At 38.0% G+C, this 144179-nt stretch overlaps 2 protein-coding genes across 2 annotated transcripts; one reads left to right on the top strand and one right to left on the bottom strand.

Annotated features, from left to right (window-relative positions):
• Positions 1-67456: 67456 nt before the first annotated feature.
• LOC146005328 (ionotropic receptor 21a-like) lies at positions 67457-78957 on the top strand. The gene is made up of 2 exons (XM_083144494.1): positions 67457-67550; positions 76811-78957. Exon 2 carries the CDS (start codon positions 76841-76843, stop codon positions 78773-78775), a length of 1935 nt encoding a protein of 644 aa, XP_083000620.1. The 5' UTR covers positions 67457-67550; positions 76811-76840; the 3' UTR covers positions 78776-78957.
• Positions 78958-91888: 12931 nt separating this feature from the next.
• Icmt (isoprenylcysteine carboxylmethyltransferase ste14) lies at positions 91889-127910 on the bottom strand. Its single transcript, XM_083110127.1, has 6 exons — positions 127634-127910; positions 123672-123763; positions 113343-113512; positions 110696-110913; positions 102032-102202; positions 91889-92167 (listed from the first exon to the last, which is right to left on the bottom strand). Exons 1-6 carry the CDS (start codon positions 127838-127840, stop codon positions 92084-92086), a joined length of 942 nt encoding a protein of 313 aa, XP_082966253.1. The 5' UTR covers positions 127841-127910; the 3' UTR covers positions 91889-92083.
• Positions 127911-144179: the final 16269 nt, after the last annotated feature.

Below are 144179 nucleotides of genomic sequence, written 5' to 3'. Positions count from 1 at the left end.
CGACTGTGTACAATCAGACTTAAAGGCAAGTTTTACAACATCTCCATCATTTCTGCTTATGCACCTACAGAGGATGCAGAAAATCTGGACAAGTAAAAATTCTATGATGAGTTCGACTCATTAAATGAAAGCACAAATAAACATGATATGCTACTTGCTATGGATGACTTTAATGCAGTGGCGTGCGGTGGCCATTTAGATAGCCGAAACACTTAATATATACTCCCTCTGTCCCATAATTATAGTCCGATATGCCAAAATGGTAGTATAGAAATCACAGACGAAGAGGCAGATGGAAAGCACAATTTGTACTGATCGTTGAGTAGTAAAGTTGTATGACTCATTCCTTTGTTTCATGTTCTTCTTTTGTATACACCAATGTCACAGTTTGAATATCGGGCAATTATTATGAGACAACAAACAAAGGTGTACGGGACAATAATTATGGGACAGAGGGAATAATATTTAAGTAAACAAGGGGCAAGCTTGACTTTATAAAAATCACCACTGGTAATACTTAGTTTAAATCAAAAGAATAAATATTGAAATAAACAATTAGACCTAATATCAATTTTACCATAATCAAAATTTTATAGAAAATAACTAGTTTCTGACGTTCAACCTCACCCTTGACAGTTCGGTACAACGTACAGGGGTACATTGTACCCCCTAAACTTTTGAAGGGGGTACCGTACCCCCTAAATCCGTAGATCCAGTTGTACCCCTTGTGCCCCCTCAGATTATTTGACAGACAGAACATACTTTCTAATACCTCAATACAAAACGTTTATATTGCTTATAAGATTATCTTGCTTACCACAGGAATTCAAACCATTGTAAGCCTATTCTACGACATTGTGCTACTAGTTAGTTCATTGATCTGTGTTATTGGAAACCTTTTTAAGGAGATGAAAACTTAAAATGTGTGTGGAACGATGGAATCAGATAAAGTTTACTTTCAGAAAATCACGCTGCAGACGATGATCCTTTGCGTAAGAGGGGTACAAATTTCTAAAAAAAAAAAAAAATGGTTGCGTCGATTCGAAGATAAGATGTAAATCTGCACGAGAAGAGTACGCGACGGACCTTCTTTCCTTTTTGAATTTTTGAAAAGGAATTTTCCGAAACGAAATCCTCCAACAATTCCTGTCTCGTCTCGTTTTGTACTCCTGTACCTCACCGATTATTTTCATAACTTCGTCAGCGGGTGTTTGGAAAACTATACTTAAACTTACAGAAAGAGATTTCTTGAAAATAGAGATGGTACTGACGTGAGACAATAAAAGTTTCTCTTTCCTCTCAAGTTTTGAAACGAGACTGAAATAAATTTCTACAGAATCAAAGCGAGACAATACTTCATGTCCGGCACGATCGCGTTCGAAACTTTGGTATCATATTTGAAGAAATTACTTTAAAAAGTAATTTAAATTACTGTCTTTTTCAGACATACTAATTGTATATCTTATTGATTTTTCAAATAAGTCGTATATTTTGTTTATTGTAATTGCAAAGTAAATCCAGTAGTGACAATTGCGAGCCTGTTGCTGTTCGGTTTCATATATTCAGCATAAAATTCCGTATTTCGACAGTTCGCAGCTTCGAAAGATGTGAAAACAGAAAAAAAGTTTAAAAATGTTAAGAAAAGTTTTTGCTCTAATGAAATATATACGTTGTGAAAGTTTTGAGAGGTGACACACACAATTCTTATGTTGCTTACAATATTTCGTTGGTCAGGATGAGATATCTCGTCTTGTAATTAAGGGATCCCACATGCACAGTGCTTCGGATTTCACTTTCAACGGTAGATCCAGTCTCAAGTTGCATATCTGAGCGTGAAGTAAAACTATAATAAGTTTCAACAACTTTTGAGTCGAGACCGAGACAAGAATAAGCACAAACGAGAACTAGAAGAACCTCGCCACACAGGAGACGAGATGAGGCTGTGGCAATTCTCGACTCGTTTCGTCTCGATATAATACTTAGTTGAAATGGAGCAGCGATATTTCTTACACATTAGAACAGGGTGCGATTTGTGATTTTATCAGAGGGGAGGGGACTTATTTTTATCTATGTATTATGTATACTTAGAACTCGGCATTAATTTCTTAAAATCTAATTTTGATATCGAATTCAACACAAACACAACGCCATTTTAAGTTAAATTCTAGTCAAACTGTAAGAAAAATATATTGGTCAGATGAATGCATGAGATAAATGAAACTCACTGCAGGTTCGATGGTTTGCGAGTTGGTTTGTTAAGGGCACTATGATACTTACACCTGATCTAATTCTTGCATTTCTTTCTGCAGCAATGCAATGTCCTGGGGCTTTGAAAGGAAAAGCAGGTTTAAAACTTCTAAATGATTTCTCAAATCAGTTATTAATCTCTAATCAGGCATTCCACCCGCTTTCACATTCATATTGGTAGAATTTGGATTGAATTCACAAGGTCTTTGACTGAGGTGTAAATGTATGACTTTACTTCGCATTTCTACCACTTTAGGCTAATCCCGAAGATGGGGATGAGTGATGATATGATGTATTGATAAAGCGACACTCACAAATAACACCATGCACAGGTCGGGATTCGAACGCAGCGTAGAGTGCAACACACATATCTTTGCCGTTGCGCACATACCAATTTTAGTTTCGTCTCCGTGTTGGACTTCTAGCGCGCTATGCTAACCACTCCGCCATGGAGGCCAGCGAAGTGACGATGTGTTGGAATTTTCTTTGTGGACAACGCCATAACTGTCAACAAGATCTGGAAAAACGCTAAGGGACGAAGCAGCACAAAAATACGTTACAAAGAGTTTTAATATTCCATAGAAAAGTACTTGTTAAACACCCTCTAGTATTCTGAGAAAACGTCGAATACATGGTTTCTAAATGGCACTGTGTACAGGTATATGGAACACATCTGCCATAAATTGCTTAACGATATTTTTACATCCTATGTAGCTATGGGATTCTTAAATGAACTGAAGTGGAACTTATAAGTATGATATATTTCATAATATGGTTTTCACATTCAGTGGGTGGGAGATGTTTATTCCAGGTTGGGATGGCTCAAGATTGAGAAGGGGAAAATCCTCCTCACCCCCTTTAATCGCACCCTGCATAAAATTAATAGGTTCATCTTTGTTCACAATTTTCGCATTACGAACTCCTGATTTTCGTTCCGTCAAATTCAAAATGAGCCCAGAATAAGGTCCAGAGCTTTACATGTTTATGTTTCGGAATTATCATCTTAAAATCTGTTTTTAAAATAACCAGAAATTCTAAGATAATGAAAATAAATTATGAAATTGTGCATTAAAAGCCGGAAAATTCGAGTGATGTGCTCTTCTAAAATAGAATTTCCCATGCCCTTATACGTGGAAGTATTATGTGTGTGTGTGTGTGTGTGTGTGTGTGTGTGTGTGTGTGTGTGTGTGTATGAGGATATATATATGAGGCTGAATTTTGTACCCCCCCCAAATGAAAGACGTTCCTGAGCCACTGCATCGGTAGCTCACCTCTGCAAGATCAACGGAATTGAAATTCTATCCTTCTCTCGGCTTGGACAAAAGCTCTTTTATAGTACACATTGTTCTATATTAGTAGATACTACCTGGTATCTTCACACACTTTCATATACATTTGGAAAACCAAAACTCTAAACTGAGGAAAACAGAAAACATTACGAGTTTAAACACTCCGATACACTCTCTGTCTCTACAGGGTGTTTCGTAAGTTCGTTTACAACGCTTGGGAGGTGATTGTACGAGTGAAAATAAGGTGGAAAGTTCATGTAACGAAATTCCGGAAACGGCTTTGTTGCCGAGTTATTGACGTTTGAAAACGTGGGAAAATGATTTTCCGAAGTGAATAATGGCAAAACGGGTGGAGAGAAGTCGTCGGTGTTGGGCGGTCCACTAAGAACTTGGGTACGCTCTTGTCAAAAAATCACGCGGCAATGTTGTGCAATGTCGGCGCAAGGGATTCCCCAAAGGACGCGAACGAAGATGTTGACGGGAGTGGGGTGGGTGTGCGTTCTGTGTGAGCTGGTATCGACGAAAATTGGCATGTGTTGAAACCACCAAAAAACAAATAAAATTTTTTGAGGGAAGGGCACTATGACGTAGAAACGAAAAAAATGAACTGTCATAGGTTGCATACCTTGAAGGGCACACAGTATGCTTAATGGAGATGTGAAGAGAACCTCATCACAGACGGTTTTCAAAGTGCCCACCATGTACTTCCAAGCAGAGGCGACAACGGCGAATCAAGGATTGTCTAGTGCGACCCAACAACCCCGGCGTTTCTGTTATCGATGCTGCAGCTACATTGATACGGGCAACGAGGTCCTCGGCAGACACGACAGGTGTTTTGTAAACGAGGCGTTTCATCTCTCCCCAAAGGAAGAAATCCAAGGGCGTAATATGAGGCGATCGATGTGGCCATGGCACAGGCCCTCCCCTGCCAATGCACTCGTTGTGGAATACGATATTGAGGAAATGGCGCACATTCCGATCGAAATGCGGGGGTGCACCGTCATGTTGAAACCACAGTCTTTGTCTCAGTGCCAAGGGCACGTCCTCTAGTAGTTCAGGCAAAACCTCACTGACAAATGCTTGATAAGTGGATCCACGTAGGCGAACATGGAGAATGTACGGTCCAATTAAATGGTCATGCAGTATCCCGCACCACACATTCACTGCAAATCTGTGCTGATGATGTGCCACTAGCAGTGCATGTGAAATTTCATGTTCCCACACATGACTGTTTTTACTATTGAACACACCAGATTTCGTGAAGGTAGCCTCATCAGTCCATAGTACCGTATTCTGAAAATTGGGGATAGTTTCAATTTGATGGAACAAACCATTATCAAAAGTCCTCACGTGGGCCAAAGTCCCAAGGTAAAAGATATTGCACTTTCTTCAATTTGTACGGGTGCATCCCCTCTTCTGCCAGGACTCGCCACACATCACATGGGATGTGTTTCGTTCTTGGGCTAGTGCGCGCGTACTGGTGCCTGGATGATCCATCACTGCAGTTAGCACATCTTCCACAAACAGTCGTGTTCACATACTTCGCGGTCGTCCAACTTCGCGACGAGGTGGCAACACTGATCCTGTTTCCCGCAGTCGAGTATCTACAGTTTGAAATAAGGTGTGCGATGGTAACACCCTATTTGGAAAACGTGCCCCATACAGACGCCTTGAAGCACGGCTATTACCTCCATCCTCCCCATAAATCAGATGCATGTCCGCCAGCTCTTGGGACGTGTATGCAGCCATTCCTTACACCGGGCTACAAGTGTTTATGGCCGTTAACACTAGTACACTTCACAGAACACGATGGGCTGTAGCTAAGAATTAACACGTAACACTGCTAGGTCAAATGTTTGCCCAACACTACTGTCCAAGAACCTCACGTCTTTCCATTCAACCGTGAATGTTTAACAACCTGCTGCTGGCAGAGCACCTGAAGCACGAATGGCACAGACACGTGCGCTCCTTCATGAGGAAACCTACACTGTTGGCGACCCTAGCGGGAAATGTGGTACTTAACGTCAGATCACACGGACACCCATCTGACCTTCAGGGTATGCAACCTATGACAGTTCATTTTTTTCGTTTCTACGTCATAGTGCCCTTCCCTCAAAAAATTTTATTTGTTTTTTGGTGGTTTCAACACATGCCAATTTTCGTCGATACCAGCTCACGCAGAACGCACACCCACCCCACTCCCGTCAACATCTTCATTCGCGTCCTTTGGGGAATCCCTTGCGCCGACATTGCACAACATTGCCGCGTGATTTTTTGACAAGAGCGTACCCAAGTTCTTAGTGGACCGCCCAACACCGACGACTTCTCTCCACCCGTTTTGCCATTATTCATTTCGGAAAATCATTTTCCCACGTTTTCAAACGTCAATAACTCGGCAACAAAGCCGTTTCCGGAATTTCGTTACATGAACTTTCCACCTTATTTTCACTCGTACAATCACCTCCCAAGCTTTGTAAACGAACTTACGAAACACCCTGTATATAGAATAAACTAACTCCCTGTCCGATGCTAGCTTCGTTTGCAACAGAAATTCACGCACACGGCCCGTGACCTAGAGGTGCGCGCGCAACTGTGCCACTGCTGAACTGATGGGAGAGGAAGATCGCTAAGGCTCAACCTCAGTGCAGGGGCTGGTATTTGTTCTATGTGTAGCCAAGAAATGGAACGGTTTTATCTAGATATTATTGAATAATCGTGTGATTATAATGACATAATATATTGTTACGTTATTGCATATTGCATTCCGAAGTAGTGCTTCGGTAGCTTACATTGTATGCACGCCACCGCAAAGCAAAAATTGGCAGAGAAACAGACGTTAAAGAGGTGGCAGGGAAGAACTCTCTGTATTTAGTCACCACCAAGACTGGCTGGAGATTAGTACAGCACTGTATATAAAATGAGATGATTGTGAGAAGTGCCCATTTCGCCAGAAAGGATATCCACAAAGGCACTGGGAAAGCTCCTTGCAGAACATATACGAATCAGATAAACCATGTTCTGGTGAACAACAGACATGCTACATCGGTAATAGATGTTAAAACATTCAGAGGAGCTAACTATGATAATGAGCATTTCCTAGTCAAATCTGTAATTCGACAACGATTGTCCAATGTAGGTAAAATCAAAGGAAAACAGAGGTTTGGTTGGGATGTAGAAAAGTTGAAGAATGGCAGCTATAAGAGAAATTTTCAGGAAGACATACATCAACAGCTACGTGATGGGTATGATATGAAGAAAATTCTATCTGAAACATCGGAAGAGATACTAGGACAAAGGAAGAGATCCGATAGAAAATATTGGTATGATTATGAGTGCAGAGCAATAGTAGAGAAGAAAAATGAGTTACGGAAAAAGCTGCTCCAAAGGGAAACAAAATCATCCATGGAAGATACAAAAATGCTAGGAAAGAAGCCTCTAAACTCTGTAAGAACAAAAGGTAACAATGGATTGAGGAAAGAGTAAGGAAAATTGAGGAACATCAGACAGAGGGTAATACGAGACAAATGTACAAGGCTGTTAGAAATCTTAGTACTGGATATCAACCAAGATTACACATATGTAAAGATAAAGGGGAAGCTACTTACGGATCAAAGTAAATTTCTAAAAAGATGGGCAGAATATTTTCAGGAACTCTATAAATGTAACTGCACAGATATGGTGGATGAAGATCATCTCCAAGTCTCAGAACGTTGAGTTAGAAAGACCATCGTTCGACGAAGTGAAATGAACAATATTGAAATTAAATACAGTAGACCCTCGTTAACACGAATATCAAGGGACCGAAAAATCAAGAGTTCGTGTGAAAAAAAATTGTGCTAACCGGGGACTCAAATTTTATTGTTGCAATGCAGTTCTTTCTACACATTAACCATTTACAATACGTATTATGTATGTAATCATAGAAAACAGTACTACAGTAATTAACTTTTAAAAAAAAGTGCTCGCAGATCATTTTCTGTGAAAAATTCCTGTATATTGCGCTGTCGCAGACGGGAACGCAAATGCCTGGTAACTTATAGGCCAACTGTACTCATAGCTTCCGTTAAACTAGCGGTCAATTCGGATGTTGAAGAAAAACGTTCTAAAGTGTCAAATAGAATAGAAAAACACATCTGAACACAACTGAATTTGTTGGTTAAATACGTAAAAGGTCATTGTCATTCTCGAGCAATTGCACCCAAGTTTTAATCTTGATGTCACTCGTACTGGCTATGTTTTAAATATTGGAAAAACACATTTGAACACATTGTTGATCTGAATCTGTTGGTTACAATACTGTATAAATTGATTGTTGACAAGATGATAGAGATTGTTGAGCGATTTCTTACATACCTAGCAGGGGAACGACAGAAGAACAACAGAAAAAAATATTATGAAAAACTTTAAAAGTTCGTGTTAAATAAGATATAATGATGCAACGGCCTAAAAATAGTTCGTAATTCGTGGTAACCGAAATTCGCGTTAACCGATAAAACTTTTTATAAGATATAATACAATCCCTGCCGGGACCAACATTTTGTTCATGTTAACTGAGTGTTCGTCTTAGGCGAGTTTGTGTTAACGACGGTTTACTGTAATAATAAAGCACCTGGAGAAGACTTGCTCCCCGCAGAGGTATTTAAGAACGGTGGAGAAGCACTCTGGAGGAAAGTCAGCCAGTTAGTTTGCGTAATATTGGACCAAGAGAAAATACCCAGTAGCTGGAGATATGGAGTTATCTTTCCCATCCATAAAAAAGGCGATAAAATGAATTGTGGTAACTACAGAGGAATAACCCTGCTAAATATTGGATACAAAGTATTCTCCAATATTCTGTACATGAGCAGAAGAATTGTTGGGGGAATATCAGTGTATCTTGCAAGTTCTTGTTCATATGGCATTCTATTCAGTCACAGTGATTCGTGCCTCGCTCAAACAAGTGATCTTCAAAATACCATACTCGATTGCCGATAGACTAGGAGCTGTAATGTACCGAACGTTATTTTTACTTTTGACTGATTGTTGTGAGAAGCGGTAAAAAGATAAAGAAATTAGAACAATTGAAACTTGTTTATTTTCTGTCCGGTGGTTCTTGTGCCCGCACAACAATGACGGAGAACGTCTTTCCTCAATAATGTTCACACAGCTATTAATTGTTGGTGGAAAAAAATCTGTGTGTAGGGGGGATTATTGTTTTAGACGGCATCTGCTTCTAATTTCTTTGTCCTTAATTTCCTTATCCTACCATCGATAATATAAACTATAAGGCATGAAGAATAAATTATAAAAATAACCGGCGATTATATGCAAGACAATTATCGAAATTATACAAAAATAGCCTATGTCCTATTACGAGAAAATTGTAGAAATATGTTGTAAATACGCGAAATTGGTAAAATATATCAAAACATGCCTTATCAAGTTCGTCTATTTCGGCTGATTTTCATCACATACATAAAGATCTCACCCCATTATTAGATACGATGCCAAATCCCAGGCCCTAGTAATAACGTTTTAAACTCAGAAGGTGAGAAAAGCAAATACACTGTACATCATAGGCGTGCGGACATTCTCTGCTTTGGAGGAGCAAGAGCTTTGATGAAAATTTAGTCGGGGAAAGATAAACTACATTCCACCTTACTGCTTTAGAAACAGTATTGATGCATCCCAAAAGGGGCGTATGTAAAGTCCGCGCGTTTATTATGTCCCCATCGGCAACCCTTTCATGAGACTTAACACTGGCAACAATAGCTAACAATAACCAAACCGCTCCCGATAAGCGCGTGCACTCAGACGTTGTTGCCACATTTTCTTTACATTTCTTGTAGTTGTAAGGCGCCTCTCGTTATTTTTGCACCATAACCACGTGTGCGGTTGATTTTTTTTAACTAGTTGTGTTGTGTTATTACTTTGTTGTGTTATGGTGCTGTTTTGTTGCTTTGTTATAGTGTTGTACTTTTTGTTTTTTTCTAAGATTTTGCATAATGCAAGTTATCACTTACGGCTGCTAGTGAAAATCCCAAGTATGAAGACAAAACTGCAGGATATTATTTCCTTCATGGAGAGCAGAGGTGCCCATCCCCCCAAACCCAATGGCGCATTCTCCCCAAAAGTCATGTCATGCGTCCCCCCAAATCATATCATGCCCCCCCCCCCCAAATATCATTCGCGCCCTCAAACCATATCGTAATCCCCACAAAGTATTTAATTACGACAGCGTGTCTACCGAAAGTAACTTTTTTCTTAGCTTTACAGAACACTATACTTGATCTGCCCCTCCTTCCTAAACAGGGGTGCCCATCACTCAAGACCACCCCTAAAATCGTTCATCATAATCCCTCGAAAATAGTTTGGATGAATGTGTAATAGTTGATGTCTATTTATTTGAATGAAATACCATGTTACATTGTAAATATTTTTTCATTGTTCGATTTTCGAAAAAACTTAAAGCTAGCACATTAATTGGTTAAATGTAGTAAATTAAAAAATGTAAATATGCATATAAATAGTATTTTTAAGTGGGCTTATAAAACTCAATTTGAGTATTTAACACAAATTGTTACACAACTTAAGATAAAGATAGAATAATTCAACCTTGGCAAACCGAATAATATGCTCCAGCCGTATGTCAGATTCAATTTGTTTCACGAGACCTTAGCTAGAAATTCTTAATCTCAGGGCAATAATATAACAGGGTTCCTCTTTCAAAGAACTCACCCCACCCCCCGTTTTCCTGGGGTAAATATAATTATTTTAGTAACAAACCATAATCCATAACAATAATTACTTGAATTGTATCTTCAGTGCAAATTTAAAATTTTCCTGTGACAAGTTAGAAATGCGGATTCGATATATTTTTGTCCCAAATGATGCACCTGCTTTAAATTAAGCAGTATACCAACACTAAGCATTATATTTTAAGAAGTGATGTTATTAATGAATATCGAGAATATCGCTTATGTCTTGTAATGCAGCTATAGTATAAAACTTCACATTCACCTCAGTAAAGCACCAAACACGCATTCTCGCAACACATGATTGCGAGTGAAGCGAGCAAGAAAATGTTTACACCCATTTCTTTGCAGGGTTTCAAGAATATTAATTTAATGGGGTGTCAATACTTTCTTAAGATCCAGAGATATTTAGTCTTTTCCAGCTTCTCTTTTGACACGTTTGGGGTCTAAAACGTGTAGATACGATATCGCTAAATACAGTCTCCAAAATGTAATGTTCGAACTCTCTCTCCACTACAGAAATCTCTCGACAATCTAAGATTTAACACTTTATCAAGAGCTTCCTATTTTCTCCTTTAAATTTAATACTCAATCCTACCACCAAAATTTTCATGCTAATTTTAGACAGCATTCCCTCCTCCTCCAAAAAAAAAATCTCAGTCTCCACACCAGAATTTCCGCAACAGTCTAAGACAATAGTAATGCATAAGAATTGGATACCATCTCAATTTAATGTTCAACCCCCCTCTAACTAAAATACCAGCCATAATGTAAGACCTAGAGTTGGATACTGCCCCCCACGTTTAATTCAGAATCCCCCCCAGAACCCTTGTGTCAATTAAGGCCTAATATGTAAGAGTTGGATATTTCTCTCCCCCCCCTTCGATAATACCCTTATACACTTCCTTTTTAATCTTTATCTGTATTTATTTTATCTTTCCATATTCTTTAATTTTGTTTCTCTTTCTTTTTCTTTTTTCTTTACAATTTCCTTCTGCTTTTCATCTTTATCTGTTCTTCAATTTGGCAACATTGCTTTCCTACTCCAGTTTCTTTTTACTTCAAAAGAAAACCGCCCGCTTGGGTGTTTCTTTCAACAAAGAGTACCGCTCCCTTTGTTAACCGCTGGGATATAATGAACGCGCGGACTTTATCTTCGGTGGGTCTAGACTTAAAAAAAATATCCTTCCTGTGTACAGTGGCGGACACTTCTCGGCTGTAACGATTCAGTTGATTTCCAATGAGATCGTTGCAAGCCAGAAGTGTCCGTGACTGTACATTTAGTGTAATTTATTCGTGATTATACACATGTCATACCTTGGTACGGAAATGTAACCCATATTTACTTACCAAGTAAAGGAAAGCCGAAACTAAACAAAATTCCCTGTTCTTCTTAAACTAAAAACTTCAGCTTACAAATTGAATACATGTACATTTACAAATATTGGATGGCTTTATGAAACACTGTTGGTCCAACATTAGACTGAACTTCGTACGAAAATATCCTATCCTACAATGATACCCTAAGTTCAGTTGATACTAGACTTTTAAACACATCCACCTATATTCAATTTCAGTGAAAGTATTAGTGAAACAATTACCCCCTCTTTCCCCCGTGCGCACGCCTATGAATAGAACAATACATTCGACTGTCAACATTCTGTTTCACAATAACGGGTGCACAATGTTGAACATGTTACTAAGATTTTATTATTAAACAATACGAGGCACGTTTTCTTTTGTATATGTTGTATTTCATTGTTACTGTTGTAACGCCTGAATCTAAGCCTTTTTATCTTGTTATTTTTGTATTCAGATAACATGTGCACGTTTCATTGTTCTTCTAATGCACTGTTTTCACAACAGGCATCCCAATAGCACGATAATTTATTAAAGGGGCGGAGAAGAGAGAGGTGGATACAAGAGACGAAGATGCGAGAATAGATAACACACTCTCTTCATCCACGTCTTGTGGAATGGAATGATTCTGTTTCTCATTAAAGGTGAAATAGTAGAGTATAAAAAAAAAACCTCTCGATTTCAACGAGCTGAGAAATTTGGATACTTGTTATAAATATGGAAATGAAATTCATGTGTTTATGGCAGGTAATAACGAAAACTAAGGCAGATCCTATCGCGCTTGGAACTCATGAAAAGGTATCTCGGTCCGAGAATTGTTACATGATGCTGATTCTATCGGTACATCAATTATTGACACTTAGAATATTTTCTGTATAGTCGACACGCTAGCTACGTTAACGACCGGCTGGCTTTGAAGTCGACGGAGCGCGCCCATCAGCTCCAACAATGTTACTCAAACTTCACGTGGAGTAGACGAGCACAATGACATCTGCGCCCATTGGCTCAGGGACTCCACGTGGAGTAGACGAGCACAATGACAGCTGCGTCCATTGGTTGAAGGTTGAGTGAGATTGGACGAAAACAACTCGCCCGCTATTTATCCCCACCCACGTTTGTGGCGTCCGTTTCCTTTGTTCTTCGACGTTGTCGAAGCAAACGCGTGGACTATAACTATTTCTCCTCTCTTTTGTCCCAGCTCTTCTCTTTTCCCTCTTCACATCCTTTCGTATACTCCTCTCCCGTCCACACTCTCTTCTTCTCGTCTCTTTACTTCTCCCCTGCCCTTTTCTCTTATCGCCTCCTTTTCTCGCCTTTTGTCTTCACTTCACTCTTCTCCATTCTTCTTTCCTCTCTCTTGTCTTTGATTCCTTACTCCACTGTGTTCTTTAACTCTCCTCTTTACTCTTCTCTTTTCCTCTTTTTTACTCTACTCTTCACCCCTTTTATCTTCTCCTCCTTTTCTCTCATCTCATCTCGTTTCTTCTCCTCTTGTATCTCTCCTCTTGTATCTCTCCTTTTTTCATCATATCACCCTGAGATCTTCTTTCCTTTGCTCTCATTACTTCTCCTCTCCTCCCCTGTTATTTATTTTCTTCCCTCTTCTCTTTGTATTCTTCTTTGGCCTCTTCTTCTCTCCTCTATTCATATCTCATATTATCTCCTGTTCTCTACTCTTGTCCCCACCTCATTCTTCTCTTATCCCTTCTCTTGTCCTAGATTCTCGACTCCACTGCAATATTCCAACGAGCTGGAATCACTCCATAATAACCCGAATCCACAAATCTGCATCTTCTAACTTGGCGTCTAACTACAGGCCTATTTCCCTAACCCCTACTTGAGCACCTTCCTGGAAACAAATAATCTTATGCCTGATCTACAATATGGATTCAGGAGCTCGCAATTATTATTACTTAGTCTAGCTAATGAATTGTTCGAGACATTGGACCGAAGAAACTACCCCCTGGTTGGATTAACTTCCCTGGACGTATGCAATGCATTTGATACTGTTCACCACAAGTTGCTGATACAAAAATTAAAGGATAGATTTGGTTTCCATAGCAAAACAATTCTCTGGATGGAAAGTTTTCTTGCGAATAGAAAGATCTCAACGAAAGTAGGATGTTCACTTTCCATCGAGCAGTCAGTCTTCTCAGACATTCCACAAGGCTCTATACTTGGTCCATAATTATTCAACTTATTTAGTGACGATATCACACTAATAAATTCAGATTTATCGATTACCCTGTACGCAGATGACAATTGTAAATATCTCAATAGAAAACTTAGTAGACATTTCTACCTTTCCTTTGTTCGTCCCGTATTCGAGTATGGTGCTAGTCTTATCTTTGGTGATAAACTAACTCATCTGAAGAAACTTGAAACAGTTCAAACCAATTGCTTAAGAACCATTCACATTCACCCACAAGAAAATAATAATAATCTAGCAGCGGTAACCTAGAATTCAATCCTGACGAAGGTTAAACTCAGTACGAGCAAAGCGCAGTTCTGCCGTCTTCTACGTTAACATGCCTATAAATTTTAACTCACAGTTAAAATTTAACTCACAGTGCTTATCCCCCCCTCCCAACAAACACAAACACACATATGTTTTAAAATGTTCATCCCTATCCTTCGAACAGTAATACACACTCATATCCAAATCCACACACCTTTGAACTTCCGTTTCTTTTAAATATATATAACATTCAAACGTTATTCTATTTGCTACTTATAGAACACTATATACTCATGTAAAATCATCTCATTTTCCTTAGATGTAGATGTATATTTACTGCACAGGATATAAAGCCATTATTTGCATTAATATTGTTCTAAATGAAATGTATGGCTTAATTGTAACCCTATTGAGATAATAATAAATAATAATAATATTCTCCTCTATTTTTCTATTCTCCTTCTCTCTCTTTTACTATACTCTCCACTCCTCTCGTCTTGTCTCATCTCGTCTTTTCTTCTCATTTTCTCACCGTTACCTTCTATTTCTCTCTTATCTCTTTTCCTTCAATAAACTTTCTTGTACGTTTCTTTTCTATCCTCTCTTTATTTCTCCTCTGCTCTTCTCTCCTTTCCTCTCTTCTCTTCTTTTGTGTACACTCATCAGCAGGCCCCGGATTTTGATGACTTAAAGATATCTGAATGATCTATAAAATGACCTAAAAATGACTTTTAAATTTTGTCTATAACAGTTAGTACGGCATAGTTCTTCTTTTGTAACGTTAGAACTGACATTTCAAGGTGTATATGAATTTTAAGTATACGTAAGTTTACTTACTTACTTACTTTAAGTTTAAGTACGTAGTGTTGAGCGGCATGTTACTTTGTTCCTACAATTACGTGGTGATATAATTTTTGTTTTCATTGTTATAGACATGAAGGCGATATATGTCAGTTCCTGACGAAATATGAGTGAGTGAAACGTAATGCAATTACATTACTTCTTTTGCAATTACGCCAAAAGAAGTAAAACTTGAAAAGAAAAGAAGAAAAAATGACCTAAAACTAGAAAATATGACGAAAAATGCACAATAAAATTCACATTTTTATAATCAGAGGTTCATATTCAGGATTGTAATATTTAAGAGCAAGAAAAAAAGATGACGTCATCAAAATCGGGGCCTTGTAGGGAATTGATTTCATTTATGAAGTGAAACTCTATTTTTTTGACAATATATTTTGTCATTTGCGATATAGCACTTAATTATTTGTAGTTTTAAATACATAATGCTTATTTTCTTCTTTCGTGCATTTCAAGAATATATATTGTGGATGTGGGAACCCTGAAAATAAGCGTAACTTTACAAGTAACTCATCAATAGAATATTTTTCTGGGAGGGGCGCAGTTTATTCTGCAAGCATATGAGAAGTCCAGCACTGGAAATACAATATACAGAATTTTCTAGGTGTTAAACCTAGCTTACCATAGGCGTGCGCAGACCCAAATATTAGGGGGGCAAAAGCCCTGATGAAAGTTCAATCGGAGAAAGAAAACCTCATTTCATCTCACTGTTTTATTGTATTAAAGGGCATGGAATAGGGGCGTATATGGAGCGTGTTCTGTCCAGTCGAAAATCACTGTATTAGATTAATTCAAACTTCAATGTTCTTTGCCCCTCTCCTTTATTACCCTTCTGTGGTTCATAGACTATTTTACATATAAACATGGTTTCGTACAACAGATTCAAAACAACTACACATAATGTATTCACTTTCAACATTGATGGCGATTAGGGGCTCATGGGGGGTAGTTGCCCCCACCACTTTTGCCCCCGCAAGGCTTCTTAATGCTAAGCCTTGTTTACCAAGAAAAAAGTAAACTCTCCTTGACCCTCCCTCCCCACTTTTGTCACCCAGTCCAATGTATGGGGAATTTATTCTGCAAGCGCAAGAGATAACACAACTAGCGAATATAGTGTGTGGGAAGAAATTTGCTGGAGAACGAAGTAATTCACCTTCCACTCCCTCCGTTGGTGCTTGGAACTTTCGTCACCTTGAAAATACTTTTCTTTTAAAGAGTAATATTGTTCAATAACGGTGATAGAATTTCTCTACACTACATTCAAATTGAGGGTATTAAGGGGCCAACTGCCCCCTCTTGCCCACCCCCTCCGTACCCACGCCTATGCAGCCAAATTGCACTCGTATATTGGAAAATATCTTATTCGTATAGTTTTAAGTTAATAATTTGCATTATAGTATTTATACTTAATTGTTTTCATAACTCATGTATATATTTATGTTTTATCTTTGCTATTATATTATTCGCGTATTAGTAGTGGGATTGGCTATAGGATAAGGACCACTTATAAGTGTAGGAAAGAAGAGGTTATTTGATTGAACAGCCTGATTTGCTTACACTTAAAACAATGCCAAGAGGGGCCTATGCCCCAATTCTTCAAGTGTGATATGTTTTAAATTTCATGAATTCTGAATTCTAGTGTAGAAAAAGAAGAAGCCTCTCAGACAGATTTGCTTACACTTAAAACTATGCTAAGTTCCTATATCATCTTATTGTTTATAGTGTGTTTTTCTGTCAAAATCCCAGGAATCTTGAATTGATATAAAGCTCATAGCTACTGGGTCTCAGAACCTAGTGGAGTGTGGTGCATAGCTCCATGGTTTTTATTGTCTTGTAATCAGGAGGCTCGGGTTAGAATCCTGATAAAATGTGAAGCCTCCCCTGATTGCAAAGTGTTAATATTGTTGTCTTGTAAACAAAAAGCTCGGGTTTGAGTCCTGATAAAATGTATAAGATTGAAATACATGTGGTAAAATAATATCTCCACACGTGAGATTTTGAGAATAATTATTGCTAGTTGATAGCTCCCAGATCTGAAACCTGGTAAAAAGTGTTGTTCAACAGCATAAAAAAAGCAAAATTATTTTATATTGGGGTTCACCCAAGCCTAGTTATTGCTGTTGTTTGGGTATAAAAGCACCAGCTCAGCCATTAACTGCTGTTATAATTGTTTTGGCATAGCTCTGTTTTTTTGGACCAAGAAATTTTATATAAATAAACAACAAAAATGCCAAAACAAAAATATTGCAATCAGTGTAATAAAAATATATCTAGTTCTAATTGGGCTAGGCATTGCCGTATTTGTGACCGTAAGAAATGCAGAAAGGCCACAAAAATGTGTCCAAGATGCCATAAAATATTAAGCAAGGCATATTACAAATGGCATAAGTGTAATTCTTATGTACAGTCATCAACATTGCCCTCACAACCATCTACATCTGGTCTGAAAAGGAAGCATGAAGCACCTGTTAATGCTGGACCTGCAAAACAGCCACGCTATGCACCACCCATCCATAGCAGTTTTAATGGCCAATTAAGAAATTATCGGTTTGTATCAGAGCCAAGATGTGGTATTAAGAATTTTTTGAACAGTGTAAATCCTGATGTGCAGGCAATTCTAAATGCACAAAATGGCTCTTATAAGCTGTCTCTCAAATTGTATACGCAATATAAGAAGCCAAATGGCACAAAATTTACACAGCCCCACATAACAGAAACTGTACCGGTATATTCAAATGCAAATTCAGACAAAATAATAAGCAGTTTGATAGATCAATTGAATATTAAACACTCTGAATTTGCAGCAAAAGAGTCTGGATGGAGCCTATGCGGATCTCCACACAAGTTATATGTTAATATTTCTGAATTCAGCCCATTACAAGGATCTACATATCTGCCATTACCTGCCAATATTAAAAACAAAAGAGCCGTGGTTAATATTGAAAATAATGATGAGAAATGCTTTTTGTGGTGTATTTTAGCTGCTTTGTATCCAGTTTCAAGACATTCTGAGCGAATAAATTATTACAAACAACATGAACATATTTTTGATGAAGCAATGGAGGGTTTAGAATATCCAATGTCTGTTCAGAATATTGATAAATTTGAAAAAAAGGCCAGGCATATCAATGGCAAACAATTATCTATTAATGTATTTATTTGTTCCACTGGCCGTGGCAATTGTTTGATAGAACCTCTCAGAATCAGTACATTTGATGATGAATCTGCTATTCCGATTGATTTGCTCTTAATTGAAGGGGATGGCACATATCATTACACTCTGATACATAATCTTGAAGCTTTAGTGAGAAAGCAAATAGACAAATCCAATACAATATTCAAGTTGTGCAGAAGATGTTTAAGTGTATTTGATGGTAGAAAAATGGTGAATGGGGTTCGGGAAGTGAATGCAGAAATTGCTAAAAACAAGTTAATTGAACATTTAAAATACTGTAAAAATCATAAACCTGTTCATATGGTGATGCCCAATCCAAGAGAAAATGCAGAATTCAATAAGTTTGAAGCCTTGTTGGAACACCCAGCATATATAGTCTGTGATTTTGAATCAAATCTCAAACTTCTTGCATTCTGTAGCCCAGACCCTGAAGAATCTTCAATTACACCATACCAGTTACATGAACCTTCCAGCTTTTATTATGTGATTGTACAGGATGGTGTAGTTAGTAAAAAAGATTCATACATGGGAGCAGATGCCATCAAAAAATTTGCACATAGAATAGAAAATGAGTGCTATGACATAGCATCTAACATCTTATTAAAATCAAAACCTATATTGTCTTTAACAGAGAAACAGATTGAAGATTTCAACAATGCAGAAAAATGCCCGGTATGTGATTCTGAATTTTCAGATACAAAAATCAAGGTGAAACACCATTCCCATACAGATGGTAAATTCAAAATGGCCCTGTGTAATAGCTGTAATATTAAGATCCAGAGACCAAAATTTGTCCCAATATTTTGCCATGGAGCATCCAATTATGATTTTCATCATCTGATCAGATATGAGGGGTTTGACAAGCAGAATTTAAATATTTTAGCTGAAAATGATGAGAAATATATTGCTATTAGCAAAATAATTAAAGTTAATGGTGTTCCTATTCACATAAGATTTCTTGATTCATACAGAATTTTATCGGCTAGCCTGGCTACACTGGCCACTCAATTATCTGATGATCAATTCAAAATCACATGTGCTTTGTTTCCAAATCAGGACCTGAAATTAATTAGGCGGAAGGGGGTATATCCATATGATTATGTTACAGATTTTTCTAAATTTGATGAGTGTGCTCTGCCACCACAACAAGAGTTTTACAGCAAAATCAGAGGATCTGGAATCAGTGATGATGATTATCACCATGCCCAATTGATGTGGAACAATTTAAAATGCCAGACATTTGGTGATTATCACATGGCATATTTAAAACTTGATGTGACCCTCTTAGCTGATATATTGCAGGCATTCAGAAAATCTTCCATGAAAAATTATGAACTGGATCCAATGTATTTTTACAGTGCTCCGGGCCTAGCATGGGCTGCAATGTTTTTAAACACTAAAATGCAATTGGATCTGATCCAAGATCAAGATATGTATCTGTTTATGGAGCAATGTATAAGAGGAGGGATGGTGCAATGCTCTCAGAGATATGCCAGAGCAAATAACAATATTCCTGATTATGATCCTGCACGGCAATCAAAATATATACTGTATGTAGATGCCAATAGCCTCTATGGTTGCGCTATGATGGATAAATTGCCATATTCAGGGCTTGAGTGGGTTGAAGATTTCAATATTGAAGATCTTAAGGATTTTGATGACAGTGACTATGGCCTCTTCTTAGAGGTTGATCTGACAATTCCTGATGATTTACACAACAAATTTTCTGATCTGCCCCCCATTCCCGATGTTCAGTGCTCACCTGGCTCTAAACAGAAGAAGCTCATGATGACACTGGAGCCAAAACAGGGTTATGTCATATATTACAAAAACCTCCAGTTCCTGATAAAACATGGTGTTCAAGTGACCAAAATTGACAAAGTTTTGAGGTTCAGGCACTCAAAATGGTTGAAACCATATATTAATACAAACACAGAGCTTCGAACATCTGCAAAAAGCCAATTTGATAAGGCCTTGTTTAAATTGATGGTCAATTCTGTGTATGGCAAAACTATTGAAAATGTCAGAAAACATACCGATGTTAAAATAATTACTGACTCCAGCCTGAGCAAAAAATTGATTGCAAAGCCTAATTTCAATTATAGAAGAATTTATGATGAAAATATGGCACTTTTCAACATGAAAAAAACAAAGATTAAGTTTGATAAACCTATTTATGTAGGGGCTGTGATATTGGAATTGGCCAAATTACACATGTTAAAATTGTATTATGATGTGTTGAAGCCTTTTTATGGTGATAGTGTAAAATTGATGTACATGGACACGGATAGTTTTGTTCTTGATATTGAAACAGAAGATGTTTATAAAGATATGTCACAGCCTGAATTGCTTGAATATTTTGATACCAGTGAACATACAAGAATTCAACCCCACAACAAAAAGGTGCCTGGCAAGTTAAAAGATGAGACACTTGGTGATGTTATTGTGGCATTTGCTGGGTTAAGGGCCAAGATGTACAGTTTTGAAACATGTAGTGGTGTTGTTGTCAAAAAGGCCAAGGGCATTGGCAGAGTAACTGTTGAAAAAGAGCTCCAATTTGAAGATTATAAAAATTGTCTCAAATCATGTAGCACAATCAAAACATCAGAATCCAGAATCCAGAGTGTGGATCACTTGTTGACTACAAATATTGTAAGAAAAGTGGCTCTGGACCCACATGATGATAAGAGATTTATTTTATCATGTGGCATACATACTTTACCATGGGGTCATTGTGATTTGAAAAGTGGGAATCAATGCACAATTATAGAGCATGATTTGAAATAAATAAACATGCCTATGAACTTATTTGGGTTCAAAAAACAAGGTATTATGGACCTGCCAACACCACAAGCCTCTTCTGATATAATATCTAAACTAAGTGGCTTGTTAATTATTCATCTGAACAGCATACTTACAGATATTGATGATGAAACAGGTAAAAAATTGTACATATTTAACAATAATTTAAATCATTACCAATTACCTGTAGGTGGGCAATTACAATTTATTACAACTCCTGAGGGTGATGTTAAAATTTCAGTAGGGAGAAATATTTATAGAATTAAGCACTCAAACATGATTTCTGGCACTGTATATACTGTTTCTGCTGGTGACTGCTTATATATTGAGGTCCCTGGATCCTATGACAAGCTTATACCCTTTTTTATAGAATTAAGAATCAGATATTCAATAATAAATAACCGCTAAAACAAAAATGCCTAATGATATTTTTGGCCATACAAGACATGAAGATCACAGTGATGAGATTTTGATGCTTGATGTCAGAGTCAAGAAATTAAGAAGTGATTTACAAGCTTTACAAACTACACTCAATGCCAGTCTTCAATTAGAAATTACAAATTTGCAATCACAATGCATGGACCCTCTTCTTAAAATTGTTTCTGAACTCAAATTGCTGCTTCAGAAATATACTGATTTGGCCACATTGGATAATTTTCAAAGTTTAGAAGAAGCTGTAGCAGCTCTTCAAGCCAAATTTATGACCCAGGCTAACAACTCTGAGCAATTGAAACAACAATTGGAAGAGCAAATAAATAATGTCCAGGCACAGCTCCAAACAATTGTCAAAAGCATAAAATCACAAGAAGATTTTGATCTAGTGATTTCCACTCTAAAGGAACAGATTCAGTCACTCCAAATACCTAATCTGGACCCTCTGAACAATGCCATAGCCGAGGTTAAAGAAAAAATTGAGACACTTGAAAATTTTATGAACAACTTGCCATCTTCTGATGCTTTGAGTGCAATAACTCGCAGTGTAGCCAATATTAAGCTGCAACTTGAAACATATGAAGATTTTGGAAAAATTCAAAGTACCATAACCCATCTTGAAGGTACAATAGCAGCAGTGCAAAGTGATTTGTCAAATATACAAGAATCCCGCCTGCCCGGTATTGTAGATACCCTTGTTAGTGTCCAGCAACAAATCACAAAGCTTGAAAACCTCTACACTGAATCTGAGCTATCCCATTTTCATCATTTGATCGATGATATCCAAACAAAACTTGAAATTTTACAACAATCCACACCCTCTCAGGCAGATATAGCCCTGCTCCAAAATGCTATGCAAAATGTGGCTGATGCTTCTGAATTAAACAATGTGAAATTGGCACTTGAATTTTTGCAAAATACAGTATCAAATCTGCCTACATCACAGGAACTTAAAAATATTAAGAGAGCAGTGAATCGCATATTGAAATCAGAAGATATCAAGAATATCCAGGCAGAGATCAAACATCTCACTCAGACAGTGGCCACTCTACCAACAAATCAACATATTAATGAACTGCATGCCCTGTTTGAGGATATCAGAAGACAGGTCCATGATCTTACTGCTCAAAATTCAAAATTGGCAGTTGTTGAAAATTTGCAACAAATTGTAGCTAATATCAAGCAACAGCTAGGGACCATGGAATCCAATCAAACAAATGCTCTGTCTGTTTTTGCCACCCAGCTACAAGAAATTGTGCAACAATACAAGAAACTTGTTGTGGACATAAAAATCAAGCCAGGCCATGATGATGTTGTTAGGACTATCAATGAGCACCTTGAATCTGTAACAAGCAGATTGCTTACAGCAGAAAAAGAAATAACAGGCATAATCGAGAATCCAAAACATACAGTAATTCTTGAATTGTACAGCATCCCCAACAAAGAATATGATTCTCCATTTACACCAGGTGGCAAAATGTATATGCTGTCCCCTGCACAATTTTATTACCAGTTTTTTGTTGGGGGCACATTGAGACCAATCAAGATCAAATATTGGCTTCAACCACAGGCACACCACTACCCCACCTTATCAATAACAAATGCTGATAACAAAGTGAAAATCACCAGTGTAGAATTGGAGGATTTTACAGATCCCAATACATTAGAAACAGCCTATGTTGAAGATGATGGCTCTCTGGAATTTAAAATACAAATAGGGGACAAATTATATTTAGAAAATCCTGCAGTATCAGCTGCTGAACACCCCATAGTTGCAATATTCTTGTTTTCATATTATGTCTAGACAAATTATTGTTGATGAATTACACAGACAAGCCCGACATAATTATAAGAGACTGCCAGTAGTCACAAAGGGCATAGATGATTTATGGCAGAGCGACTTGATTGAAATGGCAAGTGGACAGCTGAAAAACTTAGACAAAATCAACAAGGGCTACAAGTATCTACTCACTGTTATAGATACATTTTCAAAATTTGCCTGGGCTGTGCCACTCAAATCCAAGACTGGAAAATGTGTTACAGAAGCCATCAGAACAATCATCAATCAGAGTGGAAGATCACCGCGCTATTTGCAAACAGATAATGGCAAAGAATTTTATAATTCAGTGTTTCAACAATTTATTAAAAGTCAGGCAATACAACATTATTCGAGTTACAGTGACCTCAAGGCCTCAATTGTAGAGAGATTCAACAGAACCTTAAAAAATCTTATGTATAAACAATTTACACTTCAAGGTAATTATAAATGGATTAATATTCTTCCAGAACTTCTACATAAATATAACAACTCGGTCCACTCCACAATCAACATGAAACCCTCTGAAGTAACTTCATCTGATGAGCAAAAATTGATCAGCACTGTTTATTATCCTAGATATCAGCCAACAATAAGAAAGGCCAAATACAGGGTGGGTGATCAAGTAAGAATCAGCAAATATAAGCACTTATTCAAAAGAGGCTTTACAAGAAACTGGAGCACTGAATTATTTACAGTGGTTCAAGTTAAACCTGGGACCCTTAACACATATATAATAAAGGATCACCGAGGAGAAATTCTCAAAGGCAGGTTCTATGAAGAAGAGCTCAACAAAACTAAACAGCCTGACACATATCTCATAGAAAAAATCATCCGCAGAAAAGGCAACAAGTTACTTGTCAAATGGCTAGGACTCCCAGAACACAGCTGGATCGATGCAAACAAAATAATAATATGAACACCTGGGATGTTATAAAAAGGCTGCCAGAACCTGAACAGCAGAATAAGAGAAATGGAAAATTGCTGCCTGATAATATTAGGTGTCTTATTGTTGGGCCATATTCTTGTGGTAAAACTACACTAATGGTTGATAATTTTTTATTGGCACCCAACTGGTTAGACTGGAAAAACAGGCACTTGTATATCTTCTCTAAGAGCTTGGAACAATTAAAATATCAGCAGCTGATGAAGCTATATGATGGATTGGATATAGCCACTTTTGAACCAGATGTTAAGCCACTCCATGAATGTCTCGATAATTCTGTTGTTGTGTTTGATGACATTATACTGGATAATCAAAACAAGGTTAGGAATTTCTTTACACAGGGCCGGCACAAAAACATAGATTGTTTCTACCTGGCACAGACTTTTTCAAAAATACCGAAGCAACTGATCCGAGACAACAGCAATTTTATATGTGTGTTTCATCAAGACCATACCAACCTCAAACACATACATGATGAATATGTAGGTGGGGACTTGAGCTACAATGATTTTTCCAAGTTTTGCAGTTGGTGCTGGAACCAGGACAGTTATGGGTTTGTCACAATTGATATGACAAGAACACCCAATACTGGCAAATACAGAAATAAAATCAACAATTTTCTAGACATTGAAACAAATATAAATAAACATGAAAAGGCCAATCATTGATGATCTTAAATTAAGAGATTATCTTGTAAAAAGATTTAAGGGATGGAAATCAGAGAACCGTGGAATTTATGAAAAACACAAACAAACAGAACAGCCTATAATTGATGCTATTGGTGAATTAGGTAAAAATATCAAAACTGTTACAGAGCAAAATCAAAATTTGATCACAGAGCTTGTACCTGTAGCTGCAAGAAACATATTAGATTATCCATTCACACCACTTTCCAGTATTCATACACCTAGTCCTGTTGCTCCTAGAAGAATTGAAGCTACTCAGGATCCTATTGAATTGGGTCTTCTTGCTCAAAAATATTTAACCACACCTAAAGACAATAAAGATGAGTTGTTTGGCTTATATGCTGACACAGAGCTTGATGGTAGCATCATACATAGAATTGGCAATTTCAGAGTAACATTTATGGGAGATGATCTGATTGTTTATTCAGAATCTCGTCTCGGAGAAAAAGGTGCTTTTGTTAAGTATCCCGGAACACCTGGATTGTGGGAACTGATGACTAGGAAAAGGCCTGGCAGCTATACAGATCAAGATTATGAATATTACAAAGAAATATTAATAAAATCAGATGCTCTATACCAGAACAATGATCCCACACAAAAAAGAGTCAAGTCTAGCAGTGGAGCAAAATACAATAATTTAATCAAGCCCATATGGTCTCAGATCAAGACTGGCAGTGGAATCAAACAATACAACACCCTGCCCAAAGGATTTGTGTGGGTTGATGATGTCAGGAAACTTGTAGATAGGTTATTGGTGATAGCTGGGGAGGAAAATGCTGGGAACCACAATTTTTACAATGAAAAAGTTGGAATTATGGACATGATAAGCACCAAATTGTCTAATTTTATAGTGAATGACACTAAGGGGATTGGATATCTTATAAAAATTATTAATACTCTACCACCTAAATTTTGGAATGTTTCTGAGGGTCGGGGCCTTGTTAATGACATTATAAACAAGCTGCCATTTGAACTACACATTCCGGGCTATCAATATTGTGGTCCCGGTACAAAATTGGACCATAGATTAAACAGAGGTGATCCTGGTGTTAATCCCCTAGATGCTGCTTGTAGAGACCATGACATAGCATACAACACACATTCTGATCTTGACAAGAGACATGTTGCAGACAAGAAATTAGAAGAGGCTGCATTTGGTAGATTTGTAAGCAAAGATGCTTCTTTAAGTGAAAAAATAGCAGCATTGGGAACCACCATAGCTATGAGCACCAAACAAAAATTGGGGTGGGGGTTGTGAATATGTATATAATAAACCTACAATGAAGGCCAAGGGTGTTATGTATCAAATACCTTATGCAGGTCTCAAATCTCTTAAAACTATTGATAGTCTTTTGACCAAAAAGCAGCGCAAGAAAAAAAATTCTTGTATTGCAAAGGGACATGGTATGAAATTGTTGCTTACTACCCCCCAATTAAAAAAATTACACCAATCTAGAAAAAAATCACATGTAGGGGGATTTATATTTACCATCCCTGCCATCTTAGCTGCTCTCGGGGCTGTTGGGAGCTTGGCCGGGGGATCAGCCGCAATAGCAAAAACAGTAATATATGCCAAGAAGAATAGGGCAGAATTAGATGAATTGAAGCGCCATAACCTGGCCATTGAGAAACAAGGCAAAGGTGTTAAGAGAGCCATGAATAAGTTTAAAAAAAACAAGAGCCGCTTACAAACCAAGATATTGAAGCTTTAATCAAGCCACTGGGCATCAAACATTTTAGAGGTGTGTACATGTCTGATTCTTTGCCAGAACAACCACTCAACAAAGAGTGTGGCATTGTTAATTTGGATAAGTACAAAAATCAGGGCACTCACTGGATTTGTTATCTTAAATATTTAAAAAATGAGGCATTTGTGTTTGATTCATTTGGAGGTGTTCCACCTGAAAATTTAATAAAATATCTAAATTCATCTAATCTTTATTACAATAATGCCCGTGTTCAAAACTTCAAAGATGTTAATTGCGGACATTTGTGTTTATCTGTTCTTAGATATATGTCTCAAATAAATAAACCATCAATTGAAGATTTTGAAAAAGCCTTGTGGTATTTAAAACATCATGGGGGTATTCCATCTCACCAGCCAAAATTCAATATTGAAACTCAAATTGCATGATGACATAGTGTATCCCAAAACAATAGCTCTCAGAGCATTTTACGGCATATACTTGGTCCCTAATATTACACACTACAACAACACAATTGCAGTAGGGGATGAAAAAATTGTCATTACTCCAGGGCAATATAATCTGTCCACTCTAAATGCTCAATTACCCAGAGGTGTAGTGTTAAGTCAAAATTCTGTCACTCACAGAGTAGAGATTGTATCTGCTACAGAAACAGTGGATCTGGGTACTATAGGAGAGCTGTTAGGCTTTGAGAACAACACAAAACTTGAACCAGGCATCAAACACACTGCTATGAATATACCCAAATTCTTAGCCATAGAGACTCTGAATATTCACTGTAATGTGGCTGAGGGTATGATCACCAAATCAAATGGCATAGGCACTCACAAACAAACTGGGATCATTGCAACATTCAAACCTAACTCTGAATTCATGGAGCCCATCATCTACAATCCATCCCCAACATTATATTTTCCTGTGTGCCATAATAGAATAGATTATATTGAATTGATGGTCACTAATGAAAAAGAAGAATTAGTTGATTTTGCTGGAGCCACAACAACTGCTATCATAGAGATTAACATTTAAATAAAAATACATACAAGAAGAAAATGGAAAATATTGAGAGTTATGAGCTACAATCATTCCCTCCAAACAGGAGGACATTTGCAAATTTAAATCAACCCAACACAGAGATTGAGGTTGATCTTGATGTAGGGGATGGCTTTATACACCCCCACAGAGCAGATCTATACATCAAATTTGATGTTGTAAAGCTCGATGGTACAGATTATCCGGCAAATTCAAATATAAGATTGGTTGATAATTTTGTGCCGCATCTATTCTCTGAAATTGAGATCAGAAAGCATGGTGTTGTTATAAACAGAGTGGATTATCCCGGCATTACCTCCACAGCTTTGGCCACACTAAAATTATCCAAAACCGAGGCTTCTTACTACAAAATAGGTGGATTTGAGGCTGGTGATAAGATATTATCTAAGAACCACACAGTGCTGTTCCCGATGTGCCTGTTGCCAGGATTCTTCTCAGATTACAAAGAAATTATGTGGAAGGGTGGTTTAAGAATCACATTTAGAAGAGCTGCCAATGATAATAATGCTTTGATGAGGTACAGTGCATTAAACCCTACAGGGGAAGCTCTGCCTAATACCCTACCAGATGCAGGCAAATGCATTATTCAGACTATGGAGTTAAGAATCCCGGTTGTTGAGTATGAAGCCAGTTATGCTCTTAAATACAAAGCAGATATAATAAAAAATCCACAGGTTCCTCTACAATTTTATACATATCAATGTGTACAGAAGCCCGCAACTTGTACTTATTATGAGTTTGATGCTACAAATTCATTCTCCAGTATACAATACGACATGCCTGATTTTGTGGTGGTATTGTTTCAGACTGGAAGACACAACAATCAGGAAAAAAATTCAAGTAAATTTGATAACTGCAACATCAAGAACATATATCTTAAAAATGGCAGAAATGAGGTATTTCCTAGAGAAAATTATAATTTAGACATGTCCAAGGATGATTTCCTCAAATTATATGAGGCATTTTCGGCATTCAAACGGGTCACCACTGGCAATACTGACATGTATTACACACCAGATGAATTCAAAGCACAGAGACCCATGTTTGTAATTAACACCTCAAAAAGAAAACAAGTTGTGGTTAATGACAGGACAAACATTAAAATTATCTGTGAATTCCATGAGGCATTACCTGATGACACCATATATAGTGTTATTCTCATAGGTGAAAAATCATATGTTTATGATGTAAGAAATGAGAGAGTCACGGAGCAATTCTAGAAGATATTTGCTCTATTATCCTGTTGTACAACACACAAACCTCAACTGTATATCAGCTAGCAGTGAATATCTTATGTGTGGGCATATTATTTTGTTGTATGTATTTCAATCTTACACATTTTTATCAGGACTTAAACCCAGAGCTCCTGATTACAAGGTAGCAATATTAACACTTCTCCATATGGAATATATCCACATTTTACTGGGTTCTGAGACCCTAATACAGACAAAATTGCATTTTGAACTGTCGTAATATTCTCTAAGTCTTGCCTATGCTCATATTATCAGAATAAGAATTGGTTTCACCATGCAAGGCAGTTCATTGCTACTGTGTCAGAAAAAATATATCTTTATCTCAATAATCTTTGTTACATTTTCCCCTGTCGCACAGAAAATGTGTATCTTTATCTCAATAATCTTTGTTACACTTTCCCCTGTCGCACAGAAAAAATGTATCTTTATCTCAATAATCTTTGTTACATTTTCCCCTGTCGCACAGAAAATGTGTATCTTTATCTCAATAATTTTTGTTACACTTTCCCCTGTCGCACAGAAAAATTAATGGTCTCTTCTAGCTGTGTAGATTATATCTCTTGCGTGCCGGCAAGGCATGCAAACAAAACATTAGTTTTTTGATAGATTAATATCAATTCATGCAAGCAATTAATTATGCTTGCCCGCTCTTATCATATTGTATTGAGCGGGGGGTTATAAAACATGAGAAAATAAGGAAACTGAGAAATTCAGTTTTTTGTACAATATAAAATAATTTTGCTCTTTTTATGCTGTTGTATAACACTTTTTACCAGGTTTCAGATCTCAGAACCCAATAGCTATGAGCTCTATATCAATTCAAGATTCCTGGGATTTTGACAGAAAAACACACTATAAACAATAAGATGATATAGGAACTTAGCATAGTTTTAAGTGTAAGCAAATCTGTCTGAGAGGCTTCTTCTTTTTCTACACTAGAATTCAGAATTCATGAAATTTAAAAACATATCACACTTGAAGAATTGGGGCATATGCCCCTCTTGACATAATTTTAAGTGTATGCAAATCAGGCTGTTCAATCATTTGAGCTCTTCTTTTTCTTCACTTGTAAGTGGTCCTTATCCTATAGCCAATCCCACTACTCGTATTTTTGCAACATTAATTCATCCTAATTAGTACATGCAACGTTTTCATTAAATCCAAGATGGCTAGGATTATTTCTAACTGTAACACAAATGTTGTTGTTTAAGCTCATATTAAATATATTTCTTCTTAACAATAGACAAGATCAAAATCTTCGTTATAAATTCATATACTAAATCTTTCTTTATTCATTTTATGTGCAAGGGCAAATATGAATTGCTTTATAAAGTCAGTTTCGTTATTTGTTGTCCTAGTTTAATATTGTAACATGTAAGCATATAATTCACTACCTCACTTTCAATAATATATCGTTTTCCTATTGGCTGTTAATTTTAGGAGTGGGGGAGCAACGCTACGTATTTTTGGCGATGTCCAAACTTCCATGTTGGCATTTTTAATTGTTACCAACCTGAACTTTAGCTTACTATCGCTAATTAACATTGATCTGTTATATACATTATGAGTTTTTCTTGTGATATTTTTATGTTATGAGTTGCTAGCTTTGTAAAAAGAACAATCTGTTATGCTGCGCCTCGCGCTTGGGGAGGCAGTTGAGGTCTTGTTATCTACGGTAGAGGCAGTGCGCGGTTTCTGTCGTGACAAAATTTTACTAATCACTGCCCTCGAGCGAACAGGACTCAGCATATGATTTATTAGAACTATGCGAATAAGTATGTAACGCGCGAGAGTCGGTATTAAAGTTTTTGAACTTTTTAAACTTAAGATACTTGGTATTAGTTTTACTTACGGTGACTTGTCACATGTCGGTGAATACCTTCCAGGGAATGGGTGGACCGTCTTAATCCCGATCCCTGAGTGAGAACTCTTGCGTTCAACTGACGAGCCGGAGCAAGAAGCAGAGTTTGCCGTTTCGCGGATCCGTGTCCACGTTGCAAGGGGTGGGGGTGGGAAGGAGGTGAAATGTAAACATATCGAAAACGACCGATATTAAGGTGAGGAGGGACAATTTTCCCTAGGTCTTTCTCGCTGGGGCAGCTGCTGATCACTGTTGCCAACTTGACTCTTTTGGATCCAGATCTGGCTCTCTCGTACACTCGATTGACTGTGAACTGTGGCACCCGCCCTCTGCCCCACTATGATGCCCCCACTGGCTCCGGCCCATAAATACCAACTTTTGCCATGAGTGTACATTTTGCACGTGATGTGATATTCGTATAGCTATAGGCTGCGTCACCCGCCTCTTCTTTCCTCCCCATGTATTTTTTTTTTGTATATACTAAGATGAAGATGACAATTTTGTTATCCGGGAATCCTTTATTTTCGATTTTATATTAACATCATTGGATTATTGAGATGGGTGATGCTGCCAAATCTAGGCGGTGAAAACTAAGAATAAATTGCCATCACTTTAAAGCTAACCGTAATAGCAGCACTCCTACCCCTCTGACAATTATAATTACCCTAGTAGGCACTTTATGCAGCCTTCGTTAATCTAGCTCCTTGAAAGTCCTCTTTAGCTATATTAATGGTGAAATTTAGCTCTATTATGCACATCAGGTTTGGCAACACTGCCAGGATGGCCGTAGGAGGCAAGGAGAAATGCACTAGGCTTATGGGACCATTATTTTATTCGTTCTCTCGGGAATATCAAACATCCGATGACGTAGAAAAGTACATGGACGGGAAAAGGACACGTTGAAGTATGTCATAGTAGTAGGAAAAGTCGAAACTCCCATTTCATGAGCCGTAACTTGAAGTTGATGTCCCATAAGGAATACATGGGATTCGGTAAATACTAATTCATCATATTTTTCAAAAATTGTATAAGGCTTAATAATCAACTTAGGAAACCACTTCCACTTGCCACATGGGGAGAAATTCATACTCTTCATTTCTGGCGGAGATCTTTTTAGTAGCATTGCTCATTCCGACGATATTGGAATAAATGCATGCCTGGTGCGTAATTGTCCCTCTTCGCCTTAAATTCCGCACAAATCAGCCGTGACTATATGCATCCCGCACAACGATAGTGTTTCTCGGGTTGTCTAACATTCAGGCTGATATGAGTTTGTGTTACCAAAACGACCGATATTAGTGTGGAATCCATAGTTTTCGGGGTTGCTAAGATGAATAGTGACACTCCCAATGCCGTTCAACTCCAAGTTCATCACCTATCGGCATGGGGGGGGGGGGTGAGAGGGGGTGAAAAATGACCTACATTAGTGTCGAATCCATAGTTTTCGGAGTCGCTGTGACATTCAGGATGAAATAAAATTACTTGCATTTTACAATATAGTTAGAAATCATTATTTTCCTGTCTAATAGAGCATTGGGTTAAATAAATACCAGGGCAAAGCCAGACAATCAGCTAGTATCTAATAAATCTGTTCCCGATTAATATATTTGTGCTAAATTTCGTTTCATTCTTTTACTATCTTGTTAAAGATTGCTCAAACAATTTTTATTCGTTGTAATATAATGCTATCAATACTTTTCATAAGACTTAATCATTCCTTTCGGGGCGGACACGTGTCCCCGTGCCCCTCCCGCTAAATCCGCCAACACATTTTCTTCTTTTGTGTTGTCCTGAAACTTTTAGTGAACTCTGTAATCGAGCAAGAGGGAATGTGGATTGTATTTGCTTAGAGTAGATGTCAAACGACAAAAACTAGACTTCCAAAGTTGCGAGGAGAGCGGTGCGCTCAAAACACAATCCGCCATGTTGATACGTCACTGGTTTGTATTTGATTTGTCGTCTGCTTTTTGAGTATTCAGTTTACTATCGAGCGTATGGAGAGAGATCGTGTGCAGCAGTTTTATGATATGTACATATTTAAATAATTGAGGAAGGAACAATAATAAGACGGAATGCTATGTTTTGTAACGATTGTGGTTCTATAAATAATTTCTGCTGACCACGTGGAAGATATATGAAACGAGTCTTACATGTGTGCGTGTTCTCATTATGTATGTGGAAAATATTGATCCTAAACTTCTTTAGTGACCAATTTTTTAAAAAAATGTATTTAAAGCTTATATATATGGAATACTACAGGGTAGGGTGTCCCTAAAGTCCAATTACTATTACAATGAAACATGATTCTGAAACCACATGTCAAAGAGCAGCGCGGTTTTCTGCAACATGTTCTACATCTCAAAAAGTTTTTTTTTATTTTGTTTTGTTTTGTTTCCTTTCCATAAACATCTATCACTTTTTCGGTGAACAGTTAATGGTTTCTTTTCTGTACTTTTTCACAAAGCACAGATATTAAACAGAGACCACTATTTCTACTGTCCTTCATGGTACCTCTGATCCATGGTTTTACGTACCAAAGGATACTGAAAAAAAATAATTAAAAATGACGGGGTGTGAAATATCAAGGTCAGATCCCGACTTCGAGAAATGTTCGTAATCCCGAACTACCCAAAAAATCAAACGGATCTCTATTTAAAATTAATTCTTGATATTTTCTGCACTATAAGGGTCTGAAATTTCTTGAAATTTTTATTCCAGAAGTGCAAAAGCAATCACTTGAAGGGGAGACCGGGAAATTTCCTGACCTCTCGGGAAATGTAGAATTTTTTTTCGGTCCGAACGTCAGGATTATTAATATTTCCTTCCCAATCCCGTCCAGTACAGCATAGTTATGGCAATCAACATGGTTCTAATGTCTTCTCTGAGAACGTTCTTTGGTTATTTTGTTAGACTTGGCAATTACTTGTTGTAACTAACAGCATGTAAATCGTGTATAACAACTGTATTTGAAATAAAGTATCACTTACAACTTTATCGTTCGAATTACATGAACTTTTTCCGTATGTCTCAGGGGAAGGTCAGTGTATCTGAACGTATGGACAACCGTTCCACTTCTACCAACATGCTGCACAGTGGCGGCGATTGGGCTCCAAAAAGTGGGAGGAGCAAGGTGTCAAAACTGGGGGTGGGGGTGCAAGGACAGTTTACTCTCCCTGGTAGATAAGGTTTAGCATAGTGCGGGGGAAAAAGTGGCAAAAAGTGGGGGCAACTGCCCCCGACGCCCCCTTAATCTCCGCCACTGCAGCTGCAGCATATCAACATCAACTGTTTGCACAGCCGCAATGATCCCTCTGCGAAGTGTGACAAGATCTGGAACAGGTGTTTGGTATGCACAATCCTTGGACGTACCCCAAAATTTCTATCCAGAATATCGAGGGAGGGAGGACCTCTTCCATATTGACAACGAAACTGTGACTTGCTCTCAGCATTCCACAGCACACATTCGCCCTTCTCCTGAGGTCGTCATTTTCCAATCTGCAGAACAAAAATGAACACCAATGAACTAATGACAAGAAATGGACACAAATTACATCAAAAAACCTTTTTCAGCTGTAGAACACTTTGCAAAAAAACTCCCTGCTCTATGTTATGTGGTTTCAGAGTTATGTTTGATTGTAATGGTAACGGGACTTTAGAGACATCCTGTATATTTACAGTTGTACGGTAAATTTCAGTATTTATGTATTTTGTATGTAATTACCAAAGGAAAATAACGCGTGCAACATTATACGGTATGTACTGAAATAGTGAGCTTACGATATTTTGCGAAATATCTGACTCGTTTCATTAGCTTAATTTGCTGATGGGTCGACACAATCTCATCACTAGAGATGGTATCTAGACGAGACGAGTCAAGCCTTGGCAGTGTCTCGGTCTGGTCTCGATTTGTATGTCACATTCTCGGTCTCGTCTCGATTTATAAACATCAGAACAGATATAGCTAAAACAACAACTCAGGCATGCAAGTAAAACCAAAACAGACGTACGATAATTTCAAATTTTCCCGCAATTTCTATATGTTTCATAAAGTTTCCCTTTTTACCTGAAATTCGACCTGGATTCCATTCACCAAGGGAAATTTCCCTTCATGTAGCAACACGCCCTTTGCCAAGCGCGGCAAAGAAAGCAGGAAGCGTTCTCCCGCCAACACAGTTTGCAGCTGTGGAAGTAGCCCAGAAATAAGGCACTTGCTCCCTCGCCCTCCCCGCATGCAATCGGGGAGGAAACCTGGTTGTCAGAAGGCTACGATGGAGAACAGTGGCGTCCATAGACCAGTCTTTAATTTCTTAAAATAATTTACTTAAATTCTGGTTTAGAAGTTTAGTTTAATAGTTGGCATAATATACAGGGTGTACCTGGAGTTTAAGGTGTGATCCGAACCACTGTGGGCGACGGGCGACCAAGCCCTATGCTTACAAGGCAAGAGTATAAGCCACTACACTATTGGATGTAATGCACAGTAACATGTATAATTTCTTTCGGTTTTCGATTCTTATGAAATACATATGCATTTATGTTGACACGCACCTCCTGCCTTTAGGGCTTTAGGTTAGTCAGTATACAACCCTTTATCGGACTTCTCAAGGGCATCAGAGGGTTTGTAGGACCAAGCCCTGCGTGGTCAGTGGTGTAGGATTTGTTTTTATTTTTTACCTATACAGTGGAACCGTGATAACTTTAACCTCGACATCTACAATTCCTTGATAAGTCGAATTTTTTTGTAATCCCCTTGAATTGTCCATAACACTCAATATTAATTTTACCTCAACAACTCGAATAAAATCTTGATAAGATGAATTTTTGTACCGTTTATGGGATGCCGTTCGAGCTCAATAACTCAAAGGTAGAGTATGAAAAACCTCTATGAGTCGAAGTTAAATTCTAATCACCTCTATAACTCGACGTTTTAGTCGCACGGACCTCAGTAAGTCGAAGTGTAGTAGACTTTAGACCTCTATAACTCGAAGTCGGCGATTTTGGCCCTAAATACATCTAACTCGAAATCCTTGATACCTCGATTTTTTTCTTTTTCCCCTCAAGTTAGAGTTATCAAGGTTCCACTGGATTAATTTGAAATAAAAGAACATTAGTATCTCTTTACTTAGAGATTTATTTGAGCTTTTGACGATATACAAAAACTTTTAAACAGACAATTCACCCGATATAACTTGTAGGCCGAAACCTATTAGTTATACCGCAGTTTAAAACTCCGGTATTTTGGTGATGCAGGAGAACTCCTTTTCAGAGTTGGGCATAGAAATATCCGCCTTGGAATACAAGTACCTCAAAGCCGCCCCGAAGAGCGCGGCAAGATATTTCCCCAACGTCTCCTGAACCAGCAGCAACCAGGAGACTGTCCCACGGGCTTACAAAGCTATCGCTCTTTTATACAGAAATGTTGTTAACATTTTTCCAAGGTAACCACAAAGTTGATTATACATTCATATACATTACTTTTTTAAACGTTTTACAATTTTCTAGTGTTTTAACAAAATACCAAAACTTTGTAAATTATTTATCAATAGGAATTTAGTTTAAAAACCCTTTACATATGTGATATTAACAATAACGTATTTTTACAGAAAGAAATCTAACATATTTTAAGGGAAAAAAAGGAGTTCAACACAGATTAACATAACACAGATGCAACAGTTAGTGCTTGAAAAAGCTGCAGTCTACTGGGGCGACACAATGTTACCACTTTTACTTGTCAAATATCTGTGAAACTACGCGATGAATGAAAATATGGTTTTTACAAAAGTTGTTTATATTTGTAAGAGGAATAAAAATATCAAACTATAATATTAGGTTTCCATATTAAAAATTGAGTGACCTTCAAATGACCTTAAAAAGGCCGCCAACTAAAACATAAAGTTATTCTCTTTCCCCCTTCAAGTCAATTAACTTTCACTTGAAACATTTCTCTCGATAGCGCTTCGTTTGTAACACATTTCGAGTTATCAACTTAAATGGTTCACCCTGCATAATGAGCAATTACACATATATTAAAGATAAATGTTTAAAAATATATGGGAAAGGTTGGTTTTACGGCGGGAAACGCGGTCATATGAGAATACGCAACTGCGCCATATCCATTTCGAGTTCACATAAGACTGTCAGCAAGAGAGATAAGTTAGCACCGCTTCAAATTACCTAGCAGCGGCAACAACAAATAAAATATACTGAGAAGGGGAGGAATATGCTTTGAAGTTGCGAAATATTGACCAGGTCTTTGATCAATACCTTGCAATTTAAAAGTCGACTCTCCCCCCGCCCCTTCTCCGCACTGGAAATAACAACAGAAACTTTTCAATATTATTTTCTAAATAAAATTATTATGTAACATTTGTACTCAAATATGTAACGCACTGACCTCTATCGGAAAACAGACGAATTATTAGTACACAGCGTAAGAGAGTAGGATCGACATTGCTCTCAACATAGGATAATTTTTTACTTTAATTTCTCTTGCGAATAATACGTCCTTCCACTGTAAATAGTATAACATCGTGACTTTTGAACCACGGTGTCCAATAAATAATGGAGCATGTGCGGTGATATGATGTTACGAATTTTAAGTACAGCTACTGCAGGAATTTTTAACAATAAAACTTGACAAGTCTTTAATTCGTTAATTCCTTAATTTCACTGCATTCCTCTATTTACTTCACGTACAGTCAAGGCAGGTAAAGCCCGCATTAGACGAAAGCATCTTCCTTAGCATTTTTCTTAACATTTATGCCAGGACCAAAATTCTACAGTGTAAAGTGAGAAATGTTATGGCATTTCAGTACCATGGCATATTTCATGGCATTTCTCAAGGATAGGCTCGGTCCTTAGCATTTTTCGTAGCGTAACCAATCAGAAGCGACCCCTAGGTCACGAGTGCAGTTGTAATGGCGGCCGCTTGAGATGTAAACAACGTATCACTTCACATTTTTAAAAGCCGATAACTATTCAATCGAGAGGAATAACGTTTCGTGTAAAACGTTACTATGTACAAAACAATGGCGTTGCTTAAATACATACTTTACAGCGTTTACTGTACACGTATGGAAGAATATTTTAGTTGTTTCAAAATGCAAACACAGTGCACTCAGCATAGATGGTGTAACTCGACGTGCCTTTCATGCTGTATATGTTATACATTGTAATCGCAAAAGCTAGTCGAAAAGTTACATGAAATGCTTGCGTAAAGTACTATTTGCTATAAGATTTGTGGAAGCTTTTACATAGCATTTATGTAAAAATGCTAAAGGAAAATCCGGCCTTACACCGTCGCTAAGTGGGTGCTAGGCCTGGGGCATACAATATATGCCGGGCATACGTCCTTGCACTGTAAATAGTACGAGGGGTGCTGGTAATTTCTTAGCCTTTGCAAGAAACAAATGAGACAGAGAAGGGAATCATTTTTTTTTTATTCAACATAATCCCCTCTGAGATGAACACACTTCCTAAGTCTTTTCTCCAGTTGTTGTAACCCCCCCCCCAAAAAAATATTTTGGTTGGTCCGCAAACCACGTACGTACAGCATCCTGTGCCTCAGAAAGTGACCCAAATCTGACTCCCTTCAGAAATGTCTTGATATTTGGAAATAGGAAGTAGTCAGAGGGGGCCAGATCTGGTGAATAAGCAGGGTGTTCCAAAACTGTGAACTTCAAATCCTTTAATTTTTTCTGGGTAATGCCTGCAGTGTGTGGAGAGGCATTATCGTGCAAATACAGAATTCCATTTGTCAATTTTCCTCGTCGTTTGGACTTAATTGTCTGCTTCAAATTATCAAGAAGTGATGAATAATATGCCCCTGTAATAGTTGCACCCTTTTCCAAAAAGTCAATTAGCAGTACACCGTCTTTGTCCCAAAAAACACTGGCCATCACCTTGGCTGCCGTCTTTTGCACACGGGCCTTCTTTGGGCGTGGTGACTCAGAGTGGGTCCATGCCTTTGACTGTTCTTTTGTTTCAGGATCATAGAGGTAGATCCAGGTCTCATCCTCAGTCACCAATCGAGACAAAAATGTGGACGCATCCTTTTGAAAATAATCAAGAATCATTTTGGATGTCCTCACCCTGTCACGGTGCTGATCAGCGTTCAAAAGTTTCGGGATCCACTTTGCTGAAACCTTACTCATACCTAGATGGTCGTGGATAATAACACCAACTCTTTCACGGGAGATGTTTAGAGACTCAGCAATGATTTTAGTGGAAATTCGCCGATCTTGAAGAATTAGATCATGCACAGCATCGATTACTTCCGGAACAACCACACATGCTGGCCTTCCTGTGTGTGGCTCATCATCTGTGCTGAAATGGCCGGTTTTAAATTTAGCTACCCAGTTCTTAACAGTGGCATATGCAGGGGCATGGTCCCCCAAAGTCTGTGCCAACGTGTCATGTATCTCCTTGCCGGACTTTCTCTGCAGGAATAAAAACTTTATCACCACTCTATGGTCTTTCACTGTAAATGTTGCTTCAGGTGCTGCCATCTTTCAGTCACATCTGAAATAAAGAAAAAACATTAGAAAAATAAATATACTTTTCTCTACCAACAATATACAGACATTAAGCTGCAATTTAAGACCAAATTCATGAAAATACGACAACATGAAGGGGGTAAGGCTAAAAAATTACCAGCACCCCCTCGTATATGATCGTGCCATTTGCGACGTAATCAGGGACTTGAATTATTCAGCTAATGAAGGTTTTCTTTTAATCTGGTAATCCACTTTCAACTTTTCTAGTGATTAGCATTTTCTGTCTGCAGCTGTAGGGACATAAAAAATAATATGTCTGATTGGCAATATATTTTAACGCCAAAAACTTTAGTGAACTATCGATCTTTCTTCATTTATAATTCTTACTGCGCCCCCAAAGCTCGTGCTCCCCTTCCGCACCGAGGGGGTTGCGGGGGTGTTATTTAAGCCACTGGTTATGAGTTTAAAAGAACTATTTTATTACTCATGTCATGACACTTCTGGAATATTGTTCTGAATTGAAAGGAATAGAAATGGAGAATCAACGGAAAGCATAGAAGGCAAGCGCAAGAAAAGTAATAGTTTATGGTCGCCTTTACTATAAACTTCGATAATTCCGCACCATGACGATTTTTCAACGCATGTAGTATTTGACTATGGCTTTTAGCCAGGGTTGTTAAAGATCCAGGAATTTTAAATAAATTGAATTCCGGTCCAGGAGAGAACATCAGCAAGCGTAGATGGATTCTGGATCGTAAAGAACCTTTTTATCTCTAAAGTATTTCAATTCGGTCCAAGAACATTTTTTACGGCTAAATTTAAATACGGTCCAGAAACTTTTTTCCGGCTCAATTTAAATACGGTCCAGGAACCTTTTTTCACACTGAATTTAAATTCAGTCCAGGAACATTTTTTCGTACTGAATTTAAATTCAGTCCAGGAACATTTTTTCCTCATCAATTTAAATTCGGTCCAGGAACCTTTTTTCAATGAAACAATACGCAACTTGGACCGAATTTAATTTGTGCTAGAAAAAGGTTCCGGTCCTGCAGCTGAACCCAATAGAACGCATTAACAATCCTGCTGTTAGCACAAGTTCGTTGGACAGAGGACAAAATCGCCCGCCTCCTTCCCCCTGCAGGCGCTCTTGATAGAGGAGTCTTCAAGCTCTTTCACATTCCCGCTACAAGGCTCTCTCCCGCACAGCGATCTTTTTACTATAGGCTCCCCCACTTATATAATAACCTGCCTGTAATTACCGACATTTTCTTGTCAGAACACAGTTTCCGACAATCGCTAAGAATGTACACGTAACAATTTCTTTTTTTTCGTCTGCCATCTTGTATTGACTTGTTTTGTTGTTGTTACTTTTATACTGTATTTTTCTTGTTGCTAGAGTTTCAGTATAAAATGATATTTCAGTACCGTATCTGAAACTTAAAGTTAATAAATAAATATAGCCAAATTGGATGTTATTAATTGAAAATCGGTGTTATTTTTACATGCGTTTTTACTGTATCTTCTATGCATAATATTTGCATATTGCTATAGTTATGGAAAATTTATGCAAATTATAATTTAAAAGACAAGAAGAAAGAAATTTAAGGCTTACTTTTGGGAGAAATGACCAAATTTCGTGCATTTGGAAAAATATTTCATCTCATCGGCAACAAAATATGAAATGTTTATTGAACAATCGTATTTCTGACTTTTCATTTTCACGGAATAAAATTTTCAAACAACATTTTCAAAAATTCACATTTAAGTTTTCAATAACATTGGTGATTATCACTAACAATACTTCCTGTACAAACGCACTTATGAATAGAAATAGCAGTTTTTCCTCTTCACTCCAATGAAATGATTGTATTAACAAAGGCTTCCACAGTTTAAAGTGCAAAGTACCCCTTGTATTCTTTGCTTTTTTTAGGCTTCTCGGAGCATTCGACGATAGAAAGTTGCCGTTTGTTTCACTCGATTTAGTTTCCTTCTCGGGCCTCCCCGACGGCGTAGTGGCAACGCCACTGCCTTGAAATCAAGCGGTCCCAGTTTCGATATCCGGTGGAGGCACCACGGTGGTTTCAATACCACTCCCGATTAGCCTTTATGTGCATAAAGTGAACGTAAAACAAGAAATCCTTCTGCTCCTGTGTTATTTCGCAATTCAGTGATTACAAAATAATATAGTTCTATCTGAAGAATAAAGTCTTTCAGAAGCAAACCAATGCATTTACTGCTGGCTTTGACCTGCTGCGAAGTACATCACAGGAGGACAAGGAAATGTAAGACGATGCACAAACCATGCAGCTTCAGGGATTCTGACTGACTGAAATTTCCCTAACAATGCCAAAAAATCCCTCTTACTCCTCAAAATACCCTTTTGTGTAGTGCGAATGTAGAAAGCTGGAAATACCGGTAAACTGTTATGTAAACTGAAGGACAAATAGTTCATACGCATTTCTGCTAGGAAATGGAAGACTGAAGCGCCATCATCTTGTGCAGCAGCCTGCTCACCCCACTCGAGTATTACTGACACTCCATTGGCTGTCACAATGTCGTCAATGAAGTGCGAAAATAAAAAACTACACCGGCTTAATATTTGAAATCCTATTTATATAGAAGAAAATATTGCAAATAAACTTTTCACACACGTTACCTAATTACATATTCTGGTCCGAGGTTCAACTTCTTTCGTTCAAGAAACTGCCAAGCCCCTGTAATGACATAAATACTTTTGGTACAGGTAGATGTCAGTTTAAAGCCTCACAACGCCGTCAACGTCTCTACCATCTGCGAGGGCCTCTTTTTTTTCAGTTGGAAGAGGGACGCAAGGCCATTAGTACCTTACAGCCTTGCGCCGGAGAACCAACCGACTCAATGGAGTCGTTTGCACCAGTGTATTGCTAGATCCACGTTTTCATGTTCAAGGCAACGGATCTTCTGATACAACATAAAAATAAAATGAATCTTCCATTTGAGTCTGCAAGTACTAAAAATAAGTAAATATAGTCATGATATTGAAGAAAACACTGGAATAGCACTTATCTTAGTACAAGCTTGAGTTACCTGGCAGACCCAAATGGAATAATTGAGAGTGCACTTACACAGTACATTGCACACATTTGTCTGAAGTGACACAGGAGAAGCTCATGCTGGTCGACTGCAGACAGTGAAACCAGACATAAGGATATCAGTGTGCGTCAGCAACTTTCCAATTGCCGGATGTGAATGGAAACAATTAGGATAATGTTCAATACACTTTCGGAATTTGAAACATTAAATTGACTATAATCATACTGTGATAAGCTGCTCACTGTTACTCCGGTATAAGAACAGTGGGTGCAGAGTAAAGTGGAGGACCTTCCCTACAGGGTGGTTGGTGTTCCAAAACTGATGAACCGATCCCAGTTCGGAGAGCCTTCGTGTACTATCACACCTAGGGGCACGTCAAGCCTCTCTCAGGTGGAACTTCCGACAAGGACTCCTAGCCGAGAGGGAAGGGTAGAGAGTTCGAGTCCCCCACATCGCCTCAATGGGGGAGAGCACCCCCTCCTCCCCTTTCAAACTGGGAAGAGTTCCATAGTTCTTGGATGGATGGCGATTCAACGGAGTGGTAGAAGCTATATGCCGTGAAAGTTTTTGGCCAAGTTTGGTCACTTTTACAGGCACATGCTCTTCGGGAATGGTCCTACAGTTTTACTTTCCAGCCGAATCAAGAGGAATTTGTCCCCTGCGCCTCCATCATGAGTGCCTAATTGTGGAGAAACTTGGCTGTAACCTGTGGGATTTGGAAGAGTCCCAAGTACATGGTTGACAACTGATTATATACTGATTTCTTAGGGTCCAAGTCACTTCAGGCAAACTCTGTGTGCTGATGATAAATTATACAGCGTTGTTTTTTACCTGCTAAGACCACTCTCAGCTCGACAACAGAGCAATGGACTCGATCCGCTGAGTAAACACATACATTGCCCTTTAAAGGTTTATCTAACATTAACACTCTCTATAATCACATTCAGGCAATTTGCCTAGATAAATGCAAACTATTATTCTCTGTATTCGTTTCTTACCTGCTAATCTAATCAATTAATTAATTAACCAGCTCGATGGAATCAAAATTAGATAGTTGTTGATATTGATGTCCCTGTTCGAACGAAAATATTTTGAAAACAAAATAATATAACTGAACCATAAAGCTATATTATGGACTATCCTGCAGTTGACAGCGTCTCTTGCCTTGGGAATCGCTTCTATTTGCGCTGTTTTTGGAGGCCTGCTAATAACCTAGAATTAAAACTAAACAAAATATGGTTACCTTAGATGAAAGTAAAATTAAATTCTGTCGTCTCTGCCATGTGATGAACCGTCAGTTCAATGTAGTTGCATAGCTACTGAAATGTATATCAAAAGTGCATAATTATTGTTGAATGTTTCAGTATTGTTGTGCTCCATTGTTTGGCTATTTTTGAAATTTTTCAAACCCAATATGCGCACATCGCTGCGGAGCAGATCCTATTACGTCATCCTCCCTACCACTCTCCTACGTACTGATCTGGCCTTGAGAGTACCAGTGTTGCCAAATCAGCAAAATTAAGCTAAAACAAATATGACAAACTATTTTTACTGTGTAGATTGACGGTGCCGGCTCATATTATATCAGTTTATCAGTGGGGAGTAATCCTATTGAATTATTGAATAAAATTATTGAAAATATACTAATGAATATTAGATTTAATCCGGTCTTTGAAAATGCGTGCGGTGCGCGGGGCGAATGACTTCATTTTCTGAATGCGACATCGAGCAGTGGCCTGTCTTTTTTTTTAAAGCCGAGTGGGGTGGGGGTTATTTTGTTTATCGTACAACAATCACTACGAGAAGGGAATCTGAAAACACGCTTGCCTATGTTCTTTTTAAAACATTGAAATGTTCTTGCTTTTTACTCTTGGCTGCATATTTTTGAAATGCAAAATTCAAATCATGCCGGGTCCAACGAAATCCATAATCTGCTCTGGAAAGTCCCTTAGAGGACAGGCCAGAGAAATTGTTTACAGTGTTGCAACATATTTGCGAAATAAGAAGGAGTTACATAAACTTAAGTATAATGTTGTCGAGTCCACAAGCGCCGCCATGGAAGTATCCAAATGGATGGTTTATCAAGTTTTAAAAGAAGGAAAAGAGTCGTTGGCGATAGGTGAGCTGAATTTCTGTACTCCGACAGGTAGGAAACAGCCCAGGAAAAAGCGAATACAAATTTCGTTGAAAATCCTCAGACCATTCAGCTCCCTCCATATTGCAACACTGCGAAGCAACGTCGCCGCGGAGAATGGAGTGGGGAAATGTGGTGTGAGGTGCGCAACAGCTATTTGCAGCATCTTGTTTTTAAACTTGTCAAGTTATAGGTTACATGTTTTGAGCGTAAAGTATGCAACTCTTGAGATTCTTGCGTCATCAGTTGTCCTGTTTAGAACGAGCAGGGGAAACAAAGGGGCCAAGTCATGAAAGTTGTGATTCCGATAATTGCAGTAAATGCAGCATGATTTCACTGACATTCACATGGGAGTTAGAGGAAAATTACATGATAATTTTCAAAACGAACAAAATTAGATGTTAAGTTTCAGGCATAGATTGGGACAATAGCTTAAAATTTAAAAAAAAATAAAAAGTAAAGTGCTCCCCTATGTTTTGCACAAAGCCATGAAGGCGTTAATTTTAAACGTATACTTAATTTAGGAGGGCAGTGGGGTCCACATATAATGTTGTAAAACAATATCTGCAGTAAGATATGTGAGATATATGACATAAGAGATATGTGAGATATTTACAATTGCTAGACACCTTGCAGTATCCATTTAGCTTTGTGTATGTGAACAAGATTGGCCAACAGGTTTTAAGATCGTGCAACAACATTCTTCACATTTTATGAAGGATTCTAGGACCGTCAATTTGCGCTACCATGCAACTACCGTTAAAAAATATCATGACCGATTTTAAAGTATTAACGTACAATGCATAGTTGTCATAATTAATGTAATTTAAATGATTGAACATAATATTTATGATGTAAGCAAGTGTGTGAAATATAATCATTCTTCACAAAAAGATCTTAATCTGCAAACCCCACTCCCCCACAAACATACCGGGTGTTTCAACAGAAACGCCGTGATTTCAAATGGCATTTTAAAATATTTATTAGAACTACACAAAAAATTACATAATCTTATAGAGAAACCCCAAAAGTATAATGGAAAACATGTTCGAAATATCCTCCTTGACGATTTATCACTTCTCTCACCCGGTTGCACATGTTGTCAAATACCTGATAAAGGGTTGCACGACTAACTTGTGCATTACACTGTTTGATGTTTGCTTTCAAATCATCTAGTGATTGCGGTCCTCGTTTGAAACTTTCCTGCTTTAGGAAACCCCACAAGAAATAGTCACATGGGTTTAAATCAGAGCTAGTTGGAGGCCACTCTAAACCATTTTGAAAGAAATTTGTGTAGCGATTTGAAATCACACGATTGTTGAATTTTGACTGGAGAAAGGTCAGGACTATACCGCGTTTGTTACAACCTGTCCCGGTTCCCGCGCTAGTTGCTCCCTGGCTTTTCTCGGTGCTGGGGAAAGTCAAAGCCAGGCAGCCAATTAAAATACGCAACGTCGCAACAGCGTCTACGTAAGCGCCTCTCTTCTGGCTTCCATTCGCTCCTCGCTGCCCAGCAGACGATTTTTTCCTCGTTTCTCATTGGCACCGAAACTGTCGAGCGCTCCCTAGCGCGGGAAAGGGGACAGGTTGTAACAAACGCGGTTATAGGGATGGCCAGATCCGGATCCTGGCGGATCCGAAATCGGGATCCGGTTGGTTCTGGATCCTAAAATTTTTCGGATCCGGAATTTTCAGATCCGGATCCAGAACTTTCAGATCCGGATCCGGATCCGTTTTGCCATCCAACATGCGCTTCTTTGGAAAGTAAGAATGTGCTTATAACATATTGTTACCTGCTAATATACGTATGTATATGTATATATATATTTATATATATATATACATACATACACACATATATATATATAGTGTGTGTGCGCGCGTGCGCGATTTGTAATTAATTAATACACTTACAAGGGAGGTCTAAGTTTCTCCCTCCGAATTTCCATGAAACTTGGCAGGTGTATAGAGGCCCCCCCTCAAATGTCAAGATGAGGAGAACTTGAAGTGGGGATCTGACCCCGAAACCACGTAAATATGGCATAGGGAGAAACAGGCGGCATAGAGCCTCTCTATACACCTGTCAAATTTCATGGGAATCGGAGGGGGACACAGGGGTCAGATCCCCACTTCAATTAGTCCTCATCTTGACAATTGAGTGGGTTTTGCCCTGTAAAACAGTTTTTTTAGCTGAAACAAAAAAAAACACGTATTTCTTCATTTGGGCCCGTTTATACATACACCTGCCAAGTATAATGGAAATCGGAGGGGGACACAGGGGTCAGATCCTAACTTCAATTTGTCCTCATCTTGACATTTGAGGGGGTTTTGCCCCCTAAAACAGTTTTTTAGCTGAAACAAAAAACACGTATTTCTTCCATTGGGCCCGTTTATACACAAACCTGCCAAGTATAATGGAAATCGGAGGGGGACACAGGGGTCAGATCCTCACTTCAATTTGTCCTCATCTTGACATTTGAGGGGGTTTTCCCCCCTAAAACCGTTTTTTAGCTGAAACAAAAAAACACATATTTCTTCCATTGGGCCCCACTATACACCTGCCAAGTTTCATAGAAATCGGCGGGACACAGGGGTCAGATCCTCACTTCAATTTGTCCTCATCTTGACATTTGAGGTGGTTTTGCCCCCTAAAACCGTATTTTAGCTGAAACAAATAAACACGTATTTCTTCCTTTGGGCCCCACTATGCGCCTGCCAAGTTTCATGGAAATCGGAGGGGAACACTTAGATAACCTCCCTTGTTAGTCTTACACTTTGTAATTATATTACACAGCATATATTATAATGTTTTATTTTAATTTGTAAAACTGTAACTGTAGAACAATTGTATAATTTTTGTATAACATTTCTATATTGTTATATGTATTAAAGGTTTCATCCCGGAATGGAATGTCTCACATTTATGTGTGTTTTCATTTCCAATACATTCGAATGAATACTTATTCGTTTCAATGGCATTTACAAAATCACCTCTGACATTTTATGTTAAACAAGTAAGATTATTTTTGTGCACGAGTGTGTTAGCCGATGCGTAGCAAAGTATTTTAGGAACAACACTTCAAAAAAATTCTTGTAGGACTAACTAATGAAAAATTTCTTTGCAATCGAAGATCACAATACCTTTTAAGATGTGGTAATATTATAATGGGATTGAGATACGAAACTCTCGGATCCGGATCCGGATCCGTTTGGCCATCCCTAGTCAGGACAGCTTCAGTTGTAGGCGGCCTAGCTCCGTCTGCTGACGAATTGGACAACGTTTCCGACGAAGACCAGGAATGAAGTTTTCCTGCAGCATTTGCAAATAATTTTCTGATGACGTAGCCATCAAAAATAGAAAGGTTCAATCAAGCCAAGTTTCGGTACAGCACACCATACCAAAACCTTTTGTGCGTACAGAGGTGTCTTCATCGTTTCATGTGGATTATCTTTTGCCCAAAATCTGACATTGTGTTTGTTTACTTGACCCGTAAGATAAAAGTAACGCTCGCGTGTTCGCACTGTCGGTTTGCGTCCCCTTTTTTGCTGTCCTGCAACATTCCCAGTCTTGTTGAATTGATCTCCTGTCCTCCATTACTGTACTATTGTACTACTACAAAAATCTAAAAACACAGATAAAAATTAAATTAAATTAAATTTTAGACTTTTGTCAATCATGACATATATACGTACAAATTATTACTGTGAATATACTAAATATTTTTTAGGGTCATTTGAAATCACGGTGTTTCTTTTGAAACACCGGGTGTATATATAAATTATATGATAAACATGTTTATAATGTTATTACAAGTAAAATTTAATTACTAAATGAAAAAAAAATATATTATTATTACTTACCCAAAAATAAATAAATTTGTTACTTTTATGTATATCAGATATTATAAAGTAGCAAACTAATTCCTTTAGCTACTAACTGGTTAAACATGTTAATAAATTATGAAATAGTTGAAGTGGTTTTCGTATGCATATGTTTTTATTTAATTTTTGCATTATGTAATATAAATTTATTATTTCATAGTTATTATTGTCTTGCATTCTTGTTTTACTTTTATTGTGCGTATTGATGTAGAATTGTTAATGAGCTCTTGAGAGAGAGAAAGCATTGAACACTCACAACTACACTAATTTGTGTGTTTTCGATATTATTCTTAATAAAGTCTATTTAAAATTATAAGTAATTGCTTATCTTTTGTTTGTTGCAACGAAAACTCTTCCCTACGAAAATGTTTGGTGCGGGGGAAATTTTAGGCCAAGATTGTTGGTGGGGAGAAATCTGGAAATCGCCCGAAATTTTAGGTGTCGAAGGGAAGGGGGCGCTGTTATTACCGTTAACTTTAAAGTGATGAAAATGTATCCTTAGTTTTCACCATCTAGATCCAGCGGCATTACCCATCTCAATAATTCACCGATGGTGGTGACATGATCCTCACGAATCCTATCAAAGATTCGGTCATATCTAATATTATTATTTATAGTATTTGCTTTTTATATTCACGATAAACGTTATGAAAGTTAAAATATTTAATGGTTGACCTAATGACATAATTTTGTCGTTCTAAAAGTTTCGTGTTTGTTATTTGCAAGCTTTATGAAAGCAAAATCTTGCATTGTTGACAATTAGTTAAAAATATGTTGTTTCCAGTTTTAGAATTAAACTAATATGAAAGCCATAAGAGCCAGATTTCAGTTGATGTTATTAGTAACATAACCCTTATGGACATTGGAAAGCAGTTCTATAAGAATGTGACAAAGTTTGTAATAGAGAATATTATAGAAACTTCATGGGTCATAATTGTTGTTTTAGACATAGAAAAATGAACCTTATGAGACATACTGTTTAATCTTTAGAATGTTGCCATTATACACAAATTAGTTCTACATATCACAGCCTTAGCTATGTTTATCTATTATGTCACAGGAGGCGCTGTGCTTGACATGCGGGGGTATAAATACAACCTCGAAACCTAATTCTGGGGCATTTTCATCATCGACCCCGATGAGTTAACATCTTAAATACTGAGCTCCCTTTATGAGAACGTTCAAGAACTCAGTCTTCGTTCTCAAATTAACTTGGAGACATAGTTATTCTGTCGTATGGGTAGGTTCGCCCTGTGGAGATGCTAACATGTCACCATACAAAAAATAAGTTCATTTAAATTTATTTTGAAGCTTTCTGAAATTTTAAATAAAATCTTCAAAATATAATGTTAAATTTCGACTCAGAACTTACTGTTATTCTGACGCATGGGTAAGTTCGCCCTGTGGACATGATAACATGTCACCATGCGTGAGAGTAAGTTATATTACGATTGCTTTCAAATTCATGATAATTCAGTTTGATTTCTTCGAAACTTATACGTAATATATTTTCACTTTTACATAAATCACAGTGTGAAACGCCCTCCCTTGCCCAAATGCTACCACTACCTAGATAGAGGCTGCAAAATCTCCCTCGGACAAGCGAAATAGCGTTAAGGTCCAGGTTGAGTTCGTGTGTAGGAACCGGTGACCAACAGTGCATAGTGATTAGCCATATCGAATAGAAAACAAAAACATATATACTTTCAAATTACCACCTCTTTACCTGTAGCTGGGAAGCGGCTAGCTGCATACCTGAAAATCACGGGTAGCGACATGCCTACGAAATGATATAGCCCAAAGATTAACATGAAAAAAATAAAAAGTATATTCTATTCATAACAAAACAAAAATCAATTAGTTACATCTCCCCCTCTGTCACTCTCACATTCTCTCACAGATTCTCTCTTTACGGGGTCATCAACACAAAATGATACATGACATGTACAGGTTTTTATGACGACAAGCCCTAATTATTGCATTCATATTAGAATTTACCTTGATTTTTTGTCTAATCAGGTCATTTGTGATTTTGCTCCAGTGCTACTCAAATCCTAGCCAGCCCTTACTTAAGTTCACCCTTTTTAAAAAAAAAACTAGGCCGGCGCGGTGACAATACATTATTTGTCCAGCATAAACAAAGGCGCCTCAACAGCAATTACGCTCACGTTGGCGGACGTTTTCCTTTTACATGACCTCACGTGGTTCCAAACATAACAATAACCATCGTTGAATGACGCAACATATACTCTCAAGCAGGCGGGACTTCAACACTTCGCCGCGACGAGCAATTCATATTACCAGGCAAATACTTTAACAAATAATCACATACGCGACCTGACGTAGCTAGCAGCGACACAGCGCTGACGCATAAAAATGAACAAACCTCAAGTAGTTTAAACAATTAAGCGGGCGGCGCTTTACTCTAATAGTACGCACTTTAAACAAATACAAAGGATCACAAGCAACAACGAATTTAAGATCATTAAAAAATATCACCAGAAATAAGAAAAATTGACCTGAGACGAATAAATTACAAATGATAAGCGCGACGGGAGTTTGGTATGAAGTTTCGAGTTGTGTGGGCGTTTTCAAAATGTTGACGAATTTCAAGAGCGTTCTCTACATCAATCGAGCCGTCACGTGTTGACATTCACACAGATGAATACATTACCATCTCTCAGCTTTCAAGGTGCATACTGGCGTCTTTATGGGCGGTTGAAATCACATAGTATTCACACGAAATGTTTTCCTATCCTTCCTTGAACGTGGCGACGAAGATGCGAAGAGCGTTCATACATCTGGTTCCTCTCGGGATCGGTGAACATCTCCGTGGTCTGGCGCGGTTCGGACGTCGCATCTGGTCGGTGGGCGGTCGTTCTTGGCTCGTCGGCGTCTTCTCCATCACCGTCGGACGATCTCAAGCGTCGGGGCGTCAACATGGCAGCGTTCTACATCTCTCTCTCTCTCCGTGGCGGCTGGTGGGCATCAGGCGGCGTAGCTCGTCGTTTCTTGGCATGTTGAAGGCATGGGTCGTAGTCTTGTCTGACATCGGGCGGATCCAGGGTAACGCCCTCATCTCTCTTCTTCCTCTAGCCCGCCATAATTTTCGATGTTCCTCGTTTCACAAAAACTATAAACGGCGTAAGATTATCACGGAAACACAGTCTCGCTTCGACTTCCTCCAGCGATTGAGGTAAGCGCACTCGTAACGACTTACTGCCTATCACACACTGATGTTCGCAAAACAAAGCAAAGTCCACTGTATACGGAGAAGTAGCACGGAGGTGCTCTCGCTACAAGGATCGCGGTAAGACTGTGTGTTCGAAAACCATGTCCTTCGTTTTATTTGGATTTCGAAAAAGGACGCTCCGCGCTCGTTGAAGGGACGCTTCCGGAGAGGTCATTCCACTTCGCTCTATTGTCTCCTAGGCTGAACGGGTCGTGCTCGAAGTTTGGTTTCTGCGGATTAAGCTTCCGCCTCGCTGTCGCCCATAGCTCAACTGCAATCAGTGCCCATAAACTGATCGATTACAACCAATTTGATCTGGCATCCGTAATTGTTGCTTGATCGCGACGAAACTCCACACATCCGTCCTTGCACACATGCTGCTGCTCTGGTAAAAGTTTCACATAAATCTGACCGCTGGGAACCAAGATATATAAATGGTTGTCATTACGGTCGAATTTCCTAAGCTTTAGACGCATAACGTGACCTTTCAGGTGCTCGCCCGTCAGTCTCGGGACTTCCTTTCATTCTTCCGTCGGCTTGGCAAATCAAATATATATTCTTACAAATTAAAACACTCAACACTTTGATTCAACACATTTTTTACGGCTAATTGTTAGAGTAATAATAATAATAATGACGAGGGTAAATCTGACTGTCACAACAGGACTTAATGTTATTCTGCCGTATGAGTAGGTTCGGCCTGTGGGCATACTAACATGCCATCATACGGAAGAATAACTTCAGATTATTTCGTCTCCATGATTATTATTTATTTATGAGGTTTTTTCATTATTGATATATGGCAGGGTTAGGTTTCGTCCTGTGAACATGCTAACATGTTGCCATACCCGATATCAAGTCGATGTCTCTAATATTTTACGAATTATAGCAGTTTTTATTTCTTCACAAATCTTAAAGCCAGACCATAATGTCCAATTTATATTAAATCGGAGTCAATACTCAAAACCTTCGCCAGTCATGTCAAAATTATACTTCAATATGTCAGGGAGCGTTCATAAAGTTCCAAGCAAGCGCCTGGTCGTCTTTATATATCAAGTATGACAGCTTGATCCATATTCTGTAAATAAACTGCAAGAGTTGCATAGATTTGATTATAAGAAGGAAATCTGTTCCGTCCTTTGTTTATCGACATCTGTAACTAAGATGTAAATTTATGAAAGTATCTTAAAAATAAACCATCTTCAGGAAAAGAATTGCCCATAAAGAAGCCTACAGAAGACGACCTTTCTTCAGAAACAGTCTCCTTTCCCATAGCCTATGTCAAAAATTATTTAATATAGTTGAAGCCTCATACCTCATGCACTTCTATTACTATACCCGTACCTGAGAGGGGTCAGAGCATCCCATTAGCCCACTGAGTTTAGTCAAGGTGAAGAAACAGATGAAATTGAATATGAAAGGTGACGGAAGGAAATAGGAAGGTAAAGATGAGGATGGACGCTTTATCTTCGAGATTTAATTTTGTTTATGTTATAGCTGCGATTGTATAATTTTTTGAAGGCGATTTATGCTCGAGGACGCTCTCGACAGAGGGTGGCCTAAAGGCACGAGAGAGAAACCACCACGAAGCCTAGTTCAGTATGAAAGCAGCCTAAAGTGTCGCGATGGATGTTTCCGCTCACTTTCTTCGTCTCCTTCGGAGTTCAGAGCTTGCGATCGAGCGTTGGTCTCTCCCCAGCCATGCAGCTAAGCTATGATGATTGTAAAAGGATGGCATTTGTTTTATTTTGATTTTGTGTGTTATGGCATCATAGTGGGGCACGGGGGCGGACGCCCCAGTTTACAGCCAAACAAGTACACGAAAGAGCCAGATCTTGCTCCAAAAGAGGTAAGTTGGCAACAGTTCCGCGGAGGGAAGAGCCTCGTGGAAAGTGTTCCTCATGCCTCTTAATAATAATAATAATAATAATTGTTATTATTATTATTATTATGTCGGCAGACCCAAGAAAACAAAGAATAGCCTACGGCCCCAAATTTTATAAATTCTCCTTCTCAAGGAAATAAAGAGAGTATGGTTTTTGTAAACAGCAGTGACTTTAATTATGCAAAAGGGGATTATGAAAAACTTTATAATGATTTTCTGATGGTTTCTAATTTATTTTTAATTGAAGATGATATAACAGAATTTATAATGAATTTTAACAAAGCTGTCCAATTTATATTGGACTCAAAGTAATGATGAACAAAAAAAGGAAAATTTCATGATAAATATAAACAAAGAGGCGAATTTAAATATTATGTTATTTATAATACTTTAAGCAGAGAGGTAAAACAAATCAGTTTATGAATCCAAAGAAACGATACTTTCTATCTTTAGAAGAGAGTATTCAAACAAATAAATAAATTTTCTGGTCACATTTTAATATGAAAAAGAGTAAAAATTAAATTACAAATATACTCTATTGTGATAAGTTACTTCATAAAGAATATGAGATGGCCAATGTTTTTAAAGAATTTTTTCACAAAGCATTTACAAAAGTAACTCAAATATATTGAAGTAGTTATGATCAATAATTATATTAATTATATTGATATACCATTCATCTCTAATGATGATATTTCAAAAGTAATCTGTAAACTTAAAAGTTGATCTGCAATTGGTGGCTAATTTTATTTTGAATGGTAATCAAAAAGTTTTGGTACCATTACTGTCAATTTTTTATAATAAATATCTTCAAAATGGCTATTTTCTTGAAATTTGGAAAGATGTTTATATAGTTCCAGTCATTAAAAAAGATGGAAATGTAAGTGATATTGAAAATTGTAGACCCCATTGTAAATGCAAGTGCTAAAATTTTTGAACATATAATTGCCGATTACATTAGATTCTCGCTTAAACAATATATACATGTAAATCAGCATGGGTTCATAAAAGGTAGATCTACGGTTACAAAAACTTTTAGTATTAATTGACTCTATAAAAACAACTCTTCTAAAAAAATCTCAAATTGATAGTTTATTTATATACCTGGCTAAAGCTTTTGATTTCATAAACTTGATATATTTGGAATTTCCCGAAGGTTTTTGCAATGGTTTCAGAGTTATTTAATGAATAGAATATTTAGAGTAAAATTAGGTCAAACAACATCCAATAAAGCAAAAATATCGTGTGGTGTACCACAAGGATCTCCTCTTGATCCAGCTGAGATAGCAGTTGGCAACACTGATGTGTCGACTGCAGAAAAAACCCGCATTTGCCCAAATAGACCCGTTTTGCCACTGGCGTTTTTCAAAACGAAACGCAAGCGAAATGCGAGGTAGTGCATGGAATGACCAATTCATTTCCATTGTTTCATAAAACGTGACCATTTTTGTCGTCATACCGTCGATCATTGTCATCGTCACGATGAATTATGGAATTAGAAAATCAACTTCAAGTAACCGAAGTTGAAATAAAAATAAATGTATTTGTCCCCGCCAAAATACGCCTATGACGAAAAGGAATTAAAATAACGGACTGTTCAGACTAAATCGAGACGTATTAATGAGATAATCATAATTTAGTGTTTAGTTGAAAACAACCATTTTCCTATTGCATGCAGCTGTGCTTTCCTGCAATGTGGTTCCAGAGCTGGAGATGATGCGAAAAACAACGCTCCACGAAACCAATAGTTACGTGGCTCTCTTTACCTTCCTGTCCCATGGGAGACTATTTACGGTGTTAAGATAGGCCATATTATCCGATCATCGAAAGGTGTAATGTGTGTTGCCTACCCTCCTGCATTATTTGCTTCTATTAAACCCTATGGGGAAGAATTTCTTTCCAAAACTTTACACTCTCAAATATCATTTGGCAGACGCATTCCTGTTTTGAGTAGCTAAATTCAAAAATGTTATTTTGTCTATTTGTTGTCTATTCAAAAAAGGATTATTTTAAAGAATCAAAACCATTGTGAACCTATTATACTCCATTGTGGTACTAGGTATCTCTTAATCTCTGCTCTTACAAATCTTAATAAGGAAGTAGCTATATAAATTGTTTGAAATGGGTAGAAAACCATAGATTGGGGCCAAGCGTTTTATCTGTTTGGGAATTGCACATTTTAAAAAAAAACTATTAAAAACTAGTGCAAGAGTCAAATGAAAACCTTACAAAACGAACTCAAGGCCATAGTCGTGGCCACAGGGGGGCAAGGGGGCGATTGCCTCCCCCTCCCTAATACTGCCAATTTGAACATTTAGTGTAGAGCAATCTTATCAACAATATTAAACAATTTTATACTATAAAAATGAAGTATTTTCATGTCAGTGAGATTTCCAAGCAATTACATGGGGGATACATTATTTACTATGTAATAGGACTATCCCACTTTATTCTCTATCAAATTTCTTGTTATTAACATTCCAGAAAATGTCTTGTTATTAGCACTCCCCCATTCTTAGGTGGTCTAATGATTCTGATACTACCTCAAATGCGACATATACAATTTATTTTCTAAAATCCTGCAAATCAGTGGCAGTGTTAGGGGCAAGGGAGCAGTTGCCCCTCCACTTTTTGCCCCCGCAACGGTGCCTCTTGGAGCTAAGCATTGTTTACTTAGAGAAAGTAAACCTTCTTTGCCCCCCACAAGTTTTTGCATCCAATCACCGCCACTGAAAAGGGGGGAACCCCCTCTCCCGGGAAATGAATGTCCACCTACAGATTACATATTTCACACATCATTTCTTCAGACACAGTAATTTATGTTAATTATTTTAAGGGCATTGAAGGAACATGGTAATTTCAGACGAAGCAGTGTTTATGTTTGCTTTGTCCCTCCTGGAAAAAATACCTTGCTTGCCCCCCACTGGAAAAAATCCTGCAGACGTCCATAACAGCTACTGGATGAAGATCTGTTTTTTTCCTGAAATAAGTTGTTCATGTGAAATGTTCTCCGCAAGATGGCGCAATATAAGATATCGGTTTAAACATTCTAAATTGTCTGTTGTTACCTTATGTCGAGCAAACTTTTGTCGTACAGGTTTGTGTCAGTGACAGTGAAGGTGTTTAAAACTTCTACCAGCTGAAAGAAGATTCACAGTGTAGTGCAGGATACTTTCCTAAGACTGTTGAAGTTCATTCTAATCTTGAACGAACAGAGTTTACGTTATCCAATATTTGTAAATATCGACCTATATGTAAAAATATGTGCCTTTAATTTGCAAGCTTCTCTGTAGTGGAAGTTTAAGAAAAGCCGGGAATTTTGTTTAGATTCGGCCTGTCATGTCCATCAGACTTTCTTGAACTGTAGTGTTGTTGCGTAAATGCCTCGTTCTTCTGGTTAACTCACAATTAGATACATTATTCATTATAAGAATCATTGCTAGTACGTATAATTTAATTTATAAATATATTATTTTCTAAACCTAGTATTATCATGGCTGTTCAATGGTGATCGTGCAAGAAAATTAAAGGAAATTTGAAAACACTGTCAATTTGCGGAGCAAAGTTCCTATTCGACGTACTTCTGAGAATTGAATGCAAACATTAAGCACTAAGCTGTACGCTGTGTGACAGCCTTTGTATGTGAGCTACTGTGTTGCTGATTGTCGGGTTGGGGGAGGATATGTCTATCTATGAGTTGAATTTTTTCCCTTTGCTTTGGGTTATAATTTTGAACTCTACAATTATACATTTAGCTCCTTGCAATACCACATCTAATACTTCAACAGCATTTCGCCAACCGCTGTGGCAGAGTTACTAGCATATCACGTTAAGTCACCAGAGGTCCATGGTTCGAATCCCGGTCCGGGCATGGATGTTCCTTGTGAGTGTTTTTTCATCAATTTCATCATATCATCACTCATCATCATACATCGCGATTACAAAATTAGCCAAAGTGCCAGAAAATTGACGTACAATAACTTAACTCAACTAATACAACAGCGGCGCTTCTCTTTTTATCCTGGTTACGGGCCTTTGAGATGGAATGAGGTTTTTCTTTCCCCCACTGGATTGTCATCAATCCTTGCCCCCCTAATCAGAGAGTCTGCGCACGCCTATGCTCAAGGCTGCAACACTAATTAAGTGAGCTTCAAAACACCATTAAAGATGGCGCCTCCTATATATACACACTTGCACCAGTAAAGAGGGGTGGTTTCTATCGCTCTATCAGCCTGAAACTTGAGGAAATTTCTCGGCAAATGAAAATTCAATATATCTCTGCATGCTTACCACATCAGCAAGTTTACTAATGGAGGAGAAAGCTCGACAATGGCCTCAGTTCGCAGGCAGATGGGTGGAAAGGCCTTCGCTGTGGCTCGTAAGTGACTGCACGTGGACCCCAAAGATATATCCTTCTTCAGGTGAAAAACTCAATATGCTGACCAAGGCAGAAATTTATTTTATTATAAAACATAAACTAAACGTAGCGTAACGTAACGTAACAGAGAAGAGGAAGGGATTATCTACGAAGTGAAATGTAAAGAATGTCAGAGTGTGTACATAGGAGAAACGAAAAAGAGGCTGAAAGACAGGTTGAAACAACATAGGGATGATGTACGACTTAAGAGAGAGGAAAATGCGATATTTAAACACACGAGAGAAACAGGACATGACATAGAGTGGGATGAGGCTAAGCAGATAGAAGGGAGAAGAGAATGCTAGTGAGAAAATGGAAGGAGGCCAAGGAAATAGAGAAGAAAGGTGAAGAAGACACAATGAACTGGAATGGGGGACTGAAGAACAACAAAGAATGGAAGAAGGTGTTAGAAAGAGTGGAAAGGACAAGAGAGAAAGAGGAGAGAAGAAGGATGAAGAATGAAGGAAAAAGAGCGTGAGATAAAGAGTCCAACCACAATCTAGATGGAAGTAAATATGTTTAGCCTTTTAGGTGAAAGTACAGTTGATAAGGGAAACCCACCTGCTAGAATGTTCCAGAACAACTTTCTAATAGTCTGGAAGGGAGTAAAGTTTGTGTATATATATCGTCCTGTTTTTCTATCTTGTTACATTTGTACTTGGTGCAGAGTCTGAAGAAGACCTTGCTAGAAGGTTGAAACGTTACGTTTAGTTTATATTTTATAATAAAATAAATTTCTGCCTTGGTCAGCATATTGAGTTTTTCATAATCATGCAAACAAGGCTTAATGGTGTTATTATTGGACATTTTCCGAGGCTGATGAGGAAAATTAACTTCTTGAGGTATGTAGGCACTAACTCAAAGTTGAAACTATATGTAGATCAGCAATAGGCCTGTGCTAGGTTGCAGCAAACTTGTGCAACCCTACATACAGAAATCTGCTAGATAAGAAACAGAAACAAATTAACCCCGATGGCGCAATGGTAGCGTCGTCGCCTTGTAAACAAGGGGTTCCGGGTTCGATACCCGGTGGTGGCACATACTGGATCAGATCCCACTTTAAACTGTAGGTCCAATCCCGATTAGCCTTACTGTGCATAGAGTGGACTTACAACAGCAAATCAATCGACCAATCAAATAAATTAAGATATTCATTTGACTCTCCCTTGTACAATGAAAATAACCACAAAGCGTTTAAAAATATTCAAAATTACTCTGTAATACGGTATTTTTTATTGACAATACAAAGTTATGAAAATATTATTTTGAAAATTTTCAGTTATTCTGAAATGGAATGGCCAGTGTTTATTTGTTTCAAATTCACTTGTCTACTTTATGCAAGCCTACAGTTTGAATTGTAATCCATAGAAACACACCCCCACGCATAAATTCAACTATGTAGAGCCTAAAACCAAAACGTTCCTGTGCCACTGCATAGCTAATACTTTTGTGTGGTGCCTATTCTGGAACATAAGGTGCCTTATGAAGTTCAGAGTATAATGCAACAATGATTCAAACATTCTCGGATAGATGACTCTGCATTGTTTACTGATACATATTAACAATGGCGAAAATTCATCTCCTAAGGAGCTTCGAATTGCCTACTATATTTATCAAGAAATTTCATGCGAGTTTTTCCATTTTAAGTCTAGAGTTAATTTTAAGTACGAAGTGAAGGTTTTCTCTAATGGAATTCAAATACACAGAAACTTCTTTTTGAGAAAACTATTACAAAGTTCGGAAAATCTATTTCTGACGATTTTTTAGTCTTAAAGTTACGAAATGAAAACATTAATTTTGAGGAAATAATTCTCGGGCGAGTCTTTAATTCGTACAATGTAATAGCTTATTTTAATTAATTTTTACAGTCAATATCTTGAACAGCCGCAAGAATTGAATTCGCGACTTTCAAAATGCCAGTTTCAATTCAACACCCTTTTTTGTGCTTCTTACCAGCAATGAAGATGTTTCTAATTCTTAAAGGTTCCTGATTATCTAATTAAAGATTTCTGTTGTTGCTATGTTCTTCCGTAACTTTTCCGTTTTACCTTTAGCACGTTTGCTTCCAACGAATCCTGCAAAAGAAAATTTTCTCTGCTATAAAAATATCTCGATAGAATACTTGTCAATAGAATCTTTATAAACAAGAAATGTCAGTGACTGTGACTTCAGGGGACCACAGCAATTGCATCATCTCTATCAATGCAATGCACAGGAAAAGTCTGCTTCATTTTCAAATTGTGCTGCTCTGTCACCTGAACCAGGAAATTAGACTACACCTTGTACAATATTTTTTTTGAGGTGTTTATCACATGAATCACAGTATATATTGGTCTAGGAATTAATTCGTGCGCTTGGACAAGAGATGGCGTAACGAGCGTATCGTCCCACAGTTCCGTGTAGCCACACATGCGTTGAAAACTCCTGTCAGCGCGCATCGTTCGTAGTATAGGGCAGTTGATTGACGCGTCAACAACAGCATTTTGTAGTCAACTGAACATGGCGCAGTTCGTGCCAGATAAAGTGTTTTTGCGGGGTGTTCTGCTTCATTACTTTAACATGCAGAAAAGTGCTACCGAAAGTCATCGTATTTTGGTGGAAGTGTATGGTGACCATGCGCTAGCTGAGCGAACGTGTCAGAAGTGGTTTGCACGGTTTAGAAGTGGTGATTTCGGCCTGGAAGACCAAGAGCGACCTGGACAGCTAATAAAATTTGAAGACGAAGAATTGAGAGCATTGCACGATCAGGATTCGTGTCAAACGCAGGAAGAACTTGCAGAAGCATTAGGCGTTGATCAAACAACAGTTTCCAAACGCCTCAAAGCCATGGGAATGATTCAAAAGATGTCACATTGGGTTCCACATGAATTGAAAGACAGAGACGTTGAAAGACGAAAAACCATTTGCGAATTGCTGCTTCAAAGACAGAAAAGAAAGGGGTTTTTGCATCGCATTGTTACTGGCGATGAGAAGTGGATCCATTACGAGAACCCGAAACGAAAAAAGGCCTGGGTGAAGCCAGGTGAACCAGGTCCATCACAACCGAAACGAGATATTCACTGTGCAAAGGTTATGCTGTGCATATGGTGGGATATGAAAGCTGTGGTGTACTATGAGCTGCTGCAACCGGGTGAAACTATTAATGGAGAACGTTATCGACGACAATTAATGCGTTTGAAGCAAGCTCCGGCCAGGAAACGACCTGAATGGGAGAACAGACATAATAAACTTATTTTTCAACATGATAACGCTCGCTCACATGTCGCAAAACCTATTTAGAAAATGTCGGATGGGAAGTTTTACCCCACTCGCCGTATTCACCAGACGTTGTTCCTTCGGACTACTACTTGTTCGATTACATGAATAACGATCTGATTGGACAGTGGTTCACTTCTTCAGAAGATATCGAAAAATGGGTCTCTGACTGGATCTTTTCAAAGGATGAGGACGTCTTTCCCCACGGAATCCGTAACTTGACTGACAGATGGGCGAAAGTGGTGGCTCGCGATGGACAATATTTTTCTTAAGGTATTTATGTATTTTGTGTTTGAACTACAGCTTCAACGTGTGCGTAACAACCGCACGAATTAATTCCTAGACCTAAATATATATATCAAGATGTGTATTAAAAATCATGTTATTAATTTGAAAACTCATAAAGAAACCTTTATGTTCACCTACTTACTTCATTTTGTTACAATTTTCCACACACACACACATATATAAGATAAAGGAAAAATCAACAAGCATTTTGATAAAACATTCAAATGCTGACTAAGGCAAAATTTGTTGTATAAAACATATACACTAAAAACGTAACGTTTCCACCCTCTAACAGGACCTTCATCAGACAAAGTGTGAGGTGAATTTATTTATTGGGAATATTTGTCTGAAGAAGACACTGTTAGAAGGTGGAAACGTTAAGTTTGTAGTGTATATTTTTTATACAATAAATTTTGCCTTGCTCAGCATTTCAATGTTTTATTAACAGGGAAACAACAGTGTTACCATTTTGATGTATTTCCTAACCTGTAATCACCTAGATTTTGATATTATTATATTCTATTACATAGATAGATAGATAGATGTATGTATGAAAATCTAGATGATTACAGGTAAGGAAATGCAATAAAATGGTTCATGATATTTTCTTTATTATTTTTTTTCCAACGCACGGAAACCTGTTTTGTAAGATTCTGACAGACGAACTTCAAGCTTTCTTTTGTTTACAATCTATTTAGTTTTAAAAATTTCCAGTTAAAATCTTAGAATTTTCTACGTTTATCGTTAAATATAAATATCCTGTAAGAAAGAGAACTGGTTCTCTCTGTTTCAACGTTTCGGGAATGTCTGAAAGTTAAGCCAGTTTTTGCCTCAGCATTTTATTCATTTGGTGTTTTTAAGTCCACTTTATGCACAGTAAGGCTAATTGGGACTGGGCCTACAGTTTAAAGTGGGATCCGAACCACTATGTGCCTCCACCTCTCAGCATTTTATAACCAACAGTATATGAACCATTTCTAAGACCAGCATTGTCCCGTTCTTCCCTGTGTATCGAATTCATTAAATAGCCACCTTTCGTTTTCCGAAAATATCCGGTATTTCTCTCGTACAGTGTGTCCATAAATTAAGTATCTATTTTGTTGAACTAGTGATTAGTACACATTACTTTCAACATGTGCACCATCAAGTATTACGGCACACTTCCCACTTGTCCGCAGTGACGCGAAAGACGTTCTGGAACATTACCGGTGTTATGGCGGCAGCAGCCTGTGTTATGCTCTTTTGGAGCTCCTCAAATGTGGTAATGGGTCGGGTGAATGCACGTTCTTTGGTAAATCCCCATACAAAGAAGTCCATGGGGGTGAGTTCCCATCATGGACCCCCGTACCCAATCCATTTCCCAGGAAAGTGAGTATTCAGGAACGTGCGGGCATCTAAGGCATAATGACATGGTGCCCCTTGTTGCTGACATGTGTTCACCCGACCCATTATCACATTGGAGGAGCTCCGAAACCGCATTACACAAGCTGCTGCCGCCGTAACACCGGCAATGCTCCAGAAAGTCTTTCGCGCCACTGCCGACAAATGGGAATTGTGTCGTAATGCTTGATGGTGCACATGTTGAAAGTAATGTGTAGGGAACATACACCACGAAAAACATTGCGAGAAAAATTACTATCTCAACAAAATAGATACTTAATTTATAGACATCCTGTATTAGAGAAGGAGTACGTACTATACAAACATTCTGTATGAACGGTACATCTTATTGTAATAATAAACATAACCAACACCCTTACGAAAACGAAAAATGAGAATAAAAAAAAAATCAATGCCCAGGCCGGGATTCGAACCCGGAACCCCTGGCGGAAGGTAGTTGTTGTCCACCGTCTATCTCTAGATTCTGAACCAATATATCCTCACATAATGAATAAAAACTTTGTGAGGCCCACCATCGGGTGACGAATTCCAAGTCAGTGGGATCCTCCGTGTGTCGGGCGTAGGCAAGTCGCCGTCAAGCACGTAGCTATCACGCGGGACAAGCAAGCTGCACCCAAGAGCATGCACGGGATCGACCAGAGCCACCTACGCCACCGAGGCCTCGCGAGTTTTAACTTTTAATTGTTCCTTTTGAATCCTTCATTGTTGCCATCGCCCAGGGAGCACTCGTTCGATGCACAACAATTCGAAATCTTTCTGGATGGGTTGCCGTCGTAATATCAGGTTAAATATACAACACTAAATTGAGTAAACCGCTTAGGACAAGGGCAGAAGAAAGACAAAAGCAAATATATGCAATATAATAGAAATGATCGGGTCTAGCTACTTTTTTCTAATTCTAGTATAGCCCCTCCCCGATGGTGCAGTGGTAGCGTCGTTGCCTTGTAATCAAGGGGTTCCGGGTTCGATACCCGCTGGAGGCACATAGTTTTTCGGATCCCACTTTAAACTGCAGATCCAGTCCCGATTATTCTTGCTGTGCATAAAGTGGACTTAAACACCAAATCAATAAACAAAATCTAATTCTAGTATAACTCCTACAATGTAATACAATGATAAATGCCCTGTTAGCACAACAGTATTGCGAAAGGAGAAAATATCAAAATAAAGCAAACCAAGACAGGGGAAAAGGCCACAAATAATAAAACTAGAAGGCAACATCAACAGCAACCCGAAACATCAACAAAAATGCAAAATCGCCATGATTGCTCCTGTCCTCACAAAACAAAACTCTGAGAGATTATTACTAGGGCTAGGATTTTGATGCAAATGCATCTCTTTTTTTGGCATAAGTAGATAGGAACGTGTTTAACACTTAAGTGAATATATTGGGATGTCTTTTATAGGACATTCTTTTGCATTTTTGACCTTTTTTGGAGTAAAGGTAATTTTAAAGTTTTTAAACCATTTAAGTCATTTTTCGGCCTTTCAAAAGTCATATTATGCATTTTTTTACATTTTAGTGAATGAAGGGGCATTTTACATGCAAATGCAACCCTTTGAAGGAGAGAGGTTCCAGACTCTCGTCTCATTGCCTGCCTTCAGCGCAGTTCTGAATGACTGTGTTTGAAGAGACAAAGTAATTCTGCTCCTCTTGCGTCGGAGGAAGTCGAGAGAAGTTTTTCCATGTACTTATCCGACAACCAACATTCATTCACTTTTGAAAATTTGCATATGTTTTCCGTTGTGTACTGCAACTCAGTACTCTAAGTGTAAAAGATGAAAAAAGTGAACTTTCTTACTTGTACTACCATGCACAATGAACATGTGATAGATACTGTAACGTTAATTTGTAATTTGAATTTCTCTTGGTAGTTTATTCATGCGTCGACTCAAAGTAAAAGTCTGGGCACTTCATCCACACTTTCCCAATCCGACCATTAGTGAAATTGGATTCCAAAATCCACGGCGATACATTCATAAGCTTCCATGGATGGACGGCTAAGAAAAGAACATCTAGAGCTGCTACATCTTATCCTGCCATGAGATGAAAAACAAGGAAATTCAAACCGCGACAGTTGCAGGGAAGACTAAAATAACAAAGAAAATACTGCAATGTCGTCAGTGCAATGAAAATAATGAGTCAGAGCCCAACAAGAGCTGACACTCGAATACAAACACAACCCGCCAAGATACTGACTTGACTTGACAAATTTACACAGTCTAGTCTCTACTATAATAACTTATAAACATATATTTGTATAATGGGACTCACTTTCAGCCGCATAGTTTCAAAACATGGCATGAGGTGCTCCATAGGCATAATCCGCCTTGCACTTTTTGAATTCAATTTTGGACTTTCTGTCCTTAAGAGTGTGGACACAGAGTACACCTTTCCTTGTTTAGCTCGCTTTGGTAAAGATAGAGAGTTAGTCAATGGTTCTCTACAGCATGGGCGGAGTTTCAGCTTTTGCTTTGGGGGGGGGGGCAAGACTCTGGGAGAAGCATATGATATTGTAAACTAGGGGATATTCAATATCCCCTAGTTTATAACGGGTCCTGAGGCTGTTTGACCCTTGCCCTTTCCTCCATGAATGGCTTTACAAGTTCTTGGTCAAGTTGTTCGCCTTACCATGTTGTCTTTGGAAATACTTTCATAATTTATCTGAGAGTAAATTCCCCATAACTATGTTCATTGGGGTAATAAAACACCATCAGTGGACAAGACCTACTATTTCTTGAGACATATGCAGAAGATAGGTCCTCCTCCGTAGTCGAGCGGGTTAAGGCGTTCACTCGTCTTGAGATCGCTCGCTGCGGGGCGGCGTAGGTTCGAATCCGGCTCTGGTCGGAATTTATTCGGCCTACGTATAGTGGCAACCCACCATCGTGAGGAAATTGGGAAGTTCCGAGTGAGTGAGCGTAACCCGGTCGAGAACAACGGCTGGGGGTTCGTCGGGCTGATCACCCGTCACCCCAACACTGGTCTAAGACCTCCACGCTATAACAGGTGACGGAGGAACAGTGTGGGAGGGAGACCAGCAGTCGGTAGGTAAGCCAAGGCCCTTCAAGGGCTGTAGCGCTGTGGGTTATGTTATTTAGAAGATACAAATTATACAACATCCACTCTTACTTTGGTAAGGTTGCATATTAATTTCTGGTTTTTGTAATTACCCTGTGATTTTATCAATTTCTGAACTTTGGTCTGAAAGCAACAGTCAACTTGCTCTTGATCATCTGCTACTCTTTGGATATTTGGCTGGATTCGTTCTTGTTCACTTTCATACGACATGAATGCAAAACAGGTTTTATTCTACACTAATCTTTAACAGATTTAACATACGGAATATTAAGAAGAATGTTGATGCGAAATAGAATACAACTTACAACTATATTAATTTTGCTGTATAAATTATCACTAAAATATTTTTGTCGTTAAGGGAGGACTCTGGTGGGGTGTGACATACCCCAGGCGGAGTTTAATGGACACAAATTAATGCTAACAGGCAACTAGTTGATGGTTACGGCCAGGATCCCTTCCTCGTAACTCAACTTGACGGTACAGTGATCGACAAATGAAAGGCATATACACTTTATCGGCAACAACTAAAAATAAAACCTTTGGGGTGTATCACACCCAACCTGAGTCCTGAAGCGGTAATACCCTTGAAGATATCGGGGGAAGGGAAACGAGTAAGTATGTTCTTTTATTTGAAGAGTTTAGAACATAACGTTATGTATGTATGGGCTTTAATATTGTACAAATATACAATATATTCAAAATTGTATATTTTCTTAATGATGAACTGAGTAAGTAAGAACCGTTTCAAGACAGTTAGTTGGATATTTTGTATAAACGAATTCAACAACGACACTAAATTGAAAAAGCCATGTTTACGAACCTTTCCAAAGCAATTCATCCCCAGTGGAGGTCCGGAGATGTAGCCCCCCAAGCCCTCTCCAGACGTAGCTATTCTCCAGCTTTGCTAGCGTACCCCTGTTTTTTTCGAGGGGATGGAATTGTAGAGACAGATATTACATAGATAGGATAGACAATAAAATATTTCGTAATTATCCTTTTTAACCTAAGTTTTAACTTTAAGTGTTGTTCAAAGAAAAAAATGTCATCCTGGAAATTTTAAGCGGGATTTGAATTTACCACTTTGCGTCTATACGAGTTTATTGCTGCTTTCATTTGAAAATTTGGCTCCCTCCTACGTACAGCAATGTCCAGCCTTCAAGGACATTATTCGTTCAAAGTTCACACGAGCTGTTGGAAACAACAAATAGTTAAATCCGTAGCTTGTTGCTATGAATGAGAATAGTGTTTATGACTGAACAAATGGACACCATTAGCTTACCGGATATGCTGTCGATGAAAATGGCACATTAACATTTGACAATCGAGTGCTTTTATTAATGCTTGAAAAGATCGCTAAGTGCAGGGGGTATATTGAACGAGACATGCAAACGTGAAAAGCTAATTCTGAACGAAAGCTTAATTGTCTCTGCTTCTTACACAAGGAAAGAAATCTCATAAAAGCCATACGTTGTGCAAGGGGAAATGACCTTGTCAACAGTCAAATTACAAATGCATGTTACATTTGCTGGGGATATTAATGCTCACAGATAATGTCGTAACGACTAAATTGCACTTTCACAAGTAACTAAGTTCACGGCTTTGCTCTACAAATGTTTCTCTATGTCAGAGATACGGAAAATAAGGAGACAAACTGAATTTCATCCGTTTGGTAAAGATAGAGCACATATTAATGCTTGTGTTTAATACAGATAGTTGAGAAGATTTGTGTGTAAGTATCGTTTTGTACTTTTCTTATTTTAACTGCTTTTTTATTGAATATATATATTATCCACCCAATCTAGATTAATCAGATATAATAGAAATAAAACACCAATGTAGGCATCCAAGTAAAATAAAAACAGAAGGTTGTAAACTTCGAATTTTATGGCAATTTCTATTTTTCATAAACTTTCCCGCTTTATTTCAAATCGGGATGGATTTCTCTTCAACATGGAAAATTTCCACCTACAAAGATTCCGTGGGCGAAGCACAAAGGGAATTCGGTGGGTCAGGTCGTGGGTTACTCTTCTGTACAAGCAACTTGTACATTACTAGAATTACTAAGCCTAATCCACAAATACAGTCAGAAAATATACAAATATTTACAAAATGACATCCCCATTTACAGATATAACTTTTACTTTTCTGTAGAATAGTACAACCAACTTGTACAAGCGGCCTGGTGGCCTCTCAATTGGCATGCTATAGACTTAAAATTATGGCACCATATTTAAAAATGTATATACAATATGGCGTTTTTCGTGTCGTGTCGCACAATGTGTCATAAGTAATTACAAAATTACATCATTTACAGAGATAACCCTTCTTCTACCTTCGTAATATACGCCAGTGCAGTAGCATACGCAGGATTTCATCAAGGGGGGGGGGTTATTTCGAAAACTTTCTACAAATTCAGATTACCATTGTTTTATTATACTTTAATTAATTAATAATAACTAATTAATAATACTAACAAATAATTAATTAGTTCAATTACCACTAATAATACTATTAATGCATCTGCTGTTACTACTTATATCACTACTATTATCTATGCTATTATTAAGTAGTAGAGATCTACATAAATATATTTATGAAAGCAATAGAACATAATTACATTTTTTTTGTTTCTTTGTTACGAAATAATTGTCTAGTCAACTGTTATTTGTATATGATAGGAGAGACATTCTAAGTGTGAAGAAAATTCATAAAAACAAGCAAATATACTACATTTATTGAAATAATCAAAATATGAAACTCATTCAAGGAGCCGCGGTGGTCTAGTCTGACAACCTCGTGGGAGATCCGGGTTCGATTCCAGGAATTGGTTGAAATTTATTTAAGCCTTGTCTCCGCACACAGCCTCATATCAATAAGTACCTGAGAGAAACCCTGGGGGATAAAGGCTGCCGGAGCATGGTGCTGATCACATCCCCTGCAAAATGGCCCAAGATCGAGAATGTGTGGGCCCCAGCATACCACTACATGTGCATTTAGCATGGCACGGTGCTAAATGAACGGGGAAATTTACAATACCTTTACTTATAGAACTCACCCAGGATGATGATGAGGGCGCGAGAATACATGTTGCCAAATTCCACTGAGTCTATGTTTTCAATCAAAAGTACGTTTATAGACATTCCAACACATTTATCACTTCTAGGTGATTCAACAGTGGTCAGAAGTAGCGAGCTACTTGTAGCGTCGCTACTGTAGCTAGCTACAAAATTTGTAGCTGTAGCTGTAGCGACGCTACATGTTGAAAATTGTAGTTGTAGCGGTAGCGAAGCTACAAAATTCCTGTAGTTGTAGCGAAAATTTCGCTACAGCTACATTTTTTCTCAGCATTTTGAGATGAATTTTGAATGTGGCAACAGCGTCAGAAAAAATCGACAATAACCCTTAATTTTGCAGGAGGTTCATAAAGACAGTCTATTTCATGGAGATACAGATTATCTAGACTGTAGATTATAGATATCTGCGTAATTTATTTAATTAGTATCTGAATAATTCAGATATCCAGATAACTAACTGACATATATGAATATATTCCTGCTAACAGCTACTTTTTTTTAGCTGCATCGCTATTTTGGGGAGAAACATGCCTCGTTTGCTGCATCACTGGAAAAAAGTGCCTCGTTTGCGTCACCCCCGGAACAAATCCTGTGGATATCCATGGTGTAAGATACACCAAAATGTCATTAATTGCTGTGTAAGACGCAACTTGCAGTGCCGAAACGAGCGATGGATTTTCCACTGCACTGACAAGGGAATAGTGCCATCAATAAATGGCTCAGTACGTTAACAGCACTGATCATCGTCAGTATATAGGATCTCGCCAGCAATAAATTATTGTTACAAGAATGATAAGAGTTTCTGGAATTACAATTATTTTCGCGATAGTATTTGTTCACAAATTTTAAAATTACAATACGTTTAGAACACTCAGGTTTACACGACAGTTTCCTCAATAATTTTATCATATTGCAAAAAGTATGTATGTTTCCTGCAGAAACAACAATTTTCTTTAGTTAATTGATTGATTTGGTGTTTTAAGTCCACTTTATGCACGGTAAGGTTAATCGGACTGGACCTACAGTTTAAAGTGGGATCCGAACCACTATGTGCCTCCACCAGGTATCGAACCCAGGACCCCTTGAATACAAGGCGATGACGCTACCACTGCTCCATCGGGGAGGTCTTTCTTTAGTTAATATACATAGTTTTCAAATTTATATATTTCTCCCACTTTTGCGTCACTTTTCTGTAACTTTTGCTAATCATGACATCATCATCCTTTGCCGTTTCCTGCCTCTGGCTGGGTCGGCATAGAAGTCAAGCCTCTCCATTTTTCTGGTCTCCCACCACTCCTCTCTTTCCACAGTGTTCCAATCTTGTCCTCTTCTCCTAACACTCTTCACTATCTGCTCTTTCCACCGACATCTTGGTCTCCCCCTTGGCCTTATTCCCACTCCTTGTTCATTGTAAGCTCTTACTGGCAGTCTTTATGCACCCATCCTCTTTCAAACCATCTCATCTGTGCCTGATCTATCCTGTCATGAAGCTTCACCACACCCACTGTCTGTCGGATCTCCTCATTCCTTTTTCTCTTCCTTCTAGTCTTCCTAAAAAAAAAAACTCCTTAAAAATTTAATCTTCACTGCCTGCATCTTTTCTTTGTCTCTCTATGGCATTGTCCAAGTCTCTGCTCCATATGTAATTATTGGCACATAGTATGTGTTATATATTACCTTCTTGCATTTCATAGGTACATCCATGTTCCACATTAATCTTCGAACGCTTTGATATAGTCCACCACCCATTTGTCCTCTTCTGTTTACCTCCTCATCTATTCTTCCACTTCTCTCAATTATGACAATGAAGGATGAATGGTTTATTTAATTATTCTCTTATCTATAGTCGCTTTCTGCCACTTTCGTCTAATTGTGAGAACGAGGACGAATGATGAATGATGAGCAGTGTGGGGAATGGAGGAGCAGGAGGATCTCATCCTCCCAACTTGGCATCTTTCCTAGTTTTTGTTTTGAGTCCATTTAATGCATAGATAATCTGATCGAGACTGGCTCCTAACCACTATGTGCCTCTGCTGGGTATCGAACATGGGGCCCTTTTGTAGTCAAAGGGCTCCAGGTACTTTTCATTCAAAATGCTGACTTCATATCAGTCTATAAAAAAATTAAATATTTATTCTAAAGAAAAATATGTTGATGTGAACATAAATACGTAATCCTACCAAATTTTATTTGTGTATAGTTGTAATAATTAATTTGGGTAACACCCTAATTGCAATATTCATATATCAAATTTGAATTGATATGCCACTTGCATAGGTATGGTATTCTCAAAAACTATAGTAAAAATAAGTAACTGAAGTAACACTGCTATCAAAATTATCGAATGACTGGAATCATGATAATAAATAACAGAATCTATTTACCAGTATAGATCCACCAAGCTTTCTGAAACCTCGGAAAATATGCGAACTAGAGACTTCCCCGTAGCTTTAACTAGCGACACTAGCACCACTGTTCCCGTGCTAGGGCTTCAGATGAGTTGGTGGATGTATAGTAGGGGATTTTTTTAATACCCATATGGTTGTTTTCATTTTTTTATGCAGAAGTAGCGCAAAAAGTAGCGAAGTAGCGAGTAGCGAACAGGAGTAGCGTAGCGAGCTACTTTTTGGTAAATGTAGTTGTAGCTGTAGCGAAGCTACATTTTGGAAGAGTAGCTGTAGCTGTAGCGAAGCTACTTTTAAAATGTAGCGTTCTGATCACTGTGATTCACAAAGCACTTCTTCAACATCACTTGAGAGTTCACAAGGGGATGTGAATGTTTGCAATAACGTCGACACACTACGACGAAGGAAGGAATTTTCACAATTCTCGCGAGAGACTGCGCGACTTTTTGCAAAAGAATTGCAAAATTGAACTTTTTGGCCGCTTAGATTGTGTTAGGAATGTTGTTTTTCTCCATGTAGATCTTTGAATGTGATAAATTAGCCATTTTTAATTTTTTCTACAACTTTTTCCATAATATTCCTAAAGCTCAAGGGGGGGTTTAAACCCGGTAACCCCCCCCTTTGCGTACGCCACTGCGCCAGTGTATGTAAGCATTTCAGCAAGTCTCCTTCCAAGTACATATTCAGAACCCTCCGTATTCGTTGGTCAACCTAACCTAACCTAATAATAATATTCACGGGCTCAGGTTCAGTCCAGGTTAGCCTCACTGTGCATGAAGTGAACTTAAGTCACCAAATCCATTAATCAGTCAATAACAATATTGTTTCTATACTATAATTATAATAATAATACTAATAGCACTCCTACAACTGACAACTCCTACAACCCTCCACTCTACTATCTCAAAGCGCGACACAGAAGGCAGGAAGGAACAAGGAGTTTCTCCAGCGGTGGAACTGACCACGCAGGTTGCGTTTTTGCATGAAAAATGGGATTTCCTATCATGAATGTATACGATACCGCAGACTGCTTCGTGGATGCCAGTGGCATTTATTTTTCTTGCCCGATGATATTTTAAAACGCCAGTATGCTATGAAAACAATAGCATGGCCATTCCTTTAGACAGTGCATTTATCACCGCTCACACACATGTTGCTTATTGTACAAGGTCCGCCCATAAAGAAACCGAACTGTCAAAGAAAAAGAACCAAACCAAATAAAAAGGTATCGTATTCTGGCAACACTGCAAAGAGCTATATCTAAACTTCCCGTCAGTGCAGGTTTCAACCTGTTAAAGGCAGTCGGTATCGGGGCAAGCGTGCGTCAGATGCAGGTCGTGTGCAGGCGGCGTACAAAATACGCGGACCAAGATGACCAACGTTACAGCATAAAGTTTTGTTACAAATTAGGTAAATCGTTATCGAAACGTTACAGATGATATGGACAGTGTATGGCGGGAAATGAAACCTGGTGTTTACAATATGACCCCGAAACAAAAAGACAGAGTTCCCAGTGGAAAGGACAGTTCTCGCCCGTAAAGCAAAAAGCAAAAAGCACATATGTCGAAATCGAAGACAAAGGTGCTGCTGATCGAATTTTTGATTCCCAAGGACTGATACACCATGAATTTCTCGCTGAAAACCAAACAAGCAATCAGTGGTATTACAAGAAAGTGATTATTGGACTCAGAAACAGGATGAAGCGGATTAGGAAGGACCTCTGCGATTTTGGCCAATGGTTTCTCTTACATGATAATGTTCGGCCTCATACCGCATTGTCTGTACAACAATGCCTTGCTAAGCATTCAGTGACAGTGATCAATCACCCTCCATACTCTCCGGACTTATCGCCTGCTGATTGTTTCCTTTTTCCCCAAGCTTCGCTATGAAAGGGCGAAGATTTGACGACGCCGCGGACATTAAATTAAATGTTACGCGTATTTTGCGAACACTTACTGTCAATGACTATCAACAGTGTTTCCAAGACCTGTACAAACACTGGTCAAAGTGTATTGCCTCCTCTGATGATTATTTTGAAGGCGTTAAAGTCATTTGAAGGTAATTACTTGTTTTCTTTCCTAAAAAAAAGTTCGTTTTTTTATGGGCGAACCTTGTATTTGATGCGCTTCAATAAGAGAAAGAGTCTGGACAGGATACTTAGTCAAGCCGTATGGTTACATAGATTTCGCCACTTTTCATTGGCAGTGGCAACGGTGAAATTTCTCGCGTGGTTGCATGCATAGCCTATAGGGTAGAAACTGCGGTTTTTCTAGAATTCGTAACATTGAAACGACCAAAATAAAAAAGTTAAAATTTGTTTGCCAAAGTCGAAGTTTGTTTAAGTTCACTTTATACTAACTTCAAGGTTGATCGGCACTGGACATACAGTTTAAAGTATGTACAATCCATACGACTGTGCAATGCTCCTCCATCGGGGATCGAATCTGGGACACCTTAATCACAAGGCAATTACACATTAATTACAACTTCCCCATCAAAAAGTCCAAAGTAAGCAAAAAGTCTCTACACCCTCTGAAACTTTATCGGCGACATCCTGTACACAAGCACCTTCCCCTATACGCGCGCGCAATAACACACGCACCACACCACACACACTCATACATATGTAATAAATATATGCATGCTTACAGCACATGCTGTGCCGCTCCAAGAAAACAATTTTGATCCGCCTATGCATGTGGGGGCAGAGCTAACAACAGACCTCACTATACTCACGCTCAGTATAGCGAAGCGAGCGGAATTTCCGCGCCAGAAGTCTCGGATATCTCTAGGGTGCACATTTTCCGTTGGCCACGTGTCCAAATGCCCTCTCGTGTAATTCCGCGTTTCTTCGTTTAGCTTCGGCAAGCGTCATGCTCGGACCCGCTGTAGCGGACTACACTCGGAAAGGGACATGAAAGTTTCCACACGGAGATTCGGGGTGGGGTCTCAGTGAGCTATAAGCTAGAGAGAGAGAAATCTGTTTTTAAAAAAACAATGGAAATGAGACAGGAAAAGAGAGAGAGAAAGAAAGATTTCTGTCTCCTTCTCTCTCGCTTTATTTCACTCACTCGCTTTCTCCGCAGAAAGCATGAAAAAGGAAACAAAAGATAATCACCATGATCATCCCCTTCTCTTATCTTCTTCCTTTTTGTCAGAAAAAAAAACGAAGGAAGAAAGAATGTGTTCGCTTTTCCTCCCCTTCTTTCTATACCTAGAGAGAGAGAGAGATAGAGAGAGAGAGAGAGAGAGAGCGAGAAAGAGATACATCGGTTTCCCTTTATCTCTTTCCCCTTCTACCTTTCGTCATATCTCTCTCTCTCTCTCCATTCTATTTCTGTCTGTCTGTCCCTCTCTCTCTCTCAAGTAATTAAAGAATGAAAGAAAGAAAGAACGAAAATAGAGAAGTTAGACAGAGGGATGTAGAAGAGATAGAAAAAAGGAATGTTCTTCCTTTGTGTCCTTCTTTCTCCTTCCACACTGTGAACTCCCCCACTATATAGAATATCAGATTCAGTTATAATTTCTACGTTAAGTTATGTCAGTGTTAGTACACGTTTTATATGTTTATCACATTTCAAATATACGAGGGTTATCCAGAAAGTAACTTACGTTTTGCAATAAATGAAACCCAAGTGAAGGGAAACATTTTTTTATTATATACACTTGAAAGTCAAACTCTTAGACTATTTTTTAACATAGTATCCGTACAAATTGAGACACTTATCATAACGGCGCACCAGCTTATTAATTCCATCGTCATAGAATTTTGCCGCCTGGAACTTCAACCACTCATTCACACCTACGTTGCGAGCCAGGTCTTCATGTGTGGAAACAAGTGATAGTCGCTCGGCGCAAGATCCGAACTGTACGGTGGATGATCAACGAACACCTCTCTTCCGAAATCATCCAAGAGCTCTCGAGTGCGATTGGCCATGTGCGGGCGGGAGTTGTCAACAAAACCTTTGGAACTCTACTTTCCCCGACGCTTGTTTTGAATTTCGGTACCCATCTTGCACACAACTTATGGTAGCCTAGCTTTTGCGTCACAATCTCATGCAACAAACTTCGTGACATTTGAGGAAACTCAAGCGAGAGCTCCGTAATTGTGAAACGGTGGTTTTCATGAATCTTTACATTGATTTTCGCCACCAGTTCATCAGTCACAATGCTAGGTCGGCCACTTCGCTTTACATCGTGCACATTAGTGCGGCCATTTTTAAACATATTGCACCTCTCCCTCACTCCGCCTTCACTCATTACGTCGTTTCCGTACACCTCACAAAGTTGCCGATGGATTTCAATTGGTTTGTGTTTTTTTGCCAACAAAATTCTAATCACTGACCGCACTTCACAACTCGCGGGATTTTCGATTGAAGCACACATTTTAAACATTCACAATGAACACAGCAGAAGCAACACGAACGGCACGCTACCACAGCTGGATGCGTACTGAGTGAGAGGATGCTCTGACGCCAAGATGGCGGTGTTAGCCCAACCCCTTGCCCCACTCCACCAAAACGTAAGTTCCTTTCTGGATAGCCCTCGTATCATGTTTAAATATTTTAGGCCATTTGCAGATGGAGTCCTGGGTTTGTATCCCCCCTCAAGAACCTCTCCCTAAATGTGGGCGTGTTGATGCCAACTTATGTCGAAAAAATATTTTGTGTATTGTTGCATACTTATTTTCTAATGCAGACACAAGTCTTCATGTGCTCACCACATGAACAATATCATACAAGATGTCTGATAATTAACGCAGTCCAAGTATATAACTATAATACAAGGTGTCTGGAAAAGATTGTACCTATTTCTTCTCCATTGCTCTAAGTAACCAGTGTGCATGGAGCGACATGTAACAAGCACTGATTGTAAGTATACTGAAGAAGTTTCAGTTGAAATACCCACCATGTGCATACAAACTGTTTGTGTAAAATGGTGCTGACGAAACAACAGATATCCGCAAAAATTGCATCTGTGATCACAGATCACCGCAGCTTTTGGCTGCAGTTTGGGTTTCATCCACTTGATAAGGACTCCATTAAGCATTGGTATATGCGATTACTGCAGAAAAGTTGCCTGTCAAAGTCAAAGCACTGGTCGCTCATCATGTTTGGTGGAGGCAGTGGATAGAGTTAGCAAGCCTTTCGACACAGTCCCAGGAACTCCATCGAAAATTGAGCCATGATTTGGAAATGCCCCACTCTATGGTATGGGATGTGCTTTATAAGCATTTGCACTGAAAGCTTACAAAGTGCAACTTGTGCATGCTGGTTTTCAGTACGAGCATACAGGAGTAACCATTCAGCCACGCAAGTCGCATGAAAATAGACCTGTAAACATATGTTAACAAAGCTTGGGCAGATTGTCTTCTGTTTGTGGCAGAAAGCATGCTCATACCACCTCATGGGGCTGACAATAATTGATTTGAAAAGGGAACATTCTTTTCTGGACACATGAAAAATTCTGGAAAACATGTAATTCATTGGCTCTTTTGTATCTTCTTTCAGCAAATTTTGATACATTAATACACCACTGGAATGAGAAAAATGGAAAGATTACTTTTCCTTGTGGCTGAAATTCTTCTGGTTTCATATCCAATGTTGACGTACCAAGTTAGTCTAATCAATTTACAGAAAACCACGATGGATGACAATCTATCTCGATGTATAAAGAGTATTCTAAGGAGAGATCTCAACGATGAACTAATTATTATATATGCTGAAACACAAATGAACCACATGGTGTACAATATTGTAGAAAATTTCCTTGGATCTGCTCTGATATACAACGATGAGGCTGAGGAACAAAAATCAAGTAATTCAAGCACTCATTACCACATTACTAAATGCATGAACTATATTGTATTGATACAGTCAGCAACATCTTTTGAACATTTTCTGCACAAAATTACAAAAAAATCTTTCTGGAATCCTCAGGTACGTTTCTTGGTAATATTAGATACATGTAATAGTTCACAAGAGGAATCTCTGTTGGCTATCTTCAAGAGTTCTCTTGGGAATAAAATCTTGGATATCGTGGTTCTTTTGAAGAAGATAGAATGGAATGATGATACTACTAGCAACAAAGATTTATCTTCATCTAAGGATGAATCCATTGTTTGTTATTCATACTTTCCTTTTACACCTAGTTCATGCTTTGCTTCTGACACCTTAGTACTCATGGATGAATGGAAGGATGGAGGTTTTGTGTTTGGGCATGAGCTATATCCAAAGAAAGCAAATAAATTACAAGGTTGCGAGTTCATTATATGCGCATGGGACATATGGCCCACAATAATAATTGATTACACCAAGACCCCTCTTCAAATGAATGGCATTAACGGAAAGTTTATTGACGTGATGTCGGAGCACATGGATCTTACTTATGTAGTCAAGGGACCTTCAACGTGGCCGACTTGGGGGACATTACTGGCCAATGGTACGTACACAGGAATACCGGGGGAGGTGCTCTATAACCGTGCCGACATTGGAATGTTCTCCTTCCCAGCCGCTGAGCAGTACTATAACTTATTCGAACCTGTGCTAGCAACAACCAGGGTGGATATTGTATGGGTCGTGCCACTTGCAAAGATGGTGCCTCTTTGGAAGAATCTTTTCTTAATATACGAGAGCGTTCCGTGGATTCTCATCGGTTTCACGTACATATTTGCAAGTGCTTTCGTGCACTGTTTCAATACTTACGTGCCCAAAGAGCTCTCAACCATGTTCTCAGCTCCACCACTGAAATTACTCTCCTTATTTCTTGGGATCTCCATTACTAAAGAACCAGAGTCGATCTCGTCCAGAATGTTCTTCAGTCTTTGGGCATTCTACTCCCTAGTTATCTCAACATGCTACACGTCCTTTCTCGTAACTTTCCTTACTCACCCTCTCTATGAGTCGCAGATCGACAGTGCACAAGATGTTGTAGACTCCGGTATCGCTCTTGGTGGAATGATGAGGGAGATCTTCAAGGATGAAGGTTCTTCAGTAGATAAGGAGATATTGAAGAGGTGGGAGTACACTTACGATGCTGAAGCAGCTCTTGAAAGAATAGCCGACACCAAAGACTTTGCATTGGTTATAGACCTATTATTTTGCGAATATGTAATCAACAAATACTTCCTTGATGAAAATGGTAACCCACGCGTGCATCTAGCAACAGAAGTCATTGCCTCCATGCCGGGTGTATTCCTGTTACCGAAAGGATCTCCCTTTTTTGTTCGTATCAATTCACTAATTATTTCTTTGCAAGAGTCAGGAATAGTGGAGAAATGGACTGAAGATATAGCACATAGTGAGAAATCAAAAGGGGCTTCGTCCGTTGAATACCAAGATGACAATAAAGTAGTGATAAGTCAGAAACATTTAGCAGGAGCACTTTCTACATTGCTTGTCCTTCTTGCATTTAGCACTGTTACTTTTGTATGCGAGCTTTTGTATTCTCGAGTGATAGCAGTATGCAGAAATTAATGTTAGAACTAGCAGTATACAGAAATTAATGTTAGAACTTGCCTCTCCTGTCAATTTTATGAAGACTATGAGTGACTGAGTATTTATTGTTCATTGTTGTATCATTTTTGACTTGTTCTGTAGTGGTAATATATATGATGTTAACTTTGAGAACAGCTTATCTCATTAGTCAGTTGAATGATAAGATTCAAATGGATTATAATAAATCTCATCAAAGCATTGTTAGTCCTTAAGAAAGACAATCATAATCAAGTTCAAAGTTTATTTTATCTCTAACATTGCACTAACCAGACAATGATAAATCATAGCTTAATATATTAGGCGCATCCACTCGCCACAGGTGGCAGGCCATGCGTATTGAAACCGGTTTTGCACATGTTCTGGCTAGTGAATGTCCTAGAAGACGCCTCCTGAAAGTTCTCAGTAGTATTGCAGCAGCGATGAAACATGGCGGCTCTTATTCCATCTCCCGCCACGTGCGAGGTTCGTTCGGTGATCAAGTTCTTGAACGCACAAAACATACAGCCGATTGAAATTCATCGTCAGCTGTGCCAAGTGTATGGGCCAGACGTCACGAGCATGCAGATAGTGTGTCGTTGGTGCAGGACATTTACTGAAGGCTGGCAAAATGTGCATGACGACAAGCACAGTGGGCGGCCATAGGCCATTATGGACGAGCTTGTGGAGTAGGTGCAGCACCGCATATTGGAGGATCATCGTGTCACGATCACAGAACTCAGCAGCCATTTCCCGCAGATTTTTCGGCAGTGTTGCATGACATAGTTATCAAACGCCTCTTTTTCCGGAAATTGTGTGCCCGGTGGGTGCCAAAACAACTGACGCCCGAACACAAAGGAAAATGCATTTCTGCAGCGTTTCCATGATGATGACGATATTCTCAACTGGGTCATCACAGGGGAATAAACGTGGGTTGCATACAGCACCCCAGAATGCAAGCAGCAGGCCATGCATTGGCGTCACAGTGGATCTCCATGCAGGACGAAGTTCAAACAGACTGTGTCGGCGCGAAAAGTAATGTGCACGGTGTTCTGGGACAGACAAGGCATTCTGCTCATCGAGTTTCTGCCCAGAGGTGAGACTGTGAACGCTAAGCGTTACTGTGAAACACTGGGGACATTACAACGAGCCATTCAGAATAAGCGACGTGGTAAGCTCAGTGCCGGGGTGATCTTTCTGCACGACAATGTGAAGCCGCATATGGCTAGGCGCACTGTAGACCTTCTCGACAGGTTCGGTTGGGAGGTGTTCGATCATCCATCGTACAGCCCGGATCTCGCTCCCAGTGATTACCACCTGTTCTTGCACCTGAAAATGTTCCTGTCCGGTCAACATTTTCACAGCGACGAAGATGTTCAGACGGCTGTCACACAGTGGTTCGGCGCCCAGGCAGCGGACTTCTATGACGCAGGTATACAGAAGTTGGTCCCGCACTATGACAAGTGCCTGAATTCCAGCAGGAATTATGTTGACAAGTAACTGGACAAGTGCTGTATCTGTGGCAATAAATCATTGAATGAAATAATGTTTTCTTTTTGTGCAAGACTCCAGGGAAACTTACTTTCTGGATGCGCCTAATACCACCATGGTTCATTGTGATTGTAAATTAATATAACTAAATTTAAGCAATCCTGAATAACTTTTAAAGTGTCTAGGAATGCCTCTGTAAGTCTGGCCATCGGCATATTTTAAAAAGGGGAGTTTAGGATTCAAACCTTTCTTAGAACTTCAGACATGTTGGATGAATGCAGGTTCAGAAACTAATATTGGCAACTCTGGCAACTCATGTTTACTTATTCACATCCGTACAAAATGCAATGGGAAATGGGGTGACAATGCTGAGACAGCTTTTCCTTGAGATAAACAAGCCAGAATTTTCATACATTCGAAATTCCTGAAACTTGTGTGATTAGATTTTATTCTTGGAATCACAGTCCTCACTCGACCGTTCTGCTTTTACTGAAGTCCAACCACTTCTGACCATCTTGTTTCCAATGTTGATTATTCAATTCACCCTTGACAAAAGTTTGGACCTGGGACCTCAGGCTTCGTAGCACATTATGCTCACCTCCCTCCTTCCATAGCGGTCAGCATAGTAAATACATAGGACCCATAACACACATGCTTATATAGTGCATAGTGACTGTATATCATGTTCTTAAGGATGAATTATGGGCAAATCCTCCCCCTGCACCCCAAAAGTTTTTCCCTGTCTATGGCCATTTGTCTGGCCACAGATAAAAACTTGCTGCAGCCTTAATTGGTAGAAGCATCACTTTCGGTTGTTGTCGATTAAATAATCCCCAGCTCATCACTGAAACCATTCCAAGTAGGATTTATATTCTCTGGGAAAGCAACACTGAACAAGCCCTAGCACCTGGCAATCCATGGGGTGAGCATGAGACAAGGAAATTCACTGCAACTTTGCCATGCTGAGTGCAATTTCTGCTCTCCTAATGGCAGGCTCATACCCAGGATTTTTTTGAGGGAGGGACTAGATCCGAAAATGTGTTTATATATACATACATACGAGGGTAAATCGAAAAGTATTTGCCCCCCTTTTTTTTTTAGCCGAAATCAGGGAAATCAAAATATAGGAATTGTTCTATGAAGCTTGCGCTATTTTTCCACATAGTCACCACAGTGGTTCCGGCATTTGTCCCATCGCACCACTAGTTTCGAAATGGCACTATTGTAGATTTTGATCGGTTAATCATGGAACCACTGCCGGACAACAGTCTTTCACTTCGTTGTTGCAAATGAACCTCTGTCCTGTCAGGATACCGCAAGGACTTGCGAACAATATCATAAACACGACGGAAAACATTGCCCACGAGGATGCAATGGTGAAATCAGATCGGCGTGTGCATCTGAAGTACATTGTCATGAAGGTCTTCTCAGCCATTTTCGAAATCACACCACCACTACCACACACTTCTCAAAGCGAGATACTTGTCCCCATATGTCAACTGCATTTCCCTATGGATCTCGATGCACGTACGTCTCTTGCTCCATAGAAAACGAATAACACTTTGCCGCTCATGTGACATGGACGTGTTGAGTACTACAGCCATCTTTGCAAACTGACAGCGGTGCTGTGCTGCAGAGCAGCCGAGAGTTAACGCTGGGCCATTCCAAGAAAAACACCTAAACCTACGAATGTCTATCTCCGTTTCTTAATCACACTAATATTTCGGCTGATAAAAAAATGGGGGCAAAGACTTTTTGATTTGCCCTCGTATGTATATATAAATTACCTGAACCCAATATGGCCTATTTGCTGTTTCCAAGTAATTACAAGGTTAATTCAACAAATGACATTAGTATGTCATTTTGAATGTCCGAATGACGTGATTGAACCTGTTGGCTGTACCTATAGAGCTTTAACTTGAAGACAAAGAAGCAAAATAGATGGACCTCGTGATTGTGTTCTACGTGATCTAATATGGTACATGGAAGTTACTACTTACTGTATCTTCCAAGTGGTAGGTGTTTATATTTCTAGTCCATATTATGATAGCTCATAAAATGTACTTAGTTTATATAAAGGCCTGTTTATAATGAAGGAAAAAATAACACTATGTATAAGGTACACTCAATATGACCTATTTAGAAATATATCGTGAAGAACATGCGCAAATATGACGTTTGTTACTTTTATGTTCATGTAGAGTGTGTGGGAGTCACTAAGGATGATGGACCTTTCATTTGCCCAAACTGTGATGTGTAATACATGTTCTTCTGGTAACAAATTGTGACAGATCTCTCCCTTGTTTATTGGTTTGTAAACAATGTTATTTCTTTGTGTAACCTCATTATGTCGTTATGTAAATAAAACGTACGTGTATGAATATACTTATCTACTTATGAAAATAACATCTTGATCAGTGGCGTAGCGTCCTAATACGCCCATATGCCCGGCGTTCTCTGATTTAAAATTTTAAAAATGCGTAAATGCTGTAAATATAAAGTAAAACGTGACTAATTATATACATATTTGAGCATAATGGCATTATAAATGCTATTTTTCGCGATCCGTCTACAACGCTCCACTAACAGCTCTCGTTGTAGCATTTCTCTAATGTCTTTGCTTGCCGGACGCCGGCTAGGTTTGGTGTACAGGACCATGCCTGCTTGTAGGCAGAGAGAAGGAGGGAAAGCTTGTGGCTTGGATCGCTACAGCACGGGCGAAATGCTCTCGCCATACATGGGCGTACGGAGACCTGATTGGTTCTAGGGGCCATGTGACCTTTCCTGCCTTCCGATTCAAGGCGCTGTACTTCCGATGCAGACGACAGAAGTAGAATTCCTACCCAGTATTTCGCGCTCGTGTCTGCTCGTGCTGTGTGATGCTACAATAGGCAATATTGACTGACGTATCTTTAATGACCACTGCATCGTGTAATTTATCGCAAGAACAGTGAAGTGCATTAAAAACTAAAAGAACAAGAAAGTTTTTGTCAAACAAGTTGATAAAGTCCTCGTGATAGAAGTTCAGCCTGTGGCTGCTCTACCACCTAACCCACAAAACTATTTATTTAAAAAAATATTTTTTCGTTAGTATCTAACTGCCTAATATTGTGCCAGTGGAAATGTTTAGTATTCGTTTCAAAACTCTTAACATCGTATGATCTCTTGACAAAATTATTTTCAAATGTTTATCAGCATTCTCAAGATACAATAGACAGTGGTCTGAAACTCTGAATTACTACTAATAGGCACTGTTACGTCAGTAGAGTGTACGATTGTTGGATAATCCACCCACCTTCGTGTCAGAGTGTTTTGCACAGCGTGCTAAGACGCCAGAAGTTTCCGGTTCGAATCCCGGCCTACGCATGTTTGTTCTTTGTGCGTGTCTCTTCATCAACTTCATCAATATCATCACTCATATTCATATTTGCGATTAGCCAAAAGTGGTAGAAAGCGAAGTAAAATAAACCAAATCAATCAATAGTTGTATCCATGGGCGTCCGGAAGGGGGGGCCATGTCCCCCTTCCTGGAAAATGAAAGTCAACCAAAAATTATGTACTTCACACATAAAATTTCATTTTAACCACAATAATATGTGTTAATTATTGCATGAACACCATAAATTCAAATTTAAGCAAAGTTTTTTTTAGGGAACAACACTCTTTTTGGGGAAAATGAGACTTGTTTGCGCCCCCTGGAAAAAAATACCTTCCTTTCCCCTCCCTGGAAAAAATCCTGCGGACGTCCATGGTTGTATCATCCATAACAATGAAGTCTACATTGTTCTAGAGGCGCTTGTGATTCAGGTAGGTTTTTTAATTACTTGCGTCATGCCGAAAGGTTTCCTTGATTATAAAATACTGTTTTGCTACACATGTGTTAGGTGTGGAGCAAAATATTCCGAATGGTGTACGGTGTTTCTGACTTGAGCAATCTAATTAAAAATGGTATAAAACACCAGTGCTCCAAGCATTTATTGCACACTAAAGCATCTTATTTTCTAGATAAAACAAGCATGGATCATGTTTTATCGGAACCCGGCTGACTTAATGTAATAAACACAATGAGATTGTGATTTTAAATAGACAATAAATATGTCGGCTAATTCCATAAGTAAACTCTTAAGCGAAAAAAAAAGGCCTACCCTTCCTTCTAACTTGGCGTTCCCATCCGAAATGCTCATGCTACGCCACTGATCTTGATACTTTCTTTTCAATTTTTCCTGCATTTTTTGCGATACATATGGACCCAATATGGCCTAGACATTACTTATTAACAAAATGTTCACTGCATCCATGTTATTATTTAGAACTGGCTCCAATTTTCAGTAAACGTCCAGAAATGTTCCCTCTTTTGAATCTTGCGATTAGTTTTATCTTTCTAACTTTATACACCATTAGAAACAGTCGCAGAGAGGGAGGTTATTTTGAAACGTTTAAAATGTTTCTTTAAGTGTTAGATTTTATTTAAACCTTGCTTTCTGTTAAAAATGATCAATAAGATTTCATACTAATATCAGTCTTGCATTCGTGTGTTATCATTATTTTGTATATGTTGCTAAGTTCCGTACCCAAGATTTCTTCAAGGTCCGAATATATGGAAAAAAGAGATGATCACAAATGCTGTGAGGTTACTTTTCTGCCAAGTTTGCCTAATCGTGATGACGAGGAAGAGCGATAATATGAGGAAATAGAAGAAGCACACTCATAAAGAACACTTATGCATAAATTCAAACCAGGAACCTCTTGCGCCATAGCACACTTTGCTAAGAACTCCACCACGATGGTCAGAGAAATGCTATTGGAGTATTAGATGTGACCACCAATACCATGGCGATATTACAGCTAGAGATAAACGTACAATACTGTAGAATTACAACTTATGGTAAAAAGTAACAGAAAAAAATCAACTCACCGATACACCTCCCATCATCCCAACAATCAGCCATACAGTCGCTTACAGTCAAATATGTCACACAGCATACAGGTTAGTGCTTATTGCTTACATTCAATTCTCCGAAGTATTCAAATAAGTTTTGCGTCCGCAAATTAACTATGTTTTAAAATTTCCTTTACTTTTCTTCTCATTGAAAAGTCATGATAATTCTATGTATAGAAAATAAAATATATTTATAAATTAAATGTTGCGTATTAAATTATTATTACAATAAGGAACATGTCTATATGTGAGTTAACAAAAAAAAAAAGAGACATTTTCGCATCGCGACTGTTGTTTGAAAAAGTTGGGACAGGGATTAAAAGTAATGGACTGTCTGACTAAATTGCTAAATCGGACGTCCGGTAGACTTGTAAAACTAAAACTGCCCAACATTGCAGACTACAGACTTCTACAAAACAAACACATTCATTTATGAAAGAACAAAATTGAAATTTTCGTAGCTTTTTATAGGTTCACATTTAAATATTTCACCGTTCGAGGGTGGGGGGGTATGGCTCCTCCCCTTGGTACGGGCCTGCTGGTGCTGACACTTGTGGAATCTTCTGACGCGATATTTTTTTAGAACATCTTGTATGAGTTGGCAACAGTACCAAAACATTTTAAGTACAAACTACAGAGATATCCAACATCAGGACCTCAATGTGAAAAGTGGACGTGAGCTTTCTTTTCAGGCCACTCAGCTGCATAGATTCCCCATGCTTAGAGGGCACCATTGATGAATTGGTCTGGACAACATGGGATCGAGTGACAAACCACTAAAACTTGGCACTGAGATGGATTAGAAATGAAAATTCACACCACACACATACAAACTTGCAAGACTAGACATCTAAAGTCAAGCTCCAGACAACAATTGAATGGATGATTGTTTCATCACAAAGGCCTAGTGATAGGTGACAATAGACTTTCAGTTTCTCAACATGACTGGACTGCAAGCAAAGTTACACATTCCAGAAATAATCATTAGGATTGCTCATCTTTCATTTGAATACATCTTCGAGGACTCCCATTTAAATTATTATATTTCAGGCACACTAACCAGGAGGTGTGGTTTTATTGGAATGCCACGCAAAGGAAATCATTGCATCAAAATCAAGCTAGTCTACCTGTCTATCTGCTGTAGGAACTAAAGGGAATCATGTCATCCTGCCATGATGAACATTGCAAACTTGGAACCACTTTCTTTCTTCCAAATATCTAAGTCAAACCCCACTTTACTGGATTAAAAAAATATTGTATTACAGGTTGTATAAATTTTGTAAAAACAGAATTCCCTGACTTCTCTAGATTTCCAGGACCAACAACCAAAATTTTCCATACCAAGTACTCAGTGCAATTTATGTATTAAAACACGTGTGTAGCTATATTGTAGCTAAACACCACACTCAGAAACCAACATAACCAAGGTTTAATAATACAGTGTTCTAAAAAAACCACTTCACATGCTAAAATAATAATAATAAGGAAAACAACAGATATTGACTGTTGGATAGAGGTATCCATTGTGTTGTAAGCTTTTATGTAATACGTGTACTTGCTACATATTGACAAATGATTAACAAAGAATTCCTCTCTATCAAATTCATAACATATGTAGTATGTAGCATACATACTACATAATTATAGTAAAAATTAGTAATACATGTATTAATCCTAATATCTGCCAAACATAACTCAAAAATTTCAACTACAAAATTATAAATTCCAATAGCGACATATTGTAGTAGATGTCTACATGAAAATAGTTTAAAAATGACTCCTTTTTCTGCTGTATCTACCGGTAATACTCTGTATATCAAACTGAAGTGTAGTCTGTCCACAACAAATTTAAAATTTCTTGCTTGTCCTATTTTTCTTTGTTCAAAAAACCTACTTTTGGTGCATAATTGCAAAAATTTGATTTTTTCAGAAACACAGTACATTTTCCTGACATTTCCAGAAAATATAAATTCCCTGACTTTTCCAGGTTTTCCAGATTAATAGACACCCTGTATTAAGATACACAAAGCTATATGTTTAACAAGCATGCCCACAATAGTAATATGGTATACAAATGATATGAATGATTAATAACATAAATCATTAATATCCTTTTCAAGCATGTTTGATACATTGCATATGGTGGGAGCCAATTCAATTTTCAGGAGGAAACTAAATTCTATAATATCTTGCTCCAAATTGCTAACAGGAATGCATACAACAAATATGATTTTCACAGTTTGTTACGAATTTGGTAAAATTTTTAGTTTAGTTTAGTCATATTCTTCGTGCAATATGCTGAATTATCATTAAAAAAAAAACTATACTCTATGTGATAAGTATCCTCACACACCGCGAAACGTGTGTTTATCATAGAGGGCGACACAGTACTGCCATCTACCACATGGAACACATGGTTAGGGATCTCAGTAGTCTGCAGTATGGGACACTCACGGAATTTCACATGGTCAGGTGGTTGGTTGCCACTTGTGTAAGAAGTCTGTGCACGACATTTCCACCCTCCTAAACATCCCTAGGTCCACTGTTTCTGATGTTATAGTGAAGTGGAAACGTGAAGGGATGTGTACAACCCAAAAGCATGCAGGCCAACCTCCCATGTGATCTCCAGAGACCATCATGTGTTGAAGAGGGTCGTACAGCATAATCGACAATCATCCATCACCACATCACACAGGAATTCAAAACTGCATCAGGATCTACTCCAAGCACCATGACTGTTTGGCGTGAGGTGCGGCAACTTGGTTTCCATGGCCCAGCAGCTGCCCATAAGCCAAACATCACACAGGCAAATGCCAAACGCCGCTCGCATGGTGCAAGGAGCATCAAAACTGGACCATTCATACAGTGGAAAACCGTTGTGTAAAGTGATGGATCACAGTATACAAAGTGGCGATCAGATGGTAGGGTGTGGGTGTGGCGAATGCCTGGTGAACAACATCTACCAGCCTGTATAGTGCCTACAGTGAAATTCGGGGGTGGCAGGGTGACAGTGTGGTCATGTTTCTCCTGGAGGGGGCTTGGCCCCCTTGTTGCTTTATGTGGCAATGTCATGGCACAAGCTTACGTTGATATTTTAAGCACTTTCATGCTGCCTACCATCGAAGACCAGTTCGGGGATGACCATTGTGTCCTTCAACACAACCGAGCACCCATCCATACTGCACGGCTTGTGGGGGAGTGGTTTGATGACAAAAACATCCCACTAATGGACTGGCCTGCACAGAGTCCTGATTTGATCCCATAGAACATCTCCGGGATATTTTGGAATGCTGACTTCGTGCTAGACCGCACCAACCCACATTGATACCTCTTCTCGTTTCGACGCTCTGCGAGGAATGGGCTACCATTCCTCAGGAAATTTTCCGCACCTGATTGAAAGTATACATGTGAGAGTGAAGGCTGTCATCAAGGCTAAGGGTGAGCCAACACCATATTGACTGACAGTGTTCCCGATGGAGGGCAGCCCAAACTTGTATTTAATTTTCAGGTGGGTGTCTGGATACTTCTGATCACATAGAGTATATATTGATTATTTACTTTGTAGCACTTATTAAAATGGTATCCTGTAATGGGATGTTAGTTTTTAAAAACTTTTTCAATTAAATAATTTCTATTTGCATAAATGAAACCAAATCTAAAACAAAGATATAATAGGAATTATAAATAATGGGGGGCATTTAACGGTTCGAACCAAGCTTTCGTTAATTATTATTAAGGCATGGATGTTCATTCATGTAAGAGAAATTAATGTACCACAATGATTAGACATGGTATTATTCATCGTGTCGACGGTCCAAGAATTCGGCCGATGGAGAAGGACGATCAGGTTCCTTATACATCGGTCTTCATTTACGAGCCAAATATTGTTTTTACAAGTCGGAATCAGAAATCAGAAATCAAGACACTGAACACTGAAACACGTTATGACATAATATTTAATGCATTACTGTTGACATACTTACAACACCTTGTCGCTCGCCTACACAAGACAAAACACTCGCAGATCCATGATGCACCGGGTCAAAACAAGTTAGCAGCGCAGACCGCTGATGGTCGACGTTGCACGTAAACACTTTACTCTAGCACCATTGTCTAACCAGTTAAACATTAAGCTTGAAATCTCAAAGCTAGGAATCTAGACTTGGTCAAGAGAAGAGAAAACAATTTCTCTCTGACCTACAAAGGTGCTGAAACGAGAGTCTCGATCTGAAAGTTTTAACTGTTAATCTTGCACTGTGAAATGAATGTTCTAAACTGTGTCTATCAACTGTGTATGTCGAACTGCCTATATTAAGTCCTTCCTTCGTTCCCGGAAGAATTGTCCTTCACTCTATTGGCCGTCGAACTTTTAACTCCGCCCACACGTGGTCATGTCTGCACTGAAGGGCGATAATGCTTACACTGAAGGGTGATAATCGCGTAGCACAAAAACACAATAGCACCCTGTTTGAGAGCTGATCTCGAGAATGAAAAGTATCTTGTTCTAATTAAATTTTATTGCTCACAACTCAATTTATATTGCTCACAACTCGGACACTTCGTTAAAGTTATGTCTTCTGTGACTGTCAAACTTTACTGAGGCGAAGAGATACGAAGAGATATGTTCTGGCAGGGTTGTAGTTCAAGATTCCATACTATTTACCCTTGTCACTTCACTGTCACTGAACTAGACTGGCAGGCATGATCGTAGAAGTTATGACGTCTCGTCGGAGACTGCCATGTGTAGAGCAATTGTCTCGATTCTGAGCCTGGCCATCTGCGAACTCTCGTGAGAACAGAGGGTCCTTGTTTAAGATGAGGGGGAAAGTCTTCATTGGGGTTTTAAATTTTAAAATGCCTGAAGTTCCGCGATTAGCTCCATCTCTAAATTTCAGCCATCAGGCTGAGCTTGAATTTATGTTGACGTGAGCCGAATTTGGACGGATGGAGATGAGAGTTTATTGCGGAACACACTGGTTCCTTCATCTTGAAGTAGGGGCGGTGATATGTGCGGGGCTTCATGGGAAAGAATGCTGGTTTCTTGAGGCAGCTGTCTTTTCTCAGAGCAGAAAAATGAAATCTTGGGGGGGATGCGTAGAAAGACCGATGGTAATGGTAATTCGTACATCGGACAATTGGTACATCGGTTATAAAGATTTCCCACGTACAAAACAATATACAAGGGGCATTCAATAATGATTTCCCCTGACCCCTTGAACATGGGTTGAGGGATATGCAAGTTTGCACACTTATTAGGCCTTCCCTACAGGGTGGGTGAGAAGTAACTAGGCATTGAAAATTTATTGTAGTTCTTAAATATTTAGACAATCCATTGAAACTTTCTGTACATATACATTATGGAATAGGATTACAGATGTGCATACGAATTTCACAATATTATGATGTTTGGGTCGGAAGTCCATATTTTCTGCATGACACCATGAATGGCGATTCAATGATTCCAAAAATTCTAATGCAATTCAATTAAGCAGTATATCTATGCACTATTTAAAATATTCAATTTAAGGTGTGAATTTGCCATTTCACACTCAGGTTACATCTACAAACACAAATCACAAATGCTACAGAATATACTAATCTACAAAAAAATGTTAATTATATAAGAATTTCAAACTCAAATTGACATAATCAAGTTCATGATATCTTATCTTGCAATAATCTGCATGTCAGATAGATTGTTCTGCAAAGGACACTAACAAAGTAAAAGGATTGTGAGAATTCTGTTTAATTTTCACAACAGCTCTTTCTTCTTTTTTCTTTCTCATTAAAAATAAATGCTAAACTGCGAAAAAACTTGCCTCTGGGCATTTGTAAATGCATGAATTCATTTGGATTAATAAAAGTTGCAATTTTTCATGTCTACGGAGAAAAATTCACATAGAATTCACGTAGAATTCCTGGAGCCAATAATTCACACATAATTCCTGGAATTCAAGGAATTCCTGGTGAGTGGCCACCCTGAATATGTCCTATGTAAGGATGCATAATCATTTTCATCCGTATATGACCACTGGAAGTGGGTTAGGGGGGAATCTTTATAGAAAGCTCCTTCTATATAGTCAGACTTTATTTAAAAATATAACAATATCATCACAGAGATAATCAGAAATTTATACATCCCAGGAACAATTACGAATTAAATACAGGGTGTGGCAATGAATCGGGTGGTTTCAAATACTCCACACTTAAGACACAATAATACCAAATTCACACGAAAACATACATAATTAAGGCAAAATTATCATTTGAAGAAGAAATACCAAAAGCAAATACGTACAATCCTTACATTTTGATTTATCTGAAAATAACATTACTAAGATGACCTCCATTTCGTTCCACATTCTCTCAGTCTTTTGGGTAGGTTATACATCACACTATGCAGAATGAAACAGGAAATTGAGTCACCTCTACCCGAATCTGATCTTTAAGTTCATTGAAGGTGCATGGTGATGGTGCTTGGAAGACTTTTGCTTTCAGATAGCTCTGTTTTCTGAAATGTTTCTCTGTAGACACGTAATTATCATTGTTATGTAATATGCTTTTACAAAGAATGTGTGCCGTGCCTTATTCTATGACTCCATCATAACTGAATGGTAAAGAAGACTCCGGAAGATGGCCGTAGTCACGTGTTGCCTCTGGCGCAAGAACTATCTATATCCAGTGTTGCAAAATCGCTCAATTCATTTCTGCATCCTGTATAAGAAACCCACAATGCTGCTCTCAATTAAAATCACTGGCAACTGTGAAAAACTGAATCTGTTGATTTTCCGTGGGATACACAAGCTCCAAAGAAAGATCACAGGCAGTTCAAGGTTCATTTCAACGTTTGAATGGAAGACAACTGATACGAATTTAGGAGTTCATCTCCCATTAGTATTATTACTATTTTCTGGACTGGGGCTATGATCCTCATTAACAATTTTTTCTTCTCCAATTGTTGAGACCTGGTGTAGAAAGGAAAATTATGTAAGGCAAGAAGAAGAAAGAAAAGTGGTCACTTTAAATTATTTCATAAGACATAGTGTGAAATTTTAAGAGTTTCAAGCTAGATATAGGTTGTCATACCATCCTTGCTTCTAAAAAATGTTACATTATAAAAATACTAAGAAAATACATTTGGTGCGGCATAGTACAATGGACTTTTTTAAAAATTCGAACTCCAAGCAGAGAAAAAAAAATAAAACATCCAAAATTCAAATTAAAAAAAAAAGGTGCATTAGTAAAGAAACTAAATAGAACAAAACTACTGTACTACAGTATAAAATGTTCATCACTTTTATCAAATTTAAATTGCAGACATTTATTCTTTGGTAGAAAACATTGGTATCACTCACAACCATTGGCAGCGATTGGGTTCCAAAACTAGGGGGGCCAAGGTGCAAAAGTGTGGGGGGGGGGGCAAGGACAGTTTAATTTCCCTTGGTACATGAGGTTAACGTGGTGCAGAAGTGGCAAAAAGTGGGGGGGGGGGGCAACTGCACCCTCTCGGCCCGACCCTAATCGCTGCCACTGCCGACATCTGTAAAGGAGTATGAACCAAGTTTCGCAAAACATGCCATCGTAAATATTTTGGAATTTTGTGTGACTGGTGCTTGTTCTACATTATACTTCTTTAGGGGGGGGGGGGTGCTCCCCTATGGTGCAGTGGTAGTGTCATCGCCTTGTAATCAAGGGGTCCCCGGTTCGATACCCGGTGGAGCCACATGGTGGTTCGGATCCCACTTTAAACTATAGGTCCAGTCCCGATTAGCCTTATTGTGCATAAATTGACCAAATAAATGAATCAATCAATCGAACAGATTTTCTCTCTGGTGTAATTTTGCCAATTCAATATCCGAATTAGTTGCTCAAGATTCACCCCTCCCCCCCCTCCTCCGCCCTCTCTGAACACTAAGGCACGATGGTCCATAAAATGGAACATGAAATCACAATTTGCATTATAAAAGGTTTTTGAATATTGTTATCCGCTCTTAGAGCATAATAAACACCATTAACTGATTAAGAGATTAATATACTTTCACAAAAAGCATTTCTGATATCTAGAAATTTCTTGTGTATATTATTCTGTAATTTTATTTAAAATTATTTCAATAAGTGATTTTTTAAAATAGAATTCCCCAATTTAAATCAAACCACCTTGCTTAACAGAAAGCTGGCTTCTGGGCAGTGAATGACACTCTTACATTATCTCTTGCCTTTCTCGTTCAAGAGTGAGATTACTGAGTCCGCTAAATTTGGACCGAATCATACCATTCGACACTACCTTCCTGAAGTTTTTCCTAATCATAATTATTTTTTCGTGGTTGTTACTTGAAGAGTAGGAAACAAACAGAAGGTAGTACAGGATACAGAGAACACTGGAAGCTAGTGTAGAGCTATCAAGGAGAAGAAACTTTGCCAAAGCACTTGCTTTCAGATTTAAGCACATTCCTGAAACTTAGAACTTGATCAGGAAATTCGGAAGATAAATCATCTTTGTGCCCGTTACAGAGGGCAATAGCTGCATCTGAAGTTGTAGGAAGAAACGAAGAACTGCTATTATTATCCATACCCTTCTTCAGTTTAAAACACCAGAAGCATTTAAATGCCCCATACTTTGCTCCGTGGCAGTTTGAGGTGCTTTATCATTAACATATTAAAATCGAATAGGCTATGAAAGGTCACGATTCAGAAGAAATGCCAAGACAAAGAGCTTTTTATTCAAGAAAAGAATAAATGGATAAAAATGTCCAAGCAATGTTTGCGTTAATATTTCACATGAGAAATGAGAATTATTTTGACTTTATCGGGGCTTAGAGCTCCCGCCCACCTCTGATTTGACGTATTCATTCAAATTATAACGTTAAACTAGAATATATTGCCAGATAAAAAGAGGTCTAATTTTATTGCCCACAAAAATAGCCTTTTCTATCTTTCTCACTTCCATTTATTACATTTTTTTGTATCAACCTCATGGGACGCGAGGCCCAGTGTGGTCGCCCACTTCACCCAGCCCTTGCTACTCCAATGGCTATACAATTTCAAGACACCTGTGCCTAGCAGAAATTCAAATATTTCCATGCGTAGTGAAATACAATGGCCGTTGGCAACACTGACAGTAGTGCTCGCATCTACCTGCAAGAACTACACCGAGTCTCACGGGTCTTCTTAAGACCCGGGTAGTAGAAAAACCTGGCAGGCATCGATGCCTGTGCACAACTGTGACATGCGTGTTGCATATTATTGTAGGTGCGCCTCCTCGCAGATGGGTGTTTTCCTGGTCTTGTGCAGGTCTCTGAGAACAACCGAAATGCAACATAAAATAAACACAATGTAAATGCCAATATAGTCTATAGCTAAGAGGCTATAAGAAATCTGGATGACAAGAATGATGGGATTTCTTTTAAGATATTTATTTGGGTCAGTTTCACTGTGCATTTTGCCTCCACTCCAAAAGTTGCAGCATGCCAACGTTGGCTAACACAGTGGTTCGAGATGTTATGCGAGAGGGGCACGGAAACTTCTTAGTTAACAAACAAAAGACAGTTCCAATTTGTATATGTGTAAAGTACACATAACACTTTTCCAGCCCTTAATATAGTTCCATAATGATTGTCAGGGTTTCAATATTTTTTTCTTTCTGAGCAGGTCATGAAACATATATTTATGACCGTGCCAATTGATGGAGAAATTTTGTTTTCTTGCAGACAGTACCCAGTAGATATGCATTTGGTGACCGGTTTATAATGTTACAGCTCTAAGTTGTTTTTTATGCTGGGATTTCATCAAAGTTTGTTACCATTGTCCAATACACTTCTCAGAAAGTCTTCCTTCACTCGTGATCATGAGGTGTTAAACATCGAGTCACCTCCATACTGTTGCTTGTGTATGTCCAGTTCCTTCCGATTCCCTAGAACTCTCTAGAAAGCCTCTCTACACTGGTCCACTTGCTCTTCTGTTTTTTTATTTATGCACGCACCCTTTCTGAAACTTTGCCTACAACTGGTGAATACAATTTGTTGTTGAAGACTTGTAACTGATTATACTGAAATTCGAGCATCAAAAATGCATTTTCACTGCTTTAATCTGCCTTCTTCCAAAACCTCTCAACAACTAAATACTTAACTATAGAGAGACCACAAACAAAGGAACCTTCGAGCAAAAACCTTCTTTCATCTTCCCCTCCATCTGTTCAGCATGGCCCACGGTGAAGCCCTTATCCATTCTAACCCCCTCCACGCACGAGTACAATGCGGTTCTGTGCAGGTCTTTTTGCCTGCGGTACTGCCTATTACGAAGCAAAACTTTGAGTGTGTCTCCATCATTTCATGTGGTTATAAATGCCAAATGTTATATGATCTGCTAAAAAAATATTGAAACCTAACAAATATTTTTTTAATAACTCCGTACTTCCAAGCTCACATGGATGTTTCATGAGATAAGCAGAAAGAAAAAGAAAAAAAATATTTGACTGATGGATATTTATTTTTTAACATAATCTCCTTTCAACTCAATACACTTTGCTCAATGATGTTCATGATTGGGGAATAAAATATGCAGTTGTGTAATAAAAACACGTAAACAAGTTGTTATTTTTTCCCGCAAGACTAACTTTTAAAGGTTCTAGTAACTTTAGTAGCCTCTGCCATCAAGTGGATGGTGCCAGGGGCATCAAAATTAATAAAACCTTTAAAAGTATGTCTCACAGAAAAGGTTAGTAACTTGATTACGTGTATTTACTCAATGATATTCTTATGGATTTATACCATTTTAAAAAAATCAAGATTTGCGAAGTGATCCTTCACAGCACTGTTACCACTGCGAGCCATTTCTTGAGATTTGGAAGTCAGAGGAAGTTAAATCTGGTGAAGAGGTTAGATGTTTCAACAATTTCAATTCACGCCCCAGCATGTACAATCCAGTTCCTGATTTTTAGCCACGCAAACTGTTTTTAACATTTCTGGTCTAAGGTGAGTAAATGTGGCAGTCATTCAGCACAAAGCTTTCTTTTGGCCAAATGTTTGTGTAAGATACTGAAAACATGTTCAGTTGAGATCCCCATTAATTTTGGATTATCTTTCCATTAAATATATGGCTGTAATTATTTAACTTCTAGAAAACATGTCATTGATGGTAGAATAGTGATGATAATGATGATATAACCATACTTGGGATAAAAGAGCTTTAGCAAAAGTATTCTTGAAATAAAAAAAAATATGAAACAAGTATTTAAAAATAAAAGCTACAGTAATCAAAAGTAGAAGATTACCCACTGAATAACAGTCACTGAAGCATGTATAAAAACCTGTATCTCTGAACTCTCTAACTGGGCGCCAGCCTGTTGAGTTCATTATTGAAAATAAATAAATAAATAAATAAATAAATAAAAGGTATACGCTATTGATAGAGGCACGTATTTTTGGTAAATAAAAATACAACATTTCGGTACAAAAACAAGTCAATTTGAGGTTTAAAAGCGGTAAATAAAATAAAATTTTGCTGTTATAGTGGTGAAAAAGCAGTATATAAAATTATTTTGGTTTTAAAAATGAAAATATAATCTCACATTTGATTTAAAAACTGCACTTACTACACAGAATAAACATATCCCTACTATTAGCAAATTTATGTCCTTACCAGAATATTAAGTTTATTCGTCTATAAAGGGGTCCAATTTTGCTTCTCAAATATTTACAGCAGAATTAACCAATTTTCCATGAATTGCATAACTCTCAGGATAATTCTGACTTCAGAACGTGTCCCGTCGGTAAATAAACTCTAAAATTTCATGTTTAAGAGTCTATTTCGCATTATTTCGTGACAAAGCAGGGTAGGTAAATGCACCTCACACTTTTCAGAAACATGAAAAATTAACATTACAATGTGTTATTTCACGTTTCGTGTTTTCGTCAAAAACGAAATATGCATGCTATTGAGTAAAGTCAACCAGAAGATATGTGGCATATACTGCCATACTGCCTCGACTACAGCTCTGCCCATATACCAATTCTCGGACAACGCACACAATTTTGCGTTCGCTTGGCACGAAATTGCTTAATCACCATACACATCATGCAATTGGCCATGAATCTCTGTACGGTTCCACCTTCTTGACGACAGAAAACGAATCACTGAACACATGTGCAGTTTGGAGGCTATTTCCAACTGACATGACATGTTCACCACTGATAACATCCAATCCTTAACAGCCATGGAACAACTGTTACTCCACCTTTTCAAGGTAACTGTGAGCAACGTTATCAACTACATTCATCAAAATGTCTCCTTCCAACAAAATGTTATGCGTAAGTGCAATTTATTTTTTGACTGACCCTTGTCGATACTCAAGTTACGTAGTGTTTCATATCTTAAAATCAAACTGAGTGTATGCAAGTGGCTGTTATCCTGAAAATTCTCAATTCATAGCTGCTAATGTATGCAGAACTCAAATAATGCTCTTAATTCAGCATTTACAATGCATAAAGATAACTATATCACAGGTCTAACACTGTTACTTATAAAAATTAAAGTTTAAACAAGAAATGGAGTAACACATAATGAAATGTAGAAAAATTCCTACAAAAAATACTTTATACAAATATTTATAGGTATTCTTCTTCTTCCTTTTATAACATGCTACAACTCTTCATGGGTTTTATTCCATGTATCTCTATTCAATACACTTTTCTTTCAATTTTATATCTTCACAAAACTAACTTAACTGTCCATACAATAAAGACGAGAGTAAATACTGAAGGCATCGAAACATTAACTTTAAATTTTTATTACATGAACAAATAGCTTGGTGTACATTCTGTATACAGACCACCTAATCTGCCATACACAAAACTTACATTACTCGAAGAGTTAATATCTGAAATATATCCAACTAACAAACTCCCTAGCCTTCTTAAACCCGAAGGTTCATGGCTGCAGCAACACAGGCCTTCCATCTTTCCCTATCTTGAGCAAGTTCTATATACTCTTTTCCATCTCTACCGATTTCCCTTAGGTCTATCTCAACGTTGTCCCTCCATCTTCGTCTTGGCCTTCCTACAGGTCTCTTACCATCAGGTTTCCCAACAAGAATCCTGTAAACTCTTCTTTCCTCTCCCATTCGTGCCACATGGCCTGCCCACCTAAGTCTTCTTGATTTAATTATTCTAATAATATCTGGACATGAATACAAATTATGTAGTTCTAAATTATGTAACCTTCTCCACTCACCAGTCTCCTCATCCCTTTTAGGTCCAAATATTTTCCTAAGGATCTTATTCTAAAATATATCCACTCTTGAATAATCTCTTTCTGCTAGGAGATGTAAACTGTGATTATCTCACCCCAAAGAAACCAGAAACACTGTTTCTAATATCAATTTTTGATTCATTTGGACTTATGCAAATAGTTAATAAACCAACTTGAATAACAGGAAAAATACACTACTTAACATAATAGTTGTTGACAATATCGTATTACTGCTCAAAACTGACGTCACTGTCCTCATTGGTAAATTAGATCACTGTGTTACGTATGCTGATTTCTTGTTACAGAAACTGGCACCTCACATTAGTTACATATACTGTAGAAATTTTAGGACATTCAACGAAGACATGTTAGCAAAAGATATAAGTGATGTTGACTGGTTGGAGTTACATTCACTCTAAGCAGTTAAGGGGAACAGTGACAATTTTGCACCAGTTGTACATTTATTTCAATATCGCCGGAATGGACATTGCTACTAAAAAAAAACCTGAAAGAATTTGAGAGTATGAATTTCTCTCCATGTTGCAAGTGGAAGCATTTTTTTAAAGTTTATTATTATTAAGCGAGATATGATGTGTAAATAATATGATGAATAAAATAAGTGTTTACAGAATCTCATGCATTCCTTATGGAGAATCAACTTCAACTTATGACTAATCAAATGAGAGTTTCGAGTTTTCCAACTACAAAAACCTTTTTCGTACTTTTCTACGCCACTGGATGTTTGATATTCTCGAAAAAACAAATCAATATAATGCTCCCATAAGCGCAATGTATTTCTCCGGCGCATATCTCCATTCTGCAGCAGTGTTTCCAAATGGAGTTAAAAACTGACTTTCAAGCAGCTAGATTTTCGAAGGCTTGATAAAGTGCCTCCTAGGGTAATGTTAGGTGTCAAAGGGAGCAGGTGGCGCTGCTATTAGCCTTAACTTTGAAGTGTTGACAATTTATTCTTAGTTTTCACCATCTAGAACTGGCTGCATCACCATCCATCTCAATAATCCACCAATGGTCGTATGAAATCGAAAATAAAGTGTTCCCAGATAACAATATTATGTCATTTTCACGTCAGCCATGGTGCTATAAAAAAAAGTAGCTGGGGAGGCAAGCCGGGTGGGGTGATGCAGCTAAGATAACAATATCACGTGCAAAATGTATATTTATTGCAAACTTGGTCTATGTGGGCCGAAGCCAGTGATGCCACCATAGTGGGGCAGGAGGGAAGGTAGCCCAGTTCACAGCCAAACGAGTGCATGACCTGGCTCAAGCTAAGTTGGCAACAGTGCTCGTAGCAGCAGCAGAGAGGAGGGCCTAGCGAAAAACCTTCCCTCATGCCTTTAATGATAAAGTAGAATTATTGACCTCAAATACACAAAATGTGTTTGGCACACACATGCCTCTAAAAATGATAAAACAAAGTAGGAAAAGTGCACCGCGGATCACCAGCAATGTTGATTGATTGACTGATTGATTTGCTTTATTATACTTCACTTTTTGTGCCACTTTTGGCTAATTTGCGAAGATGGGGACGATAAGATGAAATTGATGAATGGACACTCAGGCTGGGATTTGAACCCAGGACCCCTGGCATCGTAGCATATAGTGATAACCACTCTGCCACAGGAGGGAGGGGGGGCACACCAGCAATGTTAAATTGCTAATGTGAATCAGAGATAACGTGCTGCAAAAGTTCAAACACTAGAACAATCCAAACAACTGGCAGCATTATAAAAAACTCCGAAACTGTACCACCCATCAAAAGACAAGAAAAGAAAGCCATGCTTACCTTCAAATTTGGCGGGAAAAATTTAAATCCGTGGGAAACATGTTTATCACATTAACAGCCCTTTGAAAATGCCTTGTGCCACTTGAACACTTGTAACCTGGACAAAACAAGCTTCCCATAAGCCTGTTTCATTTTTTCAAATGTTTCCATGACATTTTCCCTGAGCTTCACACAAAACGTAATTATGCTATTCCATTTCCGTGACACATGACGAACAACCGCTTCATGAGAAACTTTGCTAACAATAACCTATTAGTACTAGACTTACAACTTGTACCAACTGCAAATGAGATGTTGATCTAGCCTTCCCTTGATAGGTGAGCCCGCAGCATTATCAGATGGGATGCAGTCTCATTACATTATTGACAGACCTTGTTTATGGTATGTTTAGTAGCATCATCGGAACCCCAGGCACTTCTACCTTGCTGTATTTCAACCAACCCTGATGATGTCTCTGGGATGGAGTGAAAAGGTTTGACTAATTTGTAACATGTTCTTTGATTGATTGAACTGGTGTTAAGTTCACTTTATGAACAGTAAGGCTAATCGGGACTGGACCTACAGTTTAAAGTGGGATCCGATCCACTATGTGCTTCCACCGGGAATCGAACACGGGACACCTTGATGCAAAGTGTTTTTTTTATTTCTTTTGTGTGTTTCTTAACAAGTGTGTCTTGTATTGTCAAACTGATTTTCTGATGGATTGGCCACCAAGTAAGAAGGCATTCAGGGATATTCTCTGATAACATACTAGTAACAAACATTACGTGTAACTATTGTTTCAGATAATTTGAAACCCCCTTGCTTTAAGTCTCACTGAGTGTAATTTTGAAATACTGAAAAAATAACACGTGAAAGCAAATATATATGTATATTAATTACATAAATACATATTTTACAATGAACAATTAGTATATATCATTTTAAAAGCTAGTACTGATTAGCAAATTATCAATGCAGTTCCAAGCTCATGCTAAGAATACTTGGAAGATCTTTTTTATTTATTTCATTTCACTTGTTGTCACGAGCTACAATAGTAACTCACTTATAAAAATAAAGACAGATGGCAGCACTGACACCTCAATGGCATTGACGTGAAACCATAATTGTGGCTCTTTTGTAGGTAGTATAAAATAAATTCATAGTTTACATCTGTTTTCCTTCATACTGAATCTTCTTACACGATTATAACCATTTTCAGCAGAGTAAGCAATATATTCACTGCAGACCAAGCATTTAGGAAGTAAAACCAGCATTTATAATGCAATGTAAACAAAAATACTGGATTTTAAATGCATTATAATACCACGTGCTGTAAATAATGTTTACAAACAATCTTGATAAAAGTAAGAAACAAAAAAAGTTTCAATTTCTGAGTTGTGTTTAACAACATTACACTTGGATTCACAATGATTACAATGAAATTTTATGCACTCCAAACAACTGGAACACATCATACAGCATTATGCAAAAAGGTCTACAGAGTTCAACATTATTACATAAAATTCACAGCATTTTCAAAACTAAAGCTTGTTAAATATCATATAAATATAAAAAACTATTATATTTACATAAACTTATCACAAAAAGACAGTCTAGAGAGATGGAAGTAGAAAATTCACATCATGTACGATACATGCCACTTTTTATGAACAGCAAATATATTTAATCCCGGTTACTTACACTTAAAGCATTATGACACCTGGTTATTATGCAATACATCAATGGTTTCAGAACATATTTTTAAGTATGATCAGAGTCAGTTTACTTAAAGATCTACCTTGTATCCTGGAATAAACGGGAGTCCGGTTCTCACCCTTTTTTGATAGTGGTAATAGTCTTCCCCAAAAAAGTTCAAAAGAGTCACCTCTTCTACCATTACACGCTCGTAGAAGAACCTCCAGGACACAATGGTATATGCTAGTGTACAAAATGGATTTAGAAGAATAATCTGCAAAAAAAATAAGAAAGCATCACCAACACATCTACAAGTTCTGGGACAAAACGTTTGGCTCAATCAGAAATGGCATTTTGTGTTTCGTTTTGTTCTTAAAGTCTACTGTTTTACTATTGTTTCTTTCTGGTTTCTGGTTTAAAATGGTTTCTGCTGTACTGGAAATTTCAATAAGTAAACAAATAAATGCATGCAGCAATCAGCATTGCAAAAATGAGTGGTTTTTTTTCTGGTAGCATGCAACGATACACCATACTGAGACGTTAATGACAGGTCAGAAAAAAATTAATAACATTTTATTTTAATGAACAAAATCTGTTTGTATAACTATAACTTTATGAATTTATGGTATGTTCATTCAAGATCATTTATGAACATACCACAATATTTTGAGTAGTTTTTATGACGGACACAATAACAGACCAACCTGGAAAGTACTGAAACCTTTCTTCCCAGAAAAAAAAGCACAGGTAAAAAAAAATAACGATATTAACAGGTGTATCCATAAAGTATTGTCTGCACATTTCAAGATTTCAACCCATACACAAGGGGTGCCTGCAGGATATTTTTCTGGTGGGGGGGAAGCAGTGTGAGATTTCACATCTTGCCCTTCTGTTATGGAAACTTATATTTAATCTTTTATTTATTATTGTTGTTGCTATTATTGTTGCCCTTATTATTATTATTACTAACCAAATAATAATTTTGAAACTGAATTGAAAATACTCTGGCATTGTTGAAAAGTTCTGACGAATCCACTATTTAACTAGAAACTGGATTCGCTTTGCTTCCTTTCCACAAACATCTAACACTTTGTTGATGAATAGTTCATTGCCTTTATTTTTTACTTTTTCATGATGCATAAATATCAAACAGAGACCACTTTATTGATTTAAAAAAAAAGAAAAAGTAATTCAAAATGAAGGCCGTGAATTGTCAATGTTAGATCCATGATTTTCCAACTTTTCGGATTCACAAACAGTTGAGGAATTATAAAGGACCATGTATTTAAAAGTGGTTCATTTTTAGAATTTTCTGCACTATATGTCCTAAATTTCACAGAAGTGCAAAACCAATTACTTGATGGGGAAATACAGTGCAGAATTAGAGATCTTCACAAACTGGCAGATTTTTTCTGTCCGGAACACCAGAATTATAAAAATTTTCCTTCCTAATCCTGTATAGACCAAATTTTTTTTTATCCTGTACCCCCCTAGTTATGGCAGTAAACATGATACTGATCTGATGGAAACAATCTCTCATTATTTTGTTGGACATTGCAGATAATTTCTGTTACTTACAGCCTGCAAATCACACAAAACGATATTACTTGTACTATAAGATAGCTACATTCCACATTCGAATTACAAGAACTTTTTCCAGATATCTCATAGAAGTAAGAACACCCACCCCCCACCCCCGGCTTTGTGAAGATTCTTGCCATACATGTGTCTGATTGATTACATGAGGGACTGACAAATGTTCAGGAAAGATATACATTAAAAATAATTTATAATAAATGCATGTTGTTTAAACGTTATAACAAGTGCTATCATTAAAAAAATATTATGGTTATCTGGGGCATGTTATGATCTACATTTTATACTTGTTTATATGTATTGCTTGCATTGTAGAATTACTTCTCTTGTAGTTTATGGTTCTTACAAGCATATAAACACAATTTTCTATGTACAATTACGGGAAAACACACATTACCCTTATCAGACATTTGTTGTTTGATTAATGCTACAGTTATAACAATGTCTGACGAAGGAAGTGTGTGGTCTCCTGAAATATTACACCAAAATTTTTGTTTATGTGCTTGTAAGAACCGTAATCTACAAGAGAAATAAATGCTACAGGTAGTTACATTCCAAGCATTAGGAAACTTGCACTTCAAATTAATAAAAATTATGTAAATTACATTTAATAAGGACTATATGTTTTCTTAAAGTGATTTTCCAATACTTCATAACACTAAAACATTGCCAAAAGAAATATTAAACTGCAATTTACTCATGGGGAAATTTCCCTATATTTCACAAATTTATTATTATTATCTGAAATTTCACATCTTGTAAATTGATTTCACTTACTTACCCAAAATTTTGAATGATTTTTTAAAATGAAATCCCATGGCATTTATACTCATGGATTGATTATTGCCAGATTTTTTTATTTAAAAAAAAATCCCCTGGCTGTTGTCTTTTTCTGGTTTTGCAGTCAGTGAGAGCCTTGGATAATTACACTATGAATGGATCAAATTACACCGTTTAAATGGTATCACTGACATGGAGAACCAAGGACCCAGATTTGAGCTCTGGTTGAGCAATAACCTTCATCGTGCATTTACATGAATGGATTCTTCATTTGAAAACAATGAAAAATCTTCAACACAACAATCTTCTTTTTTCTCTTTTTAACTCAGAACGAACATGTGTTTCTATTGTTGTATTACAGATAAATAATGATAGAACTGGAGAAACCGATAATATATCCCTTATTACCTATTAAGTAAAACAGTTATTTTACTAAATGCAGATGTGTAGTGGAGCTGCAGTAGTCTAGTCAGTATAGCATGACTGTAATACTGGAGACCTGAGTTCGATTCCCAGAGTGGGTGATCTAAGGTCGGAATTTTTCCAGTCTTGTCTCCGCAAAAAGCGGCTATGGAACTCACCAAACCTCAATTAAATTATTGATTGATTGATTTGCATTATTTTACTTCGCCTTTGTGCTACTCTTCGCTAATTTGCGATGATGGAAATTAGTGATGATATGATGAAATTGATGAATGAACACTCACAAACATCCATGCACGGCAAGGATTTGAATCCGGGACTACTGGCAACGTAGTGCAATGTGCTAACCACTCGACCATTGCGGTCGGCTCTCAATTAAATGGATACCTGGGAGCAACTCTGGGGGATAAAGGTGGCCAGACCATGTTGCTGCAACAAATCATCTCCAAAATGGTCAAGATTGAAAAATGTGTGGGGGGGCCCTAACCTCACATTTTCCCTGCATATGCTCCGTGGCATGGTGCAAAGAGCACGGGAAACTTTATTTTTTTACTACATGTACAACAGAGGACCCAGGATAAAATCACAGCTTTATGGTAATTTAACAAAATCAATTGGCACTCTTGATTTATCAGAAAACTAACTTCAAAAGTGTGAAATTGACTTTGCCGTAAAATACCCAAGGTATGTTAGTTTTCTTCTCAAATGCCACATCCTTATATCAGACACTATACAAAGGAAGACATCACAAAACTGTCACTACTTTAATTCCATAAAACGGCTATTGTATATATATATATATTTTTGCTTATTTATGCTTGTTTTGTCTTCCTCAATTTACCCGCCTCAGCAGAACGTGCATTTTCGAAACTTCAGTTGATAAAAATTTATCTGTGGGATAGAATTGGAACTGAGCATAGGCAAATGAAACAGCTTAACAGAAAAAAAAATGTGAAGCAGTTTGTTGCCAAGTTATTTTGTGCTTAATTTGCTATCGTTACATATTTCCTGAATCTTGTTTGTTTGTTACATATTAAATGTACATTTGATGTACATAAAATCTATGATTTTTCAATAATCAACAGCTACAATGTCAATGTTATGAGTTTTAGTCAGCTTTCTAACCTTAACAGGTACTTAGAAAATAATACAAGCAATATTTCATATTGAATACATAATTCTAATGTCCTCATAGTGCAAAAATGCTATGGCTAGGGTATGATCCCACCTATGTTTTAGTTACGCCACTGATTTAAATACGTCACTGGCATCTTCCTTAATCTGTTAAATCCCTATTTTCACATGGTTTGACAAGTACTCTGCAGTTTCAGCCATAAATTTAACCCGGGATAAGTCACGCTTGCTGTAGTCATGTCACCAGTCGCGGGTGAGCACAGCACTCACCCTCGCTTTTTAGGCATATTTGTGTATTTTAATTTTTTTAAATTTATTTTTTGTAAATGTAATGATCAGTTTATTATAATCCTTCTTATTCATTACATTTTTGTTCCAAAATGTTTGTTGTCAAACAGCGTAGTATACATTGTCGAAGCCAACAAGTCTCAGCGTTAACAAAAAGCGCATGTTCCTCTGAGGTAGTTCCATCTGATCTCCACAAATGTGATATGACATAAAATCACTTCGACACTTTTCAAATTTTCTATTAACACAACAAGAACTTATACGTATGAAAACTCACTAGACCTATTGACTAAATAATGCACAAATGCAAATAAAAAATATATAACGTAATCGGTTGCGTGTGAACTCTGCGCTCACTCTGACAACACTATTTCCACAACAATGGTCTCTCTAATAATGCCGTTTACATCACCTCATAAAAACGTGATCAGGTTGCTCGCGAAACTCTAATTAAAAGTCAGCTAGAGAGCACCACAGGCCAATATTTTAAATACTGTTAAAATGGCACTTCATTAAAATTTAAAGTGAGTGCGGTGCTCACACTCGACCGATCGCAGGCTAAAGAAATTTACTTCACTATTTCCATGAGATTTGATTTTTTTTTAGTGTCCACATCAACATAAAGGTTATTTTTGCCTGTCATGCTATAAAGGGAGAAACCTCTTAATGAAAACAAAAGTGAGGATAGGTACCTAACAAGAAAAGAAAATATGTCTGTTAAAAACCTTTTTACTCAATCTTTAAATAAAACTCATTCATTCATTACTTAGCAAGAAAGAAAATTATACTGCCTCTGAGGACTAAAAAATCCCCTTACCTATTCATACACATGCGAAACGTGTGAACGTATCCACGTACCTGTTTACTTTGTTCAATTAATTTTGGTGACCGCTGCTCTCACTGAGCAACAAATAAAACCAATCAGTGGAAAATGATGCAACAGACAATCCAGCAACAGCAGGGCACCTAGAGGTCATCAGCGAAAAAGTGCAGACTAAACATATAACTACAAGTTCCGATGTGGATGGTGACAGCAGTCACCAAAATTAACTGAGCAAAATAAACAGGTATGTGGATATGTTCGCATGTTTTGTGTGTTTATGAATATCTAACCGTAATATCCAGTAAAATGAAAATCTCCTCACTAACTCTCCAGCCTTCTTAAACCCGAAGGTTTATGGCTGCAGCCAATATCAATCCAATCTTTTCCATTCTTACCGATTTCCTTTAGGTCTCAACGTTATACCTCCATCTTCATCTTGACCTTCCTACAGGTCTCTTACCATCAGGCTTCCCAACAACAATCATGTATTCTTCTTTCCTCTCCCATTCGTGCCACGTGGCTGGCCCACCAAAGTCTTCTTGATTTAATTATTCTAATAATATCTGGACATGAATACAAATTATGTAGTTCTAAATTATGTAACCTTCTCCACTCACCTGTCTCCTCATCCCTTTTAGGTCGAAAATATTTTTCTAAGGATTTTATTTTTAAATAATCTTAATTTATGTTCCTCTTTTAATGTAAGGGATGAAGTTTCACATCCTTATAATACTATACAGTGTGTCCAGCTTAAACGTCCAATAAAAGAAAAATTCATAACTTGAGATGCATTTGAGATATTTGTACAGAGTTTAGTTCTACATAAAGAGTATCTCAAAATGTTTTTTTACATACCTAGTATGTTTCAATATGTGCACAGTTTGTGGTGTGACAGACGTCTAATCTGTAATCTATCTCTCTCCACGTGTTGTTCAGCATTGCAGGTGTAACATTGTTGATAGCTGCACGAATGTGATGGCGCAGATCACGTAGATGACGAACTGGTATTTGATACACTTGATTCTTTACAAATTCCCAAAGAAAAAAATCAAGCGGCATAATGTCTGGGCTTCTATGGGGGCCAAGAAATTGGATGGCTACCCCTACCAATTCAATGCCCTGGAAATTGACGGTCCACAAAATTTTTGACAATTAATGCATAATGGAATATCACGTCATGAGGAAGTTGTGGCACAACATACAACTCCAACATATCCAGGTAATTTGCTCCATTAATGGTCTTCTCCGTGAAGAAGTATGGCCATAATCCTGTTTTTCAACAATGCCCACCAGACATTCACTTTTGGAGAGTCACGTTCGTGTTCTCTCACTACACGGGGTGGTTCTGTTCCCCAGATGTGACAGTTGTGTTTATTTGCCTCCCCGGAAGTGTGGAATGTACACTCATCTGAAAAACACAGCTAATCGAGGTATGCCTCATTTTCATCAATTTTAGTTAAGAATTTCTTCCGCGAATGCTTCCCGCAGCAGCTTGTCCTGAGGTTTGAGTTTCTGACAAAGCTGCAATTTGTATGCCTGTAGGTGCAACCGTTTATGGAGAACATCATGTACCTTAGGTACCTGTAATTCCCTACTTGCTCATCGGACGTACTTCCTAGGGGTTCGTTGGAAGGACATGTGGATTTCTTCAACACTAGCCTCTGAAAATGCATGCTTTGTGTGGTGGCCCGACATTGACTGCACACTGCCGGTTTCCCGAAGGCGTTTCTCCCATTTCTTGATGGCTTCAAACATGGGAACATTGTAATTGGTTGTAATTGATACTCACGCCGAAAACGACATTGTACAAGTGTTACAGACTTCAGCTCGGTGAAAGCAAGCACAGAGAAAACCTTCTGTTGTGGAATCCACATTGCTACTGGCACCTTTGTGCTCACCGCAAACAATGCATTGGCTATGAATTTCTATCGGATTCATGCCTTCACTCAACAAAAATCTCAAGACACTTCGCAGCTCCAGCTAGGAGCACTCTTGTAAGGGTTCCGCTATCTTGTGTAACTGTTTCCCAGCATCCGTGCACAAGGTGCAATGAGGTTATGCACATGCATATGTGCAGATCGACCACATAGAAGAAAAAAAACATTTTGAGTTACTATATTTTTAGAACTAAACTCTGTAGAAATATCTCAAATACATCTCAAGTTATGAATTTTTCTTTTATTGGACGTTTAAGCCAGACACACTGTATAATCACTGTTATGTATATTTTAACTTTTAGTTTCTTGGGTATTATACGAGAAGATAAAAGTTTAAGAAGAGAAAAGTAATTATACGAGAAGATAAAAGTTTAAGGAGAGAAAAGTAAGACATTTCCTGAATTAAGTTTGCTTTTAATTTGCTCTATAATACAAGGTGCATTCAATAAATAACCGTAAAAGTAGTATAAAAAATCTAAAATACGACCATGATTGTTATTTTGTGAAGGCATCTGTAAGCTATTCATAGCTGGGGCTGGCATGCCTGCCTTGCGCACGGATGCTGGGAAACAGTTACACAAGATGGCGGCACCCTTACAGGAGTGCTCCAAACTGGAGCAGCGAAGTGTCGTGAGATTTTTGTTGAGTGAAGGCATGAATCCGATAGAAATTCATCGCCATATGACAGTTCAGTACAGTGACAACTGTATGAGTGGATCACAAGTGTACGAATGGGCTGAGAAGTTCAAACAGGGCATAACCAGTGTTGAAGATTCTCCGCGTCCAGGTTGCTCTGTCAGTGCGTGCTCAACAGAGTACCAGAAAGATCATGTTAACTATGTTTTGGGACCACAAGGAGCCAATTGTTGAACATTACATGCCCAGAGGTCATAATGTAAACAGTACCACCTACTCCAACCTTTGGCGCAAAAAACTGAAACCAGCCATTCTGCAGAGACGGCGTTGTATGGTGTCCAGTGATGTGCTTTTGCTCCATGACAATGCCAGACAACACACATTGTCTACCATCAAGGACCTACAGTTTGAGTGCTTACAGCACCCTCCATATATGCCCGATCTTGCACCTTCTGATTTCCACACCTTTGGCCACTGAAATATGCACTAAGTGGATCGTGGTTCCACAATGATGACGAAGTCCAGTCAGCAGTGCATGAGTGGTTACACATGCATCCAAATTTTTTTTTCCTGTGGAATCAGTGCCCTTATTAAGCACAGGTGGAGGTGCATTGAACTAGGTGGTGACTATGTTGAAACATGTTACTGTAGTTCTTTTGGTGCTTGTAAAAAATATTGGTTACAACATATCTCCGGTTATATATTGAATGAGCCTTGTATCATTTTTTATTTGTTAGTATTAGTCCTAAGTACTTGAATTTGGAAATTGATTCAAATGAGTTATTATCAATAATTAAATTTTTATTATTACCTAACACTTGGTTTCGGCCTGAAAGCATATATTTAACATCTCTTTACCTGCTTTTCAAAATATTTTAGGAATCTGCTTACCTAGAATAAAACCAGAGGCTGTAAAAGGCTGGTTAGCACACAGGAGGACAAACACGGGATGACACAATCTCACAAAGGATTATCCTGGCAATGGGTCCAGGCACCAGAGCCTCGTCAGCCTGCAAGTTACCGGGGTGTACTATGTGGAAGGGAGATTGACTTACCAGAAGGTTGCCTCTCACACCCCACTATTTCCATGTGGTGAATATATTCATAGCATATTTTGCATACCTGAAAACATGTGGATAGAGTTACCTACCTGAGTCCCTATGGACCAGTAAAACCAGCCAACGTAACTGGGATGCCTGCACAACTGATATATCCCGTGAGTCACCAACATGTGACCTTCCTCGCGAACACTCTGAACAACATGATTGAAGTTTGTTCTTGCAGTGAACATTGCTAACTTCCTTATCAGCTCACCAATAACACACAGTGCAGCTCCAAGAAGACTTATGTACCACATTTCTTTCAGCGCTGAAATGAAGAATGCTGTTTTGACTCCAGGTATCATAATATCTAAGTAACAAGCACAAATAATAAAACCTGTGGTGTAACGGCCCAACCGACTGTGGCCTCTCTAGTGGGAGATCGTCTGACCAGTTACGGGGTGACATGCGGTCAGCACAACAAACCCCACTCGTTGTTGAAGGCTTCTGTGACCAGGTTAACTGAAGTCCAAAGCATTGACCGCATGGCCTTCATGCAGGACAAGCACAAATAATATTTAATTATAATTGTCAAAAGCTACTTGCTGGTTATCTGCAGTTATCCTCTTCTTTATTTATACTTTTCAGTTAATCCATTATGACTTATTCTCTTGCTTCTTAGTAAAATATATGCAACGCAAATTATACTGAAACAAACACAGCAATTGTCAACATTTTAGCACCTCACCGGTAAGTCTGACAACATTAGGCAAGAAAATTTGAGATTTGTGTATACCTAAGACAAAAGTAGCAATTCTTACTTGATTTGATTGGTCGCCAGGATGGTCATTAATTCTGCTAACAGAAGCATAAGTATCCCTCACATGTTTTTCAAAGTACATAGTGTGTCTACAAAGTTTTTAGACTCGTTTAATAAAAAGTGTAAATACAGTGGGAAACAATTCCCTTTCAGGTTTTTTAATACTCTCAAGTTGCGTATCCAATAAAATTTACATTTATTAAGGAATAACCTTTAGTAAACAATTATAAAATTTAAAGTGAAAGACCACTGAGTTCCCGCTTGTCCTTGGTTTATAAAAGTCAACTTAATACGAGGATTAAAGTGGCACTTTGGATTGTATTGAAAAAACAAAATAAATTTCTGTAGCTACACACTCTTATAATAATTGAGTTTAAAAATAATTACTGAATATTACTACATTTACTTACATTACCAAAGGCTAGCCTGTTTTGAGATCTCTACCTTTTTTCTGAATAGCGCTTTTCTTTCACCCTTTTGTAAGAACCACTTTAATCACTGAATACGAGAGCTCTCTTTATTATCAAAGTAATCACGTCTCACTTTAGCACTAAGTTTTTCACTTCACTTTCCTTTCTGCAAACTCAGATCCAATTAGAAGAAAACTCCCTGGAACAGCTGACAAAATCCTTTCGAGATGATCACGTCATCATCTCAGACCCATGCTTCTGGGCACATGTTTCCATCTTCCTCACTGCAGCTTCCAGGCAAACCAACTTAGACCCTACAGTTTTCGTGGATATCGAAAACTAACAACGGACAGTCACCGATTCAGAGTTTTGGCTTCTTCTTAACGTGATTGCGAACTACCGTTCAGTCGACAAGACTACATTTTCAGTCTTAACACGAAGAAAACTGTGCGGCCTTCCAACGGCTTCCCACGCTCGCTCGCTACTGTTCTTCGCACCAAAAGCAACTGACACTGCTGTTTCCAGCGAGACATAGTCCACTTTCAGGAGGGGTGTTTATAGTTCTTTTCGTAATTCTTTTCGGACATCTCAACAATCTGTTACAATATGTACGACTTACCATATGCCTTACTTAGTCTTCGATGTACATTCATCTTAAGTCCACACACTTAGTGGCAGGTTTGTACAATTGTTGGATGCCCATGTGGATATATTATTTTGGGATTGTGTTTAGGTGCTTCGTCCAATTTAGGGAATAAAAAGTAGTCAGCCAGTGCCAAATCTAGCAAATAAGATGGGTGGTTTAACACAGTCAGTTGTTTTCATGCCAAAAACCCTTGGACAATAATTTCCTTGTGGCTTGGCGCATTGTTGTGCCGCAGAAACCAAGCTTCGGATTCAACTTGTTCTGGTGTCACTAGTCACAGTCTCTTTAGCAAGCGCTCCAAAACATACATAGCTGCAGTCATCAATCATCATCAGCAATCATCCTTGGTGACTGTGCGTGGTTTCATTCAGTTTTTGTCGAACCTTTTCAACATTATCATCAGTTCCGCTGGTGGAGGGATCATGTGGGATCATCCCCCACACCATCCTGACCATCACGGAATTGATGATGCCAAATGATAACATAGAGATGACAAAAGGCATCATTGCCATAAGCAGTTTTCAGCATTTCAACATATTCAAAAGGGGTTTTACCGAGTTTTACACAAAACTTAATTGCCCCTGTTTCTTTTTTTTTCAAATCCATGACAAGGGTACCAAACACTGCTCTCATTTAAAAGCTGTAACTCATTCAATATTGCACCAAAACAGACACGGATTTCACTGTCCACTCACATGTGAGACTAGATAATATATGTACCAAACACATGATGGCAGCATTTAACTTGTTACAGCGTTCGCTGTCTAAAAACTTAGTAGACACACTGTGTACATGGCACAACCTTGTGAAAAAAATCATTCAAATATTCACTCTAGAAAAATTAAATTCTAATTGACACAATACATAATATACAATGATACCTGGACACAGCCACCGCTCCAGCAAAAACTCAAGCCAGCTTGCAGCAGCTGCTATGCCGTACTCCATGCTGTGGTTCAAGAGGAACGAGTCAAGAGACAGTGTGCGAGGATTTGTGAGAGCTGTTGTCAGGTACTCTGAATAATGGAAGAACGCCATGAAACACATGTACCTACAATAGAAAAACATAGGTAGATTCCTTCAATTGTAAATAAGAAGTGCAACAAGTATTTTGAATTTTATAAATGTTATGATTACTGTTTACAAGTTGAATTAATAAAGTAAAGATCAGTTTCAATACCGGAAATGGATAAATGGGATAAATGAATAAAGCTACCATTTAAGGGACATTTATTGTTTACTAGCTGCTTACCCAGCATTGCCCAGGTATTTACGAGGGGGTATCCAAAAGTTTTAATTATAATAAAGAAGTTATATATATATTTACATGAAACTTTTTGTGCATAATCAGTGTCATTGCCATGCATACTTGTGCAAATATCAAATCTTTGTCGAACGTAGTTTTCTTTCCACAGGCTGTAGAATACATCAACCTGCATGATGAACAAAATTGAAGCCCGAAGTGTCATAAAGTTCCTCCATTTGAGGGGCAACAACGCACACCAAATCCACGACGAAATGAAAGCTGTGTATGGGGATGAAAGCCCATCATATGACACGGTTGTGAGGTGGAAGAGGAACTTTCAAAGTGGTCACATGTCCCTGACAGACGAGCCACGAGCGGGTAGACCCTCAATCAAGGATGATCTTGCCATGGTGAAGAAAGTGGAGGCCGTTATCCTCGACAACAGAAGATCAACCATGGAAAGAGTGATGGCGGAGACTGGACTAAGTTACGGAAGTGCGTGGAGGATTATTCATGAGGCTGCACATGAATAAGGTGTCTGCACTCTGGGTACCTCGCTTGTTGACACCTCTTCAAAAGCAAACTCGCCACGACTTTTCCCAGCAGAATTTGACTCTGTTGGAGCGGAATGAAGACAATTTTTTTGCTCGTCTCGTCACTATGGACGAGTGCTGGGTATACCTCTACGATCCGGAGACCAAAGAAATGAGCAAGGAGTGGAAACATCCATCCTCCCCCCTCCCAAAAAGGCGAAGGTCCGGAAATCTGCCGGGAAGGTGATGCTGTACGTTTTTTGGGATAGCCGCGGGGTAATCTTAACCGATTACCTTCCAAAGGGCGAGACCCTCAACAGCGATTACTACTGCAACCTTCTGGAGAAACTGCGTGATCCATTGAAATAAAAACGTCGTTGCATGAACAGCAAAGGCGTCCGTCTCCTGGCCGACAATGCACCCGTCTATACGGCCCAAGCATCCGTTGTCGCCGCCCACCGGTTAGGCTATGAACTTTTGCACCATCCACCTTATTCGCCTGATCTTGAGATAAGCGACTTCTTCCTCTTTCCCGAGATGAAGAAACCACTTCGTGGTCGGCGATTTGACGACAGAGAGGATGTCATTTTCGAAGTGGAACAGTGGTTTTCGAGCAAATCGGAGGACTTCTACAAAGAGGGCTTGAAACAGGTGAAGAAACGCTGGCAAAAATGTGTGATTCTGCAGGGAGACTACGTGGAGAAGAACTAACTTTGACCACTGCAAGTGGCTATTTTATGTTTTTTATTTCATGGTGATAATTAAAACTTTTGGATACCCCCTCGTATTTATCCCAATCTTGTATTAGACAGGAATTTAATGAATTGTAACTATAGTGTAAAATGTACCTAATTTTAAATGTGATCGTGAATGTCACCAATTAGCTTAGCAACTCTGAAAACTATGGATTCGACACTAATCTAGGTCATCTGTCGAATTTTTTTTTCACTCCACCCCCCCTCTCACCCCCATGCCGATAGGTGATGAACTTGGAGTTGAACCGCATTGGGAGTGTCACGAAAACTATGGATTCCATTCGCAACACAGCCTGAATGATAGACAACCCGAGAAACACTATCGTTGTGCGGATTCCTTAGAGTCACGGATGTCTGTTTGTGTGGAATTTAATATCGGTGGTTCTCGATTATTTTTCCATGTCAACCCTTCCCACCCCACCCATAGGGGTGCCAGGGGTGTCTTACCCCCACAGTATTTATTTCCAGGTTGCAAGTGATACGTGTACAAAGTTTGGTTGAAATCGCTCCAGGCATTCAAGAGTTATTTGCTGAACAAACAAACACACACATACATCCATTTTATATATATATATATATATATATAGAGAGAGAGAGAGAGAGAGAGAGAAGAGATTAAGGTAATTATACAAGGTGCCTACCAAAATAACAAATCTAAAATTCTTAACTTTTTCTTCACCTTTATTTATTCAACTCCTACTTATGTAACGGAAATTAGCAATTAAGAAAAATAAATATATATATATTTTTTAATGAAAAAACCCTACCAGAAGGCCAGTTAAGATGAAAACCGAAGAGCGTTAGACTTGCTTTATCTATCAATGCATCCTGGACTGCATTTGACAGACTAGTGAGGCTCTGACGACTGGACTCCCAGCCAGTATAATCTTATATGATAGCTCATGTTGTCGTCCCTATGTATTTGCGCTTCGCAATTAGCCAAGAAGAGGCAGAAAATCAAAGTAAAACAAATTAAATCGATCAATCATTGTGCTAACAAAAATTCTCGACCACAAGTATAATCTCTTCAATTTTCCTTCACTTTTTGACCAACTTGTTGATTACTTTACTTTTCCTTGACTTTCATGACTGGTATATACCCTGATAGGGTGAGTGCACCAGTAAATGACCATTCCCAAATACTACAAAGCAAAATAAGGCTTGGAACAAACTGAACCAATGACAAATGGCCTCACATTCATCTACAATCCATATTGTCTTATGTAGGTTGTGATTGTTTTGTCCAGGTTACAAGGTAGGGAGTTTAAGATGATGGATATGAGCACACTTGTGTGAGTTCAGCAGACAAGACAAAGAACCTGGTATTGCTAATGAGGTAAGGATTAATACATTGTAATCATGTGTACAAGCAACATTCAAGTTGTGTGAAATGTGTGCCTTTGTGATGGTTACATCATCAAATCAGAATAATAGGCTATTCAAAAATCCCATATTCTCTGTTCCGCATGACATTTCAGAAAAGAAACTTATTTATTTATTTACTTCTTCTTTTGGATGGCAAAGTTAAGGCACAAGCCTTTGCTTACACTTAACTATCTCTACTTCACATTTTACAAATTTAGTTGAACTATCTAACAGTTTGCGAAATATAAAAGATCAAAATACCAAAGAAAATAAAAAAAAATTGGAAAGATGGAAACAATATTTCAGCGATATTTTAAACAATGAAGAAACACATGACAATACCCACCTAAGAAATGTAAATCAAATAAATTATGAAGAGATCGATGTTCCAAAATATACTGAAATAAATACCATAATAAATAAGCTTAAGAATAACAAAGCTACAGGCCCGGACAATATCTCAGCAGAATTAATTAAAATGGGTGGACGAACCTTAAAGAAAAATATTAATGACCTGATACTTGAAGTATGGAATAGTGAGCAGATCCCAGATGACTGGTTGGAAGGAATAATTTGTCCTATATTTAAGAAAGGTGATCGTAAAGACTGTAAGAATTATAGACCAATAACTTTGTTAAATGTAATCTATAAAATATATGCTATCTTATTGTACAACAGACTAAATGAGTTTGTAGAACATCAAATTGGTGAATACCAAATGGGCTTCAGATCTAACCGATCCACCATAGGCAATATTTACATGATACGACAGATATATGAAAAATGTCATGAATTTAACCCATCAGGTCCCAGTGATCTCATATGAAATCACCTAACAAAACTGACATTTTAGTAAATATTTTGCAATAATTTTTTATAAATGCTCTTTCATATATTTTTCAAAGGTCCATGAATTGTGTATAATGTAAATATAATTTACTAGTTTCTACTAAGACAATGATTTTTAGTGTTCAAAAATTTCATTCTATTAAGTTTCACAGAAGGGTTACCGAGAATTTTTGTTATTCATTGTTAATGTGGTATACTGACGTATTTCTGCTTTTATTTTATCATCAGTAGTTTGAAGTATATATAAAGCAATTTTGGTCATTCTATATTAAAAACATCCTAGATATTTCCTCGCCAAGAAAACGGTGATCTCATATGAGATCACTGGGACTTCGACATTTCGGAACTGGCAACAATGATGTTTGGTTTATCATACTCCGCAGTTGTTTTCGTCGAACGATTAGCAACACGTACTGCTGCGTTTATGTACACAGCCAGCTGTTGCATTTATTGTTGGTGATTGTTCGAAGAACAATGTCGTGTTTTTCGCACATACAAGCATGTACAATTGACGAAATAAGGGCTATCCTAAGTGATCTTAGTGAAAACGAATCAGTTAGTGATACCGAAGTTGTCGTTCTTCCGCCGGACAAAGTAGATTGTCTTACTGATGAAGATGAAGGTGACGATGATGAGATTGGTGCAGCTAATGTCAGTGAGGTGCCAGGGCCACTAGAAGTGTGTTATACCCATTCTGTTAACAGAGATCATGCTGGTACGTGCAATGAAGAAGAGGAAGTCAATGAAGATGGTTCTAATGCAGTTTTAGGGGATCCAGTTCAATCATTATACCTAGATGGCTCAACTGTTGAAAATGACGCAGTGCAAGTGAAGAAGAGGAAATGCGTTGACACCCTAACCTGTGCGAAGTGCAGGAAGTGCAGCCCCAATTATAATGATTTGCCACGTAAATCTGATATTGCATCACAGAAGGAGGCTGCATTAGTATCTCAGTGTAAGAATTTGTCTCCTGTAGAAATGTTTGAACTTTTTTTTTCCCCTGACTTGTTTGATCATATCGTACGTGAGACTGTCAAATATGCAACAACGTTTAAAAATGATACCGGTTTTGAGTGTAGTGTAGAAGAAATGAAGGTCTTCTTTGGCATTTTGTTATTTACAGGCTACCATAAGCTCCCAAACTTGAAACATTATGAGAGTGAGAAAGAAGACTTAGGCATTCCGTTGATTAGGGAAAGCATGACTCGTAATCATTTTCAGAAATTGAAATCTGTTGTGCACTTCAATGATAACAGCAAACTAAGTGAAGAGACAAATAAAAGAAATGATGACAGACTGACAAATCAAAAAACTGTTGACAAATCTTTTAAAATACGTCCCCTGCAAGACATACTGAACCAAAATTTCATGCAGTTCGGTGTCTTTCAGGCTAAATTGTCCATAGACGAAATGATTGTAAAATATTTTGGGCACAACACGCTGAAGCAATTTATAAAAGGAAAACCTGTGCGTTTTGGATACAAATTGTGGGCAATATGTGGTTCAAATGGGTACTGCTATAACTTTGAACTTTACCAAGGACGAAGAGACAATTATGATAAAACTCCTCTTGGACCAAGTGTTGTGGAGTCACTCTTGCTTACTACCATTGATGAACCAGAAGGGTATGAAGTCTACTTTGATAATTTCTTTACAACATTTCCACTTCTGATTGAGTTAAAAGAAATAGGATTCCGAGCAAGTGGTACAGTTAGGGAGCAACAGATGCACAAGTGCCCAATTACAAATGTTAAGGATATGAAGAAGATGAAACGTGGGGATTTTGATTATCGTTTCGACAAGAACAATGACATTTTGGTTGTCAGGTGGAATGACAACAGTCCAGTTACTGTTGCCACAAACTTTGATACAGTGGAACCACTTGGTAATGTAGTTCGATATTCCAGGAAAGAGAAGCAAAGGATTACTGTGCGCCAGCCAAAACTAATCCGGAGTTACAAGGGAATGGGAGGGGTGGACCTCCATGACTGGTTGTGTGCAAAACATGCAGTAAGTGTTCGAGGGAAAAAATGGTACTGGCCTCTCGTCATTAGAGCTCTGGATATGGCAGTGGTAAACAGCTGGCTTATATATAGAACTGTTAACAAAAAATAAATTTCGCTTTTGGAATTTCGCAGGCAAGTGACATTGGCTCTTATAAAGCAACACCGCCCAATCGCTCTGTCATCAAGAGTCACTTCCAGGCTGGTTTCTCTAGCAGAAATACGCTTCGACAAGAAGGACCATTTGCTGACGAGAAGAGATCAACAACGACGATGCCAGAGGCAAGGTTGTTCTGGACGACCTCGTACTTATTGCATGAAGTGTAATGTTACCCTATGCGTGGAATGCAATGTGCCATAACATACCAAGTTGTAGACGTTTCAGTGAAGCTGGAAAATTTCTTTGATATTATTTCTAAAATGAATCTAATGTGTTAATTTACTTTGTCATAGATATACTGTATTGTATGACTTGTATTATTTTAAGACTTCAAATTACATCAAATATTGGGTAGATGAGGTATGAAAAATAACATTATAATATTCTTTTGTTACTATTCCAATTATTAATACCATAAATGTGCTACTAATTTGAATAAAATAAAAACAATAAAATTCTAAAATGCATAAAATAAAATTAATCTAAGTTGTCCTTTTGTAACAGCGCGCATGCGCGCGCGCGCATACTCACACACACGCACGAACGCACGCACACACCCCTACACGTGCGCACACACATACCCACACACTGTATATTATGCATAAAAATAAAATGTCAATATATATATATTGTGTTACATTTTCTATTTCTCATGTTTAACTTTAACCCCCGAAGTCCCAGTGATCTCATATGAGATCACCTACTCCCTAGGGAATAACGCATGGCAAACAAAAAATTTCGATTAGGTAGCTCATATTCCATCTTCAGAAGTATATATACGAAAATAAATTAAAATCCAAGCAAAAAAAGTTCTCTGGGACTTCATGGGTTAATATCGAGCTACATAATGTGTTCATAGATTATACCCATGCCTTTGATTCTATTAAAAGATCATTAGTCCCTGAATGCCTATTATACTTTAATGTTCCAGTAAAACTAGTAAACCTGATCCAAAGTACACTGCAGAATACTAGGGACAAAGTGAAAATTAATAATGATCTTACTGATCAGTTTGAAGTAAAATCTTCAATGAAACAAGGTGACCCTTTGTCAGCAATTCTATTCAGCATCGTAATGGATGTGATAATATCCAAATAAGAATAAGAAATAAGAGGTAATATCTCTACCCGATTAAAACAGCTATCTGCCTATGCTGATGATATATTAATAATGGCAAGAACAAAGCAAGCCATGCTCGACACATTCATAATGTTGAAAAATGAGGCAATAAAATATGGTCTAATAGTAAATGAAAGTAAAACAAAATATATGAAATGTGGGAGGAAACCAAATAAAGAGAACAAACTAATAGTAGACACAATGAGTATTGATAATGTTGAATCTTTTAAATACTTAGGCTCAAATTGTGAATACCAATAATTCAATAAAAGAAGAAATAAGAGAAAGAATTATAGCAGGAAACAAAGCTTTTTATGCAAATAAAAAATTATTACAAAATAATCTACTCTCAAAAAAATCAAAACTCAAGTTATATTGGACAATCATTAGACCAGTGGCAACATATGCCTGTGAAGCATGGGTCCTGCAATATAGCTTAATACAAAAATTACTTATATTTGAAAGGAGAATATTAAGAAAAATATTTGGCCCCTCCAAATTGAGCGATGGCTCTTGGAGAATAAAAACAAATGACAAGTTAGACCAGTATAAGAATATAATTCGATTCATAAAAGCTCAAAGATTAAGCTGGTTAGGGCATATTGAACGATTGTCCAACGACAGAACAGTCAAAAAGATATATAAATGGAAACCATTTGTCAAGAGGCCAGTATGTAGATCTAAAGTTAGATGGGAAGATGATGTTAGAAACGATATTAGAATAATGAAATCTCAAATTGGAAGAAGGATGCCCAGGATAGAATTAAATGGAAGAAAATTGTTGAGCAGGCCAAAACTCATAAAGAGTTGTGGTGCCAAATAATAATAAGAAGAAGCATGACATCGCAAGAGAGCACGGGTGGAGGTCATACACTAGATACCAATTTGATATCATCTCTAGTAAATTACCACTGCAGTCAGAAAAGAAAGGAAGTTCCAGCTGAAATTGTTAAGGCCTTCCAATCATCTGCAACGCTGACATACGACCAACTACCTCTTTGGAAAAAATTCAAAGAGAACGCTTCTGGAAATGAGTCTCGTGATTTTTATTTTGATGAGGAAGGAAATACTGATCCGCCCTGCTCATTGCTACATGAAGGAAGTGAACTTGAAAGAAGTCAGGCTGAAATTTCTAACGCTGATATCAACATAAATACCTCTGTCTCCAAAGATAAATCTAACATTGATGTATCGCCCATTACATCTAACGCAGGCCAGTTCTTGGTCACAGAATAAGTCTACTGTGGATGAGTGCCAAGGCCCAAAGACTCCATAGCGTGGGCTACTGAAATTCGCTATTGATGAAAATGATGAGGAATTTTTCTCTGAAGTTGAAAATGAATTAGTGAAGCTAGAGAAATTAATCAAGTGCAAGGGAACTTGCATTGGCGTCAAGTAAACGGCATAACATAAACAGCCAACAGAACAAAAGAAGATCTGAAAGAATGCCATTTGCAATAGCATCAAATAAATGGAAAGAATATCATAAACTAAAACAACTAGGGAGAAAACGGCAACAAGTGAAAGTGGATGTTAAGAAGAAATCAAATTCTATCCGTGGGAAGAAGAAGATAGAAGACAACGAGACGAATACATATTCAGGTCAGATGTTCTTGGCATCAGAATCTGAAGGAGATTTACACGGGTTGTCATTATCTGTTGTGCAAACCAAGAGTGAAAGCAGTAAAAAATTGCATTATGCAGAATGTTGGTGATTATGTTATAGTGTGTTATGATGGTGAATATTTTCCAGGAATAGTCATTTGTAAATTCAAGGATGAATCTGAAATTAAGTTATGCATAATTGTGAAGCTGACAATTGGAAATGACCCAACAAAGCTGATCTAATTTGGTAAACTCATTGTAGCTGATCAAATTTGGTAAACTCATTGTAACATCAAGAAGCATATTCAAGCTCCACAAATATCCTGTCTGAAAGGTCTGTGTGGTGTTTACTATACAGTACCTGAAATGCTAAAATATACAAAAAGCAGCCTGTAACTTTTTCCAAATGTATTTGTTCAGGAAACACTATAATTATTATTATTAAAAATGTTTTTGTTCATTCACTGTACTGATGTAGTCATTCACTGAATTTTGCTGGTCAATCACTAGTGTTTACATTGGAATTCTTCAATCTTTAACTATTTCTTTCATATTGATATTTATTTACTTTAAAATAGTATTCAATGAAATTCAACATTATGACAAATTCATTCATGCAATTTGCTTCGTTTCCCTTTGTTTCTTTTTTCTATGACCTAGAAATAAAGTTGTGGTAAAATGTTTTTAACTGGTCATTTACTGGTGCACTCACTATAGCACATACAAAAACTTGCATTATTATTGTGATTTGCTGATAAAAAAAGTTTTCTTGATAACAATACAATGCTGACATAAAATTTACACATGCTGATAACTAGTGGCCTGAATCTTTTTGGTGATATTTGTTTCAAAAGCTCGGTGTCAGTTCTATGACTTTATGGAGTTATTTCCCCCAAAATGTCCATTTTCAGGTGATTGCAAGAACATTTTCTCAAACAAGGAAGAACGAAACTGCATATTTATATATTTGCTTTACAGCACCAAGTTATGCGAATTAATTCTTAATATTAATAAAGATAAAAAAACAATGATGGAATTTAACATACAGTATTTACACAAATATTAGATTGTTAAACTTATTAGCAATTGTAACAATAGTGTACCTATAGTGCGTAATACAAATATACCACATATAGTTTATAATTCAATGCCTCACTACTTACATACTAGTATTACTGTATGACTTTTCCAGACCAAACTATATTGTCCCGAGAATCTCTGGTGCGACTGAACGAAAGCATGTCTTTGCTCAAGTGGTGACCACATGCAAGGGGGCGAGATTGCATGGAGGGGGAAGAGCGACTGCACCTCCTAGCCTTTGCAACAGCGTGTACTGCTTCCTTCCGCCCACTCGCTTTCTCCCCTTCTCTATCTTTATGAGCTGCCTTGTTCCAGAGATTCCCAGGATAGATTATAGCAGCTCAAATTTGAACTTCTAAATCAAATTAACAAATCACACATATATGTTGCTATGCCGAAAATTTATATGCATATGAATAACTATAAATGCATTCAATTACAAAAAGAAATCTGTCCACGTCCTGATCATTGGCTCATTCACACTATTGAACTTACCATCCAAATACATGCCATGATAAAGGGGCTAAGACTGTGATGAAAACACCCACTGCAAAGACAATGCCAAGAAAGGAAGCACGGATTGCTACCTACAAAATAATAATAAAAATATTACAACAAGAAACCTGGAACTCATTATCACATAGCACAGTTGACACTGGAAAAAATGACTAGTATACAAAATCACTGAAAGTCTTTAACTGATGAAATCCAGTCTGCAATTCTAGATAGAACAAATTGATTAAAAATGGTGTATTATAACACTAACTTTTATGTATGAACACTATTATTTCCAATTAATGTTTCCCATTTCTCTGTAACTTGGTTTGATTTGGTGTTTTAAGTCCACTTTATGCACAGTAAGGCTAATCGGGACTGGACCTACAGTTTAAAGTTGGATCCGAACCACTATGTGCCTCCACCGGGTATCAAACCCACTATCCCTTGATTACAAGGCGACCACGATTTCTCTGTAACTGAAATCACCTTCATTCAAATGGTCATCATATTCAGTGGAATATTTGAGATGAATTTGATTAACCTGGTATCAACTGTGATTATTGATGTTAAGGCTGCAAAAGAATTAATCACCAAGATGACTCACTTGTCATTTTCATTATAGTACTACATCCAAATAGGCAATATTTTACAACTGTCTCACTTAATTGTTCCTATAACAGTTTTTATTAGGATGCACCTCACATTATGGTACATAATACTACATGAATGAATGAGTTAAAATTCTTGGATGTGTCAGCATATATGGTTATTTAGCAGCCTGCAAAGTACTGTATAATCGTCATAGAATTTATGCCATTTTTTTTTTTGGGGAAAAAAATGGGGTGCAACTATTATGTGAACTTTTTACTTTTAAATAATGTGTTGGTTCTTAACGGTACTTAATAATGAATTATTACTAGGTACACTGTGTTTGGTGCAAGATTCAGTTGCATGTAATACTTGTGAATATACATTAAAATTGAAGAATCCAATCAGACGCACATAATTTGTTCGTGACAGTTTAGTGAACATCTTTCCAGTCTGAAAAAGTTAACACATTAGTTGTTATTAATTTGTGCATTGTAATCGAAATATTACACTTGAGAAAAGTTACTAGTGTTGCACAGTACAGACTAAAAACATTTAATCTTCCGTGCCCAAAGATTCAATGCTTCTATCATTGGTTTCGTTATCTGACGTGGCAATGCGACAAAAGGTTATAAACCAATGTTCGGACTGAAAAAACAGGATGCGACGATTATGTGGCGAAATATGAGGATAATCCTCTTATCAAAAACCCTTACCTTAAAGTGAAAAAATGGGCGTAAATAGCCTCTTGAGAAAAGTTAAATGTGCAAAGCTGTAAAGGGGCCTGCCAAGGACATTAACATATTTAACATATTAAGATAGATAGTCTTAAATGTTTCTCACAAACAGAAGACCATTCTTCTATATACACATATAAAAAAAATCTTCTTCTAAAAACGTTAGTTAAAATTAGGGATGTGCCGATATGAATATTTGGCCAATACCGATACCGATCCGATATAAAATTAGAAATGGTCCTTGAAGAACCTGAAAGGTTCATTGACCTTCTTAATAAATGTGTGTTTCTAGGTGACTAAGGTGCAAAAGAAATTGCATATTTAGACATTTACTTTTTTTAGAAAGTAGGGAATAACAAAATGGCAGAATTTTGCACTAAATTATCAGATATTTATTGATATATCGGATTGGTAAAATAATCGGTAATTTTACCAATACACCGATATGCCTATATTGGCCGATACCGATAGAGTACCGCTTAATCGGTCTCATCCCTAGTTAAAATGCTGATATCATTTCCCAAAATGGCTGATAAACAGCTGGGTAGATTAAAAGCTTGTCTGAGGAAAGTAAAATCAGCACATTATATAGGGTGAGATGGCTCTGTTCAATTTGAAGCAGTTTTCATTCTTAGGTTAGGCATGTTCTTACTATTAGCATAAATAATACCTATTTGGTCAAGCCCCGAAAAAATTGCAGTGCATTTATGCTAAGAGCCGTAACCCTAACAACAAAAGCAATCTGCCCTTACATCAGAAGACGAAAGGTGGGGCTTGGCCAAAAAAGGTGTTTGAGAGGTGTGCAGTATGAGAAATGCCATGCATGCTATGCTGTTTGCCACGTTCTATTTGACACGAGCCAGCTTAGCTCAGGGTAGAAACAAAAGATACCTAGGGTTATTAGGATTGAGTAATAACATTTGTACTTGAAAGAAAACACAAGGTTTACCCACTACGGAAGGTCTAAACAGAAAATATGTTCTGGAAAAATATCTATACAATTTATATGCTGAATAGTATTCTTTTTATTATACAATTTCCTTTAATTGTTAATAATTTTCTTTCCTTACACGTTGTAATGATTATATATATTATGCTGCTTCTTCTCACATTCCACATTCTACTTTAGGATTTTTACGATTGAAATTCTTGAGTCCAAATTTCCCACCAATTCGGGGCTCCGCCCCTGGTGTATTTGACCTACCACCCCCAACCACTAATGCGGCCCCGCCTCCGCTCCGGCTTTATCTATAGAGTCCATGTTAAAGGCATGTTAGAAATTGGCCGGAGTCACCTGGCCCCAAATTTTTAAATTTGAAGAAATCCGTTAATTCACACAAAACACCTTCCAGATGTTAGACAATGCTACAGGAACTTATTACCGTAAGTAGTTTCTTCCGTAAAAATGAAGAAATCTGGGTACTACTTTACTATACCGGAGACACCTATCAATGATTTATTTCACAATTTTTTACATTGCTAACGTTCTATTCTGCGTTGCAGAAGATTTCTTTAGGTGAAATAATGGATTTCTAACGAAAGTAATGTCTATTTCTTACATATGATAGCCCCACGAACCATCATGGGGACGAGGTATGCCTACTAGGTTAGGTTAGGCCTGTTAGGTTAGGTTCCATTAGCACTCCTTTCGTTCAATTTAGCATATACGGACAATATCGGAATTACAAATTCCACAGCATCTTCCACACCCAGCAACAACTTCACGACGCATCCTCGACACGTCATGTTGTAGAAGAAGCAATAGCGCGTATTGTGCTCTCGTGCAGAAAGCAAATGGCAGCAGCAGCAATAGCGCGTCGGAAATAGATTTTCATAGAAAACCACATGCATTCGCATTAAAATGGATCAAAACTACATTACCGAACATCAACAACGCTACAGAAAATGATTTGCGTAAGTAGTTTCTCCTGTAAATTTGAAGAAATCTGTCTCCGATATAGTAAAGTGTTACCAAAATCTGTCCGGGGAATATCAGATTAGTACCCAACCTTCTACACCGAAAAATACCTACTATCATGTTTGTCACCGGTGGAAATTATACATTATGCACGTGTAGCTGATGGATAGCCCCACGAACCATACACGGATAGACCCACAAACCATTTCCGATAAGGTTAGGTTAGGTTTGGTTAGGTTAGGCAAGCATAGTAAAAAAGAAAGGGTTTGAAACACTGACAGGGGCTTACATCATCAAACATATTCAGCATCCGGTTGTCGTAGGGCATGGAAATGAAAGCAATGGCAATTGTGCGTCGTTGAGCTATTTCTCTTGAAAAATACATGATTTCCCGGTCAAATATATTCCACGATGAAAGAAAATACCTCGACGAACGTTGTAAACCTTGGAGAAACTCATTTCCGTAAGTAGTTTCTTGCCTAAAATTGAAGAAATGTGTCTCCGATGTATGAAACTGTTACCTTTTTTAGCAAAGACGTCAACATTTTTACAATGTAAATTTATTTCAGTTCAGAGATTATGAATTTTTGTTATTATTAAAACATTATATTCATACCATCCCCTTCTTCAATCTCCCGCACTATTAAACGTCTTGAAGGTTTATAGCATTAAACGAATACATAGTAAATAATATTTTATTAGCAATGTTTTCTCACCTGGTAGGAGTAACCGGAAAGAAATACACGTTCAATAATATTGACGGCCAAAAAATAGAGTCCTATAAACCATGAACAATACTGACCCACCAGAAGACAAACGTTATCATTAAACAAGCAAACTGTAAGAGTACACGATGCAAGTGCAGAGCCTAGAAAGCAAACTAGACTTAATTTACCGTTGTACACTAACATGGTTAATTGCATATTTTCGTAACACACAAATTACAAAATGATAATTGAAATTTGTCAATGCACATTGTTTACAAGTTGAACATTTCGCAGAACAAAATATCGTGTCTCATTTGTTCTTAGCTTTTGTTTTTATTTCTTATACAGCGTGATGCGATTTCAGGGTCCCTGTGATTTCTGATGGTTGCAAAAGGACATTCTCGTTTGTTTTGCATTTCATGTTTCTAGTGAATTATATTATACTTATGCTGGTGTGCAAGTTGTCCCCAACTGTGCTTGGTTCTTGCACTACAGGTGTGCGCAAACTTCGATTAGGGGAAAAAGGTCTCCTTTATTGCACAACGCGAGACCAACTTTGTGTTCTGACGTCAGATGTGATACTCCTACGTTGTTAGGTTTGGTTGGTTCTCTTAGCAAAAATATGTAAAAAAATGTAATTTTTATGCTAAGAAAACTAAACATAACAAATATAACCTAACAACTTAGGTATTTAGCCCAACAATAAAAGCATCCCTCGATGACGCCAGAACGCAATGTTTCTCTCGCGTTGTGCGATAAGTGAGACCAGGGGATGAAGGCGGAGGTATACATCCACTCCAAGACACAAGACAGTGAACGACGCATTACCCCAATATGGTTTATCATAATTCCCCCCAAAGTAGTTTGGATGAATACATAATAATTGATTTTTATATGAATATATAGCCTAAACTATCCACACATTTTTAATTGTTCAAATTTTCGAAATAACGGAAAGCTAGAACATTAATTGTTTAAATCAGGGGTTCCCAAACTTTTTTTTTTGTTTCACAGCGCCCTTAGTGTTTCAAGACATTTCCGCGGCGCCCACGTCAGAATATAGGCCTATCTAACACTTGCAACGCTCAGTTAGTGATGTTAGGTTGCTTTCCTGAAGCAGTGGTGTGCGTCTACGCGTAAACAACGATTGTTTACATTCTACGTGTAGACAATGTAAACTATTAATCTACGTAATCAACGTAGACAACATGGCGTTCGGCGTTCTCCGTGCAAGGCACGCGCATCGTTCTAGAAGCAACAACAAGCATCAGCATGTGGACATAGAGAGCGTGAAGTATTCCACTATCCAGAAATATGTATTTTAAGTATTTATTTACGTTCAACCAATTCATTACCTTTAATTGAACTGCAAAATAAACTTGTCGCGACATACCCAAAAAATGCGATGTCCGTAGAATGACAAGATTTGTTTTACTTCTATTTCTACCATTTCACACATGGAAAAATCTGGTATAAAGACAAATGCACTTTCCTATACAGTAATAAAACAAAAACTATTTTTAGCCTACCCTTTTGTCAGTGTAAAAAAGAATGTCAGTTTTCACTACGGCTGTCTTTTTTTTTTTCCTTTTTCGATAACTTTGATTACGTCGGATGGTCTTAAGTTCGTTATAGGCCCAGATTATCGATATGTTTGAAGAAAAAAATACTTTCACTTTCAAAGACCACTGGGATTTCCATCTTCCCTGTTGTTTGTATTGTCTACAGTAGACTATGTAAACTATGAGCCAATGTAATCTTCGTGTAGATTACGCGTAGATAACGCATGTACACGTAAACATATAGTCTACGGCACATCACCTAAAAAAATAAACACATATTTCAAATTCAGAAACATTTTGTGTGTAAAAAGTACTAAATAAGCACATATTTGGAACAATCATATCATTTCACTGAACATATTGGAACATTTCGCTGCGCCCTTGTAAGCCAGCCACACTTTGGGAACCACTGGGTTAAATGCTTAAGTTAATTTCAATAGAATGAATTATATAAATAATATGCATTTAAACAGTGTTGTGTACGGAGATTAAGATTTTAGAAATTCACGATTTGAGTGTTTAACACGAATTGTAATCCTGTTTAAGCTTTGGTTCTCCTTCAGTACCGCTCATGTGTAACTGTCAGCCCTTGAATGGTTGTGTGCATACGATTCTTCCAGTACGTGTGCTACATTGTCCTTCCCCTGTATGATGACTAGCCAAAGCAGGGTTGGAGATGTCCCTATCCAAAATACACCCTGTGTTTGAGGACTACGGCCAGATGAACAGTTAGACTCAAATACTAAATCCTAAACGAAGACGGACGCAGAGGCAGAGTCAGTCCCCGAACCGTAGGTTCGAATTGAAAGTAATGAACAGTGGTTAAAAGCAGTGGCGGTGGCCAACGTGATCAAGAAATCGAAAAATTTTCGCTAGCATATGTCATAGAAATGTAATGAAAGAGGTAATTTTAATGGAACTTTCTTTACTAAAATTGCAGGCAAAAATTCAGATTTCCTAAGATTGGTTTATTTTACTTCGCAATTGTACTATTTTTGGCTAATCGCGAAGATGAGGATGAGTGAACACTCACAAAGAACACCGATGCCCAGGCCGAGATTCGAACCCGCAATCCCTGGCGTCGTAGCATGCTGTGCCGAGGTCGGCCATAGTTTCTAGGAAATAAATGCGACTATTAAAATTTCGACGCCTGTCACCTTTACCATTTTTTTGATATTTTTAAATAGAATTGATGTTTAAATCTGGCGTGGGACAGCCAAGTTGTTTAACTTTTAATTTAATACCGTATAGTACCTTGGAAAACGGTGTATGTAATAATGCTCTAATTTGACTCATCTTTACTAACTACCCTTCCTTTCACACACCATCGGACACTTTCACTTCACTAAAAAGAAAATCACTGAATAATTAGAGACACCGAGTGGATCACGGTATTCTCGCCTTGCTTTGTTTATAATTTGCAACCCCAGCACGGCAGACTAGCCGTGTTACTAACAACTGAAATATGATTATCTGCTAAATGAACTGTAGATCTACAATTTTTAGAATTCAATGCAAGAAATTGAATTATATCTCCCAGTGAAATTCTTATACTGATAGATTTTCCGTGTGATTTTTTACAAATATTAAAATAAAAAATCCCCTGATGACGCGAATTCCCTTTGATATTTAGGCAATTCTTTGTACAGTAAATGTCTTCAATGTTGTCAACGTCAGGCCGCGGTGGCTCAGTCGGTAACGCGTCTGACTACCATGCTAAAGGTCCCGGGTTCGATCCCCGACCGGTTCAAATCCGGGAACTTTTCTAACGATGGAAGCGGCCCCGGCGCCCACCCAGCGTCGAATAACATGGGTACCTGGGGGAAACCCTGTGGGGTAAAGGCGGTCAGGGGCGTGATGCTGATCACATCACCCCCACTCACGACCGGATCAAGAAAGTGCGGGGCGTTACCCCCACACCCCCTATACACCTTCATGGCGTGGTGCTAAGCACAGGGGAACACTTTACCTTTTTTTTTTTTTTTTTTTTTTGTTGTCAACGTCAGTTGCAACACATGAGTGTCTGTGTGCGTGAGAGCAAGGGATATATATTTTCTTAAGGAAGAAATCGATAACAAAAAAGTCTGGATGGCTCTTTAGACGCATCTATCTAAATGGTTATATAAATTTGGGGGAGATATTACGTTCGTTCTTGCCAAGTATGCAGGAAAGTATCTTTCTCGCGAATTACTTCTCCAACGAGTATTACAAATCGGTCAGGATTAGTCACTTCTCTGTAAAGTTTGCAGCTACGTCAACACAACGCGATAGCTCTCGCGTCGTGCTACGACGCGAACTGGCACGGCTGGTTGTCTTATGGCTGCCACTGGGCTACAACCCCACCTCCTCGCTCGTTAACTGCGGAGACTTTTTCATGCCTCCGCGCAGGCCTCTGCGCTTAGGCCAGATTATGCTGGCCCAGAGCAAGTGAGAGAACAGCTGGGGATGCGGCGAAGGAATTGAGGCGGCCGTAAGCTGGAACGCTTACGAGATTCGAATCTCCTCCTTCGTAAATGTATTAATTTAACTATATTTTACCAAAGCAAGTGCTATTTCTTTTTCTGAGGGTAGAGCCATGGCACGGCGGCTCTCCCCTTAGAGCCGCCGCTGGTTAAAAGTCCAGAAAGCCAACATGAATCAATCACTACTGCTCAGCTTAAAAGAAGAAGTCCATATTTGTGTTAAAATATGGCTAATCCTTACCTGGCGAGGTGAATATTTTGGGCCGTAACTGGTGAGGTGGGGTGAGACAAACCCCGAAAAAAAATGTCCTCGTAAGGGAATGGTTATGAATATATTTTAAAAACTAAAATAATGAATGAAGTTGATTTTAATTAACATAACTACATCAAATTAATTAGAAACATTACAGAAAATACACATAAATGCTATTTTATTTCAAAATGCAAAATGAAAAGCAAAAAATGCACACCTTTATATTTTAAATTTTTTCAGCTCATAAAGAAGGAAAGAATCCCAATTCTTACAAATATTTATTATTAGGACACAGATATAAGGAATAATAAAAATATTCCACAATCAGATTACACTGATGCATTTTTCATGCAGTTTATGTTGCACAATTTTTACACATGTTCAAAGTGCAAGTTGAGCAAATAGAAGTTTTTTGTACTCAGAGTAAATGATTCGTGTCTTTCTGTCTTTTACCCTAGAACACATGCCACATCTTACTTGCTTAGTTAACTTCCTTCTTGAAGATGTAGGTAGTTTTTTCTTGATGATACGTGCTATATTCAAAGCACTACTTTCAGTACAGTTTGTGCCAAGCTGCCGTGCCTTCCCAATTATGCTCAGGAGTTGAGTCATGTTGTGCTTTCTGGTCTGGACGTTCGGATTAGGTGTTTCAGATGAAAAATTACAGTATTTATCCTTACTTGTTTATCGCCTCTTCTGGAGGTGCTCCCTGTCATCATCATCATCTTATTTTTAACCTTCATCATCTAGACCGATCTTCTTTACTAGATGACATCTCATGTTCCGTGTTAGTGTCATGTTCGCTCCGGAAATCTTAGGGTACCACATTCCCTTTATTACCACTGAACTAGTTTTCCACATCATTGAGGATGTCCCTAATCCACTCGTTAAAATGAGGATCATTGGCGCTCATAACATTACTGGAGATTGCCATTAGAATACGAAAAATAAAAATTACAGAGTCACAAAAAATGTTACGTAAAGGTCGTAAGTGAGGTGGGGTTTAGTCCACCCCACTCTGTATATAAAACAATATCTCACCCGACTGCTTACACAGGTCAACACAACCTCATCCTCGCCCAGCTGCTAGAGAACTGACTGAAATGTACTCGTCATTCCAGGTATCAGATGTGACTAATATGTAAGTACGGGCATTCAGGATGTCCTGATTCAGGATCTCTTTGAAAAGTGTATCGATTCGGGATGTGTTTATCACAGATTTCATGTCTCAGTGGAATTTGTCCGGATTGAGGATGTCCTTTAACTGCCTAAGGGCAGTTTCTTGTTCGACCTTTAGAAGCAAGGGGAGATCATAGTCCAAATCACCTTGAAAAGACAAAATTAGGTTAGGTTAGGTTAGGAATCATATCGTTCCATTGCTACGCGTGCACGTGCATGTTCAAGCGGTGGAATGCCTACCCTATGAGTCACTCCCACTCTAGGGCTCTAGTCAAGAAGACATCCTGAGTTAGGACAACCTCAAATCTTTACCAAAACAGAACACATTTCCAATCGAGACAATTTTCAATGGAATTTCCACAGATCCTGAATCGAGAGACATCCTCAGTGTGGTATAAATCTTAAGTACAGTCACTTCAAAATATTCGTGGGGTAGCTCTCACCCCACCTCACCAGTTAAGGGTTATAAGTCCAGAAACAACGTGAATCAATCACCACTGCTCAGCTTCAAAGAAGAAGTCCATATTTGAAAATCTGATGGAAATATTTGTGTTAAAATATGGCTAATATGTTGTTATGGTGGGGGTGGAATATAATATCATCCACAACAAGGATGTTAATGTATGTTTCTCAGGTCTTGTTCAGTGTTTCTCAACCGCCGGACCACGGCTCGGTAACGGACCCTTCCATCAGTTATACAGGGCCTTGAGAGGTTCTCATGAAATGTGTCATGTTAGTTTGTGTAGCAATTTTCATTTTCAAATAATACTAATAGAGGGGTGTAAGGGGTACCTTCCACGTAGGCGCCCAAAAGTCAGCCTCACTTCCACGCAGTACACCCTGGACTGGATTTTGCAGACGAATGAGGCTCTGGCGATTGGCACTATGGTTAGTATAATTTTGTGTGTGCTGAGTGCCCGTTTACAGCCTCAGCTTTTAACGGAAGTCAGAATATTTTAAGATTTTTAGTTATGCAACGTTAGAGTTGTTATTTGTAATGGTAAGGGGCTGGCCCCCGTATAATGTGACAGGTGCAAAATAGCCTAAGTGTTGACGCACCCAATATTTTAAATTCAAATTCAAATACTAATAGCTTTCCCAATTAGTAGTAATTGCATTTTTTCGCTGTTCAGAAGCAATGAAAATCGGCACTCACCAAATTAATGTAATATTGTAGGCCTGAGGACATTGCAAAATGCTATTAGATTCAGTGATTGACAGCTTTTTTGGGGCAAATATGGTCTAAGAAAACCATGAATATAACTAAGATAAAACTACGGATTTTGAAATATGATGTTAAAACATTTAATTTATTAATTAATACAAGAGTGGATTAAAAGTGGTATTGCTTAAGAAGACTCATCTGGTAACAGCATGAAAAACTATGTTATACAATTTAATTTGTGGCCGAACTTTTTGGCCAAATATTTTGGTAATTTGAAACAATTGTACACAATTACTAAAATAATTTGCTTGGGGTAAACAATAATTTCTTTGTTGCATGTTTAAAGAAATGTTAGGTTGCAGAAAGCAATATTTTGATTATTCCAAACAATCATTTTTCTCATTTAATTAACGTACGAAGTCTTTTAACATAATGGCAAGGTACGAGAAAAATGGTTGAGAACCACTGGTCTAGTTGGTGTGGTGATTGCGCACCCCCGAAAAAGTATAATTTTCTCGAAGATAAGAAAGGTGTTAGTTGGGGACCAACTGAATGTCAAGGGTCCATCACACGTGCCACACACACTGCTGCAGAAATTTCAAATGCAAATACCACTAGTTCTTCTTCCACAAGGCTGCTCCTTTAAACGTCGAAGGTCACGTGACCTCAGCTCCAAGATTTACTTGCAAATCGATCCCTCTTTATGGTCTCGCGTCAGTTCAAAATTAGGTCATGTCTCTTCGCAAGGTCTATGGTCAATGGCGACCAACAATTGGCGAAAGACGTGAAGGGAACAAAAAAATCACTTCCTCAATGACACCTAAGGCAGCGAAAGCAAATTCTGTTATGTAGGCCAAAAGTTCCGATCAGCGAACCTTGTTAATTATATATTGGTGCGTTTCTATTTGTGGATGTGGCTTGCATGTTTACTAGTCGATCGAGAACTTGTCTCAAAAACATAAACTTTGTGACAGAGGAGTAGCGAGAGTTGTACTTACTTGGAAGGATGTAATGTAATGATTAGGTTAGGAAGTTAATGACATATCATCTTTTTTTTTCTGAACTTTCAAGACAATGCTATACCTGATATAGTCCCAGTAGGACTTGAAGTCCGTTTCACTTAAGTTAAAAAACTCAATATGCTGACCAAGGCAGTAATTTATTTTATTATAAAACATAAACTAAACGTAACGTTTCAACCTTCTAGCAAGGTCTTCTCCAGAATTTGCACCAAGTACAAATGTAACAAGATACAAAAACAGGACGATATATATACACAAACATTACTCCGCTCCAGACTATTCAACCTTGCTAGAAGGTTGAAACGTTACCTTTAGTTTATGTTTTATAATAAAATAAATTACTGCCTTGGTCAGCATGTTGAGTTTTTTATATCATGGAAACAAGGCTTAATGGTGTTTTAAGTTAGAAGCAGAAAACATTGTTTTCATTTTACATTTTCCGGCATTTTTTGTTTTCAGATCATTTTTTCAGTATTTGTTTCTGTTCTTATTGCATTTTTTACCATTTTTGAAGTTTCTTCTTCTCCTTCCCAGTTGTTTCATGAATTTTAAATGCATTGGCTAGCATAAGTTACATATTTAAATTCCCCTACATGGTATTTTTAGCAAGTACGCCATTAATTGTAAATTTAATTTTCTTCCAGGAAACTTAAAACACTTTGAATGAAGTCTACATTGAGTTTCTCTTGTTGGCCACCAGCATCGCTATAATCTGTGATTTTAAAGTAAAATAAGTCACAACATTAAAAAAAAATGTAATCCACACGAAACAAAACTGTATTTTCAGATGCTGTAGTCGTACTGTATCGTGCAAGGACTACTTTCAAAGGAGGTGAATGATTTGCACGAAAAAAAACTTGCGGAGTATTTTACATAACCTTGAAGTAAAAGTATAGAGAACTACATTAGAACGTAATTGCTTTTTTTCCCTTTGCTTAGATAGTTTAAATCACCAAACAACAGATTTTATCAAATTATTCAACCATTCTCTTGTAATTTATGAAAAAAGCTTTCATTTTAAGGGTGGAAATTTTTTTTAGGTCGTTTCTTAATAACTTTAAGGTCATTCTAGGGGTCATTTTTTGAGATATTTTAGGTCATCAACTTCCAAGCCTTACTAATGATCCTCAAGTTGTCATTTGTTCCTTCCTGGGCTCCAGTTCATTTCGTGGGGGTAGAGCTTCATGTTACTAATGTCGTTGCCTTGTAATCAAGAGGTCTTTGGTTTGATTACCGCTGGAGGCACATAGTGGTTCGGATCGCAATTTAAACATTGGGTAAGGGGTGAAGACACTCAAATGTCAACGCCCCTTCCACGTATTTGAACCTGGTCTGCATTTTGCACACTAGCGACGACTCACAGCCTGTATAATGCCCCTTGGGGCTCAAGTTGTGTCCTCCTATACTGAACGCAACTCCAACTGGCGGCTGGGAAACAGCGAATCAGTGATCAGTTAAATTTTCTTCGACTGAGATCGGGCATTTTCGAGTCACAAGGTACCGAGCGTTGTTCGCGGGAAGAAACAAATGAGCGTTGGGTCCACCACATGTTGCCAAACGTACCGTAAGGCGAGAAAGTCTTCTCGGGCAACGGTATTCGCGATTAAAATTATCCTATATGCCATCTGGTGAGATTTTCAGGAACCACTCCACGTAGGACACTTCGCCGTGTTGAAGCCGTTCAAAGCATGGGGAACATGCGAAAAAGTAACGTATACTATTCAGTTTTTTGCTGTAAATCGTTTTGTGGTTCAGGACAAGTGAAAAGCTTACATGTGTTTTCCACCCCGTGGAATCAACAAAAATAAATGTTTAAATAAATCAAGGAAAACAGAACTGATTGACAGATTGGCATAACTGAAATGCGGCAAGGAAATTACGAAGAATGTACGAGTCTGTTCACGTTATTTTCGGAAATAATCTTTCGGAAAGATGATTTTATTGCCATGAAAGTAAGTTTTAAATTGTTCTTTATGAATATAACATTTTTTTTCGAAAACAATGTATTATGTATGTAATTTGGAACAGGTGCAAGTCGATTAAGTGTGAAGATGAAAATAGTTTGAGAATTAATTAATGTCCGTAATCATAGAAGTAAGTCAGAAAAACATAATTGACATGCTAATGTTGCTGTTTCCTTCAGTAAGTCAAATTTTAGTGAAGACGGAAGATAGCCTCAATGAAATTGTTGTTATTGTTATTATTATTATCATTATCCAGTGTTGTTATTAAACCAGCCTGCCTGTTTGGGAAAAAAAAACTGCAACAGCATGTTTTCATTTATTTCCTCCCAAGCTTTGCAATACAGGTGAATTGCTTTATTTTCAAATCATTTCTGAGAGCCCCAGTTAGGCAGTTTCAACCGAGGTGCAGTGCAGATGAAACAGCACCGCTTTGAAAAACCAGTGCGTATACATTAGTTTCGTGCGCGTTTTCCGTGTTATTTTTATTTTCATAATTAAATGATTCGCTCTCAGCACAGCTTCACCTTCGTTATAGTCCCTGGAATTCACATCGCATTCGCAATATTTAAATGTAACGCGTAATTTAAACGTTTCTTCCATACCAGCAATGACAACACGCTGCTATTACGTACTACTACTGAATGTAAACAAAGATCTATCCTACGTAGAGCGGCCACATTGGAAGCGACACTAGCGCTCAGGTGGTAATTTTAATCGCGAATTGTCAACACCAGAAATCAGCTGAGGTTAATGGTACAACTACACACGCGGTCCTGAATGATGAAGTTTTCAAAAGGACCACCCACAGGTCGCAATGCAGGAGGACACAGAGTCATATAAAGACAACTGGCAAAAACAGAAGTACGCTTGGCAACGTTGCTTCGTGAGGCCGATGTGATGCCTTCAACTTTTACTTCGCAACTGAATTTGTTGACACCCATCGAGCCACACGCCCCCGAAAATGATTGGGGGACAGAAATAGCCATCAAGGTCAACTGCCAGTTGGAGTTGCGATCAGTATAGGAGAGCCTAATTTATATCAGTTTTTCGTGCTTTTTCAGGTAATGTTATGATTATTATTATTTGTAACATTCGGTACACTTATCTAGTCACTTACTTACATCATTCCTGGGAGCAGTAAACTTTAGGTTGTCATCTTGTCTCACTTTCATTCGATGAGTTGCCGACTTCTGGGGCGACATTTCGCCTTATCACAATTCATCATCATGTTAGAGATTAATGAAACGTGAAAGTAAACCGAAGTAAAATAAAATAAATCAGTCAATTAATCAATTAATATCTATGTCCAGTCCCGATTAACCTATCAGTATATTCAAACAAAACTTAATTTTTCTAGGCTAATGAGAATGGATCCGCCTCTCTGGTTTCAAATTTTTATCCCTGAAAAGGCGAATTTTGACGAGGTTGGAGTTTTATTGTAAGTCCACTTTTATGCACAGTAAGGCTAATCGGGACTGGACCTACAGTTTAAAGTGGGATCCGAACCACATATGTGCCTCCGCCGAGTATCGAATCCTGTACCCCTTGATTACAAGGCGACGACGTTACCACTACGCCATCCAGGTTTATTTGCACTTGAAATTATAATGTATTTTAAAGCTGCCATAAACTGAAAATAATTCCATGCCACATGTCATCTCGGAATTTCTCCATTTTCTATAAATCATGATGTGATGATTAAGAACACAAATGATTACTCCATCAAAGGTGTTATTTTCTCATACACAAGGCATAAAATGCATTAACATTTGCTAAATGTGTATTTTGAAGAACGCAACTGAGATACACCTCAGCTTTATAATTACACACAACCGTCTGAAAGGCTCTTGTGCCGATGGAAACCGCATGCCTCTGAAAAAAGATCCAGGCAGAAAATGTTTCGGAGTTGGTACGATGAGCTGAAACAAATTTGTTCCTATAAACAGACTATGTTTTTCTCATACAAGCAGGAGCGTAAGTAACACCCCAACAAACCTCGCTGTGCGGGGGGAGAGCACGGGTTTCGGGGGCCCAGTAAGAATGATAAATTAAGAAAGACCGATAGTTCACAAAAGTTTTATTTTGGCGTTAAAATATATTTTCAACCAAACATATTATTTGTGCCCCAACAACTGCGAATAGAGACTGGTAATTGCCAGAAAAGTAGAAAGTGAATTACAATTTTAGAAGAAAACTGAGTATTTTAGCTGAATAGTTCAAGTCATTGATTACGTCGCCGAAGGGTAGACGACAGGCAAGAAAACGCGCTTTTCTACCGTGCGCTAGATATTCTAGTAAATCAAATAAACATTAGATTTCAGAGTAAGAAACAAATCAGAGAGAGCTTCACGTTTTCAAGCCCAACCGCCATAACGGTACTCATCGACATACAGTTAGTGGAGTCCGCTACTATTTTCTGGGAGAAATATGAAGAAAATATATCTTGCACTGTAGCTACAGAAATTGTTTGTTTTCTGGATGTAGTGTCAACTGATATCAAAAGAAGAAACTTGTCGAACATCAGCGAACTTGCAGAATTCCTCTTGTAGAAAACAAAATTCTACCTTGTAGCAATCCTGACGTATGCTCTGCTTATATGCTGTATTTGACCCTACCTGTAACGTCTTCATCAGCTGAGAGATCATTTCCTAAGCTAAAATTGATCAAAAATTACTTGAGAAGCACAATGATAAGAGTGAGATTGAGTGGACTGTCGCTGTTAAGCATCGAAAGCGATTGTATTTTCATGTATATTTATAATATTGTTTTGCAGTTTGTCTGTTGTCTTAACCTTTCGTACCAGTTTTTACATTGATACAAATTACATTTATGTATTTTCGTATTTTTATATCTTGACTTAATGTTTTAGAAAGGAGAGTTTTTTTAAAAAAACGAGAAACGAGTAGGGGCGCACAATTGAAAGTTGCGGGGGTGCAGAGCGTGTTAGTTACGCTATTGCATACAACTTTCATGTTTCTGAAAGAATTTCAAACCACATACTATTCCAAGGTTTGTAAGAACCGAACAAATTTGTTTCTAGTCACAGACTGTACATTCACACACGTCTCCTCATACAAATCCCGAAACAAATCCTGTGCTGTAAATAACACTTTACAATAGTTTTTCGTGTCCATAACTTTCGCTTCAAAGTTGTACGTTCAATGTTGCACATGAGCATCCTTGCTGTCGGCCACTTCTCTTCTTCACGAAGTGCTACGTAATCATTGTAAAATGCATTTCCTTCCTTTTGCAGAGGTAGATAGCATCGGTCACGTATCGCTGGCTAAATCACACAGAATGCTTCAATGGAAGGAAAATCGACGAGCTATTTGCCTTATGTTGTACAAGATATTCTTCCCCTTGTAATATCTTTATCTTGGAACCCGGAAGAACAATAATTACATGGTGCTTTCCGAGAAAAACAATTGTTTCAAAGTAGTTTACCTTGCGTAATTCATAATTTGATATGAAAAAAAGTTCAGGATATTTCGTATTTACGTGAAACTTTTTAACAGGCAACCATAAACAAACAATTGGTGTTATTCAAAAATGATGTCACAAAACAATAAAGTTTATCATTATGCTGAAACCAGAATTGCTCTTTCTAATCGTCTGAGCGTACATTTTCAGTTTCCCAGTAAAAAATACACTTCTCACGAAAAGTTTGGAATACCATTATATTAGACAATAGGTGATAGACTCAGCCTTGGAATGCAGCAATAAGTTACATGGTATCTGTCTGCCGGACGTTCTTGTGTTTTCGCCGAGATATGCCACTGTGCCTATCACCTATTGCCTAATATATAGGGACATTGAATTTTCGCGATGCGCGAAATCGCGAAATGTGAAAAAAAAAAGATTCAATTTTGAACATTCTGCACTAAACTACACCCCCAATGATGAAATATGCATGAGTTTTATTCGCGAAGTAATGCGAAATGTGTGCTTTTCCACGAAATGAACGCTTTTTCGCGAAATAACCGTGAAATATCAAGTAGAAAACACGCAAAAACCGGCAATCGAGGTTGCGCGGGCAAACTGTCGATTTGTAACGAAACGTTTGCCTAAAGTTTCCTACCACTTGCAGCTGAAGAACGTTTTATCTTCTATCACATCAGGAAGACGCTGCAAATTGGGATTTCCCATGCACATAATCTCAGTTCGAAAACTTCGCTCCCTGTCAAGCTGCATTCCTTTCTTCCCCCGAATGTCTACTCAACTTCCAGTTTCATTGAACTTGCTAGCTGTAGCAGCGATAAGATTAGTCTGTTCCCGCACATCAAAGGAGTCAATGGTATCATTGGTGTTCAGTCATGAATGAATTTTGTTTATCATCATGTGATTTTTAACATGTGTTTGTGTATGTACAGTAATGATTTTTTTTTTTTTTTTGTTGGACAGCAAGGATATCCTTTAAATACATACAATGTATAAATCACTTGAGATATGCAATTTAGAAATGAAGTGATTTTATGTTGATGTTTTCTTTTTGGTTGGACAGCTAAGTACTTGTGTACAATATATAAAAATGAAGTAGTTTATCAATTTATAGCTCTTTTGTATGTTGTTTCCTCTCATAATGAAAAAGTGTGTGCCATTTTTTTTCACTGCTGGTATATACCGCTGATCTAACATTTTATTTACCGCTCTCCTCAGTTTTTATTTACCATAAATTTGTCTCCCTACTAATATAATAATATCCCAAACTTGTTGTGCCTAATATAACAATATTGCAAATTTTTTGGGGGGAGTGTATATGTTTTTAATAGAGTTTGAAATTTTTTTTCATTGTAAGTACACTTCATGCACAGACAAGCAAATCGGGACTGGACTGACAGTTTTAAGTGGTATCCGAACCACTAGCCCCGTCTACTTCGCTGCACTTTTTGGCACTAGGTGTAGTGCAGATGTATCCCGATGTCAGGCTGCTGCAAGGAAATTATATTCTACCAAGTAGGGGAGGTTCATGTTCGCCCCAAGTTACGCTGATGTTACTAGATGTCCCGATGACACTCAAATGTCAACTATCCTTTCACATAGTACACCATGGACCAGGGGTGCCCCCCCCCCCCAAAGGCCCATGACGCACTCCCCCCCAAAAGGTAGAACATTTGTACTCTCCGTCTATTACGAATTAATTATTCAAATTATTTTGGTCAGTCAAAATTTGCCGAACAGTATAATACTAGAGGTGCAACCACGAATATTTGTCTACGGGGGAGTAAGGGGGCAAGTACCAGGATTATAAACGTACCAATAATAATAATTATAACAACATTAATAATGGCTTTATTATTATTATTACTACTTCTTCTTCTACTACTACTACTACTACTACTACTACTACTAGTAGTAGTAGTAGTAGTAGTAGTAGTAGTAGTAGTATCATCAAAGACGTTATTATCCTCATAAATTACGCAAAAGGGGGTAGAAGTCGGTTCTCACGCATTTGTTTGGAACAAACGATTTGAAATATTTTTTCAACACAGTCAATTTCACATTAGCTAATAATGGAAAACAAGCACACAAATTCTATTTTTGAATGGCAGAAAATGAATGATAGGTACTCGTAAATGCATTCCGAAGATACATGTGTAACTTTCCTGTACAACATACTTCGTATGTTTTACACATATGTAACATGGATCGACATAAAATAAGAAAAGTGACCTCCCCGATGGCACAGTGGTAGCGTCGTCGCCTTGTAATCAAGGGGTCCCGGGCTCGATACCCGGTGGAGGCACAAGTGGTTCGGATCCCACTTTAAACTGTAGGCCCAGTCCCGATCAGCCTTACTGTGCATAAAGTGGACTTAAAACACCAAATCAATCAATAAAATAAGAAAATATATATGCAACAAGCTAACACTAAATTGTGCACGTATTCAAAGCTTTTCTTCAATACAAGTCTGCAACACATATTATTTAAATACCTTACATTACAGAAAACAAGTATATTGCAAGCGAAGCGAGCAAGAACATTTTTAGATCGAATTTTTGATATTGAAAAGAACATTGATTTAATAGGGCGCAAATAATTTCACTGGACGCCATATGGCATTATCTCCTTTACAACTTTTTTTCATTTAGATCATTCGGCGCCCATGGCCGACTCCCACCGCCCCCTAGCTACATCTCTTATATTGACGAAAATGAAAAAAAAAAACAGATATTGCGAACGAAGTTGAGGGACGAGATTGAAAGTGCATGAGAGCTGTGTGCAGAACGCTTCTTTTTGACAATATAATAACCAGGCCCGTAGCTAGAGGGGGGCAGGGGGGTAACTGCCCCCCCCCTGAGAGCCTGCCTTGCCCCCCCTGTGAAAAATACAGAACATATTCCTGCCTGGAATTCTCACTAATCTTTACAATTATAGTCTGTATTACTCTCGCAACATAACAAAGACATTTATTGATTTTGTGATTTATGAAGGTGGATTCCGTATAATGTCGTATCCGGATTGGGAGGAAAGAATTCCCTTCCAGTTTCAGACTTTGGGAAATGATTTCGCAATTTTCATTTGTGACATTTTGAGTAGTCTTGTATTAAAGGTGCCTAACGTGTTTGGATGTTTTTCTTTGATGTGTTGCTATGAAGTTTGAACTGCATAATTTTTTGTTTCCAAAGTTTACCTTTTGGTAATAGCGATTCATGTGATAGAGAGAGGGGAGTGGATATTTTTTTTTTTACTTAGCGTTGCTTTTCTACCACATCTATCTAATCGTGACAATGAGTGATGACGTGAAATTGATGAAGAGACACTCCCAAACAGTGTTGCAACCACAGGGGACCAGGGACATTGTCCCCCCAATCTTGGACGGAAGTTCACTCTAGGGGGGGGGGGGGGGGCAAACATTGAAGTAAAGAAACATGACTAGTAAAATCTAAGAACAGCAGGACAAATGGATACTCGAGATGGAATCAATTTTCAAGTGTTTCTTGCACTTTT

Source organism: Lepisma saccharinum, chromosome 23 (genome assembly GCF_977018435.1).
Source record: "Lepisma saccharinum chromosome 23, izLepSacc3.1, whole genome shotgun sequence".
NCBI classification, from domain to species: Eukaryota; Metazoa; Arthropoda; class Insecta; order Zygentoma; family Lepismatidae; genus Lepisma; species Lepisma saccharinum.
This window is presented reverse-complemented; position numbering and strand designations above follow the sequence as displayed.

Coding starts and splice junctions, on each gene's coding strand:
- Icmt (XM_083110127.1), bottom strand. CDS start 127,840: ATGCAATTAACCATGTTAGTGTACAACGGTAAATTAAGTCTAGTTTGC. Junction 123,764..127,633: donor TTTCCGGTTACTCCTACCAG/GTGAGAAAACAT, acceptor ATTATTTTGTAG/GTAGCAATCCGTGCTTCCTT. Junction 102,203..110,695: donor ACTGGTCCATAGGGACTCAG/GTAGGTAACTCT, acceptor TTTTTTTTGCAG/ATTATTCTTCTAAATCCATT.
- LOC146005328 (XM_083144494.1), top strand. CDS start 76,841: ATGAGAAAAATGGAAAGATTACTTTTCCTTGTGGCTGAAATTCTTCTG.